Source organism: Pteronotus mesoamericanus, unplaced genomic scaffold (assembly GCF_021234165.1).
Source record: "Pteronotus mesoamericanus isolate MK-2021 breed Mesoamerican mustached bat unplaced genomic scaffold, CSHL_Meso_final contig_2, whole genome shotgun sequence".
Lineage (NCBI taxonomy): Eukaryota > Metazoa > Chordata > Mammalia > Chiroptera > Mormoopidae > Pteronotus > Pteronotus mesoamericanus.
This window is the reverse complement of record NW_026555084.1, coordinates 8,491,251-8,635,136: the sequence shown is the minus strand read 5'-3', so window position 1 is coordinate 8,635,136 and position 143,886 is coordinate 8,491,251. Positions and strand designations below refer to the sequence as shown.

The 143,886-nt window shown below is 48.1% G+C and overlaps 1 protein-coding gene across 1 annotated transcript; it reads left to right on the top strand.

Annotated features, from left to right (window-relative positions):
* Positions 1-44,733: 44,733 nt before the first annotated feature.
* ADRA1B (adrenoceptor alpha 1B) lies at positions 44,734-126,356 on the top strand. Its single transcript, XM_054568103.1, has 4 exons — positions 44,734-44,869; positions 86,290-86,355; positions 86,858-87,999; positions 125,740-126,356. The coding sequence occupies exons 3-4, from the start codon at positions 87,051-87,053 to the stop codon at positions 126,339-126,341; spliced, it is 1,551 nt and encodes a 516-aa protein (XP_054424078.1). The 5' UTR covers positions 44,734-44,869; positions 86,290-86,355; positions 86,858-87,050; the 3' UTR covers positions 126,342-126,356.
* Positions 126,357-143,886: the final 17,530 nt, after the last annotated feature.

Genomic DNA, 143,886 nt, shown 5'->3' with positions numbered 1-143,886 from the left:
CATGCAGACTTGGCAATGTTTTCCATAGCAGTACTGCCTGTATTTTTGTCCTTAAAATCCTTTGAACCTTAATTAAGGGCTTATTCTGAAAGCCATGATCTGTAATACCCACCTGGCAGGTATTCTTGGGAAATGAAGTGAAGTACTTTAGCTGGCTTCCTTACCATGCCACATAATGGTAATACTAAGTTGTTATCATTGTTGCCGCTTATCAGATACTCGGCATTTAGCACCCTCTATTTCCAATTCTCAGAAACTGTAAAGATTTTTATCATCCCTATTTTACAGGGGAAAAATGCAGAGGCACAGAGAGATCAAGTAGTTTTCCAACAGCCACGTGGTTGAGTACAAGTAGAACTGGTATTTGAACACAGATTGCCCTGGCTCTGTGATGGGAGGCAAAAGAGATAAGACGTTGAAGGAAGGAAGGAGAAGGGAAAAAAAAAATTAACACATAAAGCACAGCCCTCAGCTCTGGGAGCTGGGCGGTGTTGCCCCCGGCGGCGCCCGCAGCCCTCTTGGGCGCTGCGCACTGCCTGGAGGGCGCGTCTCTGTGCAGAGGGCTCCAGGGCGTGCCTCTCTGAGTGTGCTTGGGAGTGGCAGGTCTCTGTGGGAGAGGACTCAGGTCATCCTTGGGCTTTTGGGCATCCGCAGATCCAGCAGGAGGTCACTCGGGGCCAAGGCTGGCATCCAGAAATCACTGAAAGCTTCTGGGGCTGGTCCAGAGACTCCCCCAAATGTCTCTGTGTGCCAAGTTCAGGGCACAGGGTCAGCTGTGTCTCTACTTTTCCTTCCCCTGCCCCAGCCTGAGCCCACCCCACCAGGGTTGGCACCTTGCCAAAGACTGCAGTGCCTTCTGGGAGAGCTGGGGGAAGGCTATGGGAGGGTCCTTGGGCATGTGAGCGCAGGCCAGGCTATATGACTGCCCGGACGGGGCACGGGCACAGATCCCGGGAGCTACCCGGCAACAGGGACACCAAGGAGGGAGGACCGCATGAGGAAAGAGCTCAGACAGCCCCCAGACCGTGGTGGGGACAGGGATGTGCCTGGAGGCTTCATCCAAATGTGGCCGGTGTTGGAGTCACCCGTGCTGCGTTTGCGAGTCTCCCCATCCTTGTGCATTTGAGTGCAGAGGGTAGGATTGTATCACAAAAGTCTCATATGTTAGCCCCACGCTGGCTCTAACCCTTATGCTGATGTGTGAATTTAGGGATATATCTTGACACTTGAGAAGTAAGGAGAAAACTGTATAATCTAATAAATATTAGAAGGTGGTAGTCATGCATTTGAACTCTTAATTCAGCCTTCTTCACTTCTTAGACACGAGACTTTGGATAAGTTACTTAATCTCAGTTTCCTAGTCCTTAAAATGGAAATAATGAAATACTTCCTCCATAGAGCTGTTGCAAGGATAAACTAGATCATGAATATAAACAAATTTGGTTCCTGGCACGTAAGTTCTCAGTCACTGTGAGCTTTTTATTGTTGTTATTATCGATTTAACCTCCTGGAGATGAAATAAACCCCTGAGAATGTGCTTGGGACGCTGCACATTCCTACGAGGAGTTACGCGCCCCTGTGTAAAAGAGCGAGTTCAGCCCCGGCAGGTTACGGGATTCAGCCAAGCTGCACAGCCAGGCTTCGCTGATTCGGGAAATGAACTTACGGTGGAGACTTTAAGAAAATTGCTCCCAGGCTGACCTTATAAAAGGAAAGTTTATTTGCTGGGGAGGGAGGGAGGCAGGGGGAAGCGCTCAGGACTTAGAGGGACACACCAGACTGAGCCGATCCATGACTGTACTGGGGCTATGAGACCTTCCCAAGAGGATGAGGCCTCCCAAATTTACCTGTGCCCGTCACCCAATGGCCCACCTTTGCTCAAGGTCACTGTCGAAGGGAGGAAGGACCTCTACAAATCGGGAGGGGTGAGTTTTCCAGATCTGGCCTGCATCCCAGCCACTGGGGATGAGTGGGCAGAGCCAAGGCATTGAAGGTAGAGAATCCTAAATTCAAATCCTCTCTGAGCCACGTCTTGCTGACCTTGGGCAATTTACTTGACCTCTTTGAGCCTCAGTTTCCCCAGGCTCAGCTCTCCCTCAGAGGATTTCAAAGAGAAAAATCACCACTCTCATGGTGGGGATTTTGCACTCCACCTGCCAGAGGACCACAGGCAGCTGACCAACCATCGCAAAGAGTGTGGAGTCTCTTATTTGCACAGATTGGATTCATCACACATTGGCTGGGTCACGAATTCCAGATACAGTGTTTCAGCTTTCACCTGCAGACCATGAAAAACGTGGGGATCAGAGCCCCCTCCTAAACTGCATGTTGTTACCAGAATATGAAGGACCAAAGATGTCTGCATTGGGGGGAGGGGGCATGCAGGGCGGGGAGGAAGAGTACAATACAGATACTTGGATTAGAAAAGGCACATACTTCTCAGGTTCACAAGAACATCCCTTTAGGGCGGGCCAAACTGAAAGTGGTCAACCATTGCGAAGAATCAAGCCCCCGAGTTGGCACAGGGACTTTTGGCGGAGGAAGCTGTGCGACGCCTGCCCCGCGAGCCCTGGGGCAGCAGCAGTGTGGCGGGCGGCATCCACACCCTGTGGGCCGGGACGAGCCCGGACGCCAGGGCTGTTCTCAGTTAGAAAATGGAAGTCATTTTTATTCAAAGACAGTGAGAAGGTGTTTTCCTGAAAATATATTTTAAACACCAAAACAGGAGGAGGAAGAGGGTCGGGGGTGGGGTGGGCAGTGACACCTGCAGATGGCAGGCGCGTTTCCCTTCCCTCTGCAGACTTGAGCTTGCAGGCGTAGTCCCGGTCCCACCCAAGCAGGCAGCTCGAGCCCGTTGTCCTTTCTGCCTGTCCCTCTCCCAGTGTGAAAGGAGGCAGAGTGGGGAGCGTACACCCTGTAAAGCCAAGTTCTAGTCAAGCAGCGTTCAAGTTCTGATGTTCACATGACACCGGCACGGCTGCTGCTTCAGAGTCGCCGCACAGTTTCTCGCCATTACAGGGGCAGCCCAAGGACCAGCCACCGAAATCATAATTAACGTCATTAGAGGCAATCAGAAGGGGCCCTGGAATTGCCGAAGGGTAAAATCAGCCTGCAGTAAACAATCCCCACTAACTGTCTAGAAAAGGGAAGCTTCCATCTCTGTGCCCACATCTCCTATCCCTCCTGAAATCTGTTTCAGAAAGACAAAGACGTAAATATAGATGAGAGCTCAAATAAGTGGCGAGTCAAAATATTTAATGGGAAGGAATCTGTGATTCAGACGCCGCTGATTGCTGTTGCAATTGCTCCTTTCATGACTCATGGACTTCCTGGGCAAGGCTGGGAAACCAAGAAGGCCCCGATGCAGCAGCCAGGCTCAGGGCACCCTCATGTCATGTGACTGCACCGTACCAGGGTCCAGCCTCATCCATAACGTGCCAGGTGCTGCAGCAGAAATGTGAATGTGTCGATAGGGATGCTTGAAGTGCTGGAATATTAAAGCTTGGGGACAGGGAGGTCAGGCTAGAGGGTGGTTTGGAACCAGAGGTGAGGGAGGACGAAACCTGGTGTCAGCCCTGCCACTTAATGTGTAACCTCGGACAAGTGACTGAATCTCTTTAAGGTCTGGGCTCCCCACCTTTGAAATTTTATGGAGCTATTGAGAGAATTAAATAAAAACATTGATATAATCCCTGTAGCCCAGAGGCTGGCACATAGGAAGTGCTCTGTAATTTATTCATTTGACATCTGTTCAGAGAACAAATAAACAATGACCTGCTATTTTGAATGGAAATCTCAGGCCCAGAGGAAAGAGGCTCTTGGCCAAGGTAACTCAGCTCATCGTTAGAATTCATGGAACCCAATTCACAGGGCAGTGCTGCTACCCTGGCCTGGGAAGCGCTGTCTTGGTCGTTCCTCCCACGCGTGGCCCAGCCTAGTCACAGCGAACCAAACCTGCCTTCTTTAGGGGACAGTTGCCAACAGAGCATAAGAAGTGAGCCTGGGATTTTGCTTCACTTGTAGCTTTAGGATTGAAGTTGCTGCATCCTAAGCCAGTTAGGAGTCAGAGACCAAGAAGCCAGACAGAGGGCAGAGGCTCAGAAGCCAAGACACTCTCACAAAGCTGAAGAGACAAAGATTGGAGTTCACAGACCTAAGGCTGAGGGGCCCTTGTAAACCCCCCAGCCTTCCAGTGAAGACCAAGAATATGGATGAAGTAGAAATAGACAAACTTCCACTAACTCAGTGTAGACCCATCTCCACCATTGATTGAATAGGCAGCAGGAGAAAATTAAGTTTCCTCTGGAGAAAAATAATATCACCTAGAACCTCCACAATTTTTCACATGCAAAGTCCAGTAGTTCCCTCACCGTGGCCCTGAGAAGTCTTTCGACTTCAGAGAAGACCGAATGTGAATTCCACGGAAGTCCGAATCCCCTTGGGCAGGCCCAGGCGGATCCCGGGAGCAGAGCACAGGGAGGGAGAGGGACCTGGGATGACTGGACAACGAGGACAATTTGAAGTTATTAACCGAGAGTCCGCTGCCTGGAATTGCGCTTTGAAAAATGGAAAGTTGCCTACTGCACCATCAGCACGCAGACGTGGAGGCCCTATGCAGAGAGCACGCAAAGCAAATGTCAGCAAAGAAATGATTTCCCTTTTGACCAGCTCTGAAATTGGCTTCAAGTTATTACAATAATGTAATAGTGCAGCTGGAAGGACCTTGAAAATTTATCAGAGCCAAACCTTAAAACCTTTTGCTTTTATTGACTGACTCCCCAACGTAGGAAAGGATCCTTCTATGTCCACACCAAAACTTGAGTTCTTTCAGCTCTGACTAGGTGGCTCAGCTGATAAGAGCGTGATCTGATACTGTAAAGCTGCGGGTTCAATCCCCCATCAGGGCACATATAAGAAGCAACCAATGAACACATAAATAAGTGGACCAACCAATGTTTCTCTCTCTCTCTCTCTCAAACTAATAATTTTTTAAAATTTGAGTGCTTTCTTAAACACATAAGACTGGGCTCCCCATCCAGCCAGACTCTTTCCCAGCATCGCTGCCTCACTGAGGCTCTGAGCTCAGCTGACTCCAGCCATCAGCCCATGAACACTGCAGACAGCTTCAACAAGACTATAAATGTGATGTTAGACGTCGGATGAGAGATAACATGATTCTCCTCAGCAAAGAGAGCCCTACTGAGGTATTACAGCGGGATTTCCAAGAAATTAAATTCTTCATCCCCCGAGGCCACCACAATTTGCTGCTTAGGGTTGTTGTCCTGATAAATACGAAGGAAGTCATAATTGACTGCTATTATTTAACATAGTCGCAACGTCCTGGCTTTCATAAAGCCACTAGGGCAGGATGTTTTCTATCGAGTAACAGCTGGGCCTTCAGAAAACACAAAGCTGGCGCTTCCCTCCGTGCTGTTACCTTGAAGGCAGGGGTGCAGTCTCAGAGCCTGGGAGAAGGGCAGCCCACGCGGCAGCATGAGGGCCGGGTTCTAATCCTTGTCTGGGTATGTTCTGGTCTCAGTGCTTTGGGCACATCTCTTGAGCTCAGAATAATGGGAGCGGCTTGTCCAGCTCAGTGGCGAGAGCTGACGGGGCTCCTCTCCTATCGCCTTCTTGACAAGCCTCTGAGGTAGGGACTGCAGGGATGAAGGCGTAGCGGTCTTCTGACTGGCTTGGGGCCATCAGAACTGGTGTGACAGCTGGGGTTCAAGCTCAGTTACAGGACATTTGGTTCTAAAACCAGAATCAGTTTGTTGTGTTCGGTTTGTTTTTGTTTGTTTTAACCAATGTCTTGTTGCCTTAGCTTCCTCATCTGCATGTAACCCCAGTGTCAGCTGAAGCTGCCCACCCCTCGGAATTCTAAATAACCTTGACTCAAGCATCTCCTTGTCCACGGCCTGTAGGAGGCCATTATTTCTCCAAATTCTCACATCAGGGCTTTTCAGTGAATGTGGCTTGTCCAGGTTCTCCGAATGCCTTATCGTGGGGGTCTTCATATCAAATCTGCATGTCCTTTCCCTATTAATCCCATACCAATGTTCCCAGATGAGAAACTCAGATCCCATGCATTCAAAAAATAAAAAAGAATTACGGCTAGGAGTCCACGGGTTTAGTGACTTTCAAACAATTTGAGAGGTCACAGGAGGCCTCACAGCACACGGTTCAGCCTCCCCCTCACCACATGCCATCTGGCCAGCTCTCTCCACTCTTCTCCTTCCCCCAGGGCTCCCAGAATGTCAAGTGCAGCAGTTCTGGTCCTTTCTCAAACCCGTTGAGGTTGGCCAACCGTCATGGGATGGTAGGGACCCACCTGGCCAAGCAGGTGTATCTCGCCAAGCATCATCTCAGTAATGCCAGAGCTTCTCTAAACAAGAGTCTTGGTATCTTCTAAGCACACCAACTTTTTTCTATGCATTACATGCAAAATGTAACTAAGGTGCCCAAACTGTTTTCTGAATCCCTTGGATCATGAACTATTTTCAATATTTCCAAAAGCCAGATAAATACTGCACAATTATCAGAACAAAGGTACATGCAATGTCAGGTGTCTTCGTTTGGGGCTTGAATTATATCAGCTTTGTGTGATATCTATGGTTTGCTCATCTGATCGAAAAACTCAGACAACCCTTTATGTTTCTGGTTAGCTAAAGAGCTCACATAAATCCCTTATTACTCAACACTTGTTCATTCACTCATTCAATAAACATTTATTGATCAGTTATTTTCCATTGGGCTCCAGTATTCAGTGATAAACAAGATAAAGTCCCTGCCTTCTGGGTGGCGACAGGCAGTAAATAAACAAATATATTTGGGTAATGGTGTTAGATGGTGACTTAGGGACTTGAAATATGGGGCTATATGCCTCTGTAATTCCCTCATTTAATTCTAATTGGTTTTACAAGTCTTCGTGCAACAGTTTTAACCTAGAAACATTTTCACCAAGGATGTGAATCCAGGTGAGAACTGGTACTCAGCTTCACTAGATTATGAACATGAAAATGTTTCTTTTGGGAGGAGGTTTGCAGGGCTGGGTGAAAAAGGTGAAGGGATTAAGCAAGAAAAAAAACCCAACTCACAGATACAGACAACGATATGGATACAGATAGCGATATTATCAGAGGGGAAGGGGAAGGAAGGTGGGGGGAAGTGGAAGAGGGTATAGAGGAGATAAATGGTGATGGAAGGAGACTTGACTGGGGGCGGTGAACACACAATACAGTGTACAGATGATGTGTTGCACAATTGTACACCTGAACCCTATATTTTATTAACCAATGTCACTCCCAGTAAATTCAATTTAAAAAAAAAAAGAAATGCTTCTTTTGGAGGCCATCTGATGCTACTTCAGCAAACGCTACAGACTGCAGAGTTACACCTCTAGTTCAGTATGTGATTTGCATACAATACAGCTTGGATCTTAATTTAGACCTGGTTGCCCAAGCCCTTTCCATAGAAAGGGAAGAGGGCCGAGGAAGTGGCTCAGGAAGAACAAAGCCCCTTCAGGTTCCCCCCTCCTGCCTTAATCTCTGCAGACGCACAATTAGCCAGGCAGCCCGGCCTGCTGCTTTCAGCACCTTCGCTCGGAGACGAGCTTTCTCTGGGCACAATCAAGTGCTTTCAGAGCTTAAAAGTCAGGGCTTTTCAGCAAATGTGGCTTGTCCATTTCCATTTCATTCAGAACATGAGGGAAACAGATTGTTCTTTGTCAAGTGGATAAAAAGTGGGGGGTGTCAGGGAAGACAAAAGACCAGAAAGAATCTATATTCTAAGAGCGTACGAGTAACTCTGAAGGGATGTTTAAATCTACAGGACAGTGATCAGCCTTTCAAGATTTCATAAACCCATGGAAGGTAGAGTTGGAGAGGATTGTAGAGACCAGAAAGTCCAATTCTGTGCATTGCCATAAGGGGAAATTGAGTCCCAAAAAGAAAACACGGTCTTTATAAGGCCCCATCTTTGGTTGGCGGCAGAGTAAGGACTAGAACACTGACCTGTCTGGAGCCCTTTCTGTCACACCAGACTGCTTCCACATTCCCTTTCTTCATTTACCCTTTTCCAGGTTGTTTTTATAAATTTGTTCCAGCACATAGAATCCTCCCGCTTTTGTACTAACCCCAAAATTATCTGGTTTTCCAAAACCAGTCTCTATTCCATGTGCTTCAAGAAATTAACCCAGTTATTCTGGAAATAGCTTCCACTCCATTCTCTGAAATCATGACATTTGTAGTCTGAGTCATTCACTTGTTTGTGTTGTAGCTTGCAAGTGACAATTTACAATTTAAATTGTCCTAAGTAAAAATAAAAGGCACAATTTGTTAGCTGGAAAACTGAAGAGTCCAGGGGTACATCTCACTTCTGGCATGGCTGGCTCTGGAGGCGAGAATAACAGCATGATTTCTGCCACCTCTGTCCTCTGAGTGGGCTTCTGTCTCAGGACGTCCGCCTCGAGATGGCATGATGGCCTTCAGCAGCTCCACGTTGAATTTGTCCTCTTAACAGCATCATCAGGGAGCAGCTTCTGTCTTTCCCAGCAGTTCCACAGAGATCCCACAGAGGAGTCTGTCTCATGGGCTCTGCTTGGGCACGTGCCTGTTCTCAGCCTGCTGTGCTCACCTCCTCCTGGACCCCAGAGATAACTATCATCATTAGACGATTGTGGCACAAGCGTAGGGATAACGTGGTTATTATTATGACACAATTTGTGGACAGTGCAGCATGCTGCTGTTCCCGGTGAACTAAGAAATTGACAAGACTTGATAAAGTTAGTTTTGGCAACCATGATGTTTTAGCATAAACGCCTTGCTGGGGGCTTCCTGAGACCCTGGGGCCCTTCAGGACCTCATGGCTGATGGGCCCAGTTCCCTCACCACTGACCCAAGTGCCTCTTCCATCTGGAACTGGGGCATCTCAAGAAGTTGAAGTCTTTAAACATCCACAGTCGGTTGCTGTCTGCTGGTATGTTCTGCTGATAATACATCCTTTGAGCTTATCCGAGTGATCTCTAACTTCTGTAAGAATTTGGCTCAGAGAGAGCATTTTCTGATGACATTCTGCCCATCTCTGAAAAATCACTGGACTGTAGTGCTCCAATTGGTCAGGGACGTGTCACATGACTTCCTGAGCAGCTTTGATACCCATGTGGCAGAAATGGCTACAGTGTTGGATTCTCTAACAGTATATTTTTTCTCGGAGAGTGCTAAATGCTCCTAAGAGCATGGAGTGCCGAGCAACAATTCCAAGGAAAATTAGGGTTTCTTTCTAGAAAAGGAGGAAACGGATATCGGACAGGGAGTAAAAATGGTGACTCATTATAGGTGGTGTTTACTTATTGTTTCATATGTATAAACTTTGATTTTCCAAATCAATTTTAAGCTTCTTGAGGGTGAAAACAGAGCTCAACGCCTAACTAGTAATCAACACACACTTTTTGATTAGTCAGAAGCAAACATTTGGAACCCACAGAGAACTGGGTGCTCTGATGCTTTCAGGGCTCTCCCGTGTGAGACCCCGCTTTGGATTCGGGCTCCAGTTTGGTACAACAAACAGTTCCTGAATATCCAGCATATGCCAAGCATAGTGCTAGTACTGTGACTACAAAGTTGAACAAAATAAAACCCCTGCCCTTAAAAAGCCTCATCTCGTGGGAATAAGAACAGTTATACCACCGTTTATTGAGTGCCTACAATGTGCCTATACTTCACATACATTAATCTTAAGTCTTAGCACCCTTCCAAGGTATGACATATTATTTCATTATGATTTTACTGAGACCCAGAGGAAGACACTTAAAATCTGATAATCAAGCTTGAAGGTCAAATAAAGTGTTAAGAATGTCCAAAGACACCAGACTAATATGTAGTGGAATGGAGAATTCCGGGTGTAAGATGTCTCAGAGTTGGTTCTGATCGTTTAGGCATGTAGTCATCAAAATAGAGGGGAAAAGGAAAAGCCATTGCAAAAGGACCTATAGACGCCTCGCTCCTCTGAGGAATTCTGGAAAGCCCTTAAGACCTTACTGCTTCCCTTCATGCACACCAGTTTAATTTTACTTCTGAACACATTGCATCCTCAATCCTTTTCTGTATAAATTACAAAGCCATCCAACCATTAGAGGAGCTCAGGGCCAGATAAATACAATGTATTATAATTACCATTTTGATCATAATTATTTTTTTCTTTAATGGAGCATTCTTTTTATGGCCACTGAACACTACTTCTGGTTGATTAGGCTTTTAGTATTTCATAAGTTTCAATAGGAAATGAGCAGGATGAGTACAGTATCCTGAATAATGAGCTATTAATGTATTTTTAATGATCAAGATGTTCCGACAAGAAACTTGTTGATTTTTGTCACTCTAACATTATTTGAAAAATGACGCACATGTAGAATGAGTGATGCTTCAGTACGTGAAGTGGGGTGATGTTTCAGTGCATTCAGAGTGCTCTTTTAAAAGCCAACTTTGCTTTAGAAAAGTGGTCACAGAAAGAGGAAAGAGCTGAGATACCAGAATTGAATATTAATTGAAACTTTTTGATGGTATTCTAACCATAAAAGACTATATATATTTCCCATAGAAGTTTTCACTTTGTCTCCTTTGTTCCTTGCTTGTTAATATCTATTAACCCATTTTACAGATGGGTAAAGTGGAAGGGCTTGTCCTGCTTCTGTCTGGATCTGACTTTGAAAACAACCATAGAATCAGTTTACTGGGGTTTTTTGGTTTTGCTTTGTTTTCAGTAGGAGAGATTATACAACCTCTCTGAGTCTTGGTTTCTTCGTCTGGTAAACGAAGATAACAAAGAACATGTTTCAGAGGATTTTACAAAAATGAAATGAGATAATTCATGTAAAGTACTACTAGGTCTTCCCCACCTTTAGTCCCTAGGCCAAGTCAATTAATGTCCCTGCCTAAGACTGTACTTTCTGGGGAAATTTTGTATTTTAGTAGCTTTTAATATCCAACTTGGGTTGTGCCTCCCTGAGGTCAGGGATTACATCTTATATCTTCCTGTTTAGTCCTTGCATTTATACAGTGTTGGGCACAGAGCAGGTGACCAATAAACATCTGTCCAAGACTGCCCCCAGGGTACCTCCCAGCACTTACATGCTTTGACTAGCTCCAACAGACTTCTCAAGGAGAAATCGGCTCATCCAGTGATCATTCATTGTGACATTCAAACTTCAATTCCATGGTAGTAATAAATTTAGTTGTAAGGAATCTATGGATAGACACCACCTTTCTAGCAAAAATGTGGTTGCAAATGCTTCAAAGGTTTAAATTTGAAGAGTAATAGTAGATAGAGTTGACTCAAGAAGAGAAGGAAGAAAAAAGCCGAGTATCTAGCATATCTGTGTGTAGTGTTTTATTTTAGATGGCAATTTTGGGTAACCAAGTAGATTGGGTTATTTAAGGTAGCTTAAACAAACAAACAAAAAAGCTATTAACATGTCTTCTTCTATCTTGTTGCTCCACTCTCCCCACGGGAAGGGGTTGCCTTTATCCGCATGGCCATGACGAACCATTACCACATCCTCACTCTATCCCATAAGAAGAGGAAACCAGGAGGCAGCACATTCTTTCCCTTTAAGAGCACCACCAGAAGTTGTACTCGTTTCTGTTCCTGCCTCATTGGTTAGAATTTAGTCATATGGCCATTCTAAGCTACAAAAGAAGGTGGAAAATATACCCTTTATTCTCTGCAGCCAAATGGCCAACTATAAATCATACAAGGCAGGGGCTTTATTGCTATAGAAGAAGAGAAGGGTTATCAGGATGTATGACTGGAGGTCTCAGACACCCCTGTCTTCATGATGTCCCTACTTGCAGAGGGAAGGAGTTCTTTGAACTACCAAAACAATAGGTTGTCGTGTCGTGGCATCCTAGATCTTAAAGCCCAAAAAACTTTAGGGGATCGCCTGGTGTGGCTACCACTTCAGGTTTAAAAGGTGAGACCACATTTCACAGGCCATCTCAAAGCCCTTGGGAGGCCATGGCTTGCTTGCCCATCCTTGCCTCCTCGGCGCGTACAGCAACAGTACCTGACTCATGGTAGAGGCTCAATAAAACGTGTTCAGTACGTGCATACACGTTTCTCAGTTTTATTTTTTCATTGTGTGGGAATTTCTGGGTCTGTTCCATTAAAAGCACAAGTTAGAAATCATTTGGGGCCCCATTTGACAAGGAATGTTAGGAATCTTCTAAAGCAACTAAAAAAGAGCTCTTATGAAAGGGGACGGAGAGAGAGAGAAACATTGCCAACCTTCCGGGCAGCGCGGACTTCATGGAAGCCCTGAGCAGCCCTAGCTCTGCTCCACAACTTCCTGTGATTTCAGGCCCTCTCATCGAAAACATCTCCCGCTGGTCTGAAATTCTGCCACCGACCCCCTCTCTCGGTTCACTGGAGCCCCGGCGGGATGGAAACAGTTTTGGAGAGGGCGCTGCCACCCATCGGGTCACTGTCAGCAAGAAACACCTTCATCCCTCGTAGCAAGCAGCAAGCGGGCGCTGGATGCAGGAACGCCAAGAAGCCTTTTTCTTTTTCTTTTTTTTTTTTTTTAGTGTGAGGAGGAGCTTCTAAAAACAACAGACCAGACCGAGGGGAGAAGGGGAACGGCCCAGCCCTGCCAAGAGGCAGCCTAAGCACACTGGGCACAAGGGGGTTGGGGGAGTGGACAAGAGACCCAGGCTCACAGCTGCCACCCCCACCGACTTCACAGGTGGTAGCAGGTGCTGCAGAAATATTTGTAGAAGAGGTCAGTGGGGTGTGATGTTTATTCAATTAACTTATTTAATAAACACTTATATCATTCTTACTACGTGCCAGGCACCGTTTTAAGTGCTTAACAAATATTAACTTGAATTTAACCAACCAAAGGCCTTGTTGAAAGTCATAGTTTGAGAGCCATCTCCACTAGTTGCTGGCTGTGTGACTTTGAACTACTGACTCATGCCTTCTGAGGCTCATTTTTATCCCCTATAAAAGGGGTGCCATAGTGACATAGTACCTCAAAGTTATGGTGAAGACCTATCAAGCTAAGAGCCATAAAGTTACTTTATAGACTGAAATGTTTAGCAAATCATGACTAATACTGTCAGTCAGTCTAGGCCTGGCTCAGCCTCTAGAGCCAATAATAACAACAAAAATCATCCTTGCGGTACGTTGTTTCATCAATTACCTACCTTGTGGGCTCCGGAATTGGAAGACTTCGTTTAGGTCTATCAGTTGGGTGCCTTTAGGCAAGCTGCTTCATTGTCGGTGATTCTGTGTTCTCCTCTCTAACACTGGGGCTAATAATACTATCTACTTCACAGAGTTGCTGTGAAAACTTTAAAAAAGATGATAAAAATAAGGTACTTAGGACAACAACCTAGAGTAAATGCACCATTAATTGTACATACCTCTGTCCTCTTTTAAGCCTTATTACAAAATAGGTAATTATTATTGTTACTCTCCTTACTTTCCAGAGAAGGAAGTAGAGGCACAGAGAGGTTAGATCACTTGCCCAATGCCACGTATCTAGGGAGTTATAAAGCTGTGATTCCCAGACAGGTATTTCTCTGACTTGGGCATTTTTGTGGCTGCCTAAGCAAAGGTTCACCTTGTCCATTGTAACACATCAGAAACACTGAAGAGAACTCTTGAGCAAAAGTAAGAACTACAAAGCTAGAAAAGAGATAACAAGTACCTAACTTCTCTCTACGTGCTACGTTGTTGCAAAAAGGAAACACAAACCATCAAACATGGATGCTGGCTGCTCCCGGCTCCTGCACAAGGCAGGCATGGCTGATGGGTTAGAACCAAACCTACCCCCTCGCTCTCCTGGGCTGTCACCCAGGCCCTGCCATGCTGTAGGAGGGAGTCCTAGTCAGCAGAGTGTGAGTGGAGGGCACATGTCCCTCTTCCAGGCACGGCCTAGAGTCACCTCTTTCCTTCTAGTTGCTCGATGCCATTGAGCATGGTGACCTAAAAAGGGGCCTGAGCTCCTGAACCACTTCCTAGCGCAGAGCTGCCTACTCATCAAAAACAGCCAGCTGAGACTCTACATAAGCTAAAATAACTCTTTGGTGACTGAACTGTTATGTGGTTTGGGTCTGTCTGTCACAGCAGCCGACATAACTAATCAATGCAGGGAGGAGGAGGAGGGAGGGCTTTCTAATGTCCCTGACCATTGGCCACTCAACCTCTGCTTAAGCCTTTTCAGTGGGGGGATTTATTTCCTCCTGAAGTATTCCTTCACTCTTCATTCATTCAGTCACCAACTGTTTACTGAGTTCCTACTATGTGCCAGCCCTGTGCTAGGCACTGAGGAAGCAAGGGTGAACCAGGCACAGAGATCTCTGCCCTCATAAAGTGTGTTGCTCAGACTAATTGATAGAATCCAAACAAGTGAATGGCAGTAGGCACAATGTTACTGACTTTGATGAGTAACTTGAAGGACATAAACAAATTGATGGCACAGGATAACTGAGGGAAGCATCAAATTTAGTCGGAGAAGTGGGGGAGGAATTCATGGAAGCCTTCTCTGAGGAGGTCGCAACACCAGCACAGCTGGCCAACAACTCTAATTGTAGGGTGGGGCGGGGGGGTTGAATTTGTTGTTGTTGTTTTGCTTGTGTTAACAGAAAAATGTGTCTCCTTTCGCTTTACCTCTAGTCCTAATCATAGAGTCTGGGGTCCCAGAGAAGTCTATTTTTTCTCATTTCCAGTTGACAGCTTCTCCAACATCCTGCATGTGCAGACAGCTGTCCCATCTCTGCGATCCCCCAGAGTCCCTCCCCCAACCCCTCCCTTGAGAGCCCACAGGGTTTGAAGGCCCAGGCGCTTGCCTGCATACATGCTGCGGGCATTAGACACAGCCAGTAGCGGGCACCGAGGACCCAGGTAAACAGGAGGGTCCCAAGCAGAGGCTAGAGGCTATGTGGACCACCCCTCACACCTTGGGGATAACTGGTCCCGCTGCCATGACATGACCTCACTTCCCTGGGGCTGCTCCACCCCACTGCCGGCTCCGTCAGACAGCAGCCATGGATTCCTGGAGCTGTGAGGGAGCCGCAGCGTTAGGGCCTTCAGGGGCTCCCAATGGAAACCTCTCTCTTCTCGCTCGCTCACTCTAATAATTTTTTTTTAATGTTAAAACTGCATCCTTCACCCCTGGTTTGAACACCAGAACAAACCCGGCTGTCCCCAGCATTGGCCTCACACTGCAGGCCTTTAGCTGGAGTGCCCGGGAGGCAGCGGGAGGAGCCACTCGGAGCCGGGCTCCTCCGGATCCCTGCTAAGCGCCACTAGGGAGGCAGAGAGGCCGCGCTGCACAAAGGCCCAGCCTCCCCCTCCTCAGAATGAACCAGAACAAGTCTGCCCTGCCCCTGGGGAAGCTGGCAGGAGGCAGAGGCTTGTGCAAGCCTTGGGGGCCCTTGGGCTGGCTGACAGCCCCCGTTCCCCCCGCCAGCTCAGGGGCTGGACTGAGGCCTTTGACCCCAGCATGGTGTCCACAGCTGTTTTTCTTGCTTAGTTTGGAGGTAAAAACTGCTGCTACTTGTTTTCTTACACTTTCCACCGAGATCAGTCAGGGCAGGGCTGAGTGAAGGCTTCCAGAAGGTGTGGCAATATCAGGGAAGCAAACAGCGGTGCTATAAGCACAGGACACACTGTGCCTGGCTCCTTCTGTGGCAGGATAGAGTCACACCGCCTATAAAAAGAGCCTTCCATGGCCTTCACACACCTTGTCCACTCCCTGGGGTCTTCTCCACTCAGCCTGACCTACAGATACGGGTCCTCTGACTCATAGCTGGTCCTCCTTCCGCCCCTGCACACACCTCCACACTCAGGTGAGGGAGGGAGGTGCCTAGGGAGCCAAATTTAAGGAAGCGCTCACTTTCCAGGTCATGAAAGTTCAGGGTCGGCCCTGAGAGTGAGCGCCTCCTTAAATTTGGCTCCCTAGGTGCCTCTCTCACCTCACCTGTTCCCTCGCTTTCCATGCAGTTCCCTGAAGAAACATTTTGTTTCTTTGATATCTCTGCTCCCCCATCCCCTGGAAAGAATCTATAGATAGCTTTACTCTCCTATGTAAAATATCAAATCCAGCTTGGAGAGAGAGAAGTGTTTTCCTTGTTTTGTTTTGTTTTGGGGTCAGATAGCACTTTAATTTTTGTTGTTGTTGCTGTTGTTGCCAATGTTTAAAATTCAGAAGAGTTCAAATAAAAAAACATGTTCTGGTTTGTCTTGAAAACACAGAAGTTGAGCCCCTCTGGCCGGAGCAGAGCTGCAGCTGCTCCCTTCAGCCTGAGCTCCCCAGGACCCCACAGCCCCGCCTCTGCCCACCCGTTGTCTCTGCTACCTGCTCAGCGCCCATGGGCATTTGAAATTGCAACCTTCAGTCTAAAGACAGATCATGTCCAGATATAAAGCGCAATTGCTGGCAGCAGTGACTGGCCGGCGGGCTCCCGGGCCAGGGAGAGGGCGGGGGAGGACTCCCGATGTCCTGGAAATCAGGCCATGAAGGCAGGTCCCCGTTCCACTGGCCAGGGTGCATGAAGAACTGACCCCTGCAGTTTGGGAGAAGAAACATGTTATGTGACAACATGAGAAGAGCGGCCAGGACGCACAGACTAACCTTGAGATGAAAACAGCACTGGCCGAGGGTCAGGCGGCCTGCCTGGGTAGCCCACATCTACCCCAGATTTTTGCGTGATGTTGAATACAATCCTCCTGAGCTCCTCACCTCTTACGAAGGAGAGTTGTGCTGGATTATTTTTAAGGTCCCTTCCCAGGTCTTACTCTCTTGAATTTAATGCTTACTATTCTTAGGTGGAATTATTCTAGTAAAAGAGAGTCTCAGAACACTGTTCGAGCCTACCTTAGAAGTATAATTGAGCGAACATCAAAACGACATTTCATTGATAGCATGGAATTGTGCAACTTTCTCAGCTCTCTACTTATCCTTTCATAACTTCTCTGATTCAGCTGAGAAGGTACACTTACAGGAACTCAAACAATAGCCTGACTCAACAATCTCTTGCCTTAACAATCGCTTGTCTGCTTGAGAATTCACTAGGTGTGAAAAATAGTTTGCTAAAGACTGTGTCTCTATTTTAAAGTACCCAAGGAGAAGAAAGCTTCCTGTCGACACTGGGGGTGGTGATCAAAGTGGAATTCAATGCAGCAGGCATCAACAAATATCTAGGCAGCACTCTGCATGCTGTGAGCTACAGACCAGGAACTACAATCAGAATAAAGCCCAGTCCTTGTCCTCAAGGAGTTTACAGTTAGGCAGGGGAGGTTAGCACAATGCCTCCAGAATCCAAATGCATGACAGAGCAGTCCAACTTAAAAAGTTCCAGGAGGAGTCCAAAAAAGGAAGGAGTTACGTAAGTCAGTGGATGAAATAGACAAGGATGAGCAGAAAGGAACATGGACCCCAGTCATCCCTTCATCCACTGAGGATAAAGGCTCCACGCTGCCGCTGTTGCCTGAGGCACTGAGGTGTAGGGGTTCACAAGACAAGCGGAGTCCTGTTTTCATGGCATTTCCTTTCTAGTGAGGGACGCAGACAGGTACACCAATGCATCGGATCATTTCAGATATGGTTGAGGAGTAGTATGAAGACACTAGATGAAGTGATTATCAAGGTAGCGACTATGAGTTGGACAGGGAAGACTTCTCTGAGGAGGCCTGGTTAAGCTGCCGTAAGAGGGCCTGGAGAACAGCACCCCACGTCATCCCCAGACATTGCACGGTGCCAAATATCCCTGGGGGGAGGGGGCAAAATGCCCCCCATTCAGAACTGATATAGACCGTACGGTAGCTAATATCACAAGACCACTGGGCTAAGGGGTCTCCCTTAACCCAAGAATCCTACATCCAAAATCATTTTAGCCACCAAATCAGGGGCAGCATGAACTGGTCCCCTACAGAGAAAAGACAGATGCTGTCTTGCAAAACGTTGTCTTACCTCCATATTCTCTGGCATACCAGGCTTCTTCCATAGCCCCACCGTATCCTGCTTTAGTAAGTCATGAGGCATGGGCGGCAAAGGGTGATAAAGCCTGGTAGCGAGTGGGATATTTCATTCCAGGACCCTTCGTCCCCAGACGAAGGGTGGGACAATAGCTCCAGCTGCTCCTTTTAATGCCAGGACCAGCCTTCTGTGGCCCTGTCCTGCCATGGGCATGGCAGCATCAGGGATGTATCCAAGCCTCCCTGATGTTTAAGGCAGAGTCTCCATAGCTGTGTTTGTATTTTTTATTGTGTTTTTTGAAGATGACACTCAGAGAAAATAAAGTATAATTTGATTCACCAGATATATTTGGTGCACAACCCTGTCTCCATTACACCAGTCTTTCCCCATGGTCACCAGCAAAGACATGGTGCGTATGACGAACTGCAGGTCCAGGGTCTGGACCCAATGAGGGGACATGCTGCAGAGCAAGCCTGAGGCCAGATCTGCTATTGAATGCCAGGCTAAGAAATCTTACTTCATCTCATAGGGTACAGACAATAAATAGGGGACCATGGAAGACTCTTAAGCAGGAAGTGTCACTTATTTAATATCTGGGAGTCTTTAGGGTTCATATTCACCTTCAGCAGAGCCAACCCCCCTGCCCTGCATTTTAACCCAATCCTGTTTCTTCACTGGTGCAACCCAGTGTGAGGACACAGAGGTGGGAGCCAGGAGGAGCCTCCCTTGGAAAATAAGCACAGTTCGGCAACAGTTTCATCGCTCGGACAGATTCTTAACCCCAAGGGGTCACAGGGCCTTGCCTCTGAAGGGAGGGCAAGGACTTTCAGTGTGGCTCAGAAAGCAGATACAGGCTTGGCAGCACTTGAGAGCATTTGGGAAACTTCTTACCACGTTTTGTTTTGTTTTGTTTTGTTCACAGGCCCTTAGAGGAAGCTGCAGAAATAGCCCCCGGGGGCTCAGATCCCCTCCTCGCTCTCTAACTCCTGTGAGCTATCCAGGGCCTTTCCTGACCTGGCGCCACCCACAACCCCTCGTCAGCATGGCTGTCTTTCCAAATCTGAGCCTACCTACCACAGAAGGGGCAGCGCTCGCCAGGTCAGCTCCAAGCAGCGGTGAAGAGTGACTACAGGCCACAAATAACAGCCACCACCATTGTACCTGTGACGTAGCTGGATGCCAAGTTCAGTACATGTGTCCTGTCATCTAATGGCCAGAACAGCCTAAAATGAAGTAGGTACAATTATTTTCTTCATTTGTTACGTAAAGAGCAACTTGCCCAGTCACACAGCCAGTATGTGGCAGAACCCAGCTTCAAACTTGGTTCTGACTCTAAAGCCGGTCTTCGGCCCCCCGATCTCCCGTCCCCCGACATCTCCCTTGGGCGTTGCTCCTTCTCTGCCCGCAAGCCACCCATTGCCTTGCCCCTGCCTTTTCTCAGGTTAACACCCAGTTCTTCCCATGTGCAGCTCTTTTTTCAGGAGAGTCTCAGCCCCACCACAAATTGATTCTATGACCCAGAAAAAGTCCTTTCATCCGCCGGGGCCTCGGGTTTCTCAGTGGTAGAACAGGGATGCCCTGCCTGTCTTAGAGTCAGTGCGGGCATGAAATCAGTGTGTCCCCTTCACCCCTCGATAACCTGTGAGGGGCACATAATCGAGTCTTCTCGAGATGGGTGCAGGAGTGACTCACCGAGGCAGAGGCTCTAGTTCTGCCTGGGGACAGTGAGCACCCAGGAGGTCTCCACAGATGGTTCTGAGCGAGAGGTGCCTGCACCAGGGCAGCTCAGTACCTGCCAACTCTGCTGGCAGGGCTCGCTCTTGGCTCTTGGCACAGAGAGAGGTCACATTCCACAGCCCAGCAGCCCAGCGCAAGGGAGCGGCCCTGCCCGGGCACATTCACTGGAAAAGTGAACATTAAAGGGGCTCTGTTTGTTTATAAAAGGGTAGGAGCCTCCAAGTTCTAGTTTGTTGCCGAGGCGAGCAACAAACAAAAAAAAAGAGGAAGCACGCAGGCTCCTTGCTCTCAGCTGGTGAACAGAAGCGCTGTCTCCCCGGCTGCGGCTGACAGCCCTCCCAGCCGCCGGCTGTGCACTGCTGTGTTTGGAGTTCAGACGCGGGTCTAATGAAATAGGAGCCTGGGAGCAGCAACCCAGGGTTTGTGTCATATCTGCTGCATTAGTTTCCTGGAGCTTTTGTGACAAAGAACCACAAAGTGGGTGGCTTAGAGCAACAGAAAATTTCACAATAAATTTCTAGCTCTGGGGGCTAGAAGTTCAAAATCAAGGTGGCAGCAAGGCCTTGTTCTCTCTGAGACCTGTAGGAGAAAAATCCTCTCTGGTCTCTTTCAGCGTCTGATCACACTGATTGTATTACCCATCAGGTTGAATGTCCAGTTCACGTTGTAGCCTGGAGCCTAGCTGTTAGAAGCCAAAAGGAAACAGGCTTGCCTGAATAAGACTTCTGAAAGAAGTTTAATTGAAAATCATATTTATCCTTCATTTAACCTTTCTCAAACTTTATGTCCTCAGAACACGTTTTTACTCTTAAAAATATTGAGGACCCAAACAGCTTCGGCCTATGTAGGTTATATCTACCTATACCTACTATATTCAAAATTAAAGCTGAAAAAATCTTAAATTATTCATTAATTTCAAAAATAAAAATATCACATAACATAAATAATAGATTTTTAAAAATAACTGTATTTTCCAAACAACAAAAAAAAAAAAATTAGTAAAAAAATGACATTCCTGGAAATCTCTTTAATGTCCAACTTAATAGAAGACAGCTGGATTTTTGTATTTATTTCTGCACTCAGTTTGTTATGTGTCATGCAGCCTCTAGAAAACTCCACCATACGCTTTTGAGAGAATGAGAATGGAAGAGCAAATATCTTAACATTATTATGAAAATAGATTCAACCTCAAAAACCTATTGAAAAGGACCCCCAGGGACCCCCAGGGGACCCCCAGGCTGCAGTTTGAAAACTGCTGCTCTAATCTCTAAACTTTTTCATGCCTTATATCCTAAGTTTCAGGTCCAAGGTACAGCTGATTCACCTGACAGGCCACATTTACATCCTGATCGTTAGCCTAACAATGTGGTCCCATCCTTTAGAATTATTGTGTGCACTGGTCTATAGCCTCTATGTCTTAAGGTGTAACTAATTATTAAAAGCTTTGCTCGAAAAGTCAGGAAACCTGATTTTGCCACTTGCTGTGACTGGATCAGTTGTCCCCTCTGGGCCTTAGTTCATCTGCTTGCCAAATAGATACTTGTTTACTTCACAAGACTGCTTAAATATTAAATTGAATAGTAGGCATGAAAATGCTTTTAATGCATTCATGTAATAGGGCGTTACACCATTATTTTAAATAATTGTATTATTTGGAATGCTTTGGGTTCGCAGTAACAGATAATACAGCTCACATGGGCGTAAGTTTATTGGCTCATTTAACTGAAAAGTCTAGAGGTGGCACGAGCCTCCGGCGCGCTTCGATCCAGCACTTTGTGAGGGCGTCTGGGCTCAGATTTGCATCTCCCCCGTGCTCTCGGCCCTGCTCTGGATAGCTTCAGTCTCAGTTAGCCCCGTTTCCTCCTGTTAATAATGATGTCTGCTGGACCTCTTCCCATCCCACCTTAGGCCACTCTAACCGAGGTGAAAGAGAGCATCAATTCCAGAAGCTTCCATGAAAGACAAAATAGTATTGTCTTTTCTCAGAGGTCCTCAGCAAATGTCCTCTCTTGGATCCTAACTGGGTCAAGTGCCCATCCCTGAACCAATCATCAAAGTCTGGGTAATGAGATAAGCTGATTGGCTCAATCTAATCAAAGTCCTCTCTGGAGCTGGGGATAAAATGATTTACCCAAACAATTTGGCTTGGAAATTCTTCATTCTGTTAAGAAATGAAGTTTCCCCTGACCAGTGTGTCTCGGTTGGCTGGGTGTTGTCCCCAAAAATGAAAGGTTGATGGTGTAATTCTCGATCAAGGCACATGCCTGGGTTGCGTGTTTGGTTCCCAGTTGGGGTGTGCACGGAAAGCAACCGATTGGTGTTTCTCTCACATTGATAGCTCTCTCCCTCTCTTTCTCTCTCCCTTCCCCTCTCTCTAAAAATAAATAAGTAAAATCTATTTTAAAAAAGAAAAGAATGAGAAGGTAAGAATAGTTGTTTGGAAGGTAATCAATGAATGTCTAATATAACATCGCAGGTCTGTATTTTTTTGACAAGGACGATGATCACAATATGTTACTAAAATCCCCATCTACAAAATTCACATGTATATGTGTGCGTATAAATATATATCCTTAGTGGTAATGACTAGGAGTTGGGATTATGGGTGACTATACACTTTTGTTTATTAGTTCGTTTTCTGGTCATCTAAATAGCTTTTATATAATAGAAAGTATAATACTTTATGTAAAATTTCCATACGGGGACAAGTCTGAGAGCCTATAAATTTTTGAAGCATCATCACTGGCCTTGCCATTCTTCACACCTAACGCCTGGTGGCCTCACAGCCTCGGACCCGAGTCCGACCGTGGCTCATGTCACCCGGTGGACCCCTAGGCGAAGGGCCAGGCCAGTGTAAGAAACTTACATTTGCTTCAACACCCTAAAGAATCATAGAACCAGGATCTCTTGCTCAGAATAGAAAAGTCTATTTTCATTCATATGCAATTCTAATTTTTATTGGTTCTTTTGCCCTCTCCTCCCCCTCCCCGCAAGCCCTCCATCAGCTCCCATGACCTCATCATGATATTTAGGATAATAGTTTTTTCCCACAGGTCATCAGCTTCTAAAATAAATATATTTCCATCAACGGAAGCTGCAGAGTCACCGAAATTATTATACCTCAGTTCAGAGTCACAAGCTCATTAAAGACTGATTATTGTGCTTTTCCAAAAAGAATGGCAGTGGGAGGAACAAGATGATTCTTTTTTTGTTTAACTAGGGAAAGAGATGCACAGGCAGATTCACGTAAAAGGCAGCAGCCTTATGAGGAGGTAGCTAAGAGAGTTAATAGGGAAGAAAATGAGGGAAAAACAACAACAACAAAAGTCTTGATAAGCATTTCATTGGTCTCTGTATCTCCCTGGAAGACTCAAACAGCAGTGAGGCAGTTTAGTCAAAAGGGAAAAAATTCAAGAACAAAAGTCAGGGATTCTAGGTCCCATACTACATCTTATTCCAGAGGGCCCTTGTCCACCTCTCTGGGCCTTTGCAGTCGAATAAAATCAGAGATGGCAAATGAATGACACCCCTCCACCGCCCCCCTTCCTCCTCTTGATGGCCTCCACTGACCCTTTCCCAGTGAGCCCAGGTGCAGCCTGAGACCCCGCGCCATGCTCCAGGCAGCCACCCGCCACTTACCGGTGAACGCGTGAGGCTGGCTGCTTTCCCTGGGCTGACGATTTCTGAAATGGCCATGAAATTCTGACTCTCTGATTTCCCTTTGCTGACCAGGCCTCCTTCGTTTGCTGAATGCTCACAGCTGGCAATTAATAATCAGGCATAACATTATTAACATCATTCATAAAAACAACTGCGAGGTACGAGTGCTTACCATTGAGAGGAGATTAAAACAATGGCCGCACATCTGACTCTGCCTGTCAGAGGAACTGTTGTGTGCAAGAGACAGTCAGGAAGATCTGTGTACCCCCAAGATGGAACTGGGGTGTTTCAAAGCCATGGGCTACCTCATGCACAAGTATTTCTCTACCTCTGGACGTATTTCAAGCAAAGTGGGTTCAGCCACATCCCAGGGAGGCTCTAGAACAGGATCACAGTTTTGTGTGGTGGACCCGGCGTAAGTGATGATGACCAGGGAGCACACGTCCGGTCTGAAGGGGACAGGTTCCAGGATGCGCCAAACAGATGCAGCCGCGTGCTTATCTCCCCCTGCTCTCCCAGCCTCCAGCTGCCCTGCCTCCCTTCATACGAGCTTCCCTCTTGTCTCCCACTAGGCAACTGGCAGTGTCTGCCACTGATCTATGTGTAAAGAATGAGAAGGTGGCATAAATGGCATAAACGAGGTGCCAGAGGAGCACAGAGCAAAGACAGATGGAGTTGCTGTGATGGGGCTGATAGAGGCCTCCTGGAGAAGGTGGCATTGGCTCTGGGCTCTGGGGGCTTGGAGTCCAACATGCAGAGTAAGAAGGAAACGGCCCTCCAGGCAGGAAAATAGCACAAGCAAAGGGGGTAAGGAAATGTTGGAGCAGAGGGTCTATAAGGACGGAAGCGGTAAAACTGGAAACATAGGTCCCACTCAGATCACAAAGGTACTGGGATGCTCCACCAAGGAAAATGTATTTCATGATGCAGTTTAGGGGGTAACATTGCCCCCACTCCTCAGCTTTCCCAGAGCAACCTCCCGCCTTTTGCCTCATTCTTCACTCAGGCATCTCCTGGGGGGAAACAGAAAAAAGGCAGAACTCATCTGATTCTGTCACCTGCTACTTAATCTCATCCCAGCTGGTACAGAAGGACTGGGAACCAAATGTGTTTTAATCACACCACTTCCTATGCTGGGCTTATTCAAACTCTGCAGTCAGTCAACGAACTAAGGACCCATAGTGTGCCAGGCACTGGGGACAAAATAAGGGACAAAGCAAACTACATCCTGCTCTCTGATTGCTAATAGTCTACTGGAGGATACAGATGGTGGTTAAGTCAATAAGTAACAAAATAATTACAAACCGTAAGAAGAACAATAAAAGAAACAATTGTGGTGCCGCGACAAGGAATGGGGGAGGTGGCAGGGATCAGAAGACCTACCACGGACACGATAGTCAGAGAAAGCTCTCTGAGGATGTCATATTTAAACAGAGGCCAGAAGAATGAAAAGGAACCAGCCAGGTGAAATGGGGGCAGAAGGAGGAGCTTTTCAGAAAAGAGGGATGATATGTGCAAAGGCAGGAAAGTGCCAGGTCAGAAAAACCTGGAAATGGACCAGGGTAGCCAGGTCATCAGTGGAGCAAGGACAGTGATTCTCACCATAACCAGTATGATCCGCTGACAAGTGGAACAAATCTACTTGAACACGTACCCTGTTGGCCCTTATTCTGTTATACGTCCTATGGAAATAACTTCCTGAGTGTAATGGATGCCTCTGTGAAGCCCAACAGCATCCGTTCATGGCGAAAAGCAAGGGGCAAATAAGCTTTCGTATATTGCGGGGCTGAGAGCGGTGGTAGCAAAACATACGGTGTTCCTGTTGGGAAACAAACTTGCAAGAAGAAAAGAGTATCTCCTTTGAGTTTACTCATGAATCCATAAAGCTCTGCTTTCTTAGCCAAACACACCACACCCCAGGAACCTCAAGATACCAAGTACTGGCATCTTTCAGGAATTTCCACTGAAAGAGCAATGTCCAGTGGGTAGCTTTTCAGGAGGGAAGGGAAATTTTTTTAAAGAGAATAAAGAAAGAAGAGTTTCAGTGCCAGCCAGAAGGAAGTATGGTGGAAGAATCGCAAGCTCCTGGCAAGTTTCTCCAAACCAAGTAGCGAATATGACCTAGAGAAGAGCATTAAGCAAACATTCCTTTCAAAAGCAAACTGTTGCTCCAAAGCCATCGAGTGGGAGTACTGAGGCCCTCATTTCATTTATAGACACTGAGCTTCTCTCCAAAGATGTGGATTCAGTGAGAGGGCGATGGGGCCCAGAAATCCGCCTTTCTCACCAGGACCAAGTATTTCTGCTGCCACTTGGACTTGGCGCGGCTGGGGGGTGCCATTAGGGTGAGAGGGGAACAGAGCCCGAAGAAAGAGGCACAGAGACCCCCCCAGACGTCGGCACGACTCTGAGCTGGAGGCGCAGCTGCCTCGGCCTCGGGTTCCTTGCTTCTGCCTCGCCCTGCCCGTGAGCACGCGTCACTCTCCGCAGACACCGTCAGCTCCCCGCTGTCCTCCCTCTCTACCCAGCCCTGAGTGACTGTAGGTGCAACTCTCTGTCATGCCCATTGTGGCTTGAAAAGAAGACACAAACAAGGCTACTGGGCCACAAATCTCCAACCCCCGCCGTTGACCTGACTAGAGCCAATTAACCCCATCTAACCCCGTCGCTCCTCTCCTACTCAGGAACTTGGCTGACGTCTTTGTCCCCATGCTCTCCCGTGTGAACATTAGGTCCTTCACCATTGGATCGTCCCCTAGGCCTACGGACTCACTGTAGAATCTCCCATCACCTCGGCACCCGCAGCGCCTCTAGCAACCACCCCTGTTCCTCTGTCTCCCTTAGAGCAACCCACCTTGAAAAAGTTGTCTCCGCCTGCCACTTTCAACCCTCCCCATGTGTCATCTTTGCCATCCTCTTCAGCCTGGCTTCCAGCCATCCACTCTATGGCAGCATGGTCCTCCAAGATCCGTAGCCCCTCCTGATGCCATTGCCTTGGGGGTTAGGATTTCAAGATACGAATTGGGAGGAGGAAACAAACATCCAGTCCATAACATGTAAGAATTTAAGTATCCAGGTGTATCCCCAGGCACATCTTAAAATAGGCAAAATTAGTTTGCAAGTTTTCAGTTCAGTCATCATCATGCACCCACTGCGGGCCTGCCGGGTGCCCAGGGGGAAGGCAGACCGGGCCCCTCCCCGCAATCAGTCTCGGAGCCTAGCCTGCTGTTCTTACAGTGTGATTTGAAAAGACCTCTCTTGGAAAGTGGTCTTTATAAAAAGGTAGATACACTGTGTACTGTTTTCTTCCTCCTCAAGGACTCCTGAAGTTAACAGAGTTCTAAATCCTAGGATAGAAAAACCTGCTTAACGTTGTTTAATCCAATGTTTCCCCATTTTGTTTGCCCATGGAGCCCCATTTTGCAGGACACCTCTTTGCGTCCTGTGAACGTGTGTTCCGAGGTGCAGCCACATGTAAACAATGCCCACCCTGATGGTTCCTCCTCACCCCGATCAGGCCAGTCCTAAGGGGTGAGTCTCCGAGACTCTCCCTTTCAAAAGCAGCTATGCCTGGAGTCTTCCCTTCCACTGTCATTTCGGTTCTGCCAGCCTAGTGTCTTTGTCTGGGCTCCAGGGATCCTGGAGGGGAAAGACTTGATGTCGCTCGAGCACCAGGCCTGGGTAAGTGGATTTCTTGTTCACCAGGAAGGAGCTCCCTGCAGCAGCCCAGGAGATGGGGCTATTTTGGTCCAGGCAGGCGATAAATCTCCGCGCGTAGACAGCTGCCCACTCCTCCTCCTGTCAGGCTGCCCTGTGAGATGTTCTCACTCTCCGCTGTCCCCCTGCTGCTTTTCTCGAATGTCACCCTCACTCCGCAGTGTTGAAATAGCGCTAGGGTTACACAACTTGCCTGTATAATGCAGGCTGCCTCCCTGCTTCTTCGGACTTCCTTCCTGTCCAGAGTTACAAGAATCCAGAAGTAGAAGGAATTCATGTCTCAAGTGCATTGAACAGCTGAGAAAGCAGGGGCACAGAGAAGCTGCAAGCCAGTAATTAGGCGCAGGAGCCCGAGCTCGGGGGCCCCAGGTCCAGGACAGTTTCCATCCTGAAATGAAGAGTCGGGAATAGCGGAGGCTGGAAACCAGCTATGCCCGCAGAACTCGCTGTGGTGTGAATATGTATACAAACATATCTGTGCAGAATATATGTACACATCTATACATATACTTTTTAAAATTACCAGTAGACTCATACTTATGCTTCTGCATCTTCTGTTTTTTTCACTTACCAGTAAACATCTTCCATCCTCCACGATCAGAGTTCGATTTACCTCTGTACCCAGTCCTGATCTCCCTGACTCAGCTTTGCCTTTCCATCATCTTTGCTGAACACAACAGTCAGAAGAATCTTTCTAAAACATGAGTCAGATCCTGTTGCCTTCAAGCTCAAAAGCCTTCAATGGCCTCCTATTACTCTAAGACAAAGGCTCAAACTGACCTGTGAGGCCCTGGGTGGCCTTGCTCCTCACTCCCCTCTTGGCCTTGCCTCCCCGACCTCACAGGCTTCTCTCAGCTCCTTCAAGGCACCTGGCTCCTTTACCAGCCCCTAGCCCACTCGGGGCCTTCTAGGATGCTTTCCCCTCTACTTGAAATATTCCCATACATGCACATATATGTACATTCATGCACACATGCAGACCACATTCCATTTGCACACAAACACATTATTCAGTCTTTTTTTAAAGAAGATTTTATTTACTTATTTTTAGAGAGGGGAGAGAGAGAGATAAAGAGGGAGAGAAACATCAATTGGTTGCCTCTCATCTGTGCCCCAACCAGGGACCGAACCTGCAGCCGAGGCATGTGCCCTGGCCAAGAATCGAACTGGAGACCTTTCACTTTGCCGGATGACGCCCAACCAACTGAGCCATACCAGTCAAGGCAAACCTCATCTAGTCTTGAAAGCTCTGCTCAAATATGACTTCCTGTTTTTCCTGATATCCTGTCCACTTCAGCCTCTCTGGACTATATCAGATCTGTTACTACTCACCGTTATAGAAGCATCTATTTCCCTTTAAGTCTCTATTCAGGTGAATATTTGCATACTAAATATTTGCAGAATTATGTGATAAGCATTTATCGCCCCTGTGAGGCTGTAAGCTCCATGGGGGGGCAGGGGCTGGCTTTGTGCATCATTGTGTCCTCCACACTGAACCCAGTACCTAACAAAGAGTGGACCCTCGGTTAATATTTATGGGCTGAATGAGTAAATAGAAAGGCCAAAGGGTGAGTGCAAGCTGTGAAGGAAATATTGTCAAAGGAAAAGATGAGCCTCTCTCTGGAATTGAGAAGGCAAGTCCAAATGGCAGGCCTCAAATGCAATTTAATAGAAGTAGCACCTTTCTTTCTTTCTTTCTTTCTTTCTTTCTTTCTTTCTTTCTTTCTTTCTTTCTTTCTTTCTTTCTTTCTTTCTTTCTTTTTCTTTCTTTCTTTCTTTCTTTCTTCCTTTCTTTCTTTTCTTTCTCTTTCTTTTCTCTCTTCTTTCTCTTTCTCTCTCTTTCTTTCTCTCTTGCTCTCTTTCTTTTTCTTTTCTTTCTTTTCTCTTCCTTCCTTCCTTCCTTTCTTATCAGTTTACTTTCTGCTCTGAGCCCTCAGCCTGCCAAAGTGAAAATGGAAGAATAAAGTCTTTATTGGGAGCTAAAGGCCTTATTGGGGGCATGAATAGGAACACAGTACCTTGATGTAATGCTCTGGACCCAGGAAAAAAAGGTCTGCAACCTTCAGCCTATTATGGAAACCACTGATATCTTCAAGGTCTACCCCTATGTTGACCCATTAAAGCATGGCAGCCCTGCGTACTCTCTATGCTCTGCGTGGGGCACAGAACCCCACTGTGGCCCAGGCCCCCAGCTGCAGGGCCCTGCCTCCCTGGGGGCGGACCAAGCTGCCATCCCCACAAAGTCTTCTCATCTCCTCAGGGAGTCGCCAGGGGACCTCCAAGCGGAGTAGGAAGCCCCACTCAGAACATGCCTAGAAGACGTGTCCCTGGCGCCTACCCCAGTCTACCCCTGACCCAGACCCCCCTTCCCTTTTGTTCCAGGGGAAACTGGCTCATTCCCTCCCGTTCTCCAGCCCCAAGGACACCTAATGGCATCTCCTCCCACGATGCAGATGAGCTGTGGGCTGCAGGCTGCTTCTGCTGACAGGAATCCCTGAGGTAAGACGCCCAAAGGGCCAAGCTGCTTGCATAAAATGAGCATAGAAGAGGAGAATTGAGGAAGCTGAAAAACAAATTAATATTCCAATAAATCATCTTGCCTCACAAGTCACTTTGATACCTTACACGCCCCCACTTCCTGTCTGAGCTGCAGCCAACTGTCATTTGCCAGAAAGTTCTGATCGCTGGGGCTCAGGCCTTTATGTGGGGAGGGGTATCTGTCCCCCAGGGGAGGGGGCGAGGATCTGAGGAAAAGGAGGAATTTAAAGGGGGATTTGGGGAAGGGGGCCCAAAATATTGAGAGGCAGGAGGCGGGGCATCTGGTGGGCCACTTCCCAAAAGCCTCCCCAGCAGATTCTCCCCCGCCCCTCATAGTCACAACGCCGCCCTGCCCCCGCTCCCTCCCCATACTGCTTTAAGGCACTCTTCTGAGATCTTCGAAGTAGAAACGCTTACACCTCCCTGGGACTCAGTTGGGTTTAGCCTGGGGAAGAGAAGGATGGTAGACTCAAGAAGAGGACTCTTGCAAAGGGGGTCGTGGGTGGTAGATGAAGCCAGCCTTCCCAGTACCAGACGTGAGACAGAACAGGCCACAGGCCAGCTCCTTCACACCTAGTCAACCAGAAGGATCTGCCCACCCCCAAGGACCAGGAAGGAGGGCCCTAGCTCCCCTGAATGACATAAATGCACCCACTGGGTGCCGGGGGAGCAGTCCTTTTGAGTGAGCTACGGCCTCTACTGGAAGACAAGCCAAGGGGTGGACTGTGAAACCATGGCCTGAAGATAAAACAGTCACACATGTCAAGCCTGGGTGTCCTTATCCAGAAAGCTTTCACCTGAGCTCCGCCACCGGGATCGCTGGCAGCTCCCAGCCATCCTGGGAAGGTCTGCCCAGCTCCCACTCCGGCGCCAGCTCCTGGGTGAGCCGCAGGAGGCTGGGATGGCTTTTTCTAAGCTGATCGGTAGCAGCCACTCAGTTGGCTCGTGCCTCGAAGCCAGAAATTCCACCTGTAGTTCATCAGCACGGGTTTCTGCCAAGGGTCAGGGGAGGGGACAGACTCTGGCCTCCCACAGGCCTCTGCCTGGCACATGAGCCCAGACTCAGGCTGTGGCCAGTGGAGCCACTGATTCCTCGGGACCTCAGGCTTCGTCCAAGATACCATCTGAGGCGGAGTATCTCCTTACCCACAGGCCCTCCTTGGCCGGAAATCTCCGCCTGGATCCTGGTGGCGATAAACAAGGTGGTGGTAAGGGCCTCGCCTCCCCTTGTCCCAGGTGGAGATGAGAACCCCACAGGACAAAATACCAGTGGCCAGGCCGGTCCTCAACGAATGCTCGTCGAGTGTGTGAACAACCGAGGGGACTACGTGGCTTTGTATCCATAAATAACAGATTGTCTAGGTTACACAGTTCCAGAACATTTTATGTGCTGTGGAGGATACAAAGGTGGTCTCAGGTAATCTCCTCATCGGATTACGGCCCAGGTGAAGACACCAGACCGTGCAATCAGTGACGTCCCTTTGATGAACAGTTACTGAGCACCTACCCTGTGCTTGTCACTGTGCTGGGACACTGTCACCAACAAGAGGACACACTCAAGGAGCTCATACTCTCATGAACACAAGAAATTGAATGAGTCATTCACAATAAAGTCCAATGGATGTTTCTGAGTGCAGTGGATGCAAAAAGAAGAGCGCGTCACTGGCATGCGCAGTTCGGGGGGAGGCCTCCGAAGAAGGCAGAGGAGCTGGAGAGAAAACTGGGGCCTGCACTGCCCTGGCCTGACGCACCGGCCCTGGTGGGCAGGCCAGCTCAGAAGCTAGTGCAGAAATTGAAACGTGGCCAGCACGCCCCATTCACATCCCAGCTCCTCCACTCATTCTCGTTCAGTCTTGGGCAGCTTTCCCACTTGGAGTCTCAGTTTCCTCACCTGTGATAAGATGGCAGTATGGTATTTATCCCTCAGGATGACTGGGAGGATTGAATGCATTAAGTAATACGAGGAAAGATCTTAGCAGAATAAGTCTCAATATTCAATAATTAACATTATTATTATCATCATAAGAGCTTGGCTGAGGCTGGAACCAGGGAAATTATAACAACAGGCTGAGTCCAAGTAACCCTGATGAAACAAAGCCATGGGACTTAGTGACAGGCTGTGTCTGGGTATCGAGGAAGAGGAGGAATTGGCAGTGATTGCCTCACTGCTGATAAACAGTGTGAAAACTGCGCTGAGCCTTGAATTAGGATGTCAGAAGGCCGGGGCTCTGATGTTTGGGAGCCGGTAACTCTGGAGAATCACTTAAGGCTTTGGACCTCAGCTTTCACATCGGGAAAATGGAGATAACGTTGGCTGCTCTGTGTACCTCACAAGGTGGTACTACAGAGCAAGCAGAAGGTGGGTGGGAAGGCCCTTGAGTCAAATTTAAAGTGCCACCAACATGTGAGTTACTATGATCCTGAAGGTCTAGCTTGTTAAACCAAAAGTATGTTTTGGACTGAATCTCCAGCAAAGAGGAGATTCTAGATTTTTTTTTCTTTGTCTTTTATTTGCCTTTAATGGCTCTAAAGCTGTGCTTTTCAAATGTGACTGTCTCTGCAAATCACCTGGGAATCTCAGCGCAGTTTGATTCATTAGCTCTAGTGTGGAGCCTGAGATTCTGCATTTCAAACAAGTTCGTGGTTAATACTGCTGCTGGTCCACGGACCACACTTTGAGTAGCAGGTTCACTAGGGGACCATAAAGTGGTCACATTCCTCAGGGTGAGCTGACAGCGTAGTCTAAGGGGAGAGAAAAGAGCCCGTGAGAATGTTTAAGATCCATAGCTGTCGGGGTTCAACCAGCTTCCCCTCCTTTAGTGACAGTCACTCTATGGTGTTTGCTCAGTGTCCAGCACTATCCTAAACACTTGGCAAGAATGTATTCGTTTTATCCCCATAACATTCTTGTTTTTTCCCCTATTTTACAGATCAGGAAACTAAGGCCCAGAGAGGGTAAATTATCTGCACAGTCTTTATACCTCCAACTCCAGAGCTGAGTCCAGAGCAGAGAATAATAAAATAGCACATCCTGTGACCAGCTGTCCCTTCCAGCCACAGAGCAGAAAGGCAGCTGCTGACATATCATGCACTAGCAAGGCTGGTTAGAGCAGAGCTACTCAGTGGCAGTGGCCTAAAGAAGCAGTGTCACATTTGCCCTGGGTCCTGTCCTGACCGAAGTTCCTCTCCCTTCTATCCTGTGGGCTGTGTAGGATCTGTCCAATAATCTCTTCCTTTTGCCTGTCATAGGACATGGCTTTGAAACCTGACTTCACCACTTTCTAGTTAGCTCACTGCTCCAAGGCTCAGTTTTGTCATCTGTAGCATGGGTATAATAATAGTATCGACCCCATCAAGTTCTTGAGAGGGTTAAAAGTAACCATGCATGTTGAGCGCCTGGCCCAGTGTCCCAACCACAGCATGGGCTCCGTAACTGTAATTGGTATGATTATTCAGACGAAAGTCAGAACAGGCCCTTAGCGCATGTACTCCGAATTCCGCCCGCAAACACCTGAGCCCCGTCTTCAGATGTGGCAGAAGCCAGCAGTGTGAATAACTTGTACTTCTGGCAGGAAGTCTAGGCTGTTGCCCCTGCCAGCCACATTCAACACTGCCTCTCTTAGAGGACAGGGGATGTGTCACAGTTATGGGGGCCCTTTATCGCACTTCAGGGAAGCGTTTTGCACAAATGTTTGGATCAACTCTTTATGACGCTGGCCCCGGGCCCACTGTGAGTCAGCCTTGCAGTCCAACTCGGCGCCACACTGCTGCAGAGATGGTGCTGGGGTGAATGTCTCTGGCACTGCCTGCCTCCACCGCGTCCCTCCCACCTGCTGTCACCGGCCACCACCCTGAATCCCCAGGAACCCAGGATGAAAGACAAAGATGTTGAGTGATGTGAATGACAATTGTCCAGGAGTCACGCTGGCCCTCTAGGATTTGTTACCTGCTATTAAAAGATACGCCAACTCATTATTGTGGCATTATGGGGACTTAGCCGATGGCAGCTAATCTCAGCCTCCCTTTGTGTCCCTAATGGAAGGGAGCACACCATGTGAAAATCCCACCTTGGGCCTTTCTTCTAAAATTCAGTTTAAGAAAAATAACTAGAGTCAAATGGGGTATTCAGCCATTGAAAATGAGTAAGATGAGGGTTTAGGTACAAAGCAAGGGAATCTTGGAATAGAACTGTTTTCAGTCAGGCAGACATTAGAGACAACAGACACATAGGATGAGTTAGGGAGTAAAGAATATTGAGTCACTTGGTGAGCAAATTGTCCTCTCCTGATTCTCTTCTATGCCTTGCAGTTACTTCAGTGGGAAACTCTCCGTTAGAATAGTGTGTCTTTAACACCCTCTGGCACAAGCTAATCTCTCTTTCTTCATCTGTAAAATGGGGATGCCAATAGTCCCTCTTTCACAGAGTTACTGTGAGGACTGGATGAGTAACTTCACAGGAAGCAGGCTTGGCACAGAGCACTTGGCCGATGCCATTGTTTGGCAGCTGACAGACTCCAACTGGACTGTAATAGCTTTGTTCTCATAGTACTTACGTTTAATGTTCGATTCCACGTGGGGAACACCATATTGTGTTTTCCATTTTTAATAGTAATATAAGATGCATTTGTAAAAGAGAGGTACTTAAAATTTAGCTGAAAATAGTATATTAACAGTAACACAGATAATTAGAGGTTTAAGAAGCTCCCTGAAAGTGGTACTCGAACGGCTGAATTTGGGAAGCTTGATCCGGTGGAATTCATTCATTTTACAAATGAAGACCTGAGCCCAGAGAGAGAAAGTGACTTCCCTGAGGTCACACAGAAAGCTAGAGGCAGAGTGGTTCTAGAATCTAGAACCCCAACTCCCTGCCCAGAGATTTACCCAAAAAATGTGTTCAGGTCACTAAATCGATAGTGTCATAAGGAAGGACAAATTAAAGAGCACCTTCAAAGTGAGCGGCCACCATCTTTGAAGCCCTAAAATTGGGGCCATTATTGTGGAAACCCTCAGTTACAATGAGCCACTTTCCTCACACACAAACAAAAGGAAATAATATTATTTTGAGGTTTTCAAAAACTCCAAGCAGCACACAAAAACAGCTCAGAACCCAGGATACTGTTTTCATTGGATTATGAGTAAGATAAGCCTTTGGGACCCTTTCTTTTTTTCTCATAAAAGCATATTTTGGCTGAAGTAGAAAATACTGTAATGATTTTTTTTTTTTAATAAAAGCAAAAAGGGCAGGCAAGATGGTGCCTGTCTCGTTGGAGAACAAAGGCGGAATTTACGTGGTCCAGGGTAACAACAGCATAACGAGATTACATCGCGCGGGGGTTGGGGGGGGGAGATCAGTCCAGTGGTAACTGGAGAGCAAAAAACAAGTCGCTCCTCAGCCCTGGTCTGAGTGGCAACTGGCTCCAAATTGGCATCGGACTCTCAACCTTCTTCACCCTTTCTCTTTCATAGGTGGGGCTGCCAGTGTCTTCTCGGTTCTAACGGCCCTTGGCACTGATCATTTGCAGGTGGTGTAGAGCCTAGTGAACGTGTTTCATGCTATTAGCTGGGGTGACTAACCCTCTCCACCAACACCCGGTGCAGCGAGCAACACACAGAACCTCACCTCTGAGGCGGTCCTTCGCTTCAGCAGGACCGTACTCACATTTTATGAACAAAATCTGGAGCCATGAGGAAGAGCTGGAGGTGAAACCAGAAGAAGGGATCTCCCTGGGAGCACATTATCTTATGAACATGAGTGTTGCAGACTCCAAAGTGTTCACGGAAATGAGAGGGGTGGGCCCCCTGGGGACTGTGGAGACCTGAAGATTGTGTGCCCTTTGAAAGTGGCAGCAGCAACTCAACTCAACTCAGTGTGGCCTTGAACAGGGGCTCAGCATTGCCAGATCTTTCCATCTTTAAAGAGGAGCCAGGGACCTAGATTTTATGTCTTTTTTTTTTTCTAATTTTTAAATGTCGATGACTAATTTGCTTCTTATCCAAAATTCAGTGTAGGCTCAACACAAGCATCTGAGCAGAAGACCCAGCCTCTGGGGGCCTCTGCTCTGCGCCTTCTCCCTGGTCATCCTCCTTCCTCTCTGAGCTTCAGGCACGAAGCGTGAGCAATGACTCCCAGGCTGCACTCCAGCCTGGCCCTCTCCGGGGCTCTCGATCTGCATGTCTCAACGCCAGCCTTTCTCTTGGTTGTGTGGTTGTTGTTTATTTCGTACCAACGTTTAAGGCATGAATGGAGAATGAGGCAATGAAGGAAAGACACAAGAAGAACCTAGTCAATGTCATCCAACAGGGCAGGATGTCAGGATGGTCTCTTGTTCTTCCTTGTAGCCTCAACCCCGAACACAATGTCTGGTACACAGTAGGTGCTTAATTAATGTTTGTCCCTGGATGACAAATGAAGGAATAAACCAGAAGACAAATAGAGTCACTATGGCATCCATAAGGAATAATGACCAGGGTCTGAAGCAGACATTACCAATCACTATAATGGAATCAAGGATGAAGAGTCTTGAGCTTATGAAGTCAGAGGTCAAACAAGGAGAGAAAAGAAAGGTAGAGAATTTTAAGTCCCATAGCCTGAGTCAAAGTTGGGATATATCATTTGGAGACAGAAAACGACATGAGTCATTGCTCTGCTAATTAGTACCCACACGATTTGGAGCAAGTCATGAACCCCACTGGGCCTTGGTTTCTACATCTGGAAACTGGGGCCAGGATTAGCTGTCTCTGAGAGGTGACATGAGGACCAAATGAGATAATGGATTTTAAAATGCTCCACAAACTGAAAAACACCCCAGAAGTGGGAGAGGGGGGCAGGAGAGTCAAATCACCTACCAGATTATGAGTCAGAAGTACAGTGCAGAGCCAACATGTTTCTTGGGCTGTCTGCATCATTTAATGTGTCAAGACAGCTGTTGGCCTAGCCCTTGGCTTGAGTCATCCTGATTAACAGGTGCCTGGCCAGCCAGGAGTTTGACTCTAAGATGATTGGACGACTTATTGGGGAGGAGCTCCCTCCTGAACTTGGCCAGTGCCTGAAGAAAGCTAAGACAGCAGCCAAAGGGGAAAGCAACCTTCTCCATACAGCCCAAGGACAACTGGCCTCTATAAAACTCATCCTACAGTCCGTCTCTAAGGGTACACACGTAACAACTCTTCCAGGGCCTCAGTGGTAATGAAGACAGCTCGCCAACAGACAAGCTCGAAGCTCATTCGGGGTGTGAATTATTTATGTTCATAACATGCAAGTTTACACAGATCCATTAACAAAAATTACATCTGGCAACCACTTCCAAACAATTACAGTAACTGTGGTTTTAAGTGGTGACTGAGGTAGTAAAATAGAGCAGCGATTCTCAAGCCTGCCGAACATCTCTCCTTGACTTCAGCAGCCGGAAGCTAGATGAGTGGTTAAGAGCATAGGCTCTGGGGACATACCTGGTTCATTTTAGCTCTGTCACCTCGGGACACTTACGTAACCTCTCTGCATCTCAGTTTTTCCAGCTGCAAAATGGGAATAATAATAGTAGCTGCTTTTGAAAGAGGTTGTTAGGACTAAAGGAGATGACCTTTGCAAGATGCTAAGCACAGTGCTGCTCCCTGAGTAAGCAGCCCAAGCACAGCCTCTGTCTGTTTCTCCAGCCACTTCAGAACTCCCTTAGATTTAGCCCCTTTCTGACTGGGATCTAGGGGATTCTAGGCTGTTCAAGGAAACACCATTTAATTAAGGCTATTGAGGACAGACGGGGTGTTTTTCTTGGAGCCAGGAGGTATCTTAAAGACTCACAAGAAACTTTTGGAAGAGCAAGAAGACCCCAAATTAGAAAAGCTAATCACCCATGAGCTCTTCAACCAAAATGGATCCATTTTGATCTGATATTTTTTTATATTGGAACTTGATATAAGATTTTGTTTGATGAAAAGTTTTCACTAGTAAAAGTAATTCAACCTCTTCATTTTACAGAGAGAGAAGCTGAAACCCCGAGACAAGTGGCTTATCCCAGGACACCTTGTGAATATGTAACAGCACAGGGCTGGCTTTTATGTCTCTAAACATTTGTTAAGATTAATAGTAATCAGTCTAAATTATTAACTATTAGGTGAATACTATCCCCAATGCAACTACTCTGTCAGATCAAAGTTATGCTCGGTCCAATATGCTTCTTTTCCTTTGAGACATGGGCTAAAAAGACACAATCTCAGGTCCAAAGTGATTGGGAATCTCACTAAGGCATATATACATTGTGCCTGTGAACTGAAGTACAACCCAAGAACCTTCACCTTCTGTAGCTTTGCTTTGGCCTTTATTTTCAAACTGGTCGAAGAGTAAGCCAAACCAATTTAAAAGAGATAGGAAGGAAATAAAAGAGTGTGGGAGAAACAAGAATGCATGAGACCTCGAATTAGAAGAGTTCTGAATATACAGAGAGTGCCTAGCCCCCAGGAACACCATTAAAGTCTCATCGCCCTGGCCTCATGTGCATCCTCAGCGCTGGCAGCTGCTCAGTGGTTATCACAACCAGGCCCCATGCCAGCCACTTTGTGCATGTGTTCTTGTTTGAATCTCTCAGAAACCCAATGAGGTAAGTATTATTATCCCCATTTTACAGATGAGGAAAGAAATACGGAGATATTAAGTAGATAGCACAAGATCACAACATGGGCGGAGCCAGAATTAGAATTCACATCAGTGTGACTCTAAAACTCTTGCTCTTAACCATAGTATACAGTGGACTCATAAACCCTACAGCCATATGTAACTTGCACAGATTCAGCTAGATATATTTAAACCAGCAAGGAAGAAAAGCATCCAGAGAGAGAGAAATAACCCAGTAGTGTAGGTGGTTCCCGCTGTCCTTCTAACCACCGACTGTGGCCCGCCAAGGAGAGTGTTAAGTGGGAAACGTGCTCTGATGGTCAGCCCATGGCCACCTTGTGTAGCATTATCACCAGTACAGAGGGAGAGTGATTCCAGACATGTTTTTTTCATTTCACCTAAATGTAGGTCGGCTATGTCATCTGAGGCTCCAAGGAGCTGCAGCGGGCTGGTCCAATACTGGGAGAAAAATGGCTGTGTTTTGACTTTTACAGTGTCCAAAAAGGTCAAGTAGTTCTGAGAGATGTTCAAGGGAAATTTTGACCACACCCCATTTTTCTCCTGGGTGCTCACTTTAGAACCCAGTCCCCTTAGAAGTTATGCTTCCTATCTGAACCAACAGGGAACCTAGTAAAAGGTAAGAGACCCAGCTTCTTGTCCTCACTATACCACCAACCTGGAGGGAGACCCCTTCTCATTCTCTGCTGTATGAGGGGTTGTACCAAGCTGATCACTAAGCAGCCAAATGATGGAGAAGCTGAGACCTGTATTTGGGGCTAGTCTTTGAAGGCTGCAGGAGCTGGGTTAAACCAAGTTGAGCTCTACAAGGGGACTGTCCAAACCTGCAGGAAATTCCGGCTCTTCACACAGTGGATACCCACTAACCGCACCCTTCCTGGGAACTCCATGTTGTTTAACAGTTGAGCCTTCTCCTGGGCCTGTGAGCAGATGAAAGGGGATAGATTCTTAGCCCGGAGGCACAGTTGCAGCTGGGCTGGGGCTCGGACTTAGGCCTGAGGAAACAGAGACAGGCTTCAGAGCCTCTCTCCATCCAAATGAGCCCCCTCCCTACCCCGGCTACTGGCCGCTGATAATTCATAATCTCGATGACGGAAGAGAGGTAGGAAGCCAAGAGAAGGAAAGTGATCCTTTCCAGCCAACTGGGATCTGAGCTGTTGAATCCAGAAATTTATTTTATTAAAAATAAAAAGGTACAAGAAAAAACTTGAGCAAGTGTGATTCTAGAGTCAGAGATTGCACGGGCTGGGCTGCCTGGTGAAAAAATGAGGACTTCTCCTTCAGCCAGTGGTTGTGTCTTCATCATGGCAAGCAACCAGCCACATTGGCTCTATTTTCTTTAAACGAATTGCCCCATTTTATTTGAACAAATAGACCAATTGATTGAGTGCCATGGAACATAGCCTTCATGTTCTCCTGCACCTTAGCAAAGTTTCTCACATAACAGCTTTGCACGCCTGCCCAGGCGGATAAAACGTACAACCTAATCACCCAGGGCCCTGAGACCAGGTGGCTGCTGGAGGAGACCAACAGAGCAGTCTGCATGTAATGAAGGTCCAAGGCCCCGTGGAACCCGGTAGAAAACAATACTCTTTCAGGCTGGAACCTAGTAAGAGATTCAGTCCTCCCCCAGTGGAGTTTCAATGGTAAATACTGAAAGGACCTAGAAACAGACAGTTTTAGAAGGAGCTGTTCTGCTGCCCACACTGACTTAGCAATGCAATACCCCCGACGCCTGTGGTCTGCTGCTTGGAGAGGTCCCTCTGGCTCTTCTCACCCGACATGCCCTGCAGACCAGCCTGCCTAAGGAACCAAGCTCACCTCTGCCTCCAGAGGTTAAGGCTGCTGCCCATCTGCCACTGGTGCACTTACTCTCCAGCATTAGGAAGTTCTGTGTGTACGTAGATAAAGAATTAACATTAATGGCGCTACACCTGTGAACTATAATAAAACCCAAGAATCTTCCTCACTTTGTTGCCTTGCTTTTATTCTCAAACTGCTTTCAGGGGGGTAAGTCTTTCCTTCGCTTCCCAGGCTAGGAATACCTCTTGTTTCTCTAAATCAAGAGAATTCCAGTGGTTCTTCAAGTAGGGCTCTTAAAAGTTCATTTTTCCATCCAGTGTTTGACTCCCTGTCCCAGAACCCAGTACAGGACTGGCTCACAGTTACCACTCAGTAAATGTTTGGCAACTCAATCAGGAGGTTGGTTAAAAGGCTGACTGGGGCCTGCCCCCATCAAAGGCAGGGTCAGGTCCTTGGCTGTGCCTCACGACCACACTAGAGCTGCAAGGACCTTCCTCATCCTCTAATAAACACACACAGACAATGGTAAGCTCCACCAGTACAGTTTGGAATTCCCCCCTTTCCCAGGGCAGCCCCTGAGCCAAGGACTCAAGGTCAAGCGGTTTATTTCAGAGGTGATCCCAGGAAGCACCACGAGGGTTTGGGGAAGTAAGATGGAAGGGAAGGCAGGCAGCCAAGCCTGGGTGTGTTAATGAGCAGCTGAGTCATGTTTCCAGTGAGGACCTCTGGGAGAAGGTGGAGAACATGGCCCAGAGTTGTCCCCGCTAAGGGGTATATTCTCCTAACTCCCATCTGCGAACTGAAGGGCTCCTCCTACAGACATCAGTCCTCAGGCTGCCCGGCCCCTGGGCTGCTCCTGCCGCTGCTGCCACTGCCCAAGAAAGCCCTGTGGCAGGGCCGGGGGAGCCCGCAACAAGGAGCTGGTGAGCGAGGGAGGATGAGTCCGGGGGAGAGGAGACGAGTAGGACACGGACAGCCGCGGTCACAGCTGGACTTGCAGGGCCCAGAGCAGTGCCTGGCGTATAATCACTGGTGCTCAAAAACCAAGTTGTGCAAATGAGTGCATTTATTCTATTGCTTTTTACAAAACATTTTTTTATATTTTTTTTTTAAAGGAAGACACTTTCTTCAAAGGATATCTCATGAGGAAAGTTCAGAATGTAAAACGCATTAAAAAAGAGTTGCCCGACTGAAGGACCAAAGCCCGTCGCCTCTCTGCGCCGCACACAGGCAGCTGTGAGGAACAGGCAGGTGCCCTGGAACAAGGGGCCGGCAGTCCCGATTTAATTCATTCCCCTCATTTTATAAACAGGATAATGAAGGTGTGGTGTCTCTTGTGACACCACAAGTTGGTGTTGGAAGCCAAGGCCGCCCAGGGGAGCTGGTCACGGGCACGGGTACCCCCTGAGCACGAGCTCCGTCTCAGCGGGAACCCCCGCTGGAAGGCCTGGAAAGCCCTTGCCCAGGGATGATGCGCGGCCTGCGGGTCAGGCGGGGAAAGGGAGAACCGTCTGCTGCCATGTCATGACAACTCGAGTATCTCCAAGAATACGAGGGACATCCCATACCTCCAGAACCTTCACACCCCATACCTCCAGAACCACACGTCAGCAGCCAAGGGGGTGTCGGCACCTTCCATGGTCGCCACGACTAAGTCTGCTTTCCACAGCTGCCAGGAGGGCTGTCATCGTGGACAGGCAGACTCTGTACCACATGTGGAATTGGGTCTCCTCTTCCCTGGAAAGGCCCGCCAGGCACGTCTTGAGGGGGCGGAGGAGAGAAAAAACCCTCAAGCACTTAAAAACACATATTTGTGCTAGAAATCCAAATTTGAGGCCACCGAACTGGAGTGAACTCAGCCTGGACAGAGAAAAAGATTGACGTGTGGAAGGAAAGATTTCATTAACTTCCAGGAGCTCTTGGATTCCCAGCGGCAAAGTCTGGACCCTCACGGCCCCCCCTCTGGGCCTAGGTCTCTTGCAGCCAACCCTGCAAATCCGGGCCCAGCCACCTTCTTCCTTGCAGCGCTGACGTCGGTCTGAGAGCCGGTGAGGTGGCCAAGACCGCCTGCCAGTTTTACCGATGCCAGAGGGAAATCCCCCTTCCTTAGTCCCTCTGGAGCACCTGGGCCCTCCTCTGCTGACCAAAAAGAGGAAAGAAATGACGAAGAATGGTTTCGTGTGAACCCCCATGGAAAATAGCTCTCCATCTCAGCCTGTCCTCCAAAGAGGAACATTCACCAGATCATTCCAACCAGGGCCGTGTGCCCAAACTCCTCATTTGCACAGATGAAAATCTGAAGCCTAAAATGGGGTGAGTAACTTGACTAAAATCTTTATTATACAATAGAACATCTGCAACTGAAGTAATAGGCTTTCCGCATTCCTGGTCTGGTGCCTTTTTTTATACTAATTTTAAGTAAAATCAATGCTTTTTTTCCTTGTGTTCTACTTTTTCTTTTCCTTCTTGTTTACTTTTATTTATGTATTTGTTTATTTATTTGATTTTTAGCTCTGTGCCTGGCACACAAACTCTCATCCAATATTTGTTGAATGAAGGATTGTGTGCCTATATGAATGAGTCTCCCCTCTGAGGGAAAGCTTGGGGCTTCTTTTTTTTAAAGCCCTATTTTTTGGCCTTCAGGGAACTTCCAGATGGTACAAACATACCCTTATCGGACAAACTGCATTCTTGCTGGAGGCTGAGGTTGCTAGACGGAGGGCAATGCACTTGAATTAGAAATGAGGAGTGATGGAGAGCGAGCAACATCTGGCAGCGCCTCCTTGGGGTTCTGAGATCCCTCCCCACAGCCCAAGGCAGGGACAGTTCATCCAGAGCTTGCCTCATGGCAACGCTGAAACGTTTCCAGTCCCAAAATGCTGTAATCCACTGCACCAATTGACTAAAACAGGATATCTCTGCTGCTGGCCATGGTCACATGTACACCCTCCAAACACTTAGCCTGAAACGATTTTGAAAGGGGAGGGTATTTTGATCCAAAACAGCCACAGTGGTTTCCACCTACGAGAGAAGTCTCTAGACATCAGCCTGTCTCCTTGCAGCCGAGCTCGTCTCGCTTTGGCTCTACCTACTTATCATTAGCACTAGAGCATTGCAAAACAAGCCACAGGTTTATCTTTGTTTATGTAAGTTTTGCTATTTGCTAGCCATTCTTTTCTTTTCCATAAAACAGGCTCACTGTAAACACAAGTCTTTTCCAACAACACAGACACTGACAACGACAAAATTAAAACCACTATCCACATTTTTATGATCATCCTTCCTTTCACATCTCTGATTCTGTCGTCCAACATGTTAACCTCAGTCATCCTGGTGCTTCCTGTCCCCTGGAACTTCCGGCACTTTGGGCTGAGTCCTCATTTAATCTTCACAGCCTCCCCACACTGTGCCCATCGTTATCCCCCTTTTACAGGGTGTAAACTGAAGCTCAGAGAAGTTGTGACCTGCCCAAGGGCACCCAGCACCTAAGTGACGGGGCTGGGTTTCAAATCAAGGTTACCTTGTTCCAAAGATCAAGCCTAAAAAATACATATATTTTATATATATATATCATTTTTATGCTTTTACTATGTGCCAGACACTATGCTAAAGGCCTTATATACATTACCTGAGACCCTTACAGACCACTGATAAAGTAGCTTTTACTCTATTGCTGGGAAACCCAAAGCGTGGAGCGGTGAAGTGACCTGCCTAGTCTCACGTGGCGGGTAAAAGGTAGAGCTGAAAAGCACGTTCAGGATTTCTGACTCCCAAGTCCATGCCCTTGGCCGGGAAACTACACGGTGCCCTCCATCCCACTGGCTGAGACGGATATGGAGGCGCACTCCACACTCCGTTCTGTGACGTGTGTGCTTTTCTCAGAGGTAAGGGCACTGGGTTTCAATCCTCACCTTTGACCTTGAAATGACATGACACAGCCCTGGCCCCTTTGGGCAGCACGTGGCCCTGACCGCCCATCTCAGCCTTCTGGCCCCTGCCACTCTCCGACTCCTCACAGGGGCCTCATCTTCCGCTCTCGTTTTACTCCTACCTCTCCAACGGGGCCCTGCACGCAGGCCCTCTGACCCACACCTCACGTGTCCAACAAACCCGCATCCCCAGGATTTGGCCGCTCGGACCACTGTGGTGTGCCCCTCACCCCACCTAGCCTGCTGCCCAGCACTCAAACCCTCGACACAGGTTTTTATCCTGCAAGCACTTGCCACCTTCCCAAGATTGGCTCCGCCGACTAAACAAGCCAGCAACAGAGATGCTATCCAATAACCACCAAATTCCCTGTAGTTGAAAAATAATATCCAGTGTCACCACCTCCACTTAGAAAAGGAGATGAGAGTTTCTTGGTAAATAAGCATGGACTGTACTGCCCTGAGGTTGAAGTACGTCCATTGCTCTGCCTAAAGGAACCTCATTGTGGGACTGAGCAGGTCGCTCTGGCTCTCTTGCTATTAGTTTCTCTGGCTGTCAAACAATCCAGGTATAAATAGGTGGTCCCGGGCCTTGGCGAGCTCGGAAATTCTATTATCCTGCGATTAAAGAAATAATCAGCCTGGTAGATATTACTCCCATCAGTGTTTTTGTCCAATCATTTACCAAACTAATGAGGCCGTTTATGCAATCCCACTGCAAAGTTCACTTGCGGGGACAAGGGGAGGAATCGGGGCAGTTGGACATTCCAGGACATCGCTGGGGGCCAGGCGTTAGGTTGATGGTGGAGTGCTGTCAACAGAGAAAGGAAATCAGGGGGATCCTCACGGAACTGGGGTGCATTTTGGAATGAGGGAGCACTTTTGGTGAGTAGAAAACTTAATCTGGCTGAAGCCAAGATAAAATCTACTTTTTGAAAATGTTTGTTGTTTTTTTAAATTTGGCTCAATCACTTGTTTTGCTCTGTTCCTTATGTAATCTTGTGGGATGCGGTGTCGAAAGTCATAAATCATTCATGGTGCTCTTAAAAAAAATCACTTTTGCAAAGCAGATGCAACTTAAAATGAAATAAGAGAAGTTTTTGAACGAAACACAAAGAAAAAAATAACTCGCGTGGTTCATAGCGCACACTGATTGTTAATTCCCACAATCACTATGTGGCTTGGTTTTGTTTCTAGCTTCTTGATGTGCTTTATTTTAAATGGAGACTGCATTAGCCCTGGCCAGTGTGGCTCAGTTGGTTTGATTCCAGTCAGGGCACATACCCATGTTGCAGGTTCGATGCCCAGTCAGGGCACATAGGAGAAGGCAACAGGTTGATGTCTCTCTCTCATTCTCCCTCTCCCCACCCTCTCTCCCCCTCCCTGCTTCCCTTAGCCCTTCCCTGTCTCTCTAAAAAGCAATGGAAAAAAGGTGTCCTCAAATGAAGATAAGATTATTAAATAAATAAATGGAGACTGAGTTTCAGATACAGCCTGTCACAACTGTGCTGCATTTTTCGGAGTCTTAGAAAAGGGTCTGTAGTTACGGCATTTGTGGGGACAACTGAAGCTCGCAGATTTTATTTCCTGCTTCAGGAAACCAAGAAAGCCCCCCTTTGTCCAAAAACCCCTTTTTTCAGTATGCCCATCACTGCTGTCCATAATTCCATGGGTTAGTTAAATTCCCTTTATAAATAGAAGTACTCTTCCCCAAAAACCACATACAGGAAAAAAAACCAAGTAGCCCCCAACAGAGATAACCCATGAAGTTAACTCCCGAATATTAATGCCTTAAATAAATTGGTTCAGCTTTATAATTTCTAATGTGGCAGCTAGCTGTGATGAGATTTCTAATAAACAAGAAAATTATGGGTTTCTAGAAATCTCTTTCATATTCATGAACTCTTTGGTGCTTCACAGAAGTAGCAAGGACAGGCATATGTTCATTCATTAATTCATCCCTACAACAAATTTTACCGACTGTCAGGCACCGTGCTGGGGCGCTAAAGGCGCAGACAATGGAAAGCTGCTTGCCCTTGATCCCCTCACAATGAACAGAGAGCCCTTACCAGAGTCATATGGGAGAGACTCAAGTCCTTTTAAGCTGCTGAGAGCAGAACAGCAGCCACGGGTGGAAGTACCATGGAAATGGGGTTTCAGCTTCGTGTACGAAAAAGCATCCCGATTGTTAAGGTTCCGCAGTTAGAAAAGTGGGTGAGTCCTCATTGCCAGATTGTTTCAGAAGACTCTGAAAAACTAGCTCAGGGTTTCCGTAGGAAACATTTCTGCACAGGCTAGGAAGTTAGCCCAGAAGATATATATATTATCTCCACCCAGTTCTAAGTCCCAAAGTCCCTCAATATTTATCATGATGCATTTATCCAACAAGTAGTTAGTTACTAGTGCTGACTTTGGGACCCTCTTGGCTGGGTTTAAATCTCGACTCTTCCACTTTCTCCCTGTGAGACTTGGGGCAACTCAGCTTCTCCATATCTCAGTTTTCTCATCCATAAGACAGGAATAATAATAGCTCCTGCTCATAGAGTTGCTGTGAAGATGAAAGGAGATGATTTATGTAAAGTACTTTTAAACAGTGTCTGGCACATAACACACAGTCCGTTAATATTAGACATTGATAGCAATAGTAGCCGGGCTACTGGGGCACACACTAGGTCACCAGGGTTAAGAAAACAGACACGAACCCTACCTTTCTTGAGTGCTAAGTCAGCCAGGATGTGGGAGAATATAAACGATATTAAACTAAAAGTCACAAAAATCCAAATACAGCTTAAGGCTATGACAATTGCTATGAAAGGAAAAAGAGGGTGCCCTGAGAGCGTATGATGGAGGAGGGGAGACTCATTTAGATTGGGGGGTGCGGGCAAGCGTTCTCTGAGGGACTGTCGTTTAAGCTGAGTTGCTGTACAGATGTATTCCAGTACCCAGGGGTTTAATGAGATGCCTCAGTGCCAGGCCTTGTTTTAAGTCAACAGAGAAAGGAAACCAGCAAACTGTGTGCCAGACTATGGAGTCACATGTCAGTCTGAGTTCCAATTTGTGTGTCAAGCCTTACATTATGCAGTGTAGGTGTAGACAGGCTCTCTTTGCTTTAACTATTAGTTTCCATTTGATTTTTCTCTTAACTGTATAAACTCATCAGTTTATCCATCCATCCATTAATTTATCCAATCTATTGGGGGTGTTCAAAGACATGTAATCCCCAGTTTCAAGGAACTCCTGTAAAGGAGGCTGATTGTGAACAAGTCCCTGTAAGCAGAGATACACCGGACAGGTGGAGGGAAATGTTATGGAAGTTTGAGGAAGCTAGAAATTCAACACAGGTGAAGGGATAAAAAGAGAATTTTTTTAAAAGGTGGCACATTGAAGCATGCCAGGGGATTCTAAACAAAGTGAATTTGAAGGAATCAAATCTTACTCAGCATTTGGGTTCTAAAAATCAATGCATAAAGCTAAAAAAAAAAATCATGACTAGACAATAGTCAAAGGTACCCTTGAAAAATCCCTTCAGCAGGGACTGTATTGGAAAAATGATGCAATCTCTCTCAAGAAATCCAATATAGTCAGTGTTTCCTCTAGTCGTGAAATCAATTGCTGTTGCCTCAGTGGAGCATCAGATGAATGTGTGAGCTTGCCTTGAGGTGCCAAGCTGTGTGAAAAATATGAATCCTTAAATGCAGAGCTCACACATCGCGCAAGGCCCCTGGGAGAGGGGAGCAGGCAGGCGTCGCCATGCCTCCTGCGCCCTGCTGGGCAGGCGCTCACCGGCCGCCAGGCGGGAAGTGGGCAGGCCTGTCCCCAGTAGCCTCGCTATTATTAGTTCCTTCTTGCTCTCTGCCTCTCTCTAGCAATCAATTAGCCTGTCTCTTTTTATTTTTGCCAGATAGTTAAATGTGCATACATTAAATATAAATATGTTATGAATGTCCAACATAACATGATCAAAGACCTGAGGTCAGCAAAGAGCTGAGCTTTTAGGAAATAGCTCAGGGACGTGATACAGTTGAAAGTTGGGATCTGTGTTAGTTTGCTAGGGCTGCCATAATAAACCACCACAAACTGGATGGCTTTAAAAAACAAACAAACAAACAAACAAACAAACCCAGAAATGTATTCTCTCACAGTCTCACAGTTCAGAGGCCAGAAGTCAACAGGACCACACTCCCTCTGGAAGCTCTAGAAGAAATCTGTTCTTTATCTCTCCCAGCTTCTGGTGACTGCCATATTTCTTGGCTAATGGCAGCATAGCTCCAAATCCTACCTCTGTCTGCAAGTAGATGTCTTTCCTGTGCCTCTGTGTCTCAAGCCTCCCTCTCCTTTTTCTTAAGAAGACACCTGCTGTTAGATTTAGGGCCCACTCTAAATCCGGGATGATCTCACCTGGAGATCCTTACCTTACTATCTTCAAGGGCCTCGTTTCCAAATAAGGTCACATACATGCATAGGTACCTGGGTTTGGAACTTAGACATATCTTTTGGGGGCCACCATTCAACCAACCACAAGGTTCAAGAAAGAGAGAAATAAAAATGGTTTTGACAGCCTTAGAATGCCAATTTCAAACATCTTTGAGGGTCTAGGTCTTCTCAGGGTTATGATGTTATTTAAACACCTTGTACTGCAGGGTCTCCTTCGCTACCTCCCTGCCACCATGTCACGCCCTGAAGCCCTCCTTCCCTACTTCAGTCACTCATCAGGGCCCCTGCGGCGCCATAAGCTTTGACATATTTCTAACATCTGCTTTTCCATGTCCTAATCAAAATTCCCGTCTTGTATCCCATCCTTTACACGAGTGATGATTAATCAACGAAAATAATCTTTATTAAGGCACTGGCTTGTCAACATTGTTAAACCTGTACACGTAGCCCTTGAACCGTGATCATGTTAATACCAGCTCCCCTCGGCAGAGATGCAGCCGCTGCCAGAGAGGCACTACCTGAAACCGATGGGGAGGAGAGAAGTGCCCCCGTCCAGCCCCTTCTTCTTGTCCCCAGATCTAGGATTGGCCAAGCTCAGCCAGCAGCCAGCCGATAGGAGCGTGGGAAGAGTAGCCTGAGGGATCAACTCCCCGTGACACACAGCAGAAGAGGGAGGCAAAAGCACGGATCTGAGGACAAGCAGGCTCAGGACCAGCACATGTTATTGATCCTCATTTTACAGAGTAGGACATGGAGCTCAGAGAAGGTTATTAATTGCCCAGAGTCACATAACTAGCAAGTATTAGTGTGGACTTTGAATCCAGGTCCATCTGAACCTGAAGTCCGTGTCTTGCTCTGCTCTGCTCTCACAGCCATCGCAGGCATTTCAGTGGCTTTGTCCAGCTGCCTTGGTCAAGGACATAGTCGGGGGTGCCAAAAGGCTGTAGCTGTGGCTACCACAGCTACAAGAGGACTGTCTCTGGGTTTGACATTTGGGTTTTGTGAAAGACACAGAGACACCTCACTGAGGTCTCCCTTCAGGGAGGAGCTCACTGTGCCTGCCGCTGTGGGTGCTGGGAGTTCCCCTGGGCCCGTAGCCCCTCGCTCTGCACGTGCTAGTTGATGCTGGGCCACTGCACATCATGGTGGGGACCGTAGGGGCGGCCTCCCTCCTTTTCTCTTAGACAGTCTACTGGCCTCCGAACCTGCCCTCACTAAGGGTTTTCTGGATAATTTAGACTGATAAGCAAGTAAAGATACTGTCAGATGATGAGGCATTTGGTCATTTCCTTGATGACCGTCCTTTGCTGGTCCCCTCCAGAATGAGTCAGCAGGGAAGTATTTAGTCTCTGGAGACACAGCCACCAACCCTTAAACCTCACATCCATTTCTTGGGCAGAGGCCAGGCAACGTCTTCCGAACCACTTGTGGGGACTAAACCGCCTGGTGGTGGGCACTAAAACACATCCCGACATTCCTCAGCACTTCCAGGGTCTTGGGGTCTCCCTGCAAGTATCCAGGGTTAGCCTCTGCCTTTCTGCAGGATGTTCCTCCTGAAGACCCCAGGGCGCTCGGAGAAGTGCCCCGCCTCGCTGGTTTCTGCCCGCCTGCCCCCTCTGCTGGGACAAAGGCCTGGAGCTTGTAGGGGCTTCTGGAAGCTACAAAGTCCACTTATCTGCCCTTAACAAAGGGTATCCCTCTTTGACACATTTTTTTTCTTTTAAAAACTATGACATACCCTATTTTCTTGGTTACCCAATCAGACGGCAGTGAGCTACTGAAGCTCTGTGGGACTGTGGCTGGCCTCCCCCATGTGCTGTTTTCTTCTGTGCCAACTAATCCTGCCCTTAACCTTCTTAGGTGTTGGTACAGTGCCTATTATTCATTCTTCATTGACATTTCTTCTCAATCCCTGAAGCTGGTGGTGACTCACCTCTCTTTTCATCAAAGGGCAGCAGTGGGCTGCACACAGCACACTGCATGAAGTCCCTGTTAGCTCTTCTCTGATGCCTTTCAGCAGAGGCACTCCAGAAACTTTCTAACTTGATGATCTAGAGGCAGACGTGGAGATTTCCAACTTTACAGCTTGTGGACTTAAATTAAGCAACTCCCTGGGTTATACAGGAACCAGGACTCTGGACCTGCCCTTGGGGAGCAGAGTCCCCAGGACCACGGAAAGTTAGTTTAACAAAGGTCTTCCCTAGTTTGAACTGACCTACCCACCAAAATGCTCTTAGCACAGAAGGGGAAGGATACTTCAATGTAAGCCTCTTTCTGAAAACAATGTCCTTGGATTTTCCACAGAGTATTTTTATTTTACTGAAAAGAACTGAGAACTTATTGGGCCAAACGGGACTGAGGAGGCTTGCTCCCAGACAAAACACGCGTGTCCACAGCACTAAGAAAGTCACGTGGAGTGGCACTTTCCTAGGAGCGTGCACCCAACTTCCTAGCTCTTGTCACCGTTTGGTGGAATAGATTCTCTTCCTCCCTGTTCTTAGAGCCTGAAACATAGCTAAGCTTGGTTAAGAGAAGGGAGCCTCTGGTAGCTGGTCTGAGTGGCGAGAGTCACAGTGACCCTTTCAATGAAATTTCACCCAAGACCTACACAAAGAGAAGGTTTGTCCTGCAGGGTAAAGGTCTGTTGTTCGTCAGATGTTCTACCTTAACCGCAGGCCAGAGTTTTGGCCTGTGTCCTCCCAACCCTCGTCTTCCAGCCCCCAGGTCTGTTTCAGCCAAGCCCACAACCACAGCCCCACCCAAGAGCAAAGTCTGAAAGAAGGCACTGACAGCCCACGCAGGAGCTCAACCCCAGGGACAGATGGGGCTCTGCGATGAAAGTCGGGTCACAGATGTGTGCCCTCTGGGCTCTACACAGTGCTCAGAAGTGCTGGTATGGTCTGTACAGTATCTTTATCTAAGATTTAAATGCACATATGAAATGGAGAAAGTCCATGTAAAAATACAGTTTTCTGATTTCTCTTAAAAAAATAAAAACACCTGGCCATGCCCTGCCAACACTGTGCATGGCCACCACCAGTTGGAGCAAAGTAGTCAGCACCAGCCCCTTTACAAGGAGTGCTCACTCTCCACGTTGCCTCCCGTAAACCGGGAGTTTCACCTTTCTGTGTTACTGCCCTGGCCCCTGCAGGCATCCCGGTTTGAATCCCTTGGATTATGGCAGAGAAAGCAAAAGAAAGAAGTTCAAATGAAAAGAGTTTTCCTTGATGTAATAGTTTGAATGCTTTGGGATATATATAACAGGATATCTGACTAAAAGTTGCTTAAACAATAAGGGCTGTTAATAGTTTAACAAAAAGTCTAAAAGTAGGCTGTTGGATGCAGGTTTATATCAGTGGCTCAACAATTTCAAGGCTCTAGGTCAGCTTCTCTGCAGTGTTCTTGGCCTTCTCCTCACGGTGGCAAGATGGCTGCCACAATTCTGAGCACTACACCCTCACCCAGTGATGTACAAAAGAAAGAAAAGAGAGACCAGAGCTTCTCCTCCCATGTCTCTGTCTTGTCAAAGAAGGTTCCAAAACTTCGCCTCAGCTCTTATTGGCTAGAGCTGAACCACATGACCATCCATAACCAAACGTTGGCAAATGGAGATAGAATTGTCATGTTTGAGTAAGACCAAACATGGTTCATCTCTCAATCTGGTGGAGGAGTCCCCCTTAGTACATTGCTGCCCACACAGTTCTGCTGAAAAGGAACGTGGAGAGGATGGTAGGTATGTGTAATACCTACCACCTGTGAAAGGTGTGGCCAGACAGGGCATCCTGAAGTTCTACTCTAATGGCCCCAGGTCAACTGGGATACTGAGGGAGAACTGAAATGTGCCTGAGGGGCATCAGCAACTGTGGTGTTTGTAGGGAATATAAGATAAGGCTGGAAGAGAAAGTAAAGGACTCGTCTCTTCTTCTGGACTCTGTATGCCCAGCTGACAGTAAGACCATTTTGTTACAAACTCTCCCAGTCCTCCCTTCCCATAGGGGCCTGATTCTTCTGTTCTGCGTGCTCACTGGCCAATAGGCGGACAGGTTTCTAACCTGACCCAGTCGCGGAATTTGCTCTCTGGGATCTCTTCCCCCTGCAGGGCACATTGGAAGGCATTGCCCTGGGAGTGGGCCTGAGACTCAGTCCCGCAGCTGGAGGGCAGCTCGTCTGGGTGCAGCGCTTTCCTGCAGGGACTGATGATGTGGCTTTTGGAATGGGAATCTCAGGTCATAAATCAGGGCTTGTTGCTGGGTCCTTTGTCACCTCATCTTTGGCTCATTCAGTCAGTCGCAAGCAGCTTCAGAGCCATAGGCTCTGGGAAACAGAAGATAAGGCTTTTAGCTCCTGGTCCAGTGTGCCCTTCCCACTCATAAACCACTCCACTAAGCTGCAAGGACTGAGCAACGTCAGGGGCCTCAGAAGGCCCTGGGGCAGTAGGCAGACCCTCTCAAAGACCCTTGTGCCTACTGCACCAGAGTGAAATGTCATACAAGAGCCAGGACTGAGAGAGTCCATCACGCCCTCTCAGCCAGGTGCCCGATCCATGTCCAACAGCACATCAGTTGGCAAATTTCAACAACTGAGAAGTAATTATTCTAATACTCTATGTGATGTCATGCTCTCCAGCCTTCTTTTAAACATGTTCAAATCCCTTATCTCATCGGATCCTCCTGATAACCCTGAGCAGCCCCGTGGACAGGGGTCACAAGAATCAATCTCAGGCACCATGGCCACCATTGTATTGGCTGCCTGCTGCGCACCAGGCACTGTGCCAGGCACTAATTACACCCCTCGTCTCATTCAGTGCTCTTGACAGCCCTACAAGGCAGGGACCGTTACTGACCTCATTTTATAAGTGAGAATCTGAAGCTCAGAAAGATAGTTCAGCTCGCCCAAGGCCACACAGCTAGCAAGCAACAGAGCCAGGTTTCAAGCTCAGGCTGGTCTGGTGCAAAAGCCTAGGCTTTTAATGACCACGACCGTATTTTCTCAGCCTAGGAAGTGGCGTTTTAATGGTGGCCGGAGTGACTGCTCTTTATCTCGAGGATAAGGATGGGTGTTATGCCATTAAGGTGAATGTCCTCCACTTTGTGATTCTTCCCTCTCAGCCTCACCTCCTGCTCTCTTTTGCCCTCTGATCTCCCCAAGGAATAAGTTCAAAACTCAAGTGCTGGATTTGGTGCTCTGTATCCTAGAAGATCAGGTTCAAGGTGCTTCAGCATGGTCCTATCAGGACTCCAGAGCTAAATTAGGCCCAAGAATCAGAAGTGGAAGCTGACAGGCAGGACCAAATGGCAGGCTAGTCTCAGGCAACCCTGACCTGTTGGGGAGGTCAGGACCAGCAGATCCAGAATGACCCCCTTAAATCAATAAGAGTTCAAAGTCAAGCTGTGACTGTTACCTAAGCCATGTTCAGGGCCAGGAGTCAGAGTTCAAAAGCAAGATGTGTGGGGCAGAGCACAGGGTCTGCACTGGCCGATGGTGTCCAGTCCACAGGGTCTCCCTCAACCTAGAACAAAGGTCCAGACACACGCATGTGCCAACAGAGAGCAGCGGGAGCTGAGGGGAGAACCCACACTCTAAACAGGGCTCCAGGCCTAGCAGGAATGCTCGCAAGAGGGCCAGCACATCAAACACTCCCAAGCAGTCTTGGGGGGTCCCTGTTTCCAGCCAGGTGCGATCTGTCCAATTAATTCAACTAGAGTGTTATTGGCTGATAGTAACTTCATACCCATCGCTCCCAGGTTGTGGATATGGATCATAATGAAGTAACATACTTGCACTATCTCTAATTCTTAGCACGGCCACCAAAACATAGTAGGTATCAGTGAGTCCCCATTTTAGAGATGGGCAAACTGAGGCTTGGAGAGATAGATGGCCTGCCAAGGTCTTCTAAAGGAAGGGGAAGGTTTAGAGCCCTGGTCTTCCTGGTTCCCTAGAAAATATTCTTTCTCCTCTAGCCTGCATGGTACCCAAGAAATGTTACTGGGATTCTCATGCACTAAGAAGTTAAAGAGGACATGCATGTGCCCATCTCCTGGGTGCTGCTTCTGCGTCAGACAGTTTGCTGGGTGCTGAGCGTGCAACAGTCGATGAGACACAGAGTCTGCACTCAGAGAGCTCATTGACCCCACCATTGTTACCACCAACCATTTGCCGGTGTCCCTCAAAGCTCAGCAAAGAATCGGCTGCCCTTCCCACCCCAGCCCGTGAAGGAAGGTTGGACCCAGTGACATTTTCTTCATACCGCTTGCTCTGCTCCTTACAGAAACCACACTCTTGACAGAGGCAGGGCCGTTGGGCCAGCAGATTAAACCGTGTCATTTTGAATCTAAACTGCATCCTCCCTGAGCAGTGGCCCCTGCCGGCCCAGAGAGGTTTCTGTTTGCTTGGGGCTGGGAGGATTTGCTGGGATTAGCATACAGATTGCCTGCGCACTGGGGATATGGGCCCATCACTGCTGGCAGACCAGCTGGAACACAGTCAGCTCCACTCCTTGCCGTGGACCACAGTTCTGGAGTGACACGGTGCGTCTTGGGGCTCCGGCAGCAACAGACTCCTGCCTCCAAGACAACACGACAGTGGGAGTGACATCTTTTGGTTATCTTATCGCTCGCTATCACTGAAGCTCCTTAGGAATGATTTCAGCCCCCTCTCCAGCAACCGGGGCTATAAATAAAGATTCCCAGGGGAGGCTGAATCCTGCCCTTCATTCCAGCCGCCTGTGACTCATCCCACAAACAGATTCATCTTCCATCTTCTTGATTACGGGGAGAGGGAAGTGAAAATCTGCCTGTCAGTGTGCACGGATGTGCATGGCCATGCTTGTCTGCATGCAGTGTGCATTTACTTAGGTGCAGTCTGTGTATGTGCATGTGTGTGTGCATGGAATTCTGTGTGTACACACGTGTCTCCTTGTGGCCCAGTGTTTCATTTTGAGAGGCAGGGGAGAGGTGCATTCTCATGCAAGTTTTTGTGTGGACACTGGAAGCTAAGACCTCAAGTTCTATCTCATCTACTAGTATTGTCCAGTCCCTTCTTTGTGCACAACCCTATGCTAAGCAAGGAAAACAAGACACAACTTCTATCATCTGCATGGACTACAGCTGCTTGAAGCAAATAAAATCCCTGAAGTGGCAGCAGCAGTTGAAAAAGCAGCATTTCATGAGGGGAAAAAAAAAAAAGCCTGACCGTAACAGGGAAGAATCAAGAACACACTCACAGAGCTCTCCTCAGTGCCTGGCACTGACTACAGGCCACGTGATGTCCTCCTCAGCACAACACACCCAAAGACCGTCTCTCATCCCAGTTTTCACAGGTAAGAAGACAGAGAAGTTAAATAACTTGCCTAAAATCACACGAGCCATGGAGGTCCAACGTCGCCGCATCTAAGCCTCCTCCTAGTGTTGGCATCTGCCCTACAAAGTCCCTGCACGCTGGTCATTCGGCCCTTTGGTAGGAGAAACTCAACCCGCGAGACAAACTGTCCCATCCTGGGGTCGGGCCCAGCGGCCGGGACGCTCCTGTGTGGAGTCCCTCGTCCCATTTCTGCCTGTCAACTCCCTCGTGCTCCTGGAGGCTAACGAGGCCAGTCTAATTCCTCTTCCTGTCACTTCCCTTCAAATGAAGGTGACAACCATCGTTGTGTCATGTCCTCACCAAGCCAGGCCCTTCGACCATTCCACACTTGAAATAATTTTGAATCCTTGAACATTTGTACGTCGCTGTGTCCCTCCTGCTGGTGACCACAGCGCAGACACGGTTAGGTTAACTAAATACCAGTTGAGTGAATGAAGAGACAAATGGGCCCTTGCAGGGTAGATGGTGCCATGACTTGTTTCATTAAGTCTTTTGTCTTAATTAAGGATTGCCCGGTTGCCAGGAAGAGTCTATTTTGGCTAGTTCAAGTAAAAAATTCAGGTTTGATGGAAGGATCCAAGGGACTGTAAAGAAAGCTAAATGTAGGAAAATTAAAAGACCTTGTGGAATGAGAACAATATCAGAAATGCGCGCACTCTCTCTCTCTCTCTCTCTCTCCAGTTGTGTTTTCTGCTCTCCACCTTCTTTTTGCGTCTCTGCTATGTTCTCCTCTTGCTACACTCAGTCCTCTGTTGCTCATGGCCCAACATGGAAGCTGTCCCAGAGCCATATTATCATTTGGCTCCATGTCCATCAGCATCTAAATGACAGGAGCTCTCTGTCCCACTAGAGAGGAATAGATTGGTCACTCCTGCATCAAGTGACAACTAGCTTGAAAGACAGACCAATCAGTGAGAGCTGGCAGGCAGAGGGAGGAGTCACCTAGTACCCCCAGGCATCCTTCGGCACCTCTTTAACAAGGACTCAAAGAGTTAGAGGGGAGAGAAGATTCTTTGGGAAAGGAGTATAGGTGAATAAAAATGCTGACATTTCTTGTATACCTTTAAGTTCCAGTATTACAAATTCATCTCAAAGACTCAGGATGTTCTCAGAGAACACTTTATCCTTAGAATGTTCAAACATGGGTGCTAGGGACTTGGGGCCCTCAGAACTTCTTGTGCTTCTGTAATTCAGCTTCAGGGCCATGGAGCCCTGAAATGCCTGACCGATGACCATAGGTGTCCTGGAGAGAGCTCGAGCTTCCCTCCTGCAGGACAGGGTGCTAATGAACTTAGTAATGACTCCTCATCATCTTGTCAGTGATCTGGGCACCTCCGGGTTCAACCAGCAAGTGCTAGACACATCAACAGCCCATTTTCTTCTTCCCTGTGTGCATGGGGGAGGAATGAGTGTCTAGAGTGATGAGGGTTAGGGTTGGAGAAGGGCTGGAGAAAAGGGGAATGTGACTGTTTTGCAAAATAAATTCATTGGATTGTAGACTGGAGAGTCCCTTAAAGATCAGCTAGCCATGTGGTTATCAGACTGTGTTCCTCAGACCTCTAGGGCTTCTCAGAAGTACCTCAAGAATCAAAAGAGGAGGTAACAGGGAAGACTGAGTAGGCCGACTTCCAGCCACTGCCACCACCTGGCCCACCCGTATTCTTTCAGCAACTAGAGCAATTCTGCTATTCTTAATATTACATATTGGGTTGCTGTGTGTTATTTACTCTTTCATAGGTGAGGAAACTGACTGTGGAGGGGTGGTATGACTTCCTCTTGGTCACATGGCTAGGGAGAGCCTGAGTTTTGCTGGTTGCCAGTTTTGCTGACTCCCAGCCCTCTTTCTGCTGGCACAGGTCATATTGAGACAAGAAGAGGGCAATGATTTTTGACAAGGATAAGTATCATAACAACTAACCATCTGTGTCTGCAACCTGCAGCGAAGCGTCAAGCATTCACTACTGATACGTTACCACTGCCCAATAGCCCGAGCACACAGCTGTGCTTGGCAGTGTTCAAACAGCAGGACAGTGATGAACTGGTAGCTTCAGGGCTCAAGTCCCCTAAATGTCAAACTTACTCCTTGGGTGCCTGTCTATTTTGCAGTTAGCTAATTCATAAAGGGGTCCTATAACAGTTAGGGTAATTTAATTACAATCAACAGAACCCAACTCCAACTAGCTTGAAAGACAGACCTAGAGAGAATGTTGAGGAGCTCTCCAAATTGGCAATGTCAGGGCACCAGGGCTGGAATAGTGAAGGTCAACCAATCTTCCCCAGATATAAGATACAAAGGGAGATTGATAGATGAGCTCACTTTACATGACCACCTGATTAGTGGCCACTGACATTCTCATGTCCAATTGCTATTCCAGGCTCTCCAGAGGCCAACATATTTATGGCTCCCCTTGTTCCAAATCTTGGTGATGTGGTTCTGGCAGTCACAGGCCGTCTAGTTCAGGAGTTGGTCTGGCTCCTTCTCCCCTCTCCCATTCTGACCTAATTCTTGCCATGCCTCCATCACTCAAAGAATCATAAGACCAAACTCTTGTCAAGCTCCCAGAGTTTCCTTGTGTTCTTAGCATCTTGCAGCCTGGTAGTATGTTTTTAATTTGACTCACACATACAATTTCTTACCGTGCCCTCTCTTCTAGGAACTTGGAAGAGGTTTATTTGGGGCTGGAATAGAGGGCAAGATGCAAAAAAAGTAGCATCCAAAATTATCCCCCTTCTTTCACAGGCCGTCCAAGGACTGGACTCAAAGTAGGTTCAATTCCAGAGTTAAGGGGCAGCCCTGTTCCCATTTTGGCTCAAGAATTTTAGCCTAGAGCAAACAGTCAACTCCAACACATTCCCTCACTGGTTCTCCTAGCAGGCCTATGGGGACTTCAGACAAACAGAATCTCTGCGTCAGAGTCCCAGCAGCAGACACAAATTAGACCCACCCCCTGGAATTTGCTGCAAAAACATTCATACACATAACCTCCAAAGTCACTTCTAGCTTTAAGGGTTCATGATTCTCTGATGAAGCAAAGGGGATTAATTTCTATGAAGGGGGTAATGAATATCTTACTCAATGACCCATAATTCACTCTTCCAGATTCTGGAGACTTCCTGATCATTGAGAGTACTCCCATGGTGCTGCATTGCTGCCATTTGCCTGGGAGTTTATGACATCAGAGAGCAGGGTCTGACCTGACCCTTAGAGGAAAAATAGTTTTCTAAACTATGAGGTACTGTTTCTACCCTCAGAATCAAACACATCACCTTCTGGTTGGCTCTGGCCAGTTGATAAGCCAACAAGAGGTTGCCGATGGTTGATTCAATCAACCACTTGCAACAGCCAGGAGACAGTGGCCTGTGCCATCTGCTCAACAAACAGCCTTCATAGTGGCCAAAAGCCGAGAATAAATTAAAAAGAAAAAAATCATTCAATTATGCATGTGGAACTAAGCTATGTTTCAGGATGAGGGAGCTTAAAAAAAAATGGTTGTTTCATGTAACTAAGGAATATTTTCCCAATCCCCAAATGGCATAGCATTATGTTTTGAATTGTTTCTTCCAATGGGAGTGGTTTTTCACCAAACCGTCCACATCGATCCTTATTTAAAGAAAAAGAAAAAGCGCACAATCTGTGAGCATGAAACACAGGGAAGCTATCTCAGCTAAAAATGCTCAAATCTACCATCCTTCAATCCAGAGCACTGCTTGTGGAGGACTTGCCATCTTGGGTAGAGGGAGGATCCCCAGGTAGATGCTCTGGTATATAATTAACTGTATCCTCAGCTCAGTTACCCAGCTCACTGCAGTAAGTGGCAGATACTGGCATCTTGACATCAGTTTCCTTTGGCTGGTTTTTAGTAGCTTGGCTGGAGGTATTTCTGAGAGGGAAATGAAAATGGTCCATTTCAGTTGCCCTGTCATCAGTAGAGTTAGGGACCAAACTTAGCCCAGCACACACTGAGAATACTACGTGAAATCGGAGTCATAACTCTCAGAACAAGGAATAGACTGGTAGAGCAAGTAGTCCAAAGCAGAAACTGATTTAAAAAACAGTAATAACAAAAATAACAATAGTGAATTTTACTGACAGTAGAAATTTCAATCAGATGCCTGGCCAGCATTCCTAACGCCTGTCTTCTTGCCCAACAGAACTTCAGTTTTGTTCAGGCACTGAACCTCCTTCCATGTACCCTCAGGGGAAGCTGACTGTGCCCCTCAAATCCAGGATGAGTTCGGTAGGTCAAGTGTTTCTTACAAGTACAGTGCAACCTTGGTTCTCAAAGTTAATTTGTTCCAGAAAACTGTTTGAGAAGCAATTTGTGCAAAAACCAAAGCTCCTTTGTTTGTTGTCTGAGAAATACGTGACTGATCATACAGGTATCAGCATGAAAGGGTTGTCAGATAGAAAATGGAGACCTGAAGTTTTGTTAGACAACCATGACATTTTTTTTCTGTAAACAACTTGGTCAAAAACCAAGGTTTGACTGTAATTGGTGAGAACAGACATGTGAGCCAGTTCTGGCTAATGAGATAATAAGCAGGTTTGGTTGTGGAATGCAAAAATAAAAAGTTTCTCTACTTCAAGTAGTCTGTGGAGATACATCCTTCTTTCCCGAGAAGGATGTCTGGGAAGCATCTAGATAGGGTATCTGGGAATGAGGCAGCCATCTTGATACTGGCCTAAAAGTGGAACCAACTCTCAGGATCACAAAAGAGAAGCATGGGAAGAACCAGGTTCCTGATGAAATCATTGAGGAATTGAATTAACCAAGTTTGAATACATCCTCTCCTTGAACTTCTGATTACCTGAGCTATTACACTTCCTTTTATAAGTTACTCTGGGCTGGAAGTTGAGTTACTTGCAGCCAAAAACATTGTAAGTTAGAGAGAATGCTTCCCATGTGCCAGTGCTTGGTACCCTAGAAGCATTATTTTCCTTAATCCTTGTGGCAACCCTATGAGGTGCATATTATTGTGATCCCATTCTACATTTGAGGAAACTAAGTCTTAGGGAGATTAAACAATTTTCTCAGAATCAGTTGGAAGTTGTAAAGACTAGACTTAAAATCTAAGCAGTTCAGCCTACAGGGTCTGGACTCTTAACCTCTGTGCTTTATAACCCAGCAAAGGGAAGGACTTGCTCCAAACAAAGCACCATAAGTCACTATCATTCTGGACTTGAACCTGGGTTCTTTTGGTATGTGAAGGGTGGTGACTTCACAGCTCAGGAGCCGGTGTGGTCTCTTCCTGGTGGTGCCTTTCCCCAAAGCACCCCTTCTCATCAATCCCAGAGTCTGGCTTAAACTACTGGCTCTTCTCTCTAAGCATCAGCTACGTGGCTGGCTCTCTGTGCTAATCTCCCTCCTACCTCCTTCTCCATTGCTGCCTTTTATCTCATTAATTGACTTTCTGCAGCCATTGAAAAGAGACATGTCATTCTCCTGGAAAATATCCCAGGACAGGGGCGAGATCATTGCTAGTGAGGAGTTCTCACCAGCAAAGAAATCAGTCTGCCCGCTGGGGGCGTGGAGGATGAGTTGGCAGGTTTCCCATGCTCATCGGTTTCAGTCTTGATTCAGTGGGTCTCCCAAGCCAGGTGACAGCTCTATAGTGTCCAGCACTTCCAGACATGGAAAGAAGGCAAACACTTGAAGCTGCTTGAAGCAGAGGATGAGTCACCAGGACTCCACTACAGGAACCTCACAGGCTTTGGATTGTCTTTGAGTGAGAGGACAGGCTGACGATGGCATGACAGACTGACCTCATCATGCTCCCAGGAAAAGCAGGACTGAGTAGGCCATCCTTGCATGGGGGGAAGGGGTTCCGGGAGGGGGACGGCAGTCAGATGCTGTGGTTATGAGCATGGTCTTGTAAGTGAGCAGATGTGGATTTGACTCCCGGTCCAGGTACTTGCTAGCCATTGAATGTGAAAAAAAGTGAGTAATGGAAATTCTCTGAACCTCAGTTTTTTTTTTCCTCTGTAAAAAATTAGAGTAGGATAGCTGTGGGAGTGAGACATGATGGGCATTATGCCTGGTATATAATAAATGCTCAATGCCTTTGAATATAATGATACTGGCTGCAAAGACAATGACAAGAATGATAAAAAAAAATTGCATAGATAGCAAACATGTGTTCATTCTCATGGTCAAGTTTCTCCTTCTTAATAACAACTCCAGACAGGTCCCTGCCTCATTTGAAGAGACTCTCATCTCCTAGTTTGCCCCATGTTCCCATGTTTCTTCCCTCCTTAAGGAAAGCACAGTTCAGTGCACTTGAGCTTTACCCAAACAAGCAACTGGCTCTTCTGCAACTGGCTACAAAGATGATTTCCTAGCATATCAAGTTTTGTTAAGGGCAGACACCCACCTCAGCTCAGTAGAGCCGATTAATCAGACTACATACAGAACTGGGGAAGGTGAACCAACACAGATACGGTTAATTTCAAGAGGGAATATTTGTTATGGGGTAACTAAGCCTCAGTACTCAAAGCTAGTATAATGATCTTACCGGGTTTATGGTGAAAAGACCTGGACTACGCTTATTCAAATTTCTCCGTAGGATTCCGTTTACACCTTCCAGTGAATATGGTATGGTTATCCAGTTTCCCAAAATACATGACTTATTTGACATGGTTTTAGGGAAGATTTGTACCCAACTTTCTAAACCTGTTGGTTGAAGTAAGGCCATGTGCAGGCTATCATTCGAGCAGTGCATGGGCATCATATTTAATTGGCTCACCTAGTTGTTCCTGTGTGTGTAAAGCTGAAATATACAGAAGATGCAACACAGTGCAGAGTTGTAATTACTCTACGAAGCCCTAGGAGTGTGGCGAAGGTGTCACCAAAGGTCGTGCCTGAGGGAGCTCTGTAGTTCATAGAACTCTGGAATGCCCACCCCTGGCTTCACCCAGAGCATCTATCTCTGGTTTCCATATTAGGATTCTACATAATATTACTCACAACTTAAAAAAAAAAGTTTGGAAATCACCCTCCTAATTGAACTCACTCATATTTCAGAAGAGGAAATTATGGCCCAGAAAAGCCAACTGTCTTGTCTCAGGCCACACAGCTAGCTACTGTGAAATCTGGACCGGAGTTCCAGACTCAGAGATCAGCACACCTGCCTAAGAAAAGTTGCCGAAGATTTTTCTTGCAAATATACACTTCTGGTCTTCATGACTGTCACTGTAAGCACCATTACTGTCACGCACCTACCTGTGAGTGTGTTGTACCATATTTGGTACCTTGGGGTTTAAACGGGCAGAGTGCAGAGGTAACATCAGGAGAACTGGTTCCTAAACAAAGTTTTGAATAATGCATACGAGTTGACTAGATTGAAAAAGGAAGACATCGGAGCATTTCAAATGTTAAAGCTCTTTAATTGAGAAACATGTTATAAATGCAAGGCATATTGTTCTCATCAAATTATCATGTGTATCACAGTCTAGTCAGGGAAAAGGAAGCACTTTAGTATTTCAAATCAGGGGATTTAGTCCAGGGAACTAGTTACAAAGTGCTGGAAATGCTAAAAGAACAAAAAGGGAAAAGTGAGGTAAACCAGAGACTGGGAAAGAGCAGAAAGCAGCTACTTCTCAGTGGGCTGGGGCAGGGATGATAACGAGTTATGATGATGCAAGTGCAGGAATGCCCTTACAGCTTCACCACTGGGGGTGTCCGAGAGTGTGATGGGACCACCACAGCAGCAGTAGGACCGACAGGGAGGGCTGTCCCAGGCTGATACCGAGCTGTAGTGGCCGAAGATGAAATTGTCAGAGACGCTGTTACTCCCAAAGATCTCCTGAGGGGGGGAGAGAAGGAGAGAGAGAGAGAGAGAGAGAGAGAACAATGTGCTTTCTCACCTCCTCCGACCCTTCGACTTCCTACCAATGCTTCCCATCAGCTGGACCTACGAAGGGGCCTGAAATCTGTGCTTTGCAGGGGTCCAGGCCCTGTGAGGCAGGGCAGGCCATGGAAAGGCAAGGATGGCACAGAGAATAAGCAAGAAATAACTAGCGTACCCTATTTTCTAAATGTAACATTCTTTCCAGAAATTTCTCCAAGGTCTGTGCTCCCTCTCCCGTACAAACACACATTGGCACACTGAGGTATCCACATAGGAACAAGTGTAGAACAACCTAGTAGCAGACATTTGCAATTTTTTGTCTTCCCAGTACCTGAAACCTCTTCCTATTTGGGGGAAATCCCCCATTGTACAAAGGTGAAACTCTAGATATTTAATTTTGCAGCTCCTCCTGCAGCTAGGTGGTGGCACATGACCAAGCCTTTACCAATCAACGCATCTGTTTCTGGACTTGGAATAAGTAGCTAATGACACAATGAAGTAAAGACATAGAGTTTCCATCCTGATGAAATAGCTACACCCAGATTCCAAGGGCTGTGGCCACTGGGCCTTTACTGAACTGGTCCTGTCATGTACTTGGCCCTCAATCTCTAGCCTTCCCAGAGTTTTGAGAACTATCTAAATCTTTCCAATAATTTCCCTTTTGGCTTAACTCATCTAGAGTAATTGTTGCCTGCAACCAAGAACCTTTATTTACATAAACTCTTTTGTTTTGTGGCAAGAGATCTTACACCTTGAGTCCAGCACTTACGATTGCCCACAGGTTTTAGGGAGCTTCATCTCCTACAATACCCAAGAGAAATAGGCAATGGAAGTAAAGTAGGTCTTGCCACAGAATCCCATTGAGGTCCTAAGGGACTGGGGTATACTGTTAGCCTCCAGCATCTAGAGGTATGAAAGCACGCTCTCTCCAGTCATGACAGTGGAGAAGAGTAATTTTCCTTGGGGACTAAGTTCAAAACCTAGCAGCAGAGACTAAGTCATTTTTATGCCTCTCCCACAAAGATTCACCCTGTCCAGGAAGCTCTTGGCTCTTCTTGTATCTCCTCCTCTCTCCCAGGCCAAGCACTGTCAGACATTTTCGACCTTTATTCCCCTGCAATTTCAGAACCTCCAACCTCCTTGAAATACCAGCCAAGGATCTCCAAGGGGTAGGATACTTGCCCACTCCTCCTGTTCTAAAGCATCACCTATTAAATTGGTCATTGACTATTGTATAATGAATCACCTCAAAACTTGGTTTCTTAAAACAGGAGTCGGGAATTACCTCTCATGGTTTCTAGGAGTCAAGAATTCAGTCAGGGCACAGTAGGAATGGCTTATCTCTGCTCCACAATGTTTGGGGGCCTCAGCTAGAAGGATCAAAGGCTGGAGATTGTGTTCCCCTGAGAGCTGTAGATTAACATGGTTGACTGAAACACCTCCCACTCATGGCTTCTCCCTGGCTTGTGCTTCCTTACAACATGGCCGCTGGCTCCCAGGAGCTGGGCGGGGGCTGTATTGCCTTCTGTGATCTAACCCCAGAAGTCACGTGGCATCACTTCCACCACATCCTGTTGGTCAAGATAGTTACTAAGGTCCAGCCTATTTCAAGGGGAGGAGACAGAGAGCCCTGTCTTCTCGATGAAGGACTATCACTGTCACATTGTAAAACAAACCTGTGGAATGGGAGATAGACTGACACAGCCATCTTAGAAAAATACTTGCTGCCACAGTCACCTTCAGTAACTCCCAGGTTAAGAAGGCGTCTTTGGACTCATTCTCCTTGGACCGTGTAACAACTCAACTCTGCGCCTGTCCTTCTACGTACCCCCACCCTCAGTGAGTCCCAAACTGTCTTCTGGATCTTCCTTCTGAAGAAAAACAAATAAATGCAAATATCATCTCAGTAGCACTCCTTGCTACACATGTGATCCCAAAGATACTAATTACAGTTCCTCCTCAGAGCTATGCGTGGCTTTATAGTTCACACTGTGCTTTTGCTTGCACAGGCTCATTTAATCAATAAACTCCAAGATGACTTTTCTGACCAAAAAAGTAAATAAATGAAACTACACAGTGTTAAGTACAAATGTGACCCGAAAATCACTCACACAACATTTCCCCAGCTTGACTTCTGTCACCTTTAATTATATTCATGGAGACCCATCGCCCCGGGGACTGACACCTTGGGGCGCAATACGTTTCACATCAGCAAACTTGTTGAGGTGGGAGGGGAAACTAGGTAGGAAGGTGACTTACACAAGAGGAAGAGGAGCCCCGGCAAACTTGAGTTAATGTTCCCAAGCTAAAGATCATGCAGGAGCTGGGTAATTTGGAGGCGGAAAGGCACCAAATAAATTGACTGTGCTTTTAGCTCTCAGGCAAAGCATCAGTGATTCATTGTGGGTAGTTTTCACATCACCCTCCCGCAGACATGCAGCCTCCCTTCTTAGGCTGGAGGGCAGGCCCGACTCCATGTGAGACAGGGCAGAGTGGTCCAGGGAAGCCGGCGGTGGGTACAAACTCTAGGCGCTCAACGGCATACAAATTCCAGGCTCCAGGCGTGGTGGGGAGAGTTGCTTTAAGTTTCTTCCGTGACTGTAGAATAGAAATCACTTGAACTTGTCAGAAAGCTTGAGTCATCAATGCTGAAGTTTGAAATGGGCTGCTCATGGCAAATAAAAATAATAGCTATTTTTTGAAGAGGAGTGGTTCATGCCAGTCACTGAAGTATGACCTTCATAGGTATTATAGGAGTCAGCCACGTGCTTCCACGGAGTGCCTGCCATAATTCCCAGCTCTTGTATCAGCTCCCCACAGTTTGATGGCACCAATCGATTTTAAGTGATCAGGTGTGTCCCTGGAATTCTCAAGTGTCCCTACTGACTCTAATGAAAGGTGTGAGCTCAGGAAAGAGAGGTCTGATGGTCTCCTGTTCCCCAAACATGGGTGTGGAAAGGCAGAGAGGAAGGATGGGGCCACACAGATTCCTTATTTCACAGGGTTTGGAAACGTAATATGATGTGAAACCAGTGACAAGGTGAAGATCACATTAGGTCCTCTGTCAAATCCATTCTTGTCTTCTGCCGTGACCCTCTCAGGGTAGCATGTCTATCAGCTGCGCTCCCCTGGAATCTCAAACCTCACAGTCACTCAACAAAATCCTTAAGGACAGAAAGTACTGCCCAGCACCAGGCAGCAAAAGCATCTTAACTCTCTGAGTCACCAAGACAGGAGAATGCAGGATCACTGTACATGTTCAATGAGATGGCGGCGCCTCACTTGGTGCCCAGCACCTTGGAATCCAAGAATTCCCTTCTGTAATGAAAGAGCTCCAAGCAACCGAACTCTGACGGGATCCCAAATAATCACTTACATAACATGGGACCCTTTGGAAATTGCCCACCTTTCTTTTTGTTTTCTCTCCAGCAAATTTTTGAGGCAAATTGTCAATGGCTTTATTTCCATGCAGCCAAAGCGGAAATCAAAGCTCAGGAAATCAGGGGAGTGACCCAGAGTCACACAAGGAGGTAGCATGGCTGGGACGGAAGTGACGCGCTTGGGACCCCAGGGGCTGTTTCCCTGGACTCCTCTGCCTTTATCAACGTCATGAATCAGCCCCACCCATGGATGAAGCGTGTAGCCGTGTAAGCAGAGTGATGTTTTTAAAAATTTCTCTGCCCCCCCCAGAATGTCTCATCCAATGGGCTTGCAAGGTGCCTGAAATCCTGGCTCATCTCTCTTCAAGGTCAAGTGCTCCACAGAGCTGACCCATCTGAATCTCCGAAAGAGCCCAGGTCTGTGCCTGTTGGTGAACATTTGAGTCAAGATTTTGCTTCCAGACTCCCATTGCCTTCCTCTATAAAGTGCAGAGTCTTCAAAGTCCCACCCTGATGCGACATTCTTTGTCACTCTGATCGAAGCAGGCACCCAAGGAGTTTGGCCGTCTCTTCTTTGTTTACTCATAAAAGGCCCAGTAGCAAGATAAGGACAAGGAGCACTGGTGCCTGAAAAGAAATGTCCCTGCCAGAGTCTGGCGCAGCTCCCCATTCCAGTGCCACCTGACTAATAACACTCACCACCCTCCCGCTCTCTCTCCTCGCTCTGCCCGACCAGGCTGGCAAACCACAGGCAGAGAAGCCCTGGGCAGGGCTGCCCGGGGGGGGGGCCCACCGGCTCTGCCTGGTTCCACTTAGAGAAACCAGCTGTGCTGGTGGCTGTGGTCCTGCCCGATGTGTGCGGCGGCTTCCACGTTGCCAGTGAAAAGCGCCGGAGGATGGCCCCCCCTGGCGCCAGCCAGCCCCGCAGCGCCACAGGGTCCCTGGTTTCCTGTGGGCGCAGACAGCCAGCGTGGGGGGAGAACGAGGGAGAGAGGAGAGACCAGCTCCAGAGTTAGCCATGAGGCATTGGACAGAAAGAATTGTCACCCCCGCCCCGATCTTAAAAGCCACCAGATCACAATACCTGATTTCCAGAAGGCGGGGTGTGTGTGTGTGTGTGTGTGTGTACTGAAACTCTCATAAACATCTAAATCTCAACAATACTTAGAAATTTTACCTTTGGTTTATGTTCTAACCTAGAGTTTAGATCGAGAAAATGAACAGGCATTAGGAGCGATTAGCACATCAACCATTTGTTTATGGGTCCCAACCAGGTGATTTTAAATACTTTATTCTTAAATTACTAATTATTGGCTATTTGCAAGATGTCAGTCACTATCTAAGGACTTTACCTGTATCGTCTCACCTAATCCTTAAAGCGTTCTATCAATATGATATTATCAGGACCACAGTGACTGTTTGGTTTTGGAGTTTTCTCACTCTCTGATGCTAGTATCAATGATTAGAAACTGAACAGAGGTTTGGGAGGGACTCATTCTGAGGACAGATTTGAGCTGCTCACTCGAGTGCAGGAAAGCACACAGATTTTAGCTCCAGTGCCAGCTACAGTTGAAACCTGGGGAGAACCTAGAAGGTTGAGAAAAATTCTAAGATTAAGTCTGAGCTTAGTCAGAAAGAGTGACATGATTGACAGGCAACACCTGTCATGGGTGCCGGAGGGAGAAGTGTCACTGTGTGTGACAAGCATTTGCCGTCCCAGCTGAAGAACAAATCCCAGGTCCATCCTCCTGTGTAGGCCTCCTGTTTGTGCCCGCACGGGCTGTGCTCCGCAGAACCCTGGAGGGCGCCATTCCTGCGGCCTTGGATGAACTGGAACGCCCTGAAGCTGGGCGTCTGTAGCCTGCACAGCTGCGCGGGGCAGCCCTGCCCCTGCGATCCCTCCGGGCAATGAAAACTGAGGTCGGGGGTGATGACCTGGGCTGTGGAGATGGGCCCTTAAGGGGTAGGGGCTCCAGTGCAAAGAGCCCCAAGTGGGAAACAGTGCATCCTTGGCCCTGCTCTCAATTCATTATGCGTCCAGGAGCAAGCTCTTTACCTTCGCTGGGCTTCGGTTGTACACCTTAACAAAATGAGCTACTGAGATCACAAGGTCCCCCCAAATCCCTGCTAAATGTGTACGTGGTGAACTTTGTTGTTGATTTTGCTCTGATCCAACATCTCCTCCGCTTCTTGTAACATCATGGCCCAATTTTATTTGGGAGGAGCTGCCCTTTTGACATTGCAGCCCAGTTTTGCTTAGGGGAGCTGCCCTCCTCACTCTCAACTTTTAAACTTTACTGCAGTCATGAGCCTATGACTAAGCTGAACAGAGCGCTGTGTCCCATCCACCCCCGACCCCAGCCACAGGGGCTGGTTCCCGGTGAACCAATAACCCAAACAGGGCCAATGAGACTCAAGTCCAGGGAGTCTTCTAAAGCGAGTAGCATAGACGTGAGCTTCGTCTCTCCTGTTAGACATGAACCTGGAAGGATGTGGCCCTAAGAAATGTTGGCAGTAATTTGAGGGAGCATGAAGGGACATCCTACTTAAAAATGGAGTCCTTACCAATGAAGCAAAATCAAAAAATAGAGAATTGTATACCAGTTGCACTGTCTGAGTCCCATACCAAGCCACGAGTGAAGCCAGGCGTTCTCTGACATATGAAGTCTGTCCAGAAGAAGTCCAGCCGTTGTTAATGTAACGAGAATGGTTTGTGCGACATCGATGTAACCTGGCAGCCAAAGAAAGTGGACTGGAATGCACATGTGTAAACAATGATGGCTTCACTGTATTTGTCAGTGGGGGTGGTAGATGCCATTGAGTGAGCATGTGTGCTGTGTGGCCATTGCGTTCAAAATGACTGAGTGAGTAGAGCAATGAATCTGCATCCAACTTTGCATTAAGCTTGAACATTCCTCCAAAGAAATTATTCAGATGATTCAGGAGGCCACAGCTATGTGCAACTGATGATTGGCAGCTTCATCACAACAATGCACCTGCTCATGCATCACGTCTCGTGCAGACTTTTTGGTGAAACATCAAATCACCCAGATGATTCAGCCCCCCAACAGCCCAGATTTGGTGCCATGCAACTCCTGCCCTTTCCCAAAACTAAAATCACCTTTGAAAGGGAAGAGATTTCAGACTGTTGATGAGATTCAGGAAAATACAACAAGGCAGCTGATGGCAACTGGGAGAACTATGTGAGGTCCCAGGGTACCTTTGTGGGTTTTTTGTGTTGTTTTGTTTCGTGCTGTTTTGTTTTTGCAGCAAAGAAAGTAAGGGTTTATTTTCAGGAAGTTGCCCGTGTCCAGAGACAGGTGAGCCAATGCTCAAAAAAGATCTGGGTCCTTGATGACCTCCAGGGGGAAATCATTACTCATGGTGATTACGGGAGTTAGGGTTGCGGTCGGGTCATGGTCTCCACTGCTTGGTCAGCACCAGAGCAGGGGGTAGGGGATCAGTGCCTCGGGTCCAGGTGTCAGCCATGGCATTGCTTCCCTGGTGTCACTGCTTTTCTGGGTCTGGAGCTGCAACTCAGCTGAAGTCTGGATGTTATTTCTAGTTTGAGCACTCTGTGTCTGGGGTCCATAGATGTGAGGCTTTGTTCCTAAAATTGTTTGATGCTGATCAGAACCTCATTGTCCTGAGGGCTTGATGATTAAAGGAGTAGACTTGCAAGGGAGAAAGAGGCAGGTGAGTCAGTGTGCTGGATGAAGCCAGTTTGAATCAAAGGAAAGAAAGGAGAAAAGTTCCCATTAAAGAAGTGAAGTTTCTATGGGGTTACATATCAGAGAAACATTTATTTCATTCTAAATTTATTATGATTGTCTCTAATTTCCTCATGTAAAGTAAAATCCCACTAATTTAGACTCTACTAAATCAGGCATTTTCAGAATTTAACATATGTCAACATAAGAAACTTCCAAATATGTAGAAAATTTCTATGAGTACATTTGAGCCAACCAAGGTGATTATTTTGAAGAGGACTGAGGCATCATTGTCCTATGAACAACGTTTCTTGTATCTTGCATCTTCTGCAATAAATGCCTCTATTTTTCATAGCGCATGGCTGGATACCTTCTGGACAGACCCTGGAAACTGATAAATTCCTTTTGCTTAAGTAGTCTGGGGTGGGCTCTCCAATCAAAGAATCCTAACTGAAAACGTATGAACATATGGATCGAAAGAGCGAACGTTGCACCCTATAACCGGCTGAAGCTGGTCTCAGATCACTGACAAGAAGAGCCCAATAGAAATGGGACACCTCTGTGAAGCTATGAGATGCACAATATGCATCTCAGATCCCACGTGAGGCCTGCTCTCACTCACGTCACCTGCACATACTGGGACTGGGAAATGAAGTAAGTTACTACCATGCTTTCCGAGACTTCCGCTTCCAAATGAGTGTTGTCTTCAAAGCAGTGACGTGGGGAAGGAGGCTGTGGATTTATTTCTTTGTGTCAGAAATGCTTCCAACGCCCTTTTATTAAGCCTGCAGACCCAGTGTGCAGAACCTCCAAGTAGAGCGCTCTCTAGTTCAGAATTTCAACTACCTTTATTGACTGCCTACAAGGTGTAATGGGCTACGACAAGCGCTGAGAGATGAGCAAACAACAATGAAAAAGTCCAGGACCTCAAAGCATTTATAATTTAGAAGGAAAAAGTAAGGCATGTGGCCAATCCATCCAAGCATTGTACTCCTGCTGGCTCATAAAACTAATCTTCAAATGTTAAGTGATATTTTAGACAAACCCTCAGGCCCTCCTCCATCCCATTTGGATCCTTTTGTGCTCTGTAGTGAGTGCCATGAGGCACCTCTTTTCTAAGAACTGCCTCTCTCCTCGTCTGCACCGTCACCATGGAAGTCGTTCCCGAAGGATGCGGCTGTTCTCCCCGGCCAAGGCTGGTGATCCAGGGTTGGTCACCTACCCAAGCTGAGGAAGTAATAGAACCAAGACCTAGTGACAGCTGATTGTCCAAATGTAAGCTCCTGACCCCTTCCCTGGGAGTTTTGGGAAAAGACTGGTGTAAAGGAGCCAGCTTTTCCGCGGCTGCTCACATTCTAAAAATGTAAAAATTAGGACTTTTGTGGTCTTGTTTCTCAGCGTGTGGATCAGAGAAGAAAGGGGTTTCTTCCTATGGAGGTGGAAAAAAGGAAACACATGAGCTGTGGTATGTGAAGCATTATCCCAAACATCTTAAACCCCTGGGTCTAGCCGCTACTGAAGCCCAGCAGAGGTTTTGAATTGCTTGTTATACTCAACTAACCTAATAAATTTCTGGTTTTGCTTAAGCTCAGTGGGGCTAGTTTTCCAGAACCAAGAATCCTTATAAGCATGTGGCCCTGAGAGCTCTCATGTCTTTAAAAATAAAGACTTGCTAAATACCAACATGAACTAGTGAACTAGCTATAAAATGTAATTTCAATTCTGTATCGTTCAACTTCCTTAAAATCAATCTTGAGAAAAACCCAACACCTTTCTAAAAGCTTCTTAAGGGATTTCTTGTTCACCTCCACTGTCCTCAGCTCCTAGCAGATGCTGAAAAAATACAGTGCAGCGGAAGCCATTTGAATACAAATGACTGACAAGCTCACTCTCGGGCTGTCCCACACTTTACATCCCGTCCTGGTGAGAGTCCGCCGTTCCGTGACTGACTGCCTGCATAATCAATGGCATTGTTGGTGGCAGAGCCTATGTTTTTCCCACAGTTGGGTTTTCCACACAGTCCAACACAGCCTGGCACAAAGCTCAACCAATGTGCACGCCATGAACGAAGGAGTAGTGAAGTAGGGCCTCAGTGTGTCTGTCCCTACAATGGGAGCCTTGAATATCTGCCTTTTGAACAGTCTGTGTGATGGGGAAATCACTCTCAGTCTCTCTGCTTGTGGGAGGTGAGAAGGAGGCGGATTTCTTCCTTCCACGCCACCCACAGGTGTCTGTTCCCCTCCCGATGAGTCATCTGGGAGCCAGACATCATCCGTCTCGGACAGAACCTGTCAGGTACTTGCTCAGGAGCAGCAGGGCCATAAATCTGTGCTGCGTCCCCGGCGGTTACCTAGGGAACACTGGGGCACCACCAGGACAGGGCACTGCAGACAGAGAGGCCTCTGGGGGACAGCCCAGCGGGGGTTGGGGGGACTGCCCACTCCCTGGTTTGGAACCAGTGTCCTGTCCCCTGCAGAGGGCAAGGTGGCCCCCAACCAAGAGGACCTGCAAAGCACCAAGGTCCCCCAACCACACGTTCAAAGAGGCAAAGGGATCTATTAGCAAAATGTCTGTGGCAGGACTCGGGGCAGCTGGAACCTGGTCCTCCGTGTCACCCCCTCACCATTACCCATCAGAGCAGGTCCCTCCCCGCTCTGTGGGTGTGGAGACTAAATGAGACAATGTATTAAACCGCTCGGTGTAAGCCCTGACCACAGCAAGCAGTTAATAAAGGCAGCTATAAATGTATGTATTGGTATCTGTATTGGTAGGACTAGTAGTATATTATCCTCGCTCTGATCTCCCAAGTGGTGTCCCACCTTACAGATGAGGAAACTGGGCTCAGGGAGACTAAGTGACTTGCTCAAAGGCCTTCTATGCTAGGAACTGAGTCCACAGGTAACAGGCCCCAGCTAGCCTCCTGGGAATAATGCGTGTGTGAGCGGTGGAGAAGGGCAGGCAGTATCCCTCAGCTCCATGCAGCTCCGCACCATACGGGGCCTCACTGTGGCCGCACGGTGGCTGGGATGCCTCCAGACCCTGCCCCAGATCCCGCTCCCCTCACCCTCACACCTCACGGCAGAGGACTCCCTGGGCTCCCAGTGGCCCTGCGTGGGTTAGAGCCCTCCCCTAGAGACATAGGAGAGTACTGGCCTGGGTCTGAGGGGCGGGGAGCTCGGGGGACAGCTTGGGTACCATGGGAGGGGTCCAACCAAGATGCACTTGTGTGTGCATGCATTCGTGTGTGTGTGTCAAGCCTAGAAAACATTTGCCAAGAGATTTGCAGTGGTGTTCTCTCTGGATAATAGAATAAAAGCTGGTTTCCTTTTTGTTTTCTATACCTTTCCTTAGCTTTACCAAAAGCAAAATTTACTTTGGTAATTTTTTTAAATGCAATTTTCATTTGCTTAGTAATTAAATAATGTAACTAATAGTTATATTAAGTATATTTATTTTTTAAAGGACTGAGCTGGACATTAGGGGCTCCAGTCCTGGTTCTGGCTCTGAGTGACCATGGTCACATCACTTGTCTGGCCTCAGTTTCCCATCTGTGAAATGAGGGAAAGGCTGCACCATTCCTGCAGCCCCTTCCAGCTCTGGTTCTGAATGCGTCTCTCCTGTGTACACACAGCAGGCAAGGGAGTGTGTGGCTCAGCTGGATCCTAGGGAACCCACTTGAATGCAAAGAGAGTAATTGTTTTCAAATAGGAACCAATTCTGAATGCAAGTGGGTACTCTTAGGAAGTCGAAAAAGTTTCCTCACAAGTTGAATGTGCTCCCTAGAACCACAAAGAAAGCACCCCTCCTCCGTGGAGACCAGCTTACCTACTCCAGCCCTGACAGATCTCTCCCTCCATTAGAGGGAAGGAGAGTTACCATGACTGAGTGGGCCTACTGTGTGTCAGGCCCAATACAGAGTGCATTATACACAGAATCTAATTTAAACTCATAGCATCAGTGGTTGCCATCCTTTGTTTGGCAAGCACCAAAGTCTCTAGAAGTATTATTCAATTGCCACACTGTTATTAAATGTGAGTTTCCTCCATAAATATCCATAGGAGGAAAAGTCACTTTTTATTCATCTTCGTTTGTCCCTCAGGCCCTAACACTGGGCTCAGTAGATATTTGCAGATCATTAGAATTCTCCCTCCATCATCAGTGCAGCTTGGGCTCTATAGAGGGTGATGCCCAGTATCAAAGGTTTCACCAGCTCATTGGAGCACACACCTTTGGCTGAGAAAGTGATGAGCTTAGTTCAAATTAAAGTGAGGAGGAGGGGCAGGAGATTAGGTCATGATCCACTATTGGCAGGAAGCCATCACTTTGAAGAGCTGTCCTAACACTCACCAGGCCTTCAAGAAATAGGACATTGGACTGGTGTGACTTTGACCAGGAACAGGAAGTTAGACAAGGTCAGGATTCAGTGGTGGCTAGAGATGACAAGAGAGCATTGGGACCGTGGGCAAAGGTTAGCGTTGAAAGGAAGGGAAGCTTAGATAGAGGAAAATCGATCCCCCACATAACATTTGCTGCAATAGTAGAAAGATTAAAGAAATGATAGTGAGAACAGATAGACAGAAAATCAAAGAAAGCAAACCTCCCTCTGTACAATTTTGCCTAAAGGAAGGTCTGGTTTCAGGGATAGACGGGCTGTTGGGATCACATAGGCTCAGCCAAAACCAAGACCAAAAAAAAAATGTCTCAAAAGAGGAAGCCCATTGAAAGACAAAAGTTTCACAAACTTTGCTTTATTTTGACTTCTAGTTAAGATTGCAATCAACCTGCCTTTTTCATTCATTCTCTCACTCCTTCATTCACTTACTATCTAATAAATATTTACCGAGTACTTACTATCTATGCATCACACACTGTGCTAGGCCCTTGGATGAACTGAAGGAAACGCCCTGCTCTCGCTGAGCTTGAAGTCTGGGCGGGAGGGAGGGAGATACTGACCCGGTAAGCACGTGGAGGCTGTGTAAGCCCGAACCAGGGTACAGGCTCTAAGCTCTCTTCTCTGAGAGCAGAGAAGGAAGGAACCTCAGGGGACTAAGGTGGGGAGGGGCAAGGCAGTCCTTCTCTGAGGAAGTGACCCTGGCGTGAGCTGTGAAAGAGCAGGATGGTCCCTGGCAAGGGACAGGGAAGAGCAAGTGTAGGCCGAAGTCATTTTTAACGGGTCCAGCCAAGGCAAGACTAACAAGACGGGCAGCAGAAAACCTGGGCTGAAGACCTAGACCCGCCAAGAACCCTGTCTGTGAGACATTCAGCCAGGCCATTTGTACTTTCTGGGGCTCCGTTCAATGACCTGCAAAATGGGGGTGATGGACTAAAATAATGCTGCTCAGAATGTGATCTGCCAGCCTTCTGCAGTAGAATCATTCGGGTGGCTGGGGAAAAACAGAAATTCCTGGGCCTCACTTCAGACCTGCTGTGGCTGGGACCCAGGAATCTGGTATAAGTCCCCCTCTGTGTGACTCATGCCCAGAGAAATTTGAGCATCTCTGGCCATGTGGGCAAACCTTGGTCTGCTCAATGGCTCCATATTTCTGTCTTCTACATTCCTTGGCTCCCAATGGAGCAGCACCCAGGACGCATGAAGTGGACCATCCCCCAGATGGAGCAAAGGGACATTCTGAAGTTTTCAGGTGACAACAAAGGACTGAACTTTCACACCTAGAGCTGGTCCAGCTGCTTCAGGGACAAGTTCCCCAGCTTGACTGGAGAAAAAAACACCTCCAGACTGAATACTTTTTTTCTTTTGACCTGTCCATTCAGCCCCTGGAATTTAATTGAAAATATGGGTATATTCACTGGAGTCTGTTCTCTGCCCTTTTCCCTCCTCCTCTTCCTCCCCTTCTCGTGGATCTGGGCCTCTCTGTAGTATTGGGGCCAGGTGGAGGTTTCTGTGCACCCCACTTCCTTCCCAGTCTTTCTAGGGCTTGAATGGTTGGCCTCTGGTGTGATGGTTTATAACCTGTGAGCCTCTTTGGACTGATTCACAAGGAAAATTCTTGTTGACACTAATTGTACAGTGACTGAGAATTATAGGCTAAGAGCCTGCCGCCTGCCCGCTGGACTGAACTGTTTCCCTTTCCCTCTGCACAGAAAGCTCGCAGGGCCCACTGCCCACCATATCCGCTCCCCAAGCCCACCAACACCCACACTGGCTTTGTCCCTCTGCAGAAAGAAGTATTTCCAGCAAGCCCGAGCTCTCTGGGTGTGGTAGAGGCAATTTCAGAAACTGCAGCTCGAAGGCCAGATACATGACTTCTGCCTACCTAGGATTCTTGTGTTAAAATGAGATAGTGCATGTAAAGCCCATAATGCAAGCCAAACCTATAGTAAGTTCTCAGAAAATGTTGATATTTGTATCAGTGTTGTTTTCTTAGCCACTTTTTTGGGGGGGACTATTTATATCAGGAAAAAAAAAGGAATCCATTATATCAGTTGGCAAGTAACGGGTTGGAAGATTCACTGAGAAGTCAACTAGGAAAATCTGTACCTTAATACTGCAGATTATGAGAAATCTGTTGTATGTTTTTATGATTACACAAAATATCAACAATATTATATTTATTGAGCGCTTTCTAGATGCCAAAGTCCTGTTGAATCCTGACAACAACTCAATGGGAGTAAATATTATTGAAATATCCATTTAACAGATAAACATATAGAAGCTTAAATAAATGAATTGACTTGCCTGAGTCACAAAGCTAGGAAGTGCCAGAAACGAAAATTTGGTCTGATGTTTGAATAAGCTAGTTCCTTTGGTCTGACTGGCGTCTCTCATTCTGTCTTTGGAGTCTGTATCTGCTCTCTCTCTTTCTCACTGACAACAGTTGGTTGCCATCTTGGGATCAATAACCTTTGCAGTCCTTAAAGACAATTATCAGATCAAGTCTTCCAGTCTTCTTCTTGGAAGACTTGAGATTCCAGCCTGACACATGACTTTGAACTCACTTGCGTTTCCCGGGAGGAGTTAAGAGGGGAGATAGAACCCTTGGACCCCACCCCAGAGAAGGGACCGTGCGTGCTCTGTGCAGCAGCATTCAGCCCAAAACAATTCTGCCTCTCTGGGTCCACACCCCTGAGGTTTGCCCAGAAATTCCTGTAGTTTCATTTGGCTACGAGGTCAGTCTACAGCCAAATTTGGGTAATTTTGGAGGTAAAAAGTATCAATTTGGAGTCAAACTGCCTCTGCCCTAATTCCTTCTCTGGGAAATCTTGAGCACGTTAATTAATCTTATCCTCAGTTACCTCACCTGCAAATTGGAGCCAACCCTGTCTTCCACAAAAGTGTTATTTGGAGGATTAAATGAGATGTTGCCTGTGAATTGGCTTAGCACATTGCCTGACACATAACTGCACTTGATTAGTCCTATTTCATTAAACTAGAGCCATGGGAAGAGGGCAGTGCCTGCTTCTCAGTGGGTAGCACCCCAAAAGGCAGGGGAGATATTTGGGGGCCCCCCGGAGCTCATGATTCACAGCATGCAGCTAACTGCCATCATACCAGACTGCCCCTGTGTAGAAGTTTCCACAAAACCTCCTTCAAACTCCACGCCCTGAAGACAGTCTCACAAGAGGCAGAAAAACCAAGGCTCCTCCTCCTCCCTTCATCTTTCCAGGACTCCCAAGGCAGCGTCCCAGATCTGGCGGTTTGGCGTCCAGTAAACAGCTGAGAAACGCTGGGCATTTCCTGTCCCAGCATTCCTCATACGCGAAGGAGGTGGGCAAAGGAAACTGCCTTTTTCACCCTCCGCCCTCCTTTGCCACGCCCATGGGGGCCCCAGAGAGATGTGCACACCATCTCCCAGGCATGCCACCCCCTTCCAGGGTCTCACCCTGCCGTCTTTGCCAGAGAAGAGATGAGAAGGCAGGAGTCACCCACGACATCACTTCCTTGCCTCACTCCCCGGGGGCCTAGTCTGTCCTCTCCGAAGCTGGGCTCTAACATTTTATCCGGATATAATTTTTAGATGCCCCTAAGGAAAAAAGTTTGCATCACTTCCTGTAGACCTTTCTGAACTTGGGGGCCACCACAAGTGAAAATCCCCCAAAAGGGTTCGATGGTTCGGTTCAGAGGGCCACAAGAGAGGAAGAAGAGGAAGGACGGAGAAACTGGAGACCTATATCACATATTTTTTTGGTTTCCTTATTTAACTTGTCTCCCTGGTCAATGTCAGACACAATTCTTCACGCACCCTCAGATGCACGTTCCCATTATTTATCTTTGACCGCAATCTCCGGGAGGATAGGAAAGGCCAGCGTCTGCTCACTTCATTCAGTTCAAGCTCTGTTCCATGATGAATGGGGAACCACTGGGTTATTCTGTTGCCCAAGACTGAGAGAAGCTACACTGAGATAGAGTTAGCAGCGGGAGAAAGACCCAGCAAACAAAAATAAGTAATAGGGTGAATACCAATTAATCACAGGGCCCTGCCAGGAACTTGGCACTGAGGAAGTCCCTGTAAGGAATTCAGGAAAAATGTGGAGTAAAGAAGTCTGTCCACAGCTTTCAGTAGCTTCTCAATGAGATGTAGGACCTAGAAAGTTAAAGGACCACGGAATAGCCCTTTCCCTTATGAAATTTGGAGTAGGAGGGATAAGATTAATGCATATAAAATCACAGAGGACATCAATATAATAATAGTCGCTGTTTGAGGATGAATTTTTTTTTTTTATGAGCCAGGTCCCAGCCTAAGCACAATAGACTCCTTTAATTATCACAACCACCTCGTGTGTGCATTATCTAAGAAAGAGAAAGCATTATCCCCAGGTCTCGCATGAAAAAATGGAGTCTGAACGAGTTTATGTAGCTTGTCCAAGGTCGTACACCCCATTAACCAAAGCTGGGATTCAAACTCAGAGCCTGCTCCAGGCTGCAGAAATGAGTGACCGCAAAAGAGAGTCACGTGGTAGAATCATATCCCCAGGCTATTGACGCTGGCTCTCCCTTAGGCAAGTCACTCCCCCTTTCTGGGCCTTTGTGTCCTCACAGGTAAAGTAAAAGGGATGGACTAAACCGAAGGTCAACAAACAATTTCTACAAAGGGTTAAAGGGCAAATATCTCAGACTTTGCAGAGCACAGGGTCTCTGTTGCAGCTACTCAACTTTGCCATTGTAGCAGGAAGACACCCATAGACAATGTGTAAGCAAATGGGTCTGGCTGTGTTCCAATAAAACTTTATTCACACAAAAAATAAATAAATAAAATAACAGCACAAGGCTAGATTTGTTCCAAGGGCTATAGTTTGCTGAGCCCTGAACTAGACAGCCTCTAGGGTCCTTCTAATTCTGAGATTTCCCAAGTCCATGATCCTAACTACAGCAGTGTAGCCTTGAAAAGTCAGCTGTAAGGAGCCTATTGCCATAAGTTTTGTTATGTTTTACTTTAACCTCCAATGGCTTCAACACTGTGATTAGAAAGTACATTCTGGCAGTGGCGATGCAAAGGCAGCTCGGGAGAGCTTTCGGGCCAGTAAAAATCTCCGCCAGCAGCCCGCCCTCCTTCTTCGATGTGGAAGATGACACTCGTCTCGTGGGGACATGGTGCAGACACTGCTGCACGCCCAGCCGCATGCCAGGTCACAACCTGGACACCCTTTCCAGGGCAGTTTTGAGGTCGCCATGGATTCCTGGGCGAAGCCATGGGCAAAGCCCATAACCATAAAGGGACAGCCAGAGTCACCTGAGAAGACGGTGCACCCTGGTCTCTGCAGCGCCCTGGGCTGGTGTGGGCACCCTGTTTATCTTGTCCCACTCACCAAAGGAGAGCAGACGCATTCTCCAGTTCCAGAGGGAGCAGGTTTTCACATTCCACGCTCCCATGCCCTGTGCCCCCACACCCCAACCCCCAATTCAGGCCTCTCCCCGAACCCGTGATGTGAATTCAGCCCCTGCATGACTTGGCAGCTAAGCTTCGCCAGCCTGCTGCGAAGGACTGCTCCCGCGCTCCCCGCCTGGCCGGGGAAGGCTGTGCGAGAGAATTTCTGAGCTGGGGGCATCCATGCTCAGCAGAGACTGACAAATTACCAGAGAGGAACACAGGCTTGCCTCGAGGGGGCTGGCAGCCCCGCTCCCCGGAGCCTCTGGCCTGCTGCCTTCCGAGGCAGAGGGCATGTCTCTGCTGAAGCCAGTGTCCCCTGCCCAGGAGAAGGGGCGCTTCTTGGCTCCCCTTCAAGTCCCCGGAGACGCCAGTATGTCCCATGAAAGAGATGCCTCCCACCTCCAGTTCTTTTTTTCATTTTTAGCCTCATTCACCGGGTGCTTTGTATTCCAGCTGTGCCAGCTGCTAGCCCAGTGGCCTCGGGCAACCATTCTGAGACTCAGTTTCTCCATCTGTAAAATGTCAATAATAATAGCATCCACCTCATATTATTATCATCAGGGTCAAATCAGATAATGTCCATAAGTCATTTTGGGCACCATGCCTAGCACCTAGCCCACACTCAATAACTCTTAGCAGATATTATTACTATTACTCTGCACTAGGCACTTTACACACATTTTTGCACCTCATCCTCACCTCAGCCCTATGAGGCAGGGACTATTATGATCTTCATTTCACAGATGAGGAAACTGGGGCTCTGAGTGGTTAGATAGATGACTTGCCCAAGGACACACACAGCTAATAAATTAGTGGAACTGGAACATAAATCCAGGCCTGTTGGATGCCAGAGTTCAGGCTCTTAATCACTTTACTCTCCTGCCCAAGGTCATTTAGCCGCTATTGAATGAGGGAAGCAGGATTGGACTCCAAGTCAGCTCTCAAATTCTCGGCAGACCTGGAGCTGGCCAAGGAAGCCAGCCTAGGGAGCTCCCCTGCAGGGCCTTCTCACCGGGACAGCTCTGCCTCGCCGTCCCCTCCCTGACCTCTGCCTCGCTCAGGAACCTGATCACACTCTGTCGTCTGCTGTAATTTCCTTCAAGGCAAACACCAAACCTGCTGTCTTCTTCCCTCCTTCCTTCCTTCCTTCCTTCCTTCCTTCCTTCCTTCCTTCCTTCCTTCCTTCCTTCCTTCCTTCCTTCCTTCCTCTTTCTCCTCCTTCTCCTTCTCCTTCTTCTTCTTCTTCTTCTCTCTCTCTCTCTCTCTCTCTCTCTCTCTCTCTCTCTCTCTCTCTCTCTCTTAAATCAGTCTGGTGCAGAGAAAAGGACGCAAGCTTTGGAGCCAGACAACAATGCTCTGAATATCAATGCTGTTTACTCACCAAATAGGCTTGGCCACATCACAGGACCCCTCTGAGCCTCAGTTTCCTCACGTAAAATGGGGATACTGGCTACCTTGCTTTGGTGTGAAGATATGCGTAAATGCACGTGGAGTACCTAGTGCAGTGCCTGGCACGTAGTAGGTACTCTCTGAAGGGTACTCCACCATCCTATTCATTGCCCCTGGCACCTAGATCAGTGCAAGGTTGTTTGCCTGATTTAATTCATCTTTGATTCGCACACAGCACCTAGTGTGGTGCCTTTCCACAGAGCAGATGCCCCTGTATATGGCTGCAAGAATGGAAAACAAGAGAGAGCTAGAGAGGGAGAATGCAAAACTGCATGGCCACATGTGAGAGCTCGCCTTGCAGAGACCCACTAAGCAGATCTCTGAACCTCCCATTGCCTTGGTCTCCCCAGAGGTCAAGCTCAGCGGCAGCTTCTCCTAGACGGCTCCCAGAAATGGGAGTCTGCAACATCAGAGGTTTGTAATGTAATCATGGCTAATGAAAAGGTTCTTCTTCCCCAAGCCTCGAGTGAGTCAGAGCTCTGTGCCCGGCTCTGCCCCAGGGAGTATCAAGAAAATGAAATATCGTCTGTATCCTCATGACACCTAAACAAACGGTCAATTCCATGGGGTCAAATATCAGCCAGGCAGGTTAAGAGGCATCTCCAGTGAAAGGATGGGAGGAACTGCAAGGGAAGGACCATCAGCAAAGGTTGCGCTAGCAGGGTCCTGGTACACGGCTGCTGTTAAGGCTAATACCTGTTTGCCTTACCGTGAGATGTTTGTTTTGTCTTCGTGAAAGACGCCGCTAAATGACAACACATCTGCAATCTACAAGGATTTTGAACCTCTCGATATGGCTCAATAATCTCTTTCACATCCTGACATCTGAATCAAGCATAAGTTCTCATCTAGGTAACACACTGTTCTCTTTCAAAACAAGTATAAACCAACCCTGAAATCTCAGATCTGCTCTTTTTCTTTTCCTGGCCTTTTGCCACCGTAGAAAAATGTCTGATAGGCTGAGTTTTCGCACTGCAGCTGGTGACTGTGATTATGTAGACACAGCCTCCGTAAATTCAATGGTGTGTTTCTGGCTGTTCAATAGCTGGTGAGATTAGTGCCCAGGGAAGTGGGAAATGGGCCACCACCAGCGATATGTGGGCCTGGAGCTTGCTCCTCACTCTGTCCCACCCTTCCTCTCCCACACCCCAGCCTTTGTGCTAATCGCCAGCTTCTGCCAACTCACTGGCATTCTCCCCCCTCCTGCTCCCCAGGGAACAAACCAGTTCAGGAGAAGCGCCCTCATCCTGGATGTGAAGAGACACGGGAGTGGAGGGTACTGAGTGTGTGACATGCCGCTCCTAGCACCACTGTGGAAGAGGGGGAGGAAGGGCAGCGAGGTGCCTTCAGGGCCCACTTGATCCGCCAAGGGAAGCTGATTACCTGGAGCTAGAAGACCTCAAAACGCCATCTGGCTCAGCCCCTATCTCCCAGCAGATTAGCATTAATACATGAGCCACCCAGGAGCAGGACAATGTCTCCTCTTCATAAATACCCTTGGCTGAGGGCTGCCCAAGTTGTCCCAGTGTCACCCCCTGCTGTGTGAGTCATGAGTAGGTGTCACGTGCGTGCGGCTTCCCTCTACGGGGGAGGAAGGGGCCCCGCTCTGGGGGCCAGGGAAGCGGGATTTGATAGCCAGCTCTGCCCAGTCCCCGCTGCCCCTGACCACCTCCCAAATGGAAAATGGGCAAATGGGGGTTCTAGTAGCTCCTGAAGAGTGAAATAGCTATAAATCTGTGAACCTCTTAACATCTTCAAAGCCAACTTAAGCCAGTTTCATTAAAATAGAAGGAAAAATCTGTTTTCAGAACTCTCTCTACCACAGATATCTTGATCTCAGGGAACTCCTTGAAATTGTGTGTTTTGTGCATTTGGGTGGGAAAAGATTAAAACTGTAGGGGTGTGATAATCACCTACTCTCCCAAAAATATGCACATATTAAAAATAAGAAGAGATTCAGAACGTTCCTCTCTGTTGAGGAGCTTAAATGTAAATTAACCCGAGTGGGTTTCCTAGCCCTGCGCACCGGGTTATAGTGGTGATCCAGGGAGGGGATAGGAAGCCCCAGGCGCAGGCTTGTGGAGGGGGGACAAGAAGGCATCAGGCTTTACTTCTCAGTCTCCAGCTGTCACACCCCGTTGCTCTGCCACGTGTCTCCTAGCCATACGACTTCAGGAATATACATACTCTCTCTGAATCGCAGTTTTCTCATCTGTCCAGGGAGGATGGTTATACTTTACTCAAAGGGATGTTGTGAAGAATAAAGGAAAATGAGTAAATGCTTAGCTATCAATAAATGTGTGTTCCCTCGCAGCACTAGTAGCTCGGGCTATCAACCCACTGCCTATCTCAAATTTATATGAGTACAGTCACTATGTAAAACAGTACGGAAGTTCCTCAAAAAATTAAAAGTAGAATTGCTGTTATGATCCAGCAATCCCACTTCTGGGTATATATCCAAAGCAAATGAAAATAGGATCTCAAAGAGATAGCTATACTCCATGGTTATTACATCATTATTCACAATATTCAAGATAAGGAAACAACCTAAGTGTTCATCAATTGATGGATGGATGAAGAAGATGTGTAGATCTGGCTGATGTGGCTCAGTGGATTGAGCACCAGCCTGCAAACCAAAAGGTTGCAGGTTCAATTCCAGTCAGGGCACATGCCCGGGTTGCAGGCCGGGTCCCCATTTGGGGGTGTGCAAGAGTCAACCAAATGATGTTTCTCTTACTTTTTTTCTCTCTCCCTTCCCCTCTCCCCTCTCTCTAGAAATAAATGAAATCTAAAAAAAAAGAGAAGAAGGTGTGTATACATACAATGAAATATTATTCAGCCATGAGAGAGAAATCCTGCCTGCCATTGAGAGCACTATGCTAAGTGAAATAAGTTAGACCAAAAAAAGAAAAAGAAAAAGACAAATGTTATGTATCACCTGTATGTGAAATCTAACAAGCTGAACTCATAGAAGCAGAGTTGAGTGGTGGTTACCAGGGGTTGGGAGAGTGAAATGGGGAGATGTTGGTCAAAGGGTACAAACTTCCAGTTGTAAGATGAATAAGATCTGGGGATCTAAGGTATAGCCTGGTGATTATAGTCAATAATGCTGTACTGTATTCTTGAAAGTTGCTAAGAGAGTAGATCTTAAAAGATCCCACCACAAAAAAAAAAAGGTAATTATTGATGTGATGAAGGTGTTAGCTAACACAATAATGGCAATCCTTTTGCAGTTTATAGGTGTACCAAATCAACCTGTTATATATCTTAAATTTATACAGTGTTATATGTCAATTACATCTCAATAAATTTGAAGGGGAAACCGTCGCCCTCTGCCTTGCTTCTGAGGGAAAAGTGCGGCACGGCAGCTAAGTGTTCAGCTTGGCACAGGCCCACGGTGGCTTGTTCCCAGCTTCTCTCCTCGAAGGCTGTGTGGACTTGGGCAAAGAGTTAAACTTTGCCACATCTTGCTTTCCCGTCCACAAAATGGAAAGGATAATGAGAACAGTCCTCTCATTGGGCCATGAGGAAAGGCAACGAGTGCTCGGCACACTGTCTAGGACGCACCGAGTACCGGAGTATTGCTAACCAACATAAGGCTCTCCCTTGGCATCTTTTGGCCCTTCTTCCCTAAGTACCATTTGCCCACCTTTGGGAGTGTGTCCCTTTAGCTGAATGTCCAATGTGGATAACAGACAGAAGGGGGGGATCAAGAAATAATCCAGATTCCCCAAGTCCTTCCCCGCCAAATGCCCGAAGATCTTTTACCGCCCCCCTCCCCGCCACCCTCGCCCCCAGAGCGCCTGCTGGCTGGTTCCTCATTTCTTTCAGATCTTGGCTCAAATGCCATTTCCGTGATGCCCTGAGCACCCACCCAGAGTTTCGGATGCGAGCCCCCGCGCGCGCGCACACCAGTCCATCCCCGCCACCCCCCCACCCCGCTTTATTTCCTCTGCTACACCTGTCAGCGTGCCACACAGCTCGCGGGTCGCTTGCTTTTGTGATGACTGTTTTCTCCCACTGGAATGTAAGCTCCGGGGCGGGGGGGAGGGGCAGGGGTCTTTGCTTGGTTCAGTTGCAATGCCCACCGCTCCTGGAACAGACCCTGGGCAGGGCATGGGTACTTAGTTAACACCTGTTGAGTGAACGAGTGTCTGAGTGAACGAGTGAATGCATGCGTGCAAGAAGAGTGAAGAGAGGCTTTTTCATTTTCATGGGGAGGTAAAGGGTCGGGGCTGGTCTCCCATCTGACTCAAGTCCCTCCCACGTGCCTAACCTTGAAATTCTTCCTCTTTTAGGTGCCGCACAAGTTGTATATCCCCCTAAATTCGGGGGTTGACTCCAGACGTGCTCCCCGATTAGAGGTAAGCACCCCCACCCCACTTTTTAAAATGAGTGAATACGGGGGGAAGGGATCCCAGGAGCCCACCTCGGGGTGGGGTCAAGGGGATCCCCACACTCAAGTCTCTTTTCCTCACCCCTCCCCACACGGGCGCGCGCCCAGGCGCGCGCCCAGGGCTGGCCCCGGGGCGGCGGGGGCGCGGCGTCGGGGTGCGGGCGCCTTCACTGGACCCGCATTGCCCCCTAGTGCCGCGCGGAGTCAGGGCTCCGGGCTCCCCCGCCTGATGTCACCGGCGTGCCGTCAGCCCAGCGGAGCCTCATTGAAAGCAGACCCTCCTCGGCGCTGGCTGGGCGGAGGCGCCGCTGTCCGCAGACCCGCCGCGGGCCGGGCCGAGCCGAGCCGGGCGCCCCCCGCCCGCGCCCCTCCTCCCGCGCTCCCTCGCGAGCCCGGCCGGCGCGCCTGACGTGGACCATTAACTTGGAGCTGCCGCCTGGTCCCCTCTCTCCTCCTCCTCCCTCTGACAGGCGAGCGAGCGGCGGTGCAGGAGGAGACGCGCGCTGCCGGGCTGGGCTGCTTGGGGAGATGACTCCTCGCCAGGAGGGCGCCTCTGGGAAGAAGACCACCACGGGGGAGGCAAAGTTTCAGGGCAGCTGAGGAGCCTTCCCCGCAGCCCTTACAGCCCTATCAACCCCCTGGCTATGGAGGGCGGACTCTAAAATGAATCCCGACCTGGACACCGGCCACAACACATCAGCACCTGCCCACTGGGGAGAGTTGAAAAATGCCAACTTCACTGGCCCCAACCAGACCTCGAACAACTCCAGGCTGCCCCAGCTGGACGTCACCAGGGCCATCTCCGTGGGCCTGGTGCTGGGCGCCTTCATCCTCTTTGCCATCGTGGGCAACATTTTAGTCATCTTGTCTGTGGCCTGCAACCGTCACCTGCGGACACCCACCAACTACTTCATCGTCAACCTGGCCATCGCCGACCTGCTGCTAAGCTTCACCGTGCTGCCCTTCTCGGCTGCCCTGGAGGTGCTGGGCTACTGGGTGCTGGGCCGGATCTTCTGCGACATCTGGGCCGCCGTGGACGTCCTGTGCTGCACTGCCTCCATCCTGAGCCTGTGCGCCATCTCCATCGATCGCTACATCGGGGTGCGCTACTCTCTGCAGTACCCGACACTAGTCACCCGGAGAAAGGCCATCCTGGCGCTGCTCAGCGTCTGGGTCTTGTCCACAGTCATCTCCATCGGGCCTCTCCTTGGGTGGAAGGAGCCAGCACCCAATGATGAAAAGGAATGCGGGGTCACCGAAGAACCCTTCTACGCCCTCTTCTCCTCGCTGGGCTCCTTCTACATCCCTCTGGCGGTCATTCTGGTCATGTACTGCCGCGTCTACATCGTTGCCAAGAGGACCACCAAGAACCTGGAGGCCGGCGTCATGAAGGAGATGTCCAACTCCAAGGAGCTGACCCTGAGGATCCACTCCAAGAACTTTCACGAGGACACCCTCAGCAGTACCAGGGCCAAGGGCCACAACCCCAGGAGTTCCATAGCTGTCAAACTTTTTAAGTTCTCCAGGGAAAAGAAAGCAGCCAAGACCTTGGGCATAGTGGTCGGGATGTTCATCTTGTGTTGGCTACCCTTCTTCATCGCTCTACCACTTGGTAAGTTGGGGCCCAGGGGCATTTTCCGATCTTGGTTTTACTGATGAGCTTACTGTGAAGTTTTGTGGGTTTTGTCTTTTTATGCAGTCTCTCTGTGTGTTTGGAGACTGGAGAATACTGTTGGTTCTGCAAAGGTTTTGTAGGTTGGGTATCTGGCTAAGAACCAACTCAGGTGTTCGTGGAACCTGCTAAGGTACTAGTCACTCAAAATAGAACCACGGGAGGAAAATCTGGCATGGGGAATGACTCATTCAGCAGCTCGGTTTAATAATTAAAAAGGCCACTGGACTTGAACATCACACCAGGCTTATTTCGGTAGTAATCATGTGGCGGCTAAGGCAGCGTCACGAATGCAGCATACAAAGTAGTTTGTAGTTACCGCAGACGCGGCATTTGGAAAGGAGGGAGGCAGCTCGCACACAGAGAGGCAGTTTTCATTCAGCATTTCCAGGGCTCTTGCAGAGGGCCCCACGCTGCTCCGAGCTTTGCAGAGGCTACATTCCTCCCCTCACCAGCACCGGCCCTTCACAGCTGGCTCTCCCCTCGTGGCACTCCCTTCATTATGAGTTAATAAGAGCATTTTTCAGCCCCCCAGCCTCAACGCACCTTTATGTTATCTAAAGCCTGAGATTTGAAAGAGAAGATGACCTGAGGATCACACATTCTCGGTTTTCACCCCAAAATGTTCTTGACTGGTGATTTTATGAAATAACCAGAATTAAGTTATAGCTGCCCGTCACCTCTAGCTGCCAGACACCAAATCCTGCTAAAATGAAATTGAGTCCTTCCCCTGCTATAAAAACGTGTCCATCTTCTTTTGTTTGGTAGTCCTCCTGAGTTGTTCAAAAGGCTCCCCAGGTGATTTCTTTGAGGACGAAGAGGTCTGGTTAAGAGGCAAACCGAGAGGATAGTGTGACATGCCAACCACATGGCCTGGGAAACCCTTGTCCATCCTCTGAGGCACTGATCTGCTTTGATTTCTCCTCCTGTCTCTGGGGACGCTCCAGAAAAATGAATGGAGGGAGGCGATCACGACAAAGCCATGTGCCCTGGGATCAGGAAAGGGAGCGGCAGCTGCATGCCGCGGACCACACGCACCTGCAGTCACGCCAGCGGCTCGGTTAGAACCCAACACAACCAAATTCCTCAAGTAACTGAAACCCTGAAGACATGCTGCTTTCAAGAGAAAGAGACAAATGGAAAGAAAGCAAATTGATATTAGGAGTTTCCCTTTAAAAAAGATAAAGGAAAAAGGCTGTTTAACCTACTCTCCATGGTGTCATTTCTAAGGCCGACCAATGCCTGTAAGAAATGTTCCCAGTGTGTTAAGTGGAAAGGTTGCAAGCTCTGCCTGCCCCACCCCCCGCCAGGAGTGATCACATCTCACTGCAGAGAAGCTTTCTTTTCTTTCCCAAGGTCTCAGGGTCCTTTTGCAGGCTTCTTGGGTTAAAGTGGATGACGTTCACACTGCACTGGGCCATGCAAAGATTATGATGTAGGTGGAAGTGAGACGACCACTTACCATTAGCTACATGACCTTGGGCAAGTGACCTCTCTTCTGTGAGCTTCAGTTTCTTCGTCTGCAACATAGGGCTAATTACGACTTGCTCCGTGGAGTTTGCACTAATACCTGCAAAGGACTTGATGCAGTGTCTGGCGCACTGCTAACACTCAAGGAAAGTTAGCTCTTAGTACCACAAGACCCAAGCCCAGTCAACCCCTCAGCTCTGACTGTGTGTTTCCTCCTTTTCTACTCATGTGCCAGCCCCACACCTGTTACTGAAGGCTCGGAAGGAAACTGGGCCCTCCTTCCTTCTGCTCCTGCCCGCTGGCCTGCAGAGGCTAGGACCAGAGCATCCTCAGGAAGGCTCCAGCAGGGTGCAGGGACGGATCAAAGGTGCAGGCTCTCGTGTTCGGGGACGAGGGAAATGGCTCCAAATAGGAGAAGAGGCTGCCAGCCCGCTGAAATGCTCTGAGGGTCAGGAGCAATCTAGTTGTCATGTGAGCTTCGCCGTCAGTCAGATCTGTGACCTTAGGGTTGTTGTTTTACCTCCATGGGCTTCAGAGCTCACTTCCAGGGAACCACAGGGTTGGGCTAGACCAGAGCTCCAAACTTCAGTGAGGATCGGAATCATCTGTGCAGCCTCATAAACATTCGGCTTCTTAGGCCTAACCCACAGAATCTGACTCCGTAGGTCACGGGGACCTCAGGAGTCCACGCGTTTAACCGGCCCACGGGGTGATTCTGAAGAGATGGCCCACCGACCAGGCTTGGAGAACCACGGGTGGGCCGGCCTCCTGGCTCCCTGCAGCCACAGTTTGAAATGCTGCAACGCTTGCCCTTCCCCAGCCCCGCGGCAGGGCAGGGTGCTGCGGCTTCTGCCTGGGCCCTGCTCTTCAGGCCCACCCTCAGCCTCTTCTCACTCACATTCTCTCCACTCCCCCCTTTCAGAGAACTTATCCCCCCGCACCTCAGGTCCTTGGCCTCCACGCCATCAGAAGCGAGGCATTCTTGCCACCGTGATGCTCCCAGAGCTCATTTCTCCCCTCTGTGCCGTGAAGGCACCCCCGCCATCCATGCCACTATCTCCCAGAGACGCCCTTGTGCTCTCCCTGACCCGACCCCACCCGCATCCCTCCCCCGAGGAAACCCAAGCCTCAGCAGGTGAGGAGTCTGGACCCCAGGCTTTGAGTTCGGGAGGGACTCTGAGAGGTGCGCACGCGCTTCAAGCAGGGGAGGTGCCTCATTAACATGTCCTTAATAGTTCAGCAAGAACATCCAAGCAAAACCGAGATGTGGGTTTCTACTTCTCTTGATTTCAAATAACACCCAAATAAAAGTAGCATGATGTAGGACAATAACTCCTTTGGAATCTGAAGAAGGTTCCAAATTCTAAATTTTCCATGAAAGGCTTTCCACTCATAAGGCGAGAAAGCAGATCTGGGGACAGTGGTTGGCAAACACAAGCGCAGGTAGGAGTCACTTCCAACTGGCTGTGGACTTCCAGGGGCCGGATGGCAGGAGATTTCCATAGCCCTGTTTGTCTTCTCCATGGGAGAGAAGGGTTGGGATTCCTCTTGGGAAGGAGGGCGGAGGGCAAATAGCCATGTCCCCCCCGGCCCCCTGCCGCAGGGTCCTGGTTAGGGGCCCCATGTGTTTACCTTCCTTCCTTGTTTTTGTTTTTGGGAGCAGGGTTGGTCTGCCTGCAGAACAGAGCCTCTCATCTCCTACACAGCCCTCCCCACCTGTAGCTCCCCCTACCTCCTCCCCACCCTTTCCCTGAGGCCTCAGACCAAGTCGGGCCAGGAACCAGCTCTTACTCGGGAGCAGGGATGGACTCCACCAAACAAGGACTTCTTTCTTCAGCCCCTGGACTTAGGCCATGGAGGGACAGGAAATAATTGGAATATAATATAGCAGCATTTCTACTCATTGGGTCATGTGCAAGATGTCCAAGGAATCCCCAGCTGCCCAGCATTATAATGAAGACCAGCTCCCCCTCGCCTAGGAAGGCCTCGTCAGGGCCTCAGAGAGTGGCTGGGCTATTGAGGGAGGTGCATTGCATTGGGGAGAAGGATGGGGTGTGAGGGGTGGGGGGTGGTTGGGGCATAGCAGGAAGTGCTGGGCAGCCAACTGGTAGCTGGGCTTAGTGCGTTACTTAGAAAACACTGGAACCTTGCCCTGCTCCAAATCTTTCTTCCATCTCTTAAAATGCTGAAAGGCACCAGGAAGCCATTATTGAACTAACTGCTTTCCCCTCCAAATAAATGAAGGTCAGATTCAAAGAGACAGTTGTGCTCTCTATAGTGCTGGAACCAAATAGGAATTCCTCTCACCATTGGTTTGTTTCTCCAGTCCTCTTATTCAGAGTGGAGCTGACGAATCCCCTCCTCCCGCGAGAGCACAAGGCAAGGCGGGGGTCTCCGAGATCACTCAGGACACAGCCAGCCCACGAACACACACTAATACTGCAGCTCAGAGGTTTCAAAACACGAGGATGTGAGTTGCTCACAAGGAAAGCCATTAGTGTGAGTGAGAAGAAATTTTTACACATAGGGAATCCTTCCTGGAAGAGGGAAATTCTACTGAGGAAAAATATATTTGACCCTTAATGAAACCATTAATAAAGACTTCCTAAAGCACTTCCTATGTGCCAGGCATTGTATTAATTACTGGGCTGTTGAACCAAGAACAAACACGGCCCCTGCCTGCAGGAGTCCTGTGGCCTAGCAAGGTCCTACTGTCATGGGGCAGGTCCTGTCAGCCAGACGTTCTCTTAGCCTCTGTAGACATCGTCTCGCTAACCTTCACAGCTACACTGGCAGCAGGGAGTAGCTGCTCCATGTCACAGAGAAATGCACCGATGAAGCTCAGGGAAGTTAGTCTTGTTGCTCAAGGCCACATAGCACGTAACTAACTGATGGTGCCAAGGGTTGAATCCGGGTCTGTCAGAACAGACACAAGCCTGTTCCATTGTCCCCAGGAGAGATCTGGCCTTTTTGCCCTCTGGCCTCAGCCTGCTCTCATTGCGCATGCTCTCCAGAAACCCCAGGACCACCCTGCCAAAAGATGGTTACTGTACTTCTGTTACAAATCCCTACCTTTCCCCTCATCCCTGAGAAAAAGATGCACACATAAAATGTCAGGAAAATTCACCCAACATTCTAGCCCAGGGCTAGGTTTTCTCCACACCTCCTGCCCTGTGTGGGATGTGGGTCTCCCAAGGTTGGGCCATTCACCCATTCCACTGAATAAATACGTACGTACAGCATGCCTGCTGTGTCCAGGCATCGTGCTAGACATAGAGGGATGGGAAAACAGCCATGTCCCATGTTCTCATAGGTTGTAGTTTTAGTGAGAAGCACAGGTAATTTAAAAAGCACATGCGCACACACATGAATGCAAATTGCCATAAGTGCCTCGAATAAAGGGGGTGAGATGCTACTAGAAGTCTACAGCGGGAATCGGTGTATCACAGGGGTACCTGTGTGACGTTCAGGGAGAATCCTGAACAGTGTGGAGGAGCTAACTCAGTGAAGGGAGCAGACAGAAGAAGAGAGCTCTGGGCAGAAGGAAGGGCACACCTGCAGGTCCGGGGCAGGAAACTAACAGAGCCTGGAGAGCAGACAGCAGGCAGGTGCCATTCGAGGCTGGAGCAGTGGCCAGAGGCCAGACCATGCAGGAACTTTTAGGCCAAATTAAGCACTTTAGATTTTATCTGCGTTGCACTGGCCACTACTGAAGGGTTCAAAGCCGACAAGAGATAGAATCTGAATTATGTCTTTGAAAGACAGCTTAGGCTCCCATGTGGAACACAGACCAGAGATGGGGCGGTTGGGAGGCCACAGCCCCAGTGAGAGCTGGTAGCAACTTAGACCAAGCTGGTGGCTGTGGAGATGGAGCAAAGAGCATATTCCAGGGCTTGGGGATGGGTTGGTTATGAGGCAGGAGGGTTAGTGGGAGCAAGAAGCGTGCCTGGGATAACCCCGATGTTTCTGGGTGATGAAGGTGCCGTTTGTTGAGATAGGGAAGATGGGAAAGCGGGGCGGCATGAAACACCCAACCAAGAGAATTCCTCCCAGGATCTTCTTCAGGCCCCACCCATGACGGCCCATAAGACACCACCCTAGGCATGATCTGCCAAACGTTCATATGAGTTCAGTGGTCAGGACGTCCCGACCCAAAAGCCTGAGGGCCATGATCAACAGCTAACCTAGCTGCCCCCCTGAAATGCGAGGGCTGTTTTAAGAAGTATAGATTCTTGCACTGCCCTGCAGACCTATTCTATCAGAATCTCTCCTCATGGGGCTGAGAACCTTGATTTTTAACAGGTCCCTCCCTGCAGGTGACTCTTATGCAGCCAGCAGAGATAGCATCAGTCCTCCCCATGCCAGGGAATCCCTAAATTAGCAGCCCACGGAGAGCCCGGCAAGCTTGACAAAGCCCCCCGGTACGGCCAGGGGCACCCCCATCCCGCCCAGTCCCTTGGACCAGTCCGCACGGTGGAAGGCAGGACAGCGGGCCGGGCGGGGGGGGTTAATTCTTTCAGTTAGAGCCTCCCTGGAGAAGGAGAGGGTGGAACGAGTGCTGTGGAAGCAGCACCTTCAGTGTAGCTTGTGCCCTACCCAACGCTGACTGTGCTGTGTTGCTCGCAATTCTCGCAGTCCCTCTGCAGAGCGAGCGTTGTCATTCCCGTGTTTATAGGTGAGGGAACAGGAGTTCAGAGAGGTTTGGTAGCTTGCCCAAGGTCACACAGCTAGTAAATGACAAAGTCCACTGGGCTCCATGTTTGGCACTCAATACACGTTCATTATATCATTCCTTTCATAATTACAGTGCCTCCCAAACATTTGTCTGATGCCTGGTGCCCACGGGTGATAAAATTTTTACTGCTCACGACAAAATGAGAAAAAAAATAGAAAATTCTGTGTTTTTCCAAATGTACTCAATATAAAATGACTGTCTTTTTATTCTAAAGACTATGTCCTTTCTATTTTGGGACGCTGAAATAGCATTTTTTTTTTAATGGAATTGTGCTCTTTTTTTTTTTTGATGGAATGATCGTAATAAGTGGTGGTGATAGTCAGTGTGTGTGTGTGTGTTTAATGTCTTACTTGCAAAATAAGAAGTTGGTAACTCTGTGTCCCCTCCAAAAAAACGTATTTCAGAATTTTTACTGTGCATGTTCTAGGGGCTTAGGATCGTGGGAGACACTGTGGCAGTGGGACACAGTGCCTATTTGCGGGAAGAAGCAGGAGGGAGGGGGGACGGGATGGGAAGCAGAAAAGAAAGGGGGGAATGGGCCAGTGCCAGCCTCAGCTTTGCCATGGGATGCAGAGAACGGGGGGCGGGCGGTGGGGGCAGAGGGTGGGGTGGGGAAAGGAGATCGAGGAGGGTCGTGCTTGTCAGGTACAACGGGATGAGGGGCCATTTGTGGAGGTGCCCTGTCCTGCCGGGGCAAAACGGGCCACAGCAAGGCCGGCGGGAGCGCGTGTAGCTGCAGAGACATCACAGAGAGGCCTGTTAACATCTCTAACTCAGGAGGTGCCTTTACCTATGTGTGTGGCCCATGAAAATAACTGATGGCCTCCAGGCCACACTGGGAAATTGCTGTCTCCCATGTCTGCGGGGTGTTTCCACAGTCCCTGTGCTCCCTGAGCCCGTGTGGTAAGAACAGTACCAATAGCTGCCATTTGTTAGGTTTGGCCGCGGGCCAGGCTCACGGTGCTGCACGGGCGGCGAATGCTCCCTGTGCGTTCTCCCGTTCTCTCACACGCTCCTCTCCAGGGGCTTACGAAGGGACACTGTTATTTTCCTCCTTTAGAGAGGAGGAAACGGACACTCAGGGAGACCGAGGGATCTGCCTCAGGACACCCAGCCTGATGAGTGGCGGGACCTGGATTGTGCCTAGGCAAGCAGATAACGCCCAAGGGCCTGCCACCAGGAATGCCCCAGGTGCGGGGCTCGGAGCCCGTCTATGGAAACCAGAGCCTGTTCCGAGGAGGAGAGGAAGGGCAAGGCGCTGCCTGCGGTTCAGCAACCAAGCAGCCCAGTGTCCTGGTGAGAACATAGAGAATATAAAAATAATTGGGCCTTCCTTCCCCTTGCAAGTCAAAATTCCCCTTTTATTATGGACAGTCCAGACTTTTTTCAGCTTCACAACTTATACTTGGTAATGTCACATAACATTTTTAAGATTTGTATGAAATTTGGGAAACCATCAAATTTAGAAGACTCTTTCACAGTTTATTTTTGACTGCACGCATTGCAGACCTTGATTCACCTCCACCGACCACATCTGTGTGGTCCCAGCTCCGCAGGGTTCTCTCCTGTGAGGGGCCAGGCTCTGGTCCTGCCTCTTGATGTGACAAGTCCAGGTGAGTCGGCATTGTGGACAAGAGACTATTTCTAGAAGCTGTTTGTCCACTTTGCCCTAACTCTGGCTGGTGATAACCTAGTTATACAGAGAAAAAAAAACTGCAGACCACATAGATGTATTCAACAGAACTGAAACAAAATGTATCTTAACTCTAAGCTAGTTCCCCAAAATGCCCATGGCGCTGTACTGACACCCACACAAGGGGAATTCCAACAGCAGGTGGGGCTGAGTCGAAGCAGACAGTGGTCCTAGACGATTGCACTAATAGATCTTACTTTTGAAAACTACAAAATCATACAATTACGAGATAGTAGTGCTGGGTTCCCCCACCAGGGCCTTGGGGGGCCCATGAAGAGGCTAAGTAGGGCCCCCTTGTCCCCACCCAGGCGCCACTGGGATGGTTCTCTCCAGTCGTCTCGTGACTGGTGGACCTCCCTGTCTCCTCTCCACACTGAGACCTTCTTGTAAGCACTGACCACATCTTGCCCCTGCCCGGCACAGGCAGTCACAGGAGCCGAAGGAATGAGTGAATGCAGAGCGTGTGAGTTCAGCAGAATTAGGAGCATACTCCAACTCAAACAGATTTGCCATTTCACAAATACACCTTGTATTTTCCTTTCCCTGTGCTGTTGTTCATCCTGTTCCCTCTGAATATCCAAACCCTGCCCACCTACAAACCCCCAGTTCACTGGGCACCGCTCTCATGGTCTTCCCCGGTCCCCACTCCCTTTGCAGTGACCGCTCCACTTATACCTTATGGTCTTTGCCACATTTGTCCGTGGGGATCAGGACTGACACGCACACTCTTAATAGTGTTACCTGTTTGCAGACCTCTGGAGAGCAGGTAGCTTTGACACATCTCCTTCTCCCCCAGCCCAGAGACATGTACCTAGGTGACTCTCCATAAATATGGCAGTTGAAGCTGTGATTCAGAGTAAGCCTGACTTTTGAACCTCCCAACAGCCCACCAGAGAGGTATTAGTGTTACCCCCATTTGGTAGATGAGTAAGTGGACTCAGGGGGTAAGTGACGAGTCCCATTGCCTGAAATCACCACCAGCATGTTGAAAGGAGCCTGAGGGGGGAGGAGAACGAGCCTGGCACCCTCAGCCGTGACAGTCAAGGGAAAGATTAATAATGAGAGAACAAAGTGAACATCAGTTTAAGGAGAAAAGATGCAACTTTCGCATGTGGATTTTTTGTGGGAAATAGGAGTTACTATCAATGTGGGTCTGACATTTTTTAAATCTTCAGTTAATTTACCCCAGTTGCTCGAGTGAGCAGCTGAGCCAGGATCTGAATCCATGGCTGGCTGACCCTATATACGCGGTGAATGAGTAGATGAAGGAGTGGATCCATTTCAGCACAAGGCAAATGGTGTGATCGGAATGATGAGCATCTCAGGAACGGAGGGGACACAGAAAGGAGGGTGGACAGAAGCCAGGTTTGCGGGGTAGAGAGGGCGGCGGGCTCTGTCTGAAGGACTTGTAAGGCCGGAGCGGCTGCCCGGCACCCTCCCCGGTGGCGTGACAGAGCGTGAGTCAGCCCAGGGTGCCGTCCTCACTGGCAGGCTTGTGTTCTCGGGACTCTGGCAACAGCACACTGGTGACCACACCTACCCCAGCACATCTGAGCCCCCTGTGGACACTCAAGTGCCCGTCTCTGATGGCAGCACGCAAATCAGGCTGTAAAAGTTGCACCAGTGAGCAGTTCAGGCCAAAATGTTCGGAAACAGAATGTTCTAGCCCATGCGAGTGGACCGTTCCTCTCAAAGCCCTGTTTAACTTTTTTTGTAATATAGGCCCACAGCGACTTGTTCCCCTGAAGCTGGGATGCTTCACACGCTTGGCTTCGCACGCTTTTAGCAATTCTTCTTTAAGACAGAGTTTCCTGTCAGGCTAACGTGCATCGCTCAGAGGCCGAGCTCAGCATCCTGGCCCGGGCCCAGGAAGAGGTTAAAATGGGACCAAGGGCAAGGCGGGCTCACTGTCATTCACAGGCCTGGGCCCCAGGCGCCTTAGCACCAGCACGGGGCTGGGCCGGGATCCAGTGCGGCAGCTGGTGGGGTGGGGGGAGGTTCCGCCAACTGGGACAACAAAAAAAATTACGTCTCCAATTTATATATTCAGGCCATAAATCGCCCCCCGGGCATCAAGAGAAAGTGATAGGGCCCCTCTTTCTGCTGGCAGGTACACTCTCACAGTGTCCATGTGTGACTTCTTGTCCCCAGTCCTTCAGGATTTATCTTAACACAAGGGTTCCATGAGCCCCTTTGGCAATCTGGTGAAGCCCCTTCGCGCAATAGGCACGTAAAATAAGAGACATAGGATTTCACAGAAAACCAGTTAGGTCGAAATAGTTATTATAATGTTGACAAAGGCAAATTTATTATAGAGTAAAACAATATTCTTCGTTACTAACACATTAAATAAATAAGATCTAGCAGCAAGTCAAATAAATAACTTCTATAATTTTAAAGTAGTGACAAGTGGAAATATTTCAAGATTATCTGCAACAAATGTAATGTGATACCATAAATCTGATTTCTTTTGGTGAAAAATCCTGCTAACTATGGCTCGTTGCCTACATTCCTATTGAAGGAAATGCTAATTTACAGCCAAAGGTTAGTTTTTGTTTGTTTTTTTTTTAAGGCAATTTTTCCCACCCACGTGTCTGGTCCCCCAGAATAAGAACCCTGCCTCCCAACATTATAAAGATCTACTTCGGGCAACGAGGTTTTTTCTTTTTTTATTTCCAAAAATTCAGACTTAAAACCACAGGAAATTAGGACTATGCCGTTGTGCTGTGCAGCTATTTTGGGTGACTGCGTGTAGCAATTTTAGTTTATTAAAAAATAATGCATAGACTTATTTTAATCAGAAAGGGAATAAAAGCAGTGAAAAAATTCCTCCGCCCTCACCAGACCCCGAGGTCACTGTCGTTCTGCATCCTCAGCTTCTCCCCCGGAAGCCACGCTGTTACCAGATTATTTATGTGCTTCCAGAGACATGCCACTTATTTGTAAACATACATCTGCAAGTACATGGATATATTTGAGTATGTATGTGTATGAAATGTGTGTATTTCCACCCCGTTTATTTTACAAGTGGTATTTCATAAACATTTTTCACTCAACAGCATATCTTGGACATAGTTCTGTGTCACAATATTTAGTTACTGCTTTCCTTTTTGTAGCCGTATAGTAATCCATTTTACGGGGTACTCTATTTTACTTAGCAACGTCTCAATTCATTGGCATTTAAGCTGTTTCTAACCTTTTACTATTATAAACAACATTGCAGTCAATACTTTTATATATATATGTCTGTGCCCCCATATTCAGGATAAACTTAAAAAATGGAAGCCCTGGGGCAAGGATTATTTGGTATTTTAGTTTTCACTTAATTATGTTCAACTTTACTAAATAAGGAATTAAAAATATAGTAAAATGTAAAGGGGTGTTGAAACATAGGTTAGCCCTGGCCAGGTAGCTCAGTTGGTTAGAATGCTGTCCCAATATGCCAAGGTTGTGGGTTCGATACACAGTCAGGGCACAAAAGAAAGCAACCAATGAATGCATGAATAAGTGGAACAACAAATCTGTTTCTCTCTCTTTCTCACTCTCCCTCTAAAATCAATAAATAAACATTAAATAAAAATAAATAAAATACAGGTTAAATCTATGTATCCTAAGCTATCATTTACAAGGGTTGTTAGTGATTTACATTTAAAAAGTAAGTCATAGAGTAATATGTAATCAATCCCATTCTTAAAAGCCATTAACTTAGTTACCTCGGGGTAAAATGGAGTGAGCAGGAGTAGATTAACTTTTTCTATATACCTCCGTATTATTTCACATGTTACAATGAGCAAATATTCTATGTGTGATTAAGAAAATATAATAGACTATAAATTGAGTTTTGATAAAATTATAATGGGGACTATTACATTTTTATGATTTTTAGGAGAAAAGTCAATGGCCAACAAAGAAAAAGATCATTGTCCGTAGTCATTTTTAATCTTGACAGACATTTAAATATAATTTTACTTAACACACACACATGCACACACGCGCACACATATCCCCTGCTATGCGACCACTAGCTCGAGAACACTTAAGAATTCCTTTGATCACTTCTTCTGCTGGGTACAGCGCTGTCCACTTTCCCAGTTCAAAAACATGTTGTTTATTGATTTTGGGTTTTATTTTTTTTAATGAGAAAATTTTTGTGTCTCAGTAGCAAAAAATAATTCACACACAATAGCAAGATAAAAAAAGAAAGGAAAAGTCACCATAATCCTACCCTCTAAATAACCATGTTTATTATTTTCCTATGGAACTTTGCAGAATTTTCTCTGTATGTGTGCCTGTGTGTGTGTACACAGATGGTGTCATCTAGTGCTTTTGTCACTAAACCTCAAGCATGGATTTCTCGACATTTCCATAACTCTGAATCTTCGTTTTCCCTTGTTTTTCACATCTTCTTAATGCTTCGTTGCATTCCATAATAGAAGGTATCATGAGGTACTTAACCAAACCACTTAGGACAGCCCATTCACGTACGTGGTGAGACATGTGCAAGACACAAGGCATCACAGCCACAAGGCTGAAGTGTGGAGTGAAAGGAATGGCCCTCTCACCTCGCAGGCCCGGCCATCCCACTTCCCCCCCACTGAGAGTTCCTATTAGTGGTTTTCTTCACATCCTTTCAGAGCTATTCTAAGCATACAAAAATATACTTATGTGTTCTTTTTTAATGGAAACAACATACTCTAAACACTCGTCTGTTCCTTGCTTTTTTCACTGAATAATGTTTCTTGGCAATCTTTTAACTTCAATATAAATAGAGCCACCTCATTCTTTTTAATAGCTGCATAGTATTCCACTGTCATTTTTTTTCAAGTAGACCTTTTTTTTAAATTTATTTACTTTTTAAATACATTTGTCTCTGCCCCCCCCCCACCACTTTCCCTTGCCCCCTCCCTCCTTCCCTCCCTCAGCTCTTCCCCTTTGGTTTTGTCCATGAGTCCTTGCTATATGTTCCTTGACTTTCCCCTTCCCTTCCCCTTTCCTGCCCCCGCTTCCCTCTTGTCTCTGTTGATTTCTTTTCCTTTCAGTGTTGCTGGTCATATTTTCCTTGCATCTTTGCATTGTTGGTTAGGTTCCGCTTATAGGTGAGATCATATGGTATTTGTCTTTCGCCCCCCTGGCTTATTTCGCTTAGCATGATGCTCTCCAGTTCCATCCATGCTGTCACGAAGTTTAGTAGTTCTTTTTTTCTTTCTGCTGCGTAATATTCCATTGTGTATATGTACCATAATTTTTTGATCCAATCATCTACTGATGGCATTTAGGTTGCTTCCAACACTTGGCTATTGTAAATTGTGCTGCTATGAACATTGGGGTGCATAGGTTCTTTTGTATTGGCGTTTTGGTGTTCTCAGGGTATAGTCCCAGCAGGGGAATCCCTGGATCAAAAGGCAGTTCCATTTTCAGCTTTTTGAGGAAATTCCACACTGCTTTCCATAGTGGCTGCACCAGTCTGCATTCCCACCAACAGTGGACTAGGGTTCCCTTTTCTCCACAGCCTCGCCGGCACCTGTTGTTTGTGGATCTGTTTATGATGGCCATTCTGACCGGTGTGAGGTGGTACCTCATGGTGGTTTTGATCTGCATTTCTCTGATGGCTAGTGATGCTGAGCATCCTTTCAAATGCCTCTGGGCCCTCTGTATCTCCTCCTTAGAAAAGCATCTGCCCAGGTCCTTTGCCCATTTTTTGATTGGATCGTTTGTCTTCTTGGAGTGGAGTCGAGTGAGTTCTTTATATATCTTGGAGATCAAACCTCTATCTGATGTATCATTAGCAAATATATTTTCCCATATGGTTGGCTCCCTTTTCATTTTGCTGATGTTTTCTTTCGCCGTGCAGAAGCTTCTTATTTTGATGAGGTCCCACTTGTTTATTCTTTCCTTTATGTCCCTTGCTTTAGGAGACATATCAGTGAAAAAATTGCTGCGTGGGATATCTGAGAGTTTCCTGCCAATGTTCTCCTCTAGGACTTTGATGGTGTTGCGACTTATATTTAAGTCTTTTATCCATCTTGAGTTTATTTTTGTGTATGGTGTCAGCTGATGATCCAATTTCAATTTTTTGCATGTAGCCGTCCAGCTCTCCCAACACCATTTGTTGAAGAGGCTGTTATTGCTCCATTTTATGCTTCTGCCCCCTTTGTCAAATATTAGATGTCCATAGAGACCTGGGCTTATTTCTGGGCTTTCTATTCTGTTCCACTGGTCAAGTAGACCTTTTTTGAAAGATATTTGTGTTGTTTCAAATTGTTTGTCCTCACAAACAATACTGTAGTAAACCTTCTTGTACGTACCTCATTATTTTCTATATTATCTGTAAGATAAAATTCTGGAAGGGGACTATTCTGAGTTAATGTTTTCATTTTTATAAGTATTGCCAAATTGTCCTCCACAGAGATTTACATTTCCGTAACGAACATGTGCGAGCGCCCACATGTTCACCAAGAGGGTGTTACTCAGCTCTGTGGTCTTTGCCAGCTTGGTGAGTGACACGTTTGTGAATGAGGTGAAGCATCTTTCTGCGTGTTGAAGATGAACTATCCCTTCTTCATACACATTTGGTCTGAGTTCTTAGCTGTGACAAATATTCTTACATGCACAGTTCTAATATCTTTTGTGCACCCAGCCTTTAGGATCTCCTTAGGATAGAGTCAACCTTGAATGGCTAGATCAAGAGGTAGACTCGTGTGAAAGACCTCGGACACATGTTATCAAATAACCCTCCGGACAGGTGTAGCAATTTGCACTCCAGTGGGTGTGTCTCAGCAAAGCTGGAGAAACCGCTTTTTATCCTGGTTGTTCCTCACTGGCTGAGGCCCGAGAAGTTTCAGGCATCTGGGTTACAAGTCAGCTTCCCCTCCGAGGTGACAAGATGGCTCGAAAGCTTCAACTGCTTCCAGCTAATTTGGTGTCAGCTTCCCAAGTTCAAGGCTAACAAGCTGCCCTCTTGGAATACAACACCCTGTCCATCAGGGGAGCCAGAGGAGGCAGCAGCCTTGGAATGTGTGTATTTTGCCCCGATCTGAGAACAAAAAGCGGTCACCCACAGTGCGTAAACGGAATTGATCTGCCTCAGGCCTGCCAGGTCCACCACAGTCTGCAGCAGCGGTTCAGGGCTCCGGGGCGGACTTCCCAATTCAAAACCATAACAAAATAAAAGGAAATGCTGGAAAACGATCGCGTTTGCAGCATCCAGAGCATGAGTTCATCAGGAAGGATTCCTCTGGGCACGCAGGCTTGCCCCGCCCCAGTGTGGGGGCCTGTGTGGCGGGAACGCAGCGGACCGCCTATATTTAGACAAGGGCATAACAAATGCATCACATTTTAGTTGCAAAATTCAGATTGGCTCTGGAAGATGCCAGCCTCAAGAATAAAAATTGAGTTGAGCACCGTTCAAGAAGGAAAGAAGTGGCCAGTTGAGCAGATTCTACCAGGGAAGGAGGCCTTTTGACAGGCAGTCAATGGGCTCTGGTCGGTCAGGGGAATGAGTTAATCCTGACCTTGAATGGCTGCTCTGGAAAGAAAGGCAGAGTTATTTTCAGACTGTACTAAATCGAGAGGTGTTGGAACCAACATCTAGGACAAGACAGGAGGGGGTGAACTTTGACCCATTGCCACAGGGTCTGGAGACCAAGTTGATGTTAAACCAGGGGCCCGGGATCAACCAGGGATTCTCAGGACCTGACCAGGAAAGCCTCCTCTGCCACCCGCCTCTGTCACTGCCATCCCAACCCCACCCAGTGAAGAGGGCTGGCACCTTCCCTTCCCTGGGACATCCTTGTTAACCCTTCATGAGTCCTGTTTGAGTGGCAGCTTCAAGTACTAGAAAGAACAGGGACACAGAAATCAGACAAACGCACGTCTGATATTGCTGGCTCTGCAGCTCCTCTCCCCCAAGCCTCAGTAAATTTGTCTGTAAAATGCAGGTGAAATCATCCGCCGCTAGGATTGTAGTGAGGAATAAATAAGAAAGTGGGTGAAAAGGACCCAGCCAGGTGCCAAATCCTAGTAAATATTTCATAAACATCAGCTGTTAATATGAGAAGCCTCTAACATACTATAACTTTGGAGGAGCTATTTAAGTATCTGTTGATATCATCGTGATTATGACTAATTCTGTGAATGGGCTCTTTTTCAGAAAACAAAAACGCGACCAGTTCCTTCTCATTAAAAGGTTATAGGGCCCCTTTCTTAAGAAAGACAAAAAGAATGAAAAAACTAAGTAAATAGAGTGCTGAGCATGATGGTCCCATGCTCGAAAAGTATCAGAAGGCTTTAACCTGAATTTCTACTGATGTTTCTCTCTTCCTAAAATTGTTTTGATATTAATTGTAAGATATTTGTCATTCCAAAAAAACAACAACAACAATTTAAAAGGGACGCCCAAGCTTTCTCTACCCAGACTTAACAAATTTTAACATGTCGTTTGAACTTGCTACATATCTTTTTCCTTTTAAGAACTTGCTACATATCTTTTTCCTTTGAAGTGAAATGCTACAAAGACATCTAAAGCCCCCACTCCCGTTCCCATTCGTTTCCCTCCTTCACGGAAGCAGCCACCAGGATACATGTGATTACATGGACTTTCTTCTCCACACCTCCTTAAACATGTTCTCTCAGAAGCAAGGAGAAGAGTGGCCAAGACTGACACTCTGGATTATGCCAGTCTCGAGTTCAAACTCTTCTCCTCCTTCTTCACTAGCTGTGCGGTCTTTGGCAAATTTCTGAACCTCTCTATTCCTCCCCTCTCACCCCCACAATGGCACAAATAACACTTCCCTGGATCAGTGTGAGGATGAAATAAGATTACTCATGTAAAGCAGTGGTTCTCAACCAAGTGTGATTTTTCTCCCAACCCCCCCCCGCCCGGGGACATTTGTCAGGAGACATTTTTGATTGTCACAACTGGGGTGTGCTACTGGCATCTAGTCGAAGAGACCAGAGGTACAGCCGAACACCCTACAGTGCACAGCACAGCGCCCCGCAACAGAGAATTATCTGCCCCAAGATCTCAATAGTGCTGAAGTAGAGAAACCCTAAAATAAAGCCTGTGGTCACTATTTTATAAGGGCTCAAAAAAATTGTTCCATAAACATAATAACAACATAAAGTGTTTGTTTTTTTTTATAAGGCATGATGCCAGACACAGTCACATATATTATCTCACTAGTAGCTAGTGAGTTGCCTCTTCCTGGTTTATCAAAAAAGGCAAGCATTGTTGCTTCTGCAGGTCTGAGAATATCCATCCTAGTCATTAAATCAGTGATAAGTGTATTTAAAATGTAAAACTTCAGGCTAATAGATTAATTGGTAGGTGTTACTCAGAGCCTAACCCTCCTCGGTCTCCATGAAGAACAGATTGTATCAGCACTTCCAGTCACAAAATTGGTTCATTTAAACCACAAATATCCCTTCGACCTAAGCAGGCCCAGGACCTGGCATGGCAAAATATAAATAAGGCATCGTAATCAAGTGAACATTTTTGGCCCCTGTTTGCAAGAACTGGCTCCCAACGGCTCAAGAAACCACAGAGGCTGAGTAGAAAATGGGGGAGAGGAAAGAGGCCAGAGCCCTGCTTCACTGAATCACTCCAGGCTCCGTGGGCTCAGAGGATTCTGCCCATGGCTGTCCCAGGGACCAGAGCCTCTGTCTGTGGTGGCCCGAGAGCACCCACTGTGAGTGCCCTTATTCGGCGGGCCTCCAGGTGCGCTCCCCAGCCCAGCAGCACCAAAACTGCCCAGGAGCTTGTCGGAGATGACAGTTCGTGGGCCCCACCCCAGGCCTACTGAATCAGAAACTGGGGTGCTCCGTAGGCAGTCTCCCAAACCTCACGTGTGATTCTCATGTGAACTCAAGTTTCAGAACCACTGACCTGGTGAGACTGGATCCCGCTTTCCCCGTGGGTCCGTCTCCCGTTGCCCGTGGCCCTTCCACTATAGCCACACCGCTCACCATTACCTGCTCAGAAGGGCAGGAGCCACGACTTACCCGCCCTCTCCTCGGGCTGGATGCTTGACAAACATCCTTTAACTTTCACAACAAGAGCGTGAGAGACCGTTATCCCTTTTCCCAGGTGGGAACATCGCAGCTGAGAGAGCTGAAGCAGCCGGCCTAGGGCCATAGCTAGAGAAAATGACTTGAACCAGGGTCTGCCTCCAAGTCGGCCTGATCCCCACGTTCTCCTCCTGAGGATGACGTCACGCGGCCCATTGAGGTCAAGGAGTGACAGACAGCCCTGCTGGGCCCAAGTGGTGAGCCCCGCAAAGTTTGTCTCTAGTGCCTTTCAGTCACCTGTCCTGAGGTTCACCTTCCCACAGGTAATCCCGCAGGGTGCTCAGCCACCAGTGTCCTAATACTGCCCCCTAGAGGCTAAGGTTTCCCGCACCGCTGCCCTCTCCTAGCCTTTGCCAGATGCCCTGGGACTTCAAATCACACAGCTCTCCTTCTTACTGTGTCACTTTGGAGCTGACTCAACCTCTCTGTGCTCCTGTTCTCATCTGTAAATCAGTTATATTAATACTAATACATTTATATTCAGGTTATTTAGAGAATGAAACAGAATAATAAACATAAAATTAGCCCAAAGGCTGGTGCATAGTAGAAACTAGTTAACTCTTGGTTTTTCCTGTATTCTTCCACACACCAACTGTCAAAACTACTCAGTTCAGGATTGAGCCTCTTGAAGTCTCCTTTACTGGCCATATGAGCTAGTATGATGAGCTAGTCCTCACCAAGGCGTCAATTCATCATTGTTTTCTCTGTTTGCCTCCGGAACACCGTCAGTATCTCAGCCAGGGCCCTTAGTCCGCAAAACTGGGCGGGCTGGGGGCAGTAAGTAGTGGAGGTAGTAGGGAGTGTGGGTGGCCGGTGGGAGCCTGTTCCCACGCTTTGCATCCCTCTCATACAGCTCCAGTGGGCGGGAGTCCCAGAGAAATGGGAAATGGTAAAATCTGTATATGCCTTCAAGTTTGCACCTTGAAGAGGGAAAAAATGAATGATAGGCATTTGAATATCAGGATAGTTGGGAATGATGCAAAAGAAGAAGTGAAATCAAAGACTAATGGGTCATTTGCCAACATTTAATACAATTGTTTGGGATCTGCGTACTTGAATGTAATAAAGCTTCACTAAAAAGTAGTTATAACAACTAATAAGAACCTAATTAAATTAGCTGTCACTGGGCAAGCTGCTTGCTAGGTCCTAATTACGTTATTTGCTGCCATTGGCCTCGCCTGAAAACAAAAGAAGATTCTGTCACGTCTTCAGTGATGCCTAGAAAGCCAGACCCCTGGCTTCATGCAGAAAATGCTGAAAGGCTCTAAATCTGGGGGACCGCCAGTCCGTGACTCCCAGCCCCCCAAAAATCATGGTGTGTGGCCAGAGTGAACACCTTTGTAGGTCCCACTGCTCTTAGGAGCCAGCCAGTGGTAAAGGTGGAAAGGGCAGTTAGAGATGAATAGTCCAAGACTTTCACTCTACAGAAGAGGGAGCCGGCTGTGAGCAAGGGAGTTATCTAAGTCCCCGGCAAGGAGCAACGCCCCTCCCCCAGTCTTCTTCACCAGGGGCTGGAATCAACCAGAATTCCCGCTGCTGGTGTGGATTGTCATTTGGGAAGAGAAAGGGAAAGCAAAAGTGCTGGATTCCCAGAGGCTCTTACCTTTGAAGCTGCGCATGCGCGTGGAGGGGTTCAGGGCCAGGTAAACTGCTGCCCTGTTCGCTGTGCAGGAGGGAGAGCTCTCTCCAAACACATTGCTGCCGCAACGATCTTCCCAAAACACAGAACCTGGTTGTGCCAGGATCCTGCTGAACTTCCCATGGGGTAACTTCTGAATTCCTGCACGTGGCAGAAAAGTCTCGTCCCATTTGGGCTTCAACCTACCTCATCCCTCATGATTGCGCTTTTGGCTCAGCAAACTGAAACCCCGGCCCTGACCCTCACGAGCAGTGACACCTTGGGCAAATCACTTAATCTCTCTCAGCTTCCACTTTCTGCCTACAAAGTGGGAGTAACATTCACTTATCAGGCTACTAGGAGAAATGCATTGCAGTGAGTCAGATAAGCCACGCGTGACCCACGCAGGAGCAGTCTCTCTTCCCTCAACACACCTGGCGCAGCCATGTCCTGAGCATGTCCTTTGCACAGGCTGTTCCCTATGCCTGCAACACCCCTCACTCTCTTCTTTGCATCATGTTTCTTCCAACTCAGATGCCATTTCCCCTGTGCAGTCTTCCCGAGCTCCCCAGGCTGTGCCGCTCCTCCTCTGGGCTTTCTCGGCTCTTCCTGCACCCCCACCGGGAGGTTGTCACGCTGGGCTGGAAGAGGCTTCTGATGTCCATCTTCCCCCCCCCCCCCCCCCGAGACAGGGTCTCGCCTGGTACAGGCCTTGCACTCAGTGAGAACTCAGTGAGTGGACACAGTCTTATCACAGGAACTGTGAGGAAGGAACAACATTGGTTCCCATGTCACTTCTGCTCCTATCCCCAAAGCTGAAATATACATACTGCGTACACACACACACACACACACACACACACACGTGAGCACACACACAAAATATTAGAGGAAGAGCTGTGGTCATTTTTTCCTCTCATGCTTCTCTCTAGTGAACACGTATTGCTCTTGGACTAAGAAACAAAATAAGAGAGTCCTGTAAGCCGAGGGAGCCAAAAGCGCAGAGGAAACACACGGAGTGTGAACATTCCAAACACATCCCTGAAAGAGCCAGGCGTCACCTGAATATCAGCGTTGTGCCTCTCTGCCTGAACACACCACAGTCTCTGAATTTCTTCCCTGGGATTCTATGACAAAAGCTGGCTTGGAGCTGCGGGGGGCAGACCAGACAGAGGAAAGGCCGCTTCCCCAGTCTCTTTAAGGTGACTTTTTGGGAACTGTGAGCGTTTACAGACAGGAGGGAGTAAGTACTGTGTGTCCCATAAGTAGCCACTGGCCACATGAGGTAAATCAAATTCAGATTCATTTAAATTAAATAAGATTTAAAGTCACTTCCTCAGTCATGGCGGTCTCCTTTCAACAGCCACGGAGGACTAGCCATTACAGTGGATGGCGCAGATTTGGGACGTTCTCACCACTGCAGAAGGTCCCACTGATCAGCGCTGAGTTAGCGTTTCTCAGCTTGCTGCAGCCGTGGCTGATGACATCTCGAAAAGACAAACACATCCATTTGCCCTGTGAATATGTTCGTTTCTGTTTAAAACAGTATCTTCGTGGCGATGCACAACAAGGCAGCCACTTTGGAAGACAGTTTGGCACTTCCTCAAAGAGCTAAACATAGAGTTGCCTTATGACCCAGCCACCCCGCTCCTGCTAAATAGCCAACAGAATTGAAAACATCTGCTCACCCAAAAACCTGCACATGATGCGTAATTAACAATTAGTGTTTAAAGCTCTTTATTAAAATAAAAGCATACTTTGAGAGAATCTCTATACGAGATTAAAAAAAAAAAAGAAGTGGAATAAAGAGCAAGTTTGAAAGAAAGACGCTACCCAAGGGTAATCAGATACTTTGTTAATTGAGTCCTTACAGTCTCCCAAGGAAAACAAACTTAAACTTTGCCTTGCCCTGAACTCTCTAGGGCTGAAACTATCCCCACAGGGCTCTTTCCTCCGATTTCCCGGCTAAAAGAGCCCCAGGCCTGAAGGTCCCTAACTCCCTAGCTCCAGCCTGATTTAAAGTTGTTAGTTGGATGACTTCCTGCCTGTGTCACCTCTCGCTAACTAGATCTATCTAGGTAACGCCGGGAAATTCTTTAATGCTCCCTGTGGCCTGTCCTCCATAGAGATGACTAAAGACATTGCCTGTGACCTATTTAGGGGGTCAGGGAGAAGAAGAGATTTGATTTTCATTTGATTTTTCCCCAAATTTTTTTCAACCTTTTCTTCCCCAGATCACAAGGGGGAAAAAAAGAAGAAGATAAAATGCAAAGGAACACAATGGAACGCTTTCTCATTTTGTAGCTAAAATTCTGTGATGGTGTTCTTCCAATCAGTGTCTTAACACCTGGGGGACTGATGGAGTGCCACAATTGGCTTGCTCTCTCTCTCTCTCTCTCTTGCTCCACTAGTTTTATTTTTCCGGGTTCTCTCTTTCAAATCAGTAGCGCTTTATCCTTCCATGAGGTTCTTTACCCAAGGTTTGCCCCTTTATTTACAACGACATCTTACAGAGATCACTTTTACCTTGTGAACTTCCTAAATCAGACAGGTCCTGTTCCCTCTGAACCTTTCAAACCGTTTTTTTTTTTTTTAACAAGGCACTTCTAAAGACACCAATTTATTCCAATGCCCCAGGAACAAATGGCCCCATTCGCTGCAGCAAGAGCCTTGGCAGTCTGCTTTGTCACTAGCCACCATCTCCTGGCCTGGGGGTCGTGCTCCTGTGTCTTCGTTTCTCATGCGTCTGACTGTGATGCACTGTTCTGTGGGCTGCTCATTCTTCTAGATGCAAATTCCATCTGCCCTGCGAGGAATGATCCTAGTAGCACAAGGTCTCTGTTCATCAGTCAATAATTATACAACCCACAGAGAAGGGCTAGGACTTAGCCAAAGACGCTTCAGAATAGCATTGGGAAGCCTGGTCTCTCAACATGCCATATTACACTTTTGTCAAAGAGCCCCTAATAAAAGATGATTATTTGCTTGTGATAAATGAGTTGGAGGCATCTGGTTGGTATGAGACTAACAGAGCCTTGCATTTAGCACCCAGGGAGTACAGCCGCTGTTTGTAAAACGTGCCAGGCACTGTGCTTCACATCCATTGTCTCCTGCAACCTTCACAACAACCCTGAGGGTGGGAGGAGAGGCTTATGATCAATGTAATTTTACAGATCTGGATATTGAAGTTCAGAGACTGTCACACTTATAAAAATCACACAGCCAGATTTCTAGTAAGTACCTACCGTGCGTTGGGCACTCTCTTAGGCACCACTGATACCAAAGTGAATGAGACAGGCAGAGCCTCCACCTTCGTAAAGCTTTCGGTCTTGTGGCGATGGTCTAGGAACAAATAGTAAATATGTACACAGACAACATGGTATCAAGTCGTTGTGAGTACTGCACTGCAGAGGAACTGAAGTGAGGTGGTGTGCCGGAAAGGGACAGGGTGGCAAAGATACGAAAAAGCACATCGAGGGGAAAGGCTTCCCTGGGACCACAGGCCGGAGCTTGAGGGACTAGAAGGAGCCGGTCGTGCAGGGGCCTGGGGTAAGATCACTGCAGGCAGCAGAGCGGTGACTGTGAGGAGCCCCGATGTGGGGTGCTCTGGGCGCGCCGAGCCAGAAACGTGGTGGCCAGAGCGCTGGAGTGAAGGGAGGCGGCAGGCGATGTCAGCTTGGGAGCGTGGGCGTGCTCTGCAGCCTTGTAGGTCAGAATCAGGAGGAGAGATTTCACCGAGTGCAGTAGGAAGTCACTGGGGGGCTTTGGAAAGGGAAATAATACGATCTGATTTACGGTGGTGGTTTTTCTTAAGACCTCTGTGGGTAAACAGAACGGATTGTAGAGTCAGGGAGGCCAGTCAGGAGGCCGGAGCAGCGATCCAGGGGAGAGGCGATGGTGGCCTGGGCCTGCACTCTGTTCTTGCGTAGAAAGACCTAGACCCTTCAGGCAAAAGCATCATTTAGTATTTACGGAGAGCTCTCCGCCTTCCTGGGTAAGTTGACAGGAGACACCTTCAGGCCTTGTCCCATCATAATGAACATGTGCAAAGTGTGTGCCACTTATTTTTCTTTAAACTTTTTTATTAAAATGTGACATCCATACAGAAAAGTGCTCCAATCATAAGGATAGGGTCCGATCCGTTCTCTTAAAGTGAACACATCCCTGTGAGCAGCGGCCAGAAGAAGAAAGAAAAGTTATCCTCACCCCTGAAGCTCCCCTCCTGCCCGCTTCCGGTCAGTCTCTGGCTTCCAAGTGTGTTTTGCCAGAATGATATTCTGTAAATCATTTTGCTAAGTCTTACTCAGCCCGTGACCCCTTCTGCTAAACTGAAAGTCACGTGCCCCCTGCAATCAGAGATTCTCTTACGCCACCAGCCGGGAAGATTCGAGCTTTGCCTTCCATGATGCATATAATGAAAACAACAGGGTCTTCGCATTCAGGATTAGAGAATAATATTGAATGTGCTTTTTTCAAACTTGGCATACATTCTCAATCCCAGATTCTGTTATTCCCCTACTTAAGAATCACATGGTACAAATTCTGGGGAGACTACAAATTGCCTTTGTCTGGAAGAACAGTCTGGAAATCCAGGGGCACAGACAGGACTAGGATCCATGAGTTTATACTCCAGGGCAGTGACGTAGTTTCAGGGCTTTGCTCGGGGGGTGAGATGCTGGCAGAGAACTAGTATTTACTGAGCACTTATCACAACCCTGGCCCCGAACTAGGTGTTTCAGTATGTTACCTTAGTTAATCTTCACAAGCCTTTAATGGCAGTAGCATTCTCTGCATTGCACAAATAACGAATCCAAGGCTCGGAAAAGTAAAATAATTGGCCCACGCTCCCGGGGCTCCTAGGTGACAAGAGCTGAGCTTGCCCCCCATCCGCTGCTCCTTTCCATCCACGAGCGCAGCCTCTCCCACGCTCTTCCTTTGATCTGCACCATGCAAATTGGAAACGTTGGTCTCAACATCTGGCCACTGCAATAAACCCCATGTCTTCTAATGGTCCCCCTTCTACATTCTTTTTTAATACACCGACTTTCAAATTAGCAGAAAAGCTGTTTACAAATGAAATAGGGCACCTGGCTGTAACTTTGCTTCTTTCCAGAGGCAAGGGCTCTGTGAGCCTGATGAAGTTTAATGCTTGCTATAAATCCAGGAGAGAAATGAATGAGCACATTTATATCGCCCAGCCCAGAGTCTGGCCGCATGAGGGACACGGGAGCCACATTGCATCACCATATTATCCGCTACTGAGAAAAGAGCCAGCAATTAGCAAAGCAATCTAGATTAACCATGTTAACATCTCTGGGGGAGCGAGTCATGTTCCCCGGCTTTCTGGAAGCTCTCCCAAGCTCAAGCTGTCCCTGGGTTTTTTGGCTCTGCGTCATGGAGGGAATTGATTCAATCAATCACATTGCTGCTGTCTAATTAGTAAACATGGCCACACGTGCCCACCGGTTTCACAGAGATTAAACCCGGGATCCTGACTGCAGACCAATTTTTATACCTGAGAGTCACTGTATCTTTCACCCTCAGTCCATACGAGTTCCCCAGAGTTAATCATCACAGGACTTTAGCCCGGAGCTGGAGCCGGGTCTTCAATGTCCAGGTAGCGGGGCCTTTGGGGTCGTCCCGCATGACAGCACAGACTACTCACAAAAGCGCCTCCGCGTAAAACCCCCGCTTTTCCGCACCTGCCGGGCCCCACGCCCTCCGCAACGCGCTTCCACCGTCACCCTTTCATTTGGGTTTCCCTGTATCTCAAGAAGGAAAGGCGGTGCAACTTTCATTTCAGACATAAAGAGAGGAGCCTTCACAGAAATGATTGCTCAAAGCCACGCAGTGTTTCTCAACTCAGATTAGTCACCTGTTTTTTTTTAAATCCTCCCCCGAGGAAATGTTTATTGATGTTAGAAATAGAGGAGGAGGGGGAAGAAAGAGAGAAACATCGACCGGTTGCCTCCTGTATGCACCCCGATCAGGGGATCAAACCCAAAACCTAGGCGTGTGCTCTGACCTGGGATTGAACCTGCAACCGTTCTGGATATAAGGGATGATGCTTCAACCAACTGGGCAACCCAGCCAGGGCTAATCACCTTTTTTTTATAAAATAACTTTTTTGGGGTTGGGTTTGTCTTACTACAACCAGTTATACGTATTCCTTGCAGAAAATTTAGAAGATACAGAAAATCAAAAACAAGGTAACAAAAAGCCATGCTCCGACATAACCACTGAGGTATTTAATGCATATTTATTCAGCCATTTTTCTATGGGATGATATCACACATACTATTTTGTAACCTTCTCTTTGTGTTTTGATATATTATGAACACTTTTTCCAATCATATTAACTAATTTAACCTTTAATGGTTGAGTTGTCTGAATCATTAAACCAGTCGCTTATGTTTGCATATTTGGGGTTGTTTCCAGTTTTCAGTTGTGATAAGTCATGTGGCAACAAAACCCTTATATCTATATCCTTACCAACATTCATTTAGTGTGTACTGTCTCAGGCATGGTACTGGGTGTTTTCCATGTACTATCTGGTTTGCCCTCCCCAAAATCCTATGGATAAATAATATTACCTCCACTTTACAGACGAGGAAACTGAGGCCTTGAGAGGTTAAGTAACTTGCCCACAGTGACATAAATAATGACTCCAGAGCCAGCAGCCTTATCCATTTAGATAAATTCTTAGAACTGTAATTTCAGGGTAACTAAATGCATGATATTGTAAGGTCTCTGAGTCATATTACCTCAGAAAGTGTCCCAATTTATACTCCCGCAGTCAAGGTATGACCGCCCATTCACTTACATCACCACCAACTCAAGGAACTATTCGTTTCTTCTGTTCATTAGAGAAATGAAGTCCAGGCTTCGCATAGCTCATTCACACTCTTTAGAGCATGCATGCAACCCAATTCTCAACTGAGACATTGATTTTATTTCAATGAATGCTGCTTATCCTTTTTTTTTTTTTTTTTTTGGCTCATGGGCCCCTTTGAGAATCTGATGGAAGCTATGAAGCAGCTACACAGAAAATGCACATATGCACATCACATGACCCTTTATTTTTCAGGGGTTCTCAGACACCGTTAAGTATGCCTGTGCCTGGTAAAGGATTGGTACATCAACAACATTGAACCTAAAACTAAAAACCCAGTCAAATGCTGGTTTGACTAGATTGCTCTCTTAAAGAATCCTGCAGCATAAAGAAGCTGCTCAGAAGAGGCCGGAATAAAGCGCCCAGGCCCTCTCCCGGGGCCTCAGCCACGTGGGGAGGAGGCACCACGGTCAAGTCTGTAGCCTTAGGTTGTGCTGCCCTCTACCAGCCCAGCAAGGCCGCAGAGCAGATGGACCCGCCTCCATTTGCGCACTCCGCTGGCCTCTAAAGAACAAGGCTGAGACCCTCCTGCCAAACGCACTTCCTCCTCACTCTGGTGTTTTTCATGATCTCCCTCCGCACTCTGCTCCTTGATGATTTGTAAAGCCTCCTCCCAGATCAGTCAAGCCTCCGCCAACCCTCCCCGCCCCGTCACAGCCCTGGATTAGGGCAGCCGGGGAGGGGGCGTGAGATGCGGGGCCTCTCCCGTCCACCTGCTGTGCGTGCCGCTACGCCAGGCAGGTTTTCTGGGAGCCCTTCTTGGCACGAGCACATGCCTCTGAGAGTAATGCAGCCGCTTTTCATAATGATCCGTTGAGGCCGAGTGTCATTTTCAGGATGGTGGGGTGGAACATCTAGTCCTGGCCTGCAAGGAAGGAGGTAGACGGAGGCGTTAGCACACTTGAGCGCACTGCCCTTTGGAGTGACCCGGTGGAGCACGCGGCTCCGTCTGGATGGACAGGCGAGGACAGCCAGGCCCCTGGGGGACAAGCACAAAGGACGCGGGCAGCTCCTCTGGCCGGAACTGGTGTCGACCCGGCCTTGCCACACATCCAGGGCCACCCTTCGGGTCTCATTTCTCATACAGCTGCCACGTCCTTCTCAGGAACACAGGGAGGAGTGGCGATGGGGTAGGGACTGTCTCATCCTCGCGTCGCCTGGCTTCAGTCTCTTAATCTCTGTTTTCCTCCGTCCTGAAAGAACTACCCTGGGCTTCCTCCTCCTGCTTTTGTTCTCGGCATTGCCCGTCTGCCAGTGATGGGGGGATTTCTCAGTTAAACACCCCTTCTCCCCCCGCCGTCTCACGTGCCCAGGACTTACTTTCACGAGGCCAGGAGAGGGCAGGAGGATGACTTTTCAATTCTAAATAGTTACGGTTCCTCCTGGACTTGGTTGGGGAGATGAGCCTTCTGAAAACTATTTTCACACCCAAGCCCAGCTCTTCTTTTCCCCTGCACCCTACACTCCCCTGTGGAATTTGCTCCACTTTCTAAAACATTCTTTTAGTCCTTCGTTTCCCAGTGGCCCACCTCACAAGGTCAAAGCAGCAGGAGACGGGCAAGGAGGAGCTCACGGGCCTGAGATACTCCGCTACTCAACGGCTCTGCGGCTCTGAGCCAAGTGCCTCTTCCCCGCCCCCACTCTTTCACCCCCAAATCACGTCTCTTCTGAGCCTCGATTTCAATGTCTGTAAAATGGGGACAGTAACGCTGTATCATCCACGTAGAATTGTTTTGGGCGCTGAGTGATGTCATGCATGTTAGGAGTCAGGTGTAAGCGCTCAATAGAGGGTAACTGCTATTTTCGTCATTGTCGTCGTTAAATCCAGATCACTGCCGTCTTCCAGGCCTTTGAAACGCCACGGAGCCTGACTCCATGTCTAACCAGTGCGAGGGCCAACACACGCGCCCCACTTGCCCTGTGGCTGGGACACCGTAGGAAGTCAGGCCTCCGCTCCCACGAACTAGATCAGTTACTCGCTCTCTGAAACACACTTGGCCCATTGCACCCCAAGGGCCTGGGGTGCTATTCCCTGCCCTGCCAGCTCCTGTTTTCTCAAAATGTGTGAGAATGGAATCATTTTTGCAGCAGAGCTCTCTCAAAGTAGCAATTCAAATAACACCTCCTTCCCCAACTATCTGCCACGTACATCTCTCCATCCCTCTGTGGAACCTGCGCGCCCAGGTGTCCTTCTAGGCAGCTGTACCCCAAATGTTCCAGGGAAACAACAGGGCATCAGTCTGTGGGAATTGCCCTTGGGGTGGTGGAAACACCCATTGCTCTGGGGTCAGGCCAGGAACTGAATCCTGACTCCGCACTGTAATCTTGAAGCACTTTCCTTAATCACTCAGAGCCATAGTATTTTCATCCATAAAATGGGCATAATAATTACATTCCCCCCATAGGCTTGTGGGGACCGACTAAAGTGATCGCTGAGCTCTCGCTTCCCCAGCCAAGCTTCATCTCCTGGGCAAATGCCCAGCCGGTCGCAGGCGCCCAGGACGTGCTCAGCACAGACGTCGTAATGTGGGGCAAGGCAGGAGGATCTCCTACTGCCAGCAAGACTCTAAAAACTTACATCAAAGTGAGAATGGAGCCTTTGTTTACATGGAAAGAGGTGGAGAAAATGGCATTTTCTGAAAATCAAGATTTTCTTGGGGAAAATATCTTAATTCAAGCAGAAGGTGGAACGTGAAACCCATCTACCCCCACACCACCCCACCACCCCCGTCTCGCCCCTCCCTGCTGCCCTCCACAAGGCTGATGCCAGAGCTACTGGAGAGAACAGAAATGCTCACCTTTCAAAAAAAAAAAATAAGAGTATGGAACTTTGGAGCAATCTGGGAGGAGAGGAGCTGAGACGGGAGAGGGCGAGGAGGGGCCCTGCCGAAGGTGCTAGAAGCAGAGCCGGCTGTCAAGGCACTCAGGCCCAAGAAGGAGAGGCAGCAATGAAGTGAGTGCCCTGCCCAGCTCTAGAGGCCCCCCAAGGGCTTTGGGTGCCCGGGAGAAAGGGACACTCAAGATAGTCTCAGCGTTCAAAGGCCGGGGAGGCCCCCCACCGCCAACATGCGAGCTGCCCTATGTCAACAGCACAGGCGGTAGGCAGCGCTGAACGCTCTCCTGGGGCACAGCAAGCCCAGCCAGCTCGCTGTCCCATGGGCCGTCCCGAGTTGAGGGCTGCATTGTCCTCCAGGCACTTCCACCTGGGAAGTTCCCTGGTGGGCTAGGAGCCCCTGAGCAGCGAGAAAGGGCAGAAGTTTCAGGGTCCTCGTGCTGCCTGCCTGTGGGCCTGGACTGAGAGGCAGGAGAGAGTCCTGCTGTGCAAAAATCTGGGGAGCAGCACGTAGGCAGCAGCAAGACTTCGTTGCGCATTATTGAAGATACCATGTGCCCGGCTCTCTGGGTTCAGAACGGCGGGACAGGGCTGGGTGAGAAGATGAGATGCCCTAGAGAGAGCCGGCTGGCATCTCTCACTCTGTGGCCGAGAAGCTCTGAGGGCTGCAGGTGACAAGGAGGGCATGGCCCCCAGGTGTGGCCCCCGCAGGGAGTAGGGTGTCCCAGACTAGGCCAGACACGTGGAACGAAGACGCAGCGCTGTCCCCGGGGCCCAGGCCAACCTGAACCCGGCCAGCCAGTTTGGATGTAGGGAAGTGTTTTGATTGTCACCCGCCAAAGGACAGAACAGAGGAATGAGTCAGGGAAGTCAGTGGACCGCTGCTGGGAGGAGAAGGGATGAAAGGCAGGCACCGAGCCTAATGGCCTAAGTGACCCCATCTCGGGTGATTCCCTGAGGCCAGTAATTGTCCCTGTGCTCAGGTGGAGCCTTTCATCCAAAGAGGCCAGGCCGCTGGGCCAACCCGCAGCTCCCTCTGCTGCCTTGGAAGGAAGGATGAAGTGATACAAGGATGTGTGTTCCAGGTCTAGGCTCAGAGGCGCTCCCCTACAGGCATCTTCTCCCTGACTTCTGTTCCACCTCTACCCTGGGGTGCATACAAAGCTTACAGTCTGGGAAGAAGGGGACACTAGTGACTAATGCTCTTTGTTTCATACATGAGGAAAACGGGGGCCAAACGATGATGATCTGACCTGAAGGTCGACCAGCAGCTGGCCGCTGAGCCTGTCACACTGGCTCTTCCGTCCCTCTGTTTTCCATCTCTCTCTCTCTCATTACAAAAACAATAATTGGTCAGTGCCAAAAGCGCTTCAAATACAAAGTGAAAGTCTTGCCGTAAAGCCGTCCTCCAGAGACGACCACTGCGAATAGCCCGGTGATGTCTTTTTCTATGAACATACGAACACACACACACACACACACACCATGTTTTATATAAAAATCATAGTAGGCATTCTTTCCTGAATTTTGCTTTTTTTCTACTTAAGTCAGCCATAAACATCATCCCATGTGGACTAGCTCACCATTTTTACAGGTGTCCGGTGTTTCATCTCATGAATGCTGTGTGGTTTATCGCGTAATCCCCGGCGTTGGAATTTAGGTTATTTCCCATTTGGGGGGAACGTGGCTGCAGCTCCTTGTGTTTTTATCTTTGCTCCCTTTTCTGGGTAACACTGTAGGATAAATCCCTGGATGTGGAGTGCTCAGATCAAAGCTGTGTACGTTTTTATTTTATTAGGTTACACCATTTTTCTAGCCCAAATTTATACCCCTACCCAGAACATATGAAAATACGTTTTCCCACACCTTTGCCAAATTGAGCACAAATTCTTTTCTTTTTTAATTTTATTTATTTATGTATTTATTTTGGCCATTTTCCCTGTTGTTCCTTTACCCTCTGGGCCCCCTGACTTCCCTCGCCTCCTGGAACACATGAAGCTCTTTCGTGCACGGAAAGCTTTGCACGCTCTGATCCTTGGCCCAGAACACCTGCCCTGCAACCGCCCCGCCCGGCCAGCTCCGGCTCAACCCTTCAGTCTCCCGGAGGCCTCTCCCTCATAAGACTAGGACCCCCCACCCCGCCCACCTCCCTTTGGTTATGACTTTTTTTCCATTAAATAAACAAACATTTATACTACCTTCTAATTCCAATATCTGGATATTCTCGATTTCAATTTTTTAGTATCTCAAGCAATTTTTACAATATCTTCCAAAGTAAGAGACCTGTAATATTTTGCCACTTTTCAATTTGCATTATTTTCTAAAGGACTTTTATTGTGTTTTCATTCATTCATTGGCTGTATATTGCACTTATTTGTTTATCCATATGCTTTGCTTTTTCTTTCGTGTTTTTTTGTTCTTGATTTGAAACAGAGCCAGGTATGTTAGAAATACTGTTCCTTTAACTGTTGTTTGAATTACAAATATTTATCTCAGTCTTCTTTTAACTTTGTTTTTGAAGCTTGTGACATTAGAGAAGTGTCCAGGCATTTCTACCTGCAGTTTCCTTTACAAACCCTGAACTTCTGTCACGCTTAAAAAGGTCTTTCCTATTTCAAAATTATAAAAATATTCACTTATACCTTCTAATATTTTAATAATTTTTATACTCAAAATCTTAGACCCATTTGGGTTTATTCTGATGTAAGAAGTGAAATAGAACTCCAGCTTTATTTCTTTCTAAATGGCTAGCCTGTTGCCCAACACTGTTTACAGAATAATCTCTTTTTCACCACAAACGTTGAAATGGCATATAAAATCCTCATGGGTTGCCCATGTGTAATTTCATTGATCTAGCTGCCTTTTCCTGCACTTCCTGTTCTAGTTTTCTGGGGGTTTTTTAATTACTGTGATTTTATGATGGGCTTTAATACCTGCAGAGGCGGTGGACCCATGTTCTTAACCTCGCTCCCATCATTCTTCTTATTTGTTTTCATTGACCTGGCTGTTTTTCCATGGTTAGTTTTTCATATCCCATGGGCTCCATATATTTAACTTTGAATCATTTAGGTTCCCCTCTGCAAAACAACAGCAACAACAACACCTCCTGTTGGTATTTTAATGAGATTGCCTTCAATTTCCTAATTCATTTGGGGAGAACTGAAGTTATCTTGAGTAGAGACGTCCTGTACCAAAGCAAGCTCTGTCTCTCCATCATGCGTATCTTCTTTTATGCCTCTTTATAAAGTTTTATAGCTTCCTTCACATAAACCCCACCAATGCTCAATTTCTGAGTGTTCTACAGGGAATTGCTATTTTCAGTGAGGTCAAAGCGTGGAACACACTCCATTTGGCGCAGGACCCGTATGTGCTGTGGACACCACTGCACCCCATCTGCTCTCAACTCTGGCCCAAGCCAGGAGGTAGCTTCCCTTCTGGAAGATGGAATGGGCCAACCGGTCAGTGGGCAATCTATTGCGCTGACCTATGCTCAGCCCTGTGCTACAAAAACAGGACACAGACCCCATTGTGAAGGAGCTTTGACACTGCTTGTCTAAAGAGTCACACATCACATCCTTTAGCAGTAACCTTCCAGTTAACTCTGTTTTAATGGGGAATAAAGGAGAAGAGCCTGGAGCAGTCAGCAAGGTTCAGGAAGGAGACGGGAACTGAACTGGGCATTGGCCTGCGTTACCATTTAAATAAATAAGAGGAAGACAATGTAGTGCCAGCAAGGGGTCACTGCGCAACCATTGATGCACCACCTACGATGAGCACCATACATGCAGAGGTTATGTGCTTAACAAATCTTTTTACACATTCACTATAAGCCAAGCTCTGCGTTAGGTGCTAGAGAAACCAACATGACTAAGGTCTTGGCCTCAAGGAATTTGAAACAAGGGAAACAGACTCTGAGATAAATAAACCAAACAGCTGTTATGAAAGAAATCTATGGAGAGAAGAGCGGAGACCCTTAATCTAGTGACTGTGCACCCCGTGGGTACCCATGGATACCCCGTGGGAATTCGGTGGGTCTATGAAACCCTGAAATTATATGATACTAAATGATTTGCATAATCACTATTGTTAGGTTAAGAACCATTGGGATAGAGTCGTTCAAAACTCTTGGCCTCTAGATACTTGTATTTTAAAGGTGAGATAAAATGTGTAAAGATACTATTAAAAATAGCATGTAAACAATTCTAGCTTTCCCCCGGCCCACAGGTGTCCTAAGAGTTCGGAGGCACTATTGTCTGTTGTGAAAACTGCCCAGGTGTGTGAGCAGGCAGATTCAGGTTTGAATTCCATCTCTACCGTTTAATAGCTGTGTGACATTGGGTGAGTTCTGTATCTTCGGAGACTTAATTTACACAACTGTAAACTGAGAGTTGAGAATTGAAGAACCCACCCCTCCCTCCTGCCTATGGTGAGGGTCACCCAGATCTTGGCAAGTTCACGGCCAACTCATTCCTCCCTCCTACTTTCACTCTTCAGAGGAAGCTGTGCCTCGTGGGCTGTGGTTATGAGAAGAAGGGATTTGAGCCAGGCCTGGAAAGGGTGGAGAGGAGGAGGGCAAAGGAAAGGGCTTGTCACACCAGCGGACAGCACGAAGGAAGGGCCAGGAGCCAGAAGAGTCCACTCACGTTGCAAAGAATCAGGCCATTGCAGCCAAGTTGAGCACGTCTTAAATTCCAGCCTAAGCAGGTTGAATTTGATCCCATAAACTCTAGGAGCCACTGGAGTGTTGGGGCGAGGGAGTCAATCCGTGAGGAGGTGGCTCTCAGCCCAGCCTCTGCTCATCTATGAAGCTCAACATACCCAGAAAAAGTGTTTAAAGTAAGATTGAAATGTGGGCTAAGGCCATGCTTCTCACCCTGGGATCTTGTTAAAAAGCAGATTCTGACTCACTGGGTCACCAAGATTCTGCATTTCTAACACACACCAGGTGGTATCCATGCTGCCTCTGCAAGAACTTCACTTTTGGTGGCCAGGAGCTAACGTGCTTCAGTTCTGTTATGGTTTCACTATCATTATTTATGCAGTACACGTTGGCTGAGTCATGTGTCAGGCACTGTGCTCGGTCCTGGGGGGAGGGAGACAAATCAGACATGAATTCTCTTTTCTAGAAGCTCATGGTCTAATCAGGGGACATAAGGCATAGCCCTAAGCAACTGGAATTCAAGGTAGAAAGTGATAAATGCCACATCTGAGGTTCAGTTAAAGTGCTGTGACAATTCAGCAGAGAGAGAGATTCTCCCCAGTTGAGGAAGAAATTGCCTGGTGCTTAAGGAAATAAATAGAAGCTTCTTTTCTTAATATCAAGCAATGAGTAAGAAGCCAGACTTCATAGCTGGATTTTAATCCCAGCTCCACCACTTACTAGACCTGTGACTTTGTTAATCTCTTAAACCTCAGTTTTGTCATCTGTGGGATGAGGCACAGCGGAGCAGGGCTGCTGGAAGGATGTCGTGAGCGAAGTGGTGGACATAGCACCTAACAACTGGTTCCTAGTTCGATGTGGCTGGTGGCTCTGGTGATTATTATTGTTTTCAGAGTTTGCTTTAAAACTTGACGTGATCTGTTGGCCCCAAAGATATTGTATTTGTTGGACAATTTTATGATCTCATTCCAGGGTTAAGTGGCAAATGAAAATGGAAAAACCTTGAAGGGACTTTCCAAATCCAAGGAAACCTCCCTTACACAGCTGGTACTGAAAGATTCAGCAACTATTTTAAATATTTTGCATTTTTATTGAACCAAACTGGGGAGACGTGGCTTGGCTGTAGGTATAGCAGCCTGCCTTCCACTCCTCCTGAGTGTGGTAGTCATGGCTCCCGCAGACCCATGTGGTTGGACACAGTCACTAAGGAGCGCTTAGAGTACCGTGTGGAACGACGTCCCCTAGAGCAGGGCACAGCCATGCCAGGCTGCCTTGGGAGCGGTGACTATTGGAGGAGCAACTGGAAAAAGGCGGGAAAGCATTTAGCCCAGTGGCTGGCACAGAGTCGGCTTGTTCAATGGTGGCTGCTGTTCCACAAACATGCCTCATGGTTTTGAAGAGCAGAGGTTCCCAGAGACCTTGTTTTCACTATTCAGATTTGTTGAATGGCACCTTAAGGATACTCACTGGGACCACGTGCAGCCAAGAACTACTTCTCCCTTCGCTGATCTTGCTCAGCCTTAGCTTTTGATCCTTGAACTTCACAATCCCTCTAAATCGCCTTAAAGCAGGCAAAGCCCAAGTGACGGGGTGGGCTCACTGCACCATCTGCTTGCAGCTTTATCTGTCCCCCAAACTGCACCTCCTCCTCACCCCACCCAGATGTCCAGCTTCCAACCCCTCCAAGCCCTTTCAGAAATGTTGTCTCATTTGAGCTGCTTCAAAAAGCCTCAGTAAGAGGCTGAGGCATCAGAATGGAGCCATGGGGCCTCCAGCAAGTGGTTTCCCAGGATTGTGCCCACGCTGCTGCTCAAGTTCTGTACAGGTTTCAGTGGTATGCAAGACAGCTTGCAACGACAGCTAGACGTGGCACAAGAGTCTGTGAACCACATATTCAGCCAATCTGCCAGTCACTGAGCAAATACTTACTTAGCCCCTGACAATGTGCCGGGGTCTGGATTCTCCAGTGAGAACGTGATTCCAGGTTCACTTCTCTTGCAGCCCTGTAGGTGCTCATAGGGGAATGCCTCTCCGTTTAGGGCCAGCGAGTCTTCATCACCCTTCAACCTCAGTGACTCTCCCTTCTTGAAAAAGACGGCAGACCTCAGGTCCACCACCGCCTGGAGCGATCTTATTTTTCTCTACCAGGACATTCTATTTATAGCCAATGATGCAGCTTTTAAAATAGTAATAAAAAGCGTCTTTAATTTTTTTTAAATTTAGATACAACAAGTGAGCTGACTTAAAGGCAGTGAAAGGAGGGTAAAAATAAGTGGTCCAGGTGGTAGAGTGACTGAGGCTTCGTGAGCCAAAGACTCAAGATGGGCGGGGCTTCACCGTCCGAGGGTTGCGGACCCTTTCAGGCCCATGATGACAGCTATGGACTCTCCCCTAGAACAAAGTGTGAATGTCACATACAGTTTCAGCTGGCTCAGGAAGCGCCTGGGACCCATGCTTGGGCCCGTGTTAGAAAGAGCAGTGAGGTGAGAGTCCTGGCATGTGGTCAGCAAGGATCTCATCCTCTTCCTCGCCTTTGTAGTAGCGCTGCTGGCAGTAACAGCGGCATTGGCGGTAGTGATAGCAGTTGTATTTGAAGCAGTCAGAATAGCTGCACTTGCGGGCACTCACCATGCCAGGCACTTACCAAGCCCCAGCTCATGTCAGCCGTGCAGAAAAGAGCTACCACCGTCAATCACTATTTTCCAGGAAACTGAGCCTGATCAGCTCAGCTGGCTTCTCCAAGGCCACATGCTGGGAAGCCCGCCCTACCTACCTGTGATGTCTGAACAGGACCTTAACCACTGACCACTGATGCCTCAACAAGTGTTTGTGGAACCAAATGAATAACAACTTGATTGGGTGCTGGGGGTCATTCGGCCATTCACCAGCTGAGTGACCTTGAGCAAGTCACCCATTCTCACCGAGCTCCCATTGACGAAGGCAGTTTCCCAGCCCTGGCAAACCAGGGTTCTAAGACACAGGGCAAGGAGCGCTGGACCACTTGATAAGCAAGAGAAGTGGATCCAGGCTCAGGGACATGCTCAGGGAGTTTGGGGCTGTGTCACAGAGCCCAGCACAGCCCTGACTTCTAGCAGAGAGCAGGCTTCCAGGAACCCTCATTTCCTGTTGATATTTGCTCCCCTCTCCTGGCCGCTTCGTTGACCCCCAAAGGTCTGTTTTGATGCCCAGGGAAAAAGATCCCTGCCACAGACCCTCTTTCATGCCAAAGAGGCTCAGGACCTTCCTTAATTAACTGGGCTTCTTCGCTCCCACCAGGGCAGGCCAGTGTGGCAAAGAGGGCCCCTATTTCTAGCGGCTACTGTGCTGCCCGGGAGAGAGAGGGGGGAGGAAGAGGGGGCCGAAATATGCAAGGAATCCCAGGCGCCTGGCAGCCCAGTCCCTGACCCACACTGCCCCTGTGTGGTGGGTTTAGAGAAACCTAGAGAGAGAGGAGCGTAGATGCTGTGTAGCTAGAGCAGGAAAGCTTTCATGGGCGACGGGGAAGTTCCTGAGGTTGGCCCTAAAAGTGAATGTAGGAGTCGTTCATTTTGAGACAGAAAGGCGAGCATCCCTGGCAAAGGAAGTGGCCTTGCCCCAAGGCCTGGCAGCGTCCGGCCCGTGGGCGATGTGCAGGTAGAGCACACAGAGGAGAGGGCTTGACTACTCACAAACTGCTGTCTTTCTGTCTTCGCCCACCCCACCTCCCCCCTGCAGGTTCCCTCTTCTCCACCCTGAAGCCCCCCGACGCCGTGTTCAAGGTGGTGTTCTGGCTGGGCTACTTCAACAGCTGCCTCAACCCCATCATCTACCCGTGCTCCAGCAAGGAGTTCAAGCGCGCCTTCCTGCGCATCCTCGGGTGCCAGTGCCGCGCCCGCCGCCGGCGCCGCCGGCGGCGTCGCCTGGGCAACTGCGCCTACACCTACCGGCCGTGGACACGCGGCGGCTCGCTGGAGCGCTCGCAGTCGCGCAAGGACTCGCTGGACGACAGCGGCAGCTGCTTGAGCGGCAGCCAGAGGACCCTGCCCTCGGCCTCGCCGAGCCCCGGCTACCTGGGCCGCGGCGCGCCGCCGCCCGTCGAGCTGTGCGCCTTCCCCGAGTGGAAGGCGCCCGGCGCCCTCCTTAGCCTGCCTGAGCCCTCCGGCCGCTGCGGGCGCCACGACTCGGGCCCGCTCTTCACCTTCAAGCTGCTGGCCGAGCCCGAGAGCCCCGAGACCGACGGCGGCTCCAGCAACGGGGGCAGCGAGGCCGCGCCCGACGTGGCCAACGGGCAGCCCGGCTTCAAAACCAACATGCCCCTGGCGCCCGGGCCGTTGTAGGGCCCCGCGCGCAGCCTCCCTTCCCTGTGGTGGGGGACAGCACCGTGGCGGGGCGGGGCGGGGCGGCGCCTGGCAGACCCGGGCCCGAGGGGAAACGCGGGCGGGGGGCGGGGAGAGGGGCAGCTGCTTTTCTGGCAGGGGCATGGGTGCCAGGTACAGCGCGGGAGGCTGGGCCGAGCATGCTGAGAGCCTGGGGCCCCGACGCCGGCCGGGATTCCGCCTCTCTCTCTGTATATATCAACGCGTCCCTCCGTACATGTGTTTAACCGTGGGTGCACGTGTGTGTGTCTGTGCGGTGAACGTGTGGTCTGCATGTGTGCGCGTGTGGGGCAGAGCGAGTGCACGCCCAGGAGGCAGCGGGGCCTTGTTTGTCTCGTGACTTCGTACCTCTCAAGCCCCTCTTTGTCCTGCACCGAACGCTGGCACTTGGGCGGGATTGGGAACAAAGGCGGACATTAAAGTTCATTTCTTCTGTGCGGCTGCGAGCAGTTTCTGGTCCGGGTGGCAGGCAGTGTCTGGTGTTTCTTTCCCCTTCCCCTTCAGGTTTGTCCCCGTCCCTCCCGCTGTCCTGTGGGCAACAGTTGTGGTGGCCCCCCGGGGATCCATTACTGCCTCCAGCACTAAACCAGTCTGTGCCCTGCGGCCGCAAGGGACCCCTCCCTTGGTCTTGTCCCATAGATCCTGCCTGCCTGTCTGACTCAGCAGCATTCTAAACCCCCCTGCTGTGGGTGGCCCTGGGCAACGTCTGGCCTGGCCCTGACCTCTAGGACCCCGATCCCAGCTGGGGCTCCCTGCCCAGGGCCCTAGTTGTGCCTGTCACCTAAGAGGGATGGGACCCAGGCAGGCAAATGGGTCAGTTCCCTTCACCGCCTCCCAGACCCTAGGCCCAAACCTCCATTGTTTCCCTGTGCCCACAGAACCTGACAAATCCAGACTGCAGAATTTTCTGGATAAGATACGAGCCCAGGTGGCCAAGCAACACTCGCAAGCCCGAGAACCCTCCTGAGCTCTCCTGACTGGCAAGCCGGCCTGGGAAAGAGACACTGGGGGAGTCGCGCTGAGGTGGGGCCTGCCTCAGAGCCGGTGGCCTCGGCTGTGGTGTCAGCCTGCCTCCCGCGACTGCACGACCTTGAGAAAGTCACAGCCCCTCTCTAGACCTTGGTGGTCTGTCCATGTCATGGTAGGATTGATTCCCAGGTCTCCTCCACCTCTCAGAGCCTCCAGTTTGCCCAAACACTAACGGAGAGGGAACAAAACTGGGGACGTGTTTCTTATCTGCAATTCAGAAACAGCAGGAGAACGTCCGCACCTCAGCCCCCCTTTTCCCTGCTTCCCTTTTTCTAAGTTAAGCCTCATAATTTTTCAAATGGCAAGAACCTTTCCCAATAATATTAACACATCGCTCATTTATTCTATAAGTGATTGAAATGGAAAATGCTTTAAGGGAGTAGAGGCAGTTGTTCATGTAGCTGAGAAATGGGAGGGGCATCAGGCACGGCTGGGTCTAGGGGCTAGAACAACACTGTCAGCTTGCAGGCTCTTACTCTCGTCCAGCTCCCTTTTTTTTTTTTTTTTTTTAGCTCTGCTTATCTTTATATGTTGCCCTTGTTTCCTTTCTGCAGATAGCTTTCTCATATTCTTACAACTCGAAACCCCCCAACCCCCCAAAAAAGAGATGTCCTACTAGTTCCGCCAAAAAAAAGAAGAAAAAGTCCCAGGCTGCTAGAAGTTCTGTATCACAGTCCTCTTGACGACTGACGAAAGCTATGGATATACTTTCAGAAAAACTCACATACTAAAAACTTACATTTTCATATGCTTTCAAGTGACTCAGTCCTGTTTTAAGGTGTGATTAACAAAGGCTGATGGCCCAGATCCACAGGTTATTTAAGCTCAGCTGGATTTTCACAATTATCTAGGCCAAGCCCCTCATCTTTGCAGAGGGGGAGACTAAGGTGAATAACGACCACATCCCTGAACTAGACCCAGGCTGCCGCCTCCCTGTCCAGCACCTCTTACAAGCCCTTGCACTGCCATCTTGGGGTTGAATACATCATCCAACAGAGAGCAGGTCTCTTCTTGCCCCTGTAGAGAAAAGGTCCTAGGGGAAGAGGAGCCTGAATCCAATTCCCAGCAAAGAAGAGCAGTTTGGGGTAGTCCTCTGAAAATATTTAGTTAGCAACACCAGCCTCTCAAACCCAGCCTTACACAGAATCCTGATACAGGTGTGGCCCAGAGTGAAGTGGGGGAAAAGGACAGAGCCTGACCCCTTGGCTGCCTCTTCCCCCTTACCCCCTCCCCTCCTCCCCTCCTCCCCTCCTCCTCCTCCTCCTCCCCCGTCACCTCTGGCCTGCCCAAGCACCCTAGGACTCCACGCAATGAGGTTTGAAAATGACTGGCCTAGTGTGAGTGAGTAGGACTGGGAGTCAGTGGGACCTGGGTTCAAGCCTGCACACTCTGTGACCTTGAGCAATTCACCTTGCCTCTTCTGGCCTGTTTCCCCATCTGTGAAATGGATATGATCACCACAGCCCGCCAGAAAGCAAAAAGGATTCCGTGAGATCATTGTGGTGTAAACACTGACCTGTAAATCGCTGGGCAGATGCAAGTTATGATTTGGACCTCAGGGCATCTGAAGCCACAGGCACCAAAGGCATTTCCTGAGCCACTCAGTTCTGATGACCTCAGGCATTGCTGGTGTTGGAAGCCACCCAGAAGGCACGGGGAGGGAGTGGCAGCCTCCTGCCTCTTTCCAGAACGAAGGTTTACCAGGCAGAGGCTCACATTCCCAGAAAGTGTTGGGTTCCAGTCTGCCCCCAGCCAGAGGCTCCACCGTGCTGACCTCTTCAGGTCACCCCTGTGGTCGGGCCCAGGGTGGCCCGAGGTTCACCAAGAGCCCTTAGGGTTCTACTCTGCCCTCCAGGTGGCAGCACAACAGCCCTACTTTATCCTCTCCAGCCACCCAGACAGGGCTGAGTCCTTTGTCACCAGGCAGAGCGACACACCTGCGCATCAAAGAGGTAAGTGGCTCAGCAAGGTGGGGTCGTCATTAATCCTCCAGATCTGGGCTCAAATCCCACCTCTGCCATTTAGTGGCTGTGTGACCTTGGGCAACATGTGGCACGGGCCTAAATCTCAGTTTCCTTACTATTAAATAAGGATGATAATAGCACCCACTTCACAGGGACATTGGAGGATCAAATGAGACCACGCTAGTCATGTGGACAACATCTGAGCAACAGTAGCTATTAGCAGGAATGTTCAGTTCTTGAGTTTATTAAGTTTAGACAAATCTGAATAAAGAGACAGAAAAATTTCATGTTATTCATCAGATTGCGCAGTCTCAGGATGGAGGGTCCACCTTGAAGAAGAAAGATACAAGCATGTGACAGAGAAAAAGAATTTTGTGTCCTTCAGTGGGAAGAAACCTATCACTCAAAGAAGCGATCAACCCAACGTGAAAGTAAATGTGAAATTTAATACGAATTTGTTAGGTGCAATACATAATTAGAAACAAAGGGGAGACCCACGATCTCTGCTTAGTCTGACCCTGGAATTCACTTTCATGACCAGTACCCATAACACCTAACTTGTACCCAGCAAACGTTCTTCCTCTCTCAATAGAGCCAGTGAAATGCCGGGCAAGATTTGAGGTCTCGCATTTTCTGGCCTTGACTTGAAAAGTAGACAGAGGGCACGCTAGGAAAAAATAGAAATTCGGGCCAGGAAGGGATGGATGTGCTTCGTGGTTTAAGTGTTTTTCCCCAGCTTCATTGAGGTATAATTGATAAATTAAAAATGTATATATTTAAGGTTACAATGTTATGTTTTTATATACATATACATTGTGAAATGGGATTATTGCACTCAAACTAACATATCCATCACCTCACAGTTACCTTTTATTTATTTTGTGATGAGAACATTTAAAAACTACTACTCTCACCCTGGCTGGTATGGATCCGTGGGTTGAGCACCAGCCTGAGATCTGAAAAGTCGTGGGTTTGGTTCCTGGTCAGGACACACGCCTGGGTTGTGGACCAGGCATCTAGTTGGGGGAGTTTTGGGTTGGGAGTGTGAGGAGTAACTGATCAATGTTTCTCTCCCTCTTTATCTCCCTCCCCTACCCTCTCGCTAAAAAAATAAATCTTTTAAAACAAAAAGAACTACCAATCTTTTAGCAAATTTCAAGTGTACAATAGAGTGCTGTTAACTATAGTCACCATACTCTTCCTTAGGTCTCCAGAACCTATTCATCCTGCATAACAGAAACTTGGTACCCTTTAAAAACATCCCTCCTTCCCCCTCCCCCCAGCCCCTGGCACCCACCATTCTACCCTCTGCTTCCGTGATTCAATCTTTCCAGATTCCACATATAAGTCTTTCTGTGTCTGACATTTCACATAGTATAACACCCTCCAGGTTCATCCATGTTTTTGCACTTGGCAGGATTCCTTCTTTTTTAAGCCTGAATAATATTTTAAATTAGAGCAGGCAGCTCTGTGCTCCCCATCCCGGAGGGCCTCCAAAGGTTACTTAGTGTCATGTGAGTGTGCTATGGCTGCCCGTAACACAGTGCCACAGACTGAGTGGCCTAAGCAACAGAAATTTGCTTCCTCACAGTTCTGGAGGCGACAAGTCCCAGATTGAGGTGTCAGCAGGGCTGGTTTCTCCTGAGGCCTCTTTCCCTGGCTCACACGTGGACGTCCTCAACGTGTGACCTCACACAGTCCTTCCTCCCTCCGTGCCTGTGTCCCATTATATTGAATCACCGCTCATCCCAATGACGTCATTTTCTATTACCTCCTTAAAGGCCCTGGCTCTACCTGTAGTCACATTCCGAAGTATTTGGGGTCTAGGACTTCAGCACATGAATTCGGGCGGTTGGGGTGCACAACTCAGTCCACAAGTATCACTATCTCGGAACAGTGGGACTAAAGTCGTAATGTTAGGGCACATCAGGGAGGTAGCAGTGTCTCATTCTTAGGCTTAGAGAAGTTTAAGTAACTAGTCCAAGATGATGTGACTTGCAGGTGGAGGAGGCAGGATCTGAATCACGGCCCCACCGACCTTGCCGTGCGCACTCCCAGCCTTGCCGTGCGCACTCCCAGAAATCTCTTCGGCCCGTGGGAGGAAGTGCCGCGCACCTTCTCATTTCTCCAAGGGCCCTTCTCCTCCCTGCACCTCCACCCTGCCCCCAACTCTGCCCTCTCTGTGGTCTTGGGCTTTTAGAAAACAAAAGTCAGGAAACCTAACAACTTCTGCTTCCCCTGTAGCCACCCCTCACCTGAAGATTGGAAGCACAAAGCCTGCTTGAAAGAAGGGAGAGGGATAGGTGGGGTGGGGAGCAGAAATGTGAATGAACAGCACAAATACCATCCAGTCTCACTACCTAAATGTCCACTCGATCCCCACCTGAAGGATGAGTCAGTACTGAGACGCTCCTCGCTCCTCGTAGGTGCGTGCTGACAGCGGGGTGGGTAGGGGCCCAGCGCACACAGCGAGTGCGGCTCCGGGCCACCCCTCACAAGCTCTCGCAGAGCAGGGAGAGGTGAGGAAGCTTCTGCTGCAGCATCCGGGGCTGAGGCGCGGCCTGCTTCCCTCCCCGCCTGATTCTGCGAAGCGCTCCGCAGGCCTCCCAGGGAGGGCTCAAGGGCAGAGGCTTTCCAGCCACACGGTCAGCAGGGTTTCCCCAGCCCCGCTGGACCCCTCTGCTGCGGCCGGGCTCTGACCCCTGCACCCGAGGCATGGCTTCCCTCCCCGCCACCACCACTTGGAAACACCGGCAAGATGATGCCAGAGGAATAGGCTGCCCTGGTGACAAGCTCTGATCTTGAGTTAAAAACCAGAGCATTCTGCTTGAAACAAAACCTGGCGTGGGCACTGCGAGACCTGCAGGGGAGACACTTCCATCTGGCCCTGCATCTTGTGACTCTGAGAGGCCTGGGACATTGCCCCGAGGGAGGCACGCGGTGCTTCCACTGGGCTCAGCCTGTCGCAGCTTGCGGGAAGCAGTCGTTACGGAGGTGGTGGGAGAAAAGGAACTACCAGGGGCTCCCAGGGGGACTTTCTCGGAGGGCCTGAGATTTGATAGATGCGAGCCGCCAGCCAGGAATATTATTCATACGCACATAACCTAGTGTGTACCCTCTGACTGATGGGATGAGGGATAGCCACGTCTGGACGGAGATAGAGGCTCAGGGGCTGGCTCTTGTGTCTGAACCCAAAGCTCTTGGTACCGAGAGTAGGCCCTTTGGTTCTCAAACTCAGAGAGTACAAGAACCACTCAGGGCCTTAGTAAACATACAGACTCACTGCTCCACCTCTGGCCTCCTCCAGCTTTAGGAGGTGGAGGGAATGCCCAGTAATCGGCATTGTAGCAAACGACCCAGGTGGTCTAAGCTTAGACCACATTTTGAGAAGCACTGTGCGTCAGCATGCACTCTGTCAGGAAAAGGACCGGCTTTTACTCCTATTGTCTTCTGGGACCCACTCTGCTCAACATTGAGTTGGAAGGGCCACTTGCTCCCTCCCCTGAGGCCCGCTAGCACCGGAGCGTGACTTCTGCTTGCCCTCTGCCTTAAGCGCGCACGGTGGCTTCAGGGGAGTGAGCCTCTCCTCTGACCCTTGTGTCTCAGATTGCTGACATCCTCACCGCGCCTCCCTGGAGGAAGGAGCCAGGCCTGGGGGCAAAAGGGCGGTGTTGTAAGAAGCTCAGGGAGCCTGTTTCCAGAAATGAAACAGCAGTTGTTTTCATGCATTTTAAATCACGCCGAGGAGGTTTCAATTTCTTCCTTTTGCAGGCTCATACATATTTGGCGTTCGATTTGTTTTCTTCCACTGCCGGGAGGCCTGATCGCGGGTTCCCGGGAGGGGGCGCAGTACGCGCCCAGGTGAGCGAGTCTCTCCTGCCGGCCCAGGGGGCCGGCGCCTCGGCGTCTCCAGCTGCGCAGAGCCTTTCGGAGCTGCGGAGCTTCCTTCTCGCCTCCCGGGGCCTGGCGTCCTTCCTCGGTACGTGCAGAGAGTGGGAAACAGTTCTTTAGACACTGCAGTGACCGAGACCGCTCCACGCCCCCTTCCCCTGAGCAGGTGCTCGGCCTTGAGGCAGACCCGGGCGCCACCTGGTGCCCAGCGCGCCTAGGAAACGGGGCTGTAAAGGAACGAAGTTGCTTTGCAGTTCCGCTGGCACCGCGCCGCCCACTCCCTCCGAGACCCCCTTTGGTGTTTCAGCCACAGCTAGTCATTCTAGAAATCTAGATGCTAAAGTTGGAGTCAGATGTTGGCTTCAGCGGATCTGGGAGCCCCCTAAATAGTTGTGCAGAAGGTAGCATCTCTACATTTTTCTGTAGGAGTGGCGTACAGCTTTCATGAGTGTAACTACCATTTCATGATCTGTGGACCATGCGCCAGGCAACGTGCAAGCCGTTGATGGAAAATGGTGACCGAACAGACAGGTCACTTCTGCTCACGGACCTTACGTGAACTTCACTATAGTCTGTAGTAGGCTGAAAAATGGCCTCCAAATATATCCGGCTCCTAATCCCTGGACTTGTAAATGTTACCTTTTCTGGCAAAAGGGACTTCGCAGATGTGATCAAGGTAAAGATCTAGCGATGGGGAGAGTCTCCTGGATTATCCCAGTGGACCCAATGTAATCTCAAGGGTCATTGTAATAAGAGGGACACAGAAGGAGTCAGGGGCAGTCAGAAGGCGATATGACAACAGGCAGAGAAGGATGGAAAGAATAAACCTTGGAAGATGCTGCGTTGTTGACTTTAAAGATGCAGAAAGGGTCCTGGAGCCAACGGATACAGGCCGCGACCAGAAGCTGGAAAGGGCAAGGAAGCAGACCCTCCCCTAGGGCTGAGACAAGGAACTGCGGTCGCCTGGACTTGAATTCCGTGAACCCGCTTTCAGGCTTCCGCCCCCAGAGCTGGAAGAGAATAAATACATTTGCGTTGTTCCTACCGCTGAGTGTGTAGTGATTTGTGTCAGCAGCCATAAGGAGCTGACGCGCATCTCAGCAGGCTCCAGGCCCTGAAAGTGGTGAGACCCCCCACGCACAGCCCTGTTCTGCGGAGGATCCCTGCGTCACTGGCCCTCCCCTCGCCAGAGGAGACAAGTCCCAGAGCCACAAGCTGCACCTAATGTGAGGAAGTGGATTTACCAAACTTCTCCCCCTTGTCAGAGGTAACTCCGAATCTGAGTCCCTCTCCTGGAGAGCTTCCGGCCCAGCGGGGAAGGTAAAATTCAGATTGCAGTTTTCTGCCTGGGCTGTGCAGAGATGTGCCAGGGACTGCACAAAGCTATAGGGTAAGTGTGCGCACCTCCTCGGCGCCAAGTTTACTGGAAAAGACCGATGTAAAACAGGTTTAATACAAGCACACCTCGGCAGCAGTGCGCGGTCCGTTTCAGGTCGCTGTGAGCAGCCAGCTGTGACCTTTTTGGCTGGTGGAGGGTCTTGCCTTCAGCGTGTAAAAAAACCCACCATCAGTGAAGTGCAAAAAAACCACGCACAATAAACAGGGTATGCCTGTATACAACTAGAGTGTTAAGGTAAAACAAAGGACTTCAATGAATTTTTCTCTTTTTCTAGCTGCTTGCAGTGGTGCCTCCCAGACATTCTGGGTTGTGCATTCATTCGCCCCGGCCCTTGGCGATATTTTGGCGGAAAAATCTGAAAAGATCAGATTAGAAACAGGTGACTTTGAACTAGCAGTGGGAGGTGCCCTTAGATAAATCTTGGCTCCACGGAGGCCTCCAGGAAGAGAGTGAGGCAGGAGCCCCCGGGGAGACTGCTAAGGGGAAACTGAGGCCCACCTGGGAGGCTGTGGGCCCGCGAAGCAGAGGGCAAGGAGGGAGAGACCGTGGGAGCACAGCCTGGTTTCTGGGCCGCTCCGCAGGACAAGGTGTGCAAGGTGGCCTGGGTTCTGGAGGCCTCAGAACGCACAGCAGCAAATACTTTTTAAATTGATCATCTATTGAGAGTGCGGAGACAAAGGCAACCTGCTATACTGCTAGAGGGTGGTGTGAGTTAGAGCCAGCATTCTTGAGGGCAATTTGGCAACATCTAAAACATTTTAAATGAACGTTCCTTCAGCAGAGCCCACGCAGGCCTGGAAGCCACAGAGATGCTCCCATGAGCACACAAGGCGCGTGGGGATGTTTCCTGCAGCATGGGAATCATGTAACTGTCCGTCCAGAGAATAATGCTTAAATAAGTTATGCATATCCGTGCTGTGAAATTATGCAGCGGTTAGAAGAAGGAGGTCACTCCAGACGTAGTGACATGGGAAAATCTCCAAAATGCGGTGTATACGGGAAAGGGCAGGTTACTTAACCGTACATAGAGTTCCATTCCACGGGGACACATTTCCAAGCCATGCGTTTGTGTCTCAGCGGGGAATGGGAATGAGAGTACCAGGAAGGGAGGAGCAGGGAAGGTCTGGCTCTATTTCATGTATTTCCTATCTTTTGGGGTTTTTTTTTTTTCCAACACAGAAAATATAGTCCTAAAGTATTCAAGTAAGTTTTTTTTTTCAATTATAGTAAAATATGCTTAACATAAAATTTACCATCTCGACAATTTTTAAGTGTACAGTTCCATAATGTTACGTATATTCACACTGTTGTGCAACCAAAACTCCAGAATTTTTTCATCTTGCAAAACTGAAACTCTCAGGAAACAACTCCTCACCCACCCTCCACCTTTCCATCCCCACCCCTGGCAAGCGCCGTTCTACTTTGTGTTTCTATGGGTTTGACTTTTCTAGATGCCTCCTCTGCGGTGTTTGTCTTTTTGTGACTGGCTTATTTCACATAACATAATATCCTCAAGGTTCACCCACCTTGTAGACTATGCCAGCATTTCCTTCTTTTTTAGGGCTGAATAATATTTCATTATATTTATGTACCACATTTTGTTTATCCATTCTTTCGGTGATGGACTGTTTATAGCAGCATTATTCACTAAAGCCATCTTTTGGCTTTAGTGAATAATGCTGCTATAAACAGGAGTATAAATATCTGTTCAGGAACCTGCTTTCAATTCTTTTAGGTAGATATCCAAAATGGGTCATATGATAACTCTGTTTAATCTTTTCAGGAACAGCAGCACAATCTCCCATAGTTGCTGCATCATTTTATGTTCCCACCAACTGTGCAAAGGGTTCCAATTTCTCCACCTCCACACCAACCCTTGTTATTTTCCGGGGGTTTGTTTTTGTTTTCTAATAACCATCTGAATCAGTATGAGGTGATAATCTTCTCGTGGTTTTGATTTGCATTTCCCTAATGATTTGTGCTGTTGAACGCCTTTTTCCCATGCTGCTTATCATTTGTATTTCTTTTTAGAGAAGTGTCTATTCAAGTCCTTTGCCCATTTTTTAATGGAATTATTTATTTCCTTATTGTTGAGCTTCAAGTAAGTTTTTTAGTCAGTTTTATTGGAGCGTAGGTTATATAAAATAAAATTCCCTCTTTATTAAGCGTATGGTTTGATTGATTTTCACAGTTGTTTGTAGTCATGAAACCAAAACCACAATCAAGATATAGGACATTTTCATCCCCCACAAATTGCTCCAGTGCCTCTGTGCGGTCTCCTCCCCCACCCGCGGTGCTGGCAACCTCTGATGTTGCCTATAGTTTTCCCCAGCATCGTATAATGAAATCATGCTGCATGTGACCTGCTATATCTGCTTTTGCCCATTTCGCATGATGTTTTGAGATTCACCCATGTTGTCATATGTGTCAGTAATTCATTCCTTTTTATTGCTGGGTGTTATGCCCTGCTATGGATAAAACACAATTTGTTTATTGATTCCCCATCTTATGGATATGGGGCTGTCTCCAGTTTCAGGTTATTATAAGTAAAGCTACTGTAAACATTTGCCCGAAGGCTTTTGTGTGTGAACATATATATATATGTTCATCTTTCTCTTGGGTAAATACCTGGGAGTGAAATTTTTGAGTTGTGTGGTATAAAAACTACCAAACTATTTCCCCAATTTGCTGTACCATTTTGCGTACCTGCCAACAATGCATGAGATTCCTAGTAGCGCCACATCCTCACCAGCATCTGGGATTGTTAGTCTTTTTAAGTTTAGTCATTCTGGTAGATGTCTGGTCTCCCTTGTAGCTTTAATTTGCATTTTCCTAATGATTAGAGTCAGCAAATCCATAGAGACAAAAAGCAGACTAGCGTTGCCAGGGCTGAGAGGAGGGGGCAGAGGCGAGTGAGTGGCCGTTGGTACAGGCGTCCTTTGGGGGATGATGCAAATGTTCTGGAACTAGACAGCAGGGAAGGCTGCACAACATTTTGAATGTATCAAGTGCCACTAATAGCAACTTTCATGTTATGGCTGTTTCACCACTATAAAAAATTTAAAGTTACTTTGTCCTTACCTCCCGCTTGGGACCCTAGTCCCTTTATCTACACAAGGAGGAAGTTGATCTCATTATGTCCTTCTGATCCGAATTTTTTAAGATGCCATAACTGCTCAGGGAGTGTACTTTGCACTCTGCCTACCTGTGGGATGATGTCAGCAAAACCTAAATGGCCAATAATAGGGAGCCATAAAATGAGAATGTATCTCTTTTTAGCCTCTTTTACTCCATCTGAGAATATCCAGTTGCAAGTCTCAGTTTGATGCTAGTGAATCTCTTAACACTTGCCAGTCTCTCCCTCTCATATGTGTGTACTTTTTAAGTAAAGAGGCAGCAGGTCTTAGGCTCAGAGCTCAGATTTAATAATATGTTTTCCATTGCATTTACTTTTACCGAAAACCCTGTAGACCCAGTGGTACTGACATTATGCAGATGACATAAAATTTTCCATTTAATATCAATGTTATTAAGTGGAAAAGGGTGAAATTATTTGAAATTTAGCTTAATAACAGAGGACCGCAGAAATAGCAAAAATCACAACGTGGACACGCTCATGACTGGAGCGCGCTGTTCAGTCGCCGCCGTTGCTTCTCCAGAGCGATAGCCCATCAAACCTCAAGAATTACAGGCTGCGGACAAAGGCCTGGCTAAGAACTCAGATTGTTCCAGCCCCCATGCACCCTGTCACTGTGTCCCCATAATGGAGCCCGGGGACCGGGCCAGCGAGGCCTGCAGTTTGGAAATGAAAGCTGAGGGCACAGGAGCTGGCTTCCGGTCCAAGGCCTTTCGCGCTGACCCTGAGGGTAATTGGGGATCTGTTGTGACTCCATCACAGAATTTTCCAGCGGGGTAACGGGGGGGACAGACAACAAAAAAATGCCCGGCCCCTGTCACTGCCTCCCCAGTCCCAACTCACCCTCCAGAAGGGGGCACGGCAGCCTCCCCTGAGCGAAGAGCTGCCGAAGCTGACTGCCTGCTTGGTAAAATGAGGGAGGGAGAAGGAGAGAGGCTCGGCACAATGTATTACTTTGAGAGACCGTGCTGCTCACGTACTTACATAATTAAGTCAGCATATTAGTCAGCTCAGGCGGCCGTAACAGAGCGCCACAGATGGGGTGACTTAAATAACAGATTTATTTCCCCGCAGTTCTGGAGGCTGCAGGTCCAAGAACAAGGTATCAGCAGGTTGGCTTCTACAAGGCCACTCTCCTTGGCTCGCAGGTGGCCCCTCCTCACTGTGTCCTCACGTGGCCTTTTCTCCGTGCGCATCCCTGAGGTCTCTTCCTCTTCTTATAAGGACATCAGCCCTGTTATATTAGAGCCCCACCCCTATAATCTCCTTTAATGTTCATTATTCCTTGCAGGCTGGATCTCCAAACACAGTCAAAGTGGGAGTTGGGGTTTTAACGTTTGATTTTCAGGGAGACGTAGTAGCTCAGTCCACGACAGTGAGGTTACGAGATCTTCTGGAAGGACACACAGCACACTTGTTTCTGTCACTTCTGGGCTGTGGTGCTGGCTTCCGAGTTAATCCTGTTCTTCTACTTGAATTTGTTTAAATGGAGTTATTTTAAACGGTGGTAATGATGATAAAAGGGTATTAATTCAAAGGGGTGACAGATTTTGGCCTGCCGAGTACATCGGAAGAGGCAAGCCCGCCCTGAGTGCCGAGAGCCACGTGCCTCGCTTCCAGACCCCCAGGAGGCCTACTTTGCAGGCGTTAGCGTGCCAGGCGGTCCCCAAGCCGTCAGTGCTACGGCGAAGGAAAAGGGCTGGTGAGAAATACCACCATCCTGAGATCAGACTGCAAGCCACATGGGTCTTTAGGAACTTCCCCTTCCCCTTTTACCCTCTGACCCCTCCTTAGGCCCCCGGGCTCACACATGCCCTGCACGCCCCACGCCCCACGGGTCCCCAGGTCTGAGGGCAGAAGGTCCTGGAGCAGGGAGTGAGGAGGGGGAGGGGCTTTGGAGTCGAAGGTCCTCCGCAGCCCCCCAGCCTCTCCAGTCACGTATCCTTCACTCCGCTTGCGAAGCGCCAGCCCTGCTGGCGGAAATAACAGCTCAGAGGCTTAGGCGAGAAATCGGAGGAATAAATGAGAAGTTGCTTCAGTCCCCTGGATTTATATAAACCTCCTAATTGCCTCCCTGTCTGTGGTTGTTAGCCACTAATTATTAGGTGTTTAGTCTCTGTCAGCATTTTCATGAACTGTTCCTGTCTGTGAGGCACGATCCGCGTTTAATCGAGGCTGAGTCGCCCTGGAGGCAGGGGGTCCCCGGGCTGCGACCACAGCGGGCTGGAGGGCGCGGGTGGGGACGTGATTTGGAGGCTGTGTGTGGGGTTTTGAAGCTGTGAGCCCATGTGGTAGAAAGCGCCCGGAGCAGCAATGCACCGAAAGAGCGATAGATACAATAGCATCTGCCGTTGACGGTGCCAGGCACTGCGCCGCATCCTTGGTACCCTCAGCCCCGCGCTGGGAAGAGGTGGGTGTCCCTCAAGACCTGTGCCTGGCAGCACCGGACAGTGTGACAAGGGACAGGGGTTTGGACAAGCCAGAAGATTTTTTTGCTTCTCTCACGTGAAAAGTCTGGAGGCAGGCAGTCCAGGGGCAGTGTGGCCGCCCCATGGTGTCCGGAGAGGCCCCTGTCCCCTCGCATGTCTGCCTGCAGCATCCTTGCAATGTGGCCCTAATGCCCCTTTTCCGGGCAGGAGGGGGAATGCGACAAGGGCGAAAGGCACATGCGGTGGACTCATCCCCCCTTTTAAGGAGATTTCCGGAAAGTGCTCGCTGGGTGCTCCCGCCCTGCTCTGCCCGGCGGCCGCTCTGTGCCCGACGCGGAGCTTCACGCCTCTCATTGCACGGGTTTTTCATAGCAGCCCTTTAAGGAAGGTCTTTTCAACCCCCGGGTTCCTGTTTAATCCCTGCTATTTTACTGCCAAGCAGTCCGAGAGAACCACTTTCCCTCTCTGCCCCTCCGTTTTCTCGTTTGTTTCATGAGGAATTGGGTTAAATAAGGGAGCTCCTAACTTGGGGTCTACAGAGCCCTGTGGCAACATGGATAAAATGCAAGGGGATGGGTCATGAATTTGGACGGAGAAAAAATATTATATTCCTGTTTTCACTAATCTCTAGTTAAAATTTAGCATTTCCTTCTATTGCGACGGTAGGCAACAGACCACAGTACTCGTAGCAGAACCTGTGACTTTTCAACCAAATCACAGATTTTTAATAGCACATTTCAGTTGTTCAGATATGTTAAAATAATGTTTTTTCTCATCACTACCTCAAAATTATGGTATTTATTACACCTACCAATTTAATGTGATTATATGTACATATATCTCAATATGATTTATGGCACAAACATTTAAATATTTCAGTAATTTATTGCAATGTAATTTATTTTCTTTACAATACTGTGTGTTTTTGTTTTATGCACTAAAACACTTTTTTCTAAAAAGGTGTCCGTAGGCTTCGTGGCCTGCCAAATGAGACGAACTCCTGAGCTAGGAAATCTCTTTGCCACTCTGGCTATAAATGAAACTCTGCCACTGGCTATCACGGTCATCCCAAACAAGCCCCTTCATCCTTCGATTTCCTCAGTTTCCTCTTCTGTAAAATGGGAATAATGCATGCTTTGTCCAGCTCAGAGCTGCTAGGAGAGCCAAGCCATCTACATTAAGCACACTCAGTTGCAGAGCTTATGCATGTTCATTACATGGGGTCAGCTTCTGAAGTGCTAAGCAAATGCTGAATGTTACTACATTATTCGACTTTAGACCAATTTCCCAGAAATGCTGTTTTTCTGTTACCTCTGGATAAGTGTCCTGCTACAGCCATATATTTCCTAGTGCCAGATTGGGATCGAACTTATAGAAAATTCAATAATAAAGATGAAAATGCACCTTAAGTGCACTTGAATGAACCTACTTAAGAACACAAGGAGATCAAATGAGATTTCACCAATGACTCATAGAGCTTCAAATGTCTAACTCTGAAAAACTTGAGCCAATATACTATGGTTTAAAAAAGTCATGGAACAACATGTCATTTTCTCTTCGAACTCTAAACACAGGGATAATGGGACAAATGACAGGGAATTTGCTTTCCTTTGTAATCTGTGCCTTTAAAGTGTCTGTGAACTACTTATTAAATATTTATTCATCCAAGAAGTCTGCTGAGGTGGCCATAATTAATGTTTGAAATGGCAAAGTAAAGATCTACAAATATCTTGATTCAGTCATTGGGAAGCTTCTTTAAAACTTGGATATATGGATCTACTTTTCCCAAGGTAAATGTTAAGAAGTCTGAGTACAGATTCCAGTATTTTCAGTGAAAACCTGATGTCCAGATTGAGATGCACTTAGTTTGAAAAAGGGAATATAAAATATTCTTTTAATTTTTATACTGATTACATGTTTAAATGATAATATTTTAGACATACTGGATTAAATAACATATTATTTAAATTAATTTCCCTTCCTTTGCTGTTTTTCCCTTCCTTTACTGTTGCTCCTAGAGATATGAAATTACATCTGTGGCTGATATTTTATTGCTATTGGACATGCTGACCTAAGGGAAAAAAGAAATACAGAAATATAAATGCTCAGAATGTTAACCCTTGATTGCGTCTCCTACCAGAAATTTGAATTTGAGGATTGGAACTGGGAAAGAATAAAGAGTAGTAGCATCTTTGGGAAACACTATAGGAATATAGGCTCTACATCTTAATTATGTATATACTTTACATCTCATTGGCATCTGCGACTATTCCTGGATATTGGACCTGCTTTGGCAAGTTCAGGTGCCCCAGCTCTGGGGAAGGTGAAAAATGGTCGCAGGGTATAAAAGCTTTATTCCCAAAGCCGGGCTCAGTAAGCCTCGTGGTACTAATATATCCACTTTGGGCACAGAAAGGACTGAGTCAGTCTAGCATAGATTTATTAAATCTCTAGCTCCAGGGAGCGTAGAAGCACAGAACCTCCCAAAAATTTAGCACAGTGTGTGCATAATAAGTCACTGGGGAGGCAGGAACAATGTCCATCTCTGCCTGCTGATTCTCTGCAAAGCAATTTATTTTAAGTTAAAGTTTGTGCCAGGGTCTGTACAAAGTGGTTTCAGTTTGTTATCCCATTTAAGCCTCATGAAACTTCACGAAGTTAAGTATCAAGATTCAGTGACTCGTCCAAGGTCAGGTCCCACAGCTGCCAAGAGGCAGAGCAGGAATTCACACCCAGGCCTTCTGACTCCAGAACCTTCACTCTTAACCACCGTACTGGACAGCATCCTGTTGTCCTGCCAGGGACCCAAAGGACCGCCTTGAGCACAAGGCTCCTCCTCTTGTACCCTCTGTCATTTCCCACCATGCTGAGACTCCCTCGCCTCTCCCTAGCCTTTGCCCTGCCTCCAGCAGAGCCGACCGAGCGGGCAGCTCCTTCCTGACGGAGGTGTAGGCGCGTGCCACTAAGAAATCACCCAGCTGCTCCCCCAGATAGAAAAGCAAAGAGGAAATGGCTTCTTCGCCACTCTCCTGATTTATTGCTGTACCCACCACAGGATCTAGTATGGTGTCTAGCATTCACTCGTGATTGATTTATTCATGTTCAGCTTCCATGCTTTCCACAAACTCAGGTGCTCAGTCTCCTGTGGGGGGGGAGGGGCATGTAAATGAAAGCTGCACAAATATCACTATTACTGATATTTGTGGTTACCATTAGTAGCACTAGTAATAATTAAATTCCTATCACTGTTAATAATAGTGGTAATATTGTGAAGCCTTCATGAGTAATAATAGTGATTACAATAGTAGCAGATGTTTATTGAGCACTTACTCACTACTTACTAAGCACTACTTGAGCACTGTTAATAAGCACTGTTAAGTGCTGTTAATAGTATTTTTTTTCTTTTTCAAGCAATTCACTTTCTGTGTTTTAAATAAGCCATGACACCATTTAGTTCTTACAGCAACCCTATAAGGTAATTCCAGAAGTCTCAAAATCTCTTCGTGCAACTAGTCAGAACACTGAATGTCCAGTGTCTGGACCATAATTCCTGAAAGAGGGTCATTCACCCATGTGATAACAGGATATTCAACTGTAAGCAAGACAGACATGGTCTCTACCCTGGGCAATATCAACAGAACTGCCATGTAAGTGAAAA

Bases quoted from the DNA above. Each gene is read 5' to 3' on its own strand.
- ADRA1B (XM_054568103.1), top strand. From the start codon at position 87,051: ATGAATCCCGACCTGGACACCGGCCACAACACATCAGCACCTGCCCAC. The intron at 88,000-125,739 runs GTAAGTTGGGGC...TCCCCCCTGCAG, and splicing joins CTTCATCGCTCTACCACTTG to GTTCCCTCTTCTCCACCCTG.